The 144,179-nt window shown below is 37.6% G+C and overlaps 1 protein-coding gene and 1 non-coding gene across 3 annotated transcripts; one reads left to right on the top strand and one right to left on the bottom strand.

Annotated features, from left to right (window-relative positions):
* Positions 1-29,650: 29,650 nt before the first annotated feature.
* On the bottom strand, positions 29,651-124,983 carry GALNT16 (polypeptide N-acetylgalactosaminyltransferase 16). 2 transcript variants are annotated; one of them, XR_012486527.1, is made up of 15 exons: positions 124,569-124,983; positions 59,388-59,545; positions 55,198-55,296; positions 53,434-53,501; positions 50,940-51,005; positions 50,072-50,197; positions 49,247-49,309; positions 48,575-48,659; positions 46,988-47,091; positions 45,164-45,290; positions 43,363-43,455; positions 41,554-41,637; positions 38,991-39,152; positions 36,946-37,089; positions 29,651-30,348 (listed from the first exon to the last, which is right to left on the bottom strand). XR_012486527.1 is itself a non-coding variant. In XM_074290478.1 (15 exons), the coding sequence occupies exons 1-15, from the start codon at positions 124,767-124,769 to the stop codon at positions 30,211-30,213; spliced, it is 1,671 nt and encodes a 556-aa protein (XP_074146579.1). In that variant the 5' UTR covers positions 124,770-124,983; the 3' UTR covers positions 29,651-30,210. The 2 variants fall into 2 exon arrangements, 1 of the variants encoding a protein (XP_074146579.1); XM_074290478.1 differs by having other exon boundaries at positions 36,946-37,062; positions 39,011-39,152.
* Positions 124,984-139,989: 15,006 nt separating this feature from the next.
* On the top strand, positions 139,990-140,099 carry LOC141559210 (U6 spliceosomal RNA). Its single transcript, XR_012487281.1, has one exon. It is a non-coding gene; the product is annotated as a U6 spliceosomal RNA (small nuclear RNA).
* Positions 140,100-144,179: the final 4,080 nt, after the last annotated feature.

The following is a 144,179-nucleotide window of genomic DNA, read 5'->3' as shown; positions in this document are numbered from 1 at the left end:
ATACCACAATTTGTTTAGCCATTCCCCAATGAATGGGATCCCCTCAATTTCTAATATTTAACCACCACAAAAAAGCTGGTATAGATATTTTTGTACATGTGGGTTCTTTTCCATTTTTTATGATCTCTTTAGGATTCAGATCTAATATTGCTGAGTCAAAGAGTATGCACGGTTTGATTGCCCTTTGGGGCAATTCCAAATGACTTTCCATGGATCAGTTTACAACTTTAGCAACAATGCATTATTGCTCCAATTCTTATCTTCTTAAAAAGGTCAGGAATTGGTGAGTATTTTCCACATCCCATTCAAAACAGTGAGCACATCCTATAGACCTTATCTCTTTTCAACTGGTCTTTTCTAGTCTTTAAGAACTGAAAAGTCACTAGTTTAGAATTCTTCAAGAGATACTCTTGATTTGAAAGAATCAGTAGGATGTCCTCTGCTATCTCTTGCTTTTATTTTTCTGTTAGCTTGCAGAGCATGGGAATGGTTACAAGTGGTCAACATACCGAATGCCAGATAGGTGCTTGCAATGTGTTGCAGTATCTTGCTAATGCCTTGTGGACTGTCAAGGTCTGATGATAGGTAAGTAAATTTTAAGCACACTCTTTTTTAAGTGTTTTATTTTTTCTGTTTATACATGTATATTAACTTTTTAAATACACATTTCTTCATGAATCATTTTGGGAGAGAAAAATCAGAACAAAAGGGAAAAACCATGAGAGAGAGAAAAAAAATAGAAAAAAAAAAAGTGAATATGTTGGTTTATATTCAATCTCCATAGTTTTCTTTCTGGACGGAGATGGTGTTTTCTATCCAAAGTTTATTGCATTTGCCTTGGATCACTGAACCAGTGAGAAGAAGCAAATGTTTCATAGCTGATCATCATACAATCTTGCTATTACAGTGTATAATGTATTCCTGGTTCTGCTTTTTTCAATCAGTATCAGTTCATGTTAATCTTTCCAGGCCTTTTAAAAAACTTATTCAGCTATTCCCCAATTTGTAAAGGGCTGAAACTCTGAGTTGATACACTGGAATTAGACAACCCAGCACTTAAGGCTAATTACCAATTGAAAAATACTCTATTAGCTTATGCTTGGAAAATGTCCCTTCCCACTATTCTGTGCTGGTTCAATCCTTTAGTGTATACAGATAATTGTAGGAGGAATTAGGGGGTGGAGTAAGACAAGCCAGGGTCACTTTTGGCAGTAAACAAGGAAAAGGGAGATCTTGAAGATCCTGAACCCATCCTCTTCACTTCTACCCCTAAAGTCCAAGGACTTTTGTTTATCTTGACTCCGGCTGATTCCAAGGCATCCACGGTGCTAACTTGGTCTTCACATTTGGTGCCCAACATATGGACCAAGGACCCTAATTTCACTGAAGAAGTCCCTGATGACCAGGAAATAGGGTATTTTTTTGAACATTTTTTATTAATTTTTATAATTATAACATTTTCTTTGACAGTACATATGTATAAGTAGTTTTTTTTTTACAACATTATCCCTTGTACTCCCTTCTGTTCCGAGTTTTTCCCCTCCTTCCCTCCACCCCCTCCCCTAGATGGCAGGCATTCCCATACATATTAAATATCTTATAGTATGTCTTAGGTACAATATATATGTGCAGAACCGAATTTTGTTGTTGTTGTTGCAAAGGAAGGATTGTATTCGCAAGGTAAAAATTATCTGGGAAGAGAAACAAAGCAAACCAAAACAAACAAACAAACAAACAAAAAAAAAACAAAACAATGCTCTCAGTTTACACTCATTTCCCAGTGTCCCTTTTCTGGATGTAGCTGATTCTGTCTATCATTGGTCAATTGGAATTGGATTAGCTCTTCTCTATGGTGAAGTTATCCACTTCCATCAGAATACATCCTCATACAGTATCATTGTTGAAGTGTATAATGATCCCCTAGTTCTACTCGTTTCACTCAGCATCAGTTGATATGTCTCTCCAAGCCTCTCTGTATTCCTCCAGTTGGTCATTTCTTACTGAACAATAATATTCCATAACATTCATATACCATGATTTACCCAACCATTCTCCAATTGATGGACATCCATTAATTTTCCAGTTTCTAGCCACTACAAAAAGGGCTGCCACAAACATTTTGACACATACAGGACCCTTTCCCTTCTTTAGTATTTCCTTGGGGTATAAGCCCAGTAGTAGCACTGTTGGGTCAAAGGGTATGCACAGTTTGATAACTTTTTGGGCATAATTCCAGATTGCTCTCCAGAATGGTTGTATTCTTTCACAACTCCACCAACAATGCATCAGTGACCCAGTTTTCCCACAGCCCCTCCAACAATTCATCATTATTAGTTCCTGTCATCTTAGCCAATCTGACAGGTGTGTAATGATATCTCAGAGTTGTCTTAATTTGCATTTCTCTGATCAATAGTGATTTGGAACACTCTTTCATATGAGTGGAAATAGTTTCAATTTCATCATCTGAAAATTGTCTGTTCATATCCTTTGACCATTTATCAATTGGAGAATGGCTTGATTTCTTATAAATTAAAGTCAATTCTCTGTATATTTTGGAGATGAGGCTTTTATCAGAACCTTTAACTGTAAAAATGTTTTCCCAATTTGTTACTTCCCTTCTAATCTTGTTTGCATTAGTTTTGTTTGTGCAGAAACTTTTTAATTTGGTGTAATCAAAATTTTCTATTTTGTGATCAATAATGGCCTCTAGTTCTCCCTTGGACACAAACTCCTTCCTCCTCCACAAGTCCGAGAGGTAAACCATCCCATGTTCCTCCAATTTATTTATGATTTCGTTCTTTATGCCTAAATCTTGGACCTATTTTGATCTTATCTTAGTATGTGGTGTTAAATATGGGTCCATGCCTAGTTTCTGCCATACTAATTTCCAGTTTTCCCAGCAGTTTTTGTCAAATAATGAATTCTTATCCCAAGATTTGGAATCTTTGAGTTTATCAAACACTAGATTGCTATTTTTATTCACTATCTTGCCCTGTGAACCTAACCTATGCCACAGATCAACTCGTCTATTTCTTAGCCAATACCAAATGGTTTTGGTGACTGTTGCTTTATAATACAGTTCTAGATCAGGTACCTATAGACCACCTTTATTTAATTTTTTTTTTCATTACTTCTCTTGAAATTATCGACCTTTTGTTGTTCCATATGAATTCTGTTGTTATTTTTTCTAGGTCATTAAAATAGTTTCTTGGGAGTCTGATTGGCATAGCACTAAATAGATAAATTAGTTTAGGGAGTATTATCATCTTAATTATATTTGCTCAGCCTATCCAAGAGCACTGAATGTCTTTCCAATTATTTAAATCTGACTTTATTTTTGTGGCAAGTGTTTTGTAATTTTGCTCATATAATTCCTGACTCTCCTTTGGTAGATATATTCCCAAATATTTTATACTATCAACCCTTATTTTGAATGGAATTTCTCTTTGTATCTCTTGCTGTTGGATTGTGTTGGTAACGTACAAAAATGCTGAGGATTTATGTGGATTTATTTTGTATCCTGCAACTTTGCTAAAACTCTGAATTATTTCTAAAAAATAGGGTATTTTAATAGACAAACAATTAATAACCTTTTCTAGCTGAAATGGGGCAGATATTAGGGAAAGATTCTCCCCCATCCCTAGCCTCACCCCCACCCCAAGGGGGTGCTATAGAAAGCATACTTAAGTTGATCAAGGGACAAAGCTTACTTGTAACTTGGGAGCAGATCACTGGACTCTTGGATACGTTAAAAAACATGTCACTTGGTTTTTAAAGGAAGAAGATATAGGGGCAGATGATTGGAAACTAGTAGGAGATCAACTATGTGAATACAATGATAAAGGTCCTTATTTAATTTCCAAGGAAGCATTCTATATATACAACATAATGCAATTGGCCTTAAAGAATCCTGCAAGAAAAAAGAAAAGTTTTAAGAACTTTTTAAGAACAGATGAGAGGAAAAAGAGGAAGACAAAGGACAGATTAATAGCAATATTGCCAGAGGGCATGAGGATTTAAGTAATGTAGAAAGGGCAGCTTCAACTCCACCTGCTAAGCAGGTCATAGACACTCCCCCATCAACTTCACCTTCTGGGATGGAGGGAGGAGGAGTAGTGGGAGGGGCAGTGATATCATCAGCCCCTCCCTTCCCCCTTCCCCCTGGCAATCACCCCCTCCTATGACTACAACACAAAAGGCACTACTTAAAGCCACAGAAGAAGGGCAGGATATAACTGATTTGAGAATAGAAATGAATCCTGTGATTCAACAGTTTAACTCTTCAGATCAAGAAAGTAGTAGATTCACTCTTTTTGATATGGAAATCCTCAAAGACCTGAAAAAGGTTTGCACTCTTTATGGGGCTACATAAGCTTATGTTAAGATGTTATTACAGAATTTGGCTTATGAAGTTTTAACTCCTAGGGACTGGAAATCTATAGCAAGGACATGCTTAGAACCTGGACAAAACTTGTGGCTTTCTGAATATAGTGAGTTCTGTGGGATACAAGCCCAACAAAATAGTCAAAGTGGAGTTAATACTCTAATCACCTATGATCAACTAACAGGTGTATGTTCTTATGCAGGCATTTCAGCAAGGATTAATTACCCCATAGCAGCATATGAGCAAATTGCTTCTGCTGCTATCAAAGCATGGGGTTTTCTCCCTGGTAAAAACGAAAAATATTGGACAAAGGTCAAATGAACCCTTTGCAGATTTTGTGGAACATTTGCAGTCAGCTGTCATATGAACTAATGGTGAAAATACAGTAAAAGACATTATGATAAGGCAACTTGCTAAAGAAAATGCTAATGAGGTTTGTAGAAGAATTATGCTAGGACTACTCAAGGATGCTCCTATAGAAGAGATTATAAGATGCTGTGCCACAATGGGCACAAATACCTTTTATAGCCAGGCTATGATGTAGACTTCCCAAGATCCCAACATGGGAAGACGGTCCCTTTTGGTGAGAGAGACTCGTCAATGCTTTCAATATGGTAAAGTAGGGAGGGCATCTGAAAGCTCAGTGTTGGCATGAGTGAGAAAAGATGGTGGGAGAACAAGACCCAATACCCCATGTCCAAAATGCAACAGAGGACTCCACTGGGCATCAGAATGTAGACTGATTCAGGGAAATGGGATGAGGGGCTTAGCTCCAGGGCCCCAGGCAAAAAATACTTGGGGCATGATGGCAGCCGATGCCACACCCAGAGAGTGCCTAGAAGTCCAATACCCAGACATGACCAATCAGCCAGGAAGCAATCTGATGGGAGAAAGTGATTACAATAGGGGAGAATAGAGTTGTATGCAGCTGGGACAACTGAGATACCCCCTAGAGAGGTGAAATCTGTTCCTCTCCAGCCTATGGATTCTTTCCCTCCAGGCATAGTAGACTTCACCATTTCACCTTCTGAGAGTACTTACAAAACAGTGTCCATTCATATACTGATGTGGGAAACTGGGAAATGTGTCACAAATATCCCAGTCACTAATACAGGTAGACAATGTGTGACTTATCAACCAGGAGAAGTAGTAGCATCAGGTTTACTGATACAGACCCCTAATAAGCAATCTGATGATAGTTGCCCAGATTCTGACTCCAAGCAACAAAATCCAGGAATATATTAGACAGCAGCTGTGACAGCTGACCGACCTATGCTCACCATCTATATAAATGGCATATCATTAGAAGGACTGGTGGACACAGGTGCAGATCGCACAGTCATTAGAGGTGCCAACTGGCCCAGTCACTGACCAAAGACTAAGGCAGACACCTACATGTCTGGGGTAGGAGGATCAATAGCAGCTGAAGTTACTGCTACCCCTTTGAGATGGATATTTGAAGGTGAAATAGGAGTTTTTACTCCTTTTATAGTTGAAAAAAAATCCCCATCAATCTGTGGGGAAGAGACATTTTATAACAATTAGGATTACAAATGAGTACTTCTGTTTTTTAGGCAGGGCTGCTGTTGAAGGCCTGCCTACACTTTTACCTATTCCTATCCAAAGGAAAACTGTTACATCAGTATGGATAGAACAATGGGTTTTAGTCAAAGATAAAATTCAGGCCTTATTAGATATAGTACAGGAGCAACTTGACCAAGGACATTTACAACCTTCTCTAAGTTCTTGGAATTCCCCTGTATTTTTTGTAAGAAAGAAATCTGGAAAATGGAGGATGTTGACTGATTTAAGAAAGGTAAATGAACAGATGGAAACTATGGGAACTCTTCAATCTAGACTTCCATCTCCTATGCAACTGTCTAGAGAATGGCCTTTTTGGGTTATAGATATTAAGGACTGTTTCTATTCTATCTCTGTAGATAAGGAGGATATAAAAAGATTTGCCTTTTCAGTGCCCAGCGTTAACTTAGCTGAGCCTTATAAAAGATATGAATGGACAGTTTTGCCATAGGGACTGAAAAACAGCCCTACTATGTGTCAAATGTATGTTGCCGCTACTTACTCCAGTAAGAAAAGCATTTCCAAAAGTAATGTTATTACTTTACATGGTTGATATATTGGGATGTGAACCTGAGGAACAAATGTTAGAAGCATGTCTACAAAAGACCATAGAAACACTAAGGAGCTACAAATTGCACATAGCTCTACCAAAAATTCAAAGACATGCTCCTTTTCAATATTTAGGATATGAAGTATACCCTAAGGTGCTTACAGTACAAAAACTTTCCTTAAGAACAGAGAAGCTAAACACCTTAAATGACTTTTAGAAATTGACAGGAGATATACAATGGATGCATCCAGTATTAGGCTTGACTATGTATCAATTGCAATTATATGACATTTTAAGGGGAGACAGTGCTTTAAATTCACCACACCAGTTTACAAAAGAAGCTCAAAAGGCTTTGAGACAAGTTGAACTGGCTTTATCCAATGTGATTGAAAGAGTCACTCAAAAACCCTTGGAAATATCAGTTTTTGCTACACAAGAGGCACCCACAGCAGTCCTTCATCAAAGAGACAGTGTGATAGAGTGAATGAACATTCCAGCACAACCAGAACAAAACCTTACTCCTTACCTAGTCCTTGTGGCTAGAATTTTATTAAAGGCCATTAAGCGAGCAGTACAATTATCTGGGATAAGACCTGACAAGATATACACCTTTTATATTAATGCATAAATTAATGTATGCTGTGAAACCATCCCTGAGTGGCAAATTTTATTGGCCACAGCTCCAAATTTTACACACAGGTCTCCATTAAAGATAACCAGACTATTACATAATTGGCAATGGATTCTTGAAGAAAAAGTTTCTAAAGTTCCTCTTAAATGACAAACTATCTTTACAATTGCATCAAAACATAATATTTGTGCTCTACACTTTTGTGACTTAACTATAAAGAGAGTAGTCAGAACTCCTTTTCAGTCCAATCAGCAGAATGATTTGTATGCAATTATTCTAGCTCTTTATTATTCAGGAGTTATAAATATAATATCTGATTCAGTCTATTCAGTAGGTGTGGTACAAAGAATTGCCATAGTCCAAATAAAATTTGTAGCCTCTAATATATATCAGTTCTTTAAGGAACTTCAAGAGCAAGGGAGAAAGCATCCAGGTAAGATTTATATCTTACATGTCCACTCTCATAGTGGACTTCTAGATCCTATTTTTGATGGTAATTCAAAGACAGATAGCCTTCTAACTATGTTGGCCAATACTCTTTTATTTCAGGAAGTCCAAGAATCTTATTTTAAACATCATCAGGCTGCTTGAGCTTTAGGTTTACAATCTGGAATAATAAGAGATGAAGCTAGGAGCATAGTAAAAGCCTGTACAGCTTGCCTTCCTTTCCACACTCCTACACTCCCTCCATGGAAGAATCCTCTTGCTTTGACACATAATGACATTTGGCAAATGGATGTGATCCATTGTAAATCTTTTGGTCATTTGTCTTTTATCCATGTTGTTGTAGATACCTTTTCAGGATTCACTTTTGCAATACCAGCAGCAAAAGAGACAGCTCAAGTGATCACTGAATTCCTTATACAAGCATTTGCAATTATGGGTATGCCACAAGAAATAAAAACAGATAATGGCCTGCATATACTTCTAAACATTTTGCACACTTTTGTGCACAGTATCAGATTTTACACACCACTGGCATACCCTTTAATCCTCAAGGACAGGCAATAGTAGAAAGGAGAAACAGAGACATTAAGATGCTCCTCCAAAAACAAAAGAAAGAGAGAGCCATAAGTAACCCTAGAGAACTTCTAAATCTAGCTCTTTATACTATTAATGTCTTGATTTTTGACAAAGATGCACTGGCTCCAGGAGACAGTTTTTATAACCCATCAGAAGGGCAGTGTCCAGTGCAAGCAACTCCACTATCTTTAGATAAGCGCCAGGTGATGTGGAGAGACCTGGAAAGTGGTGAATGGAAGGGACCAGATAGGATAATTGCTTGGGGGAGAGGGTTTGCTTGTATCTCCCACAGATGAAGAAGGAATCAGATGGGTGCCAATAAGCTGTATTCGCTTTTTTCATCAGAGAATGATGGAGCAGACCCTTGAAACAAAGGAGAAGACCCAAGGAACACCAGCTAGTTCTATTGCTGACTGTACCCACCACTGAAAGAGCCTAGCAGTTATGGCATTTGACTCATGGACATCAAAAATTGTTGTAGGACTTAAAAACCCTCAGGAATCATTGGATTATCTGAGACATGATAAGACTGTTGCAGGACTTCAAAATCTGTAGGAATCATTGGATTCCTTGATACGTTAAGCAATGGACAATAGATTGGTTTTGGACTATCTCTTGGCTGCTGAAGAAGGCATATATGTAACTGTTGTTTACATACCCTCCTTCTAAGACTTCTGGAAATCTTTTACAACACCATATTGATTTATATTGTTTGTTATATCACTACTTGCATTCACAATTCATGTTTGTTACACCACATTGAGCCTGCACTGGCTGTGGGGAGAGTCACCACTAATAGCCTGTGCATTACTGCTATGTGCTTGTGTAATACCTCTCATGCTGATGGGTTTGTGCATACCTGTTTCTAGTAAGACCCTTCAGCCCAGAAACCTGCTAGCAATCCCCACTTCCCTTTGGTGCTTTTCATCTCCCTTCCTGAGATGTCAGGGAGGGCATGATCATCTTCTTTTTGGGGTTCTCACCTCTCTGAGAAATCAGGGATGGCATGACCATCTGTGTTCTAAAATAAAAGAAAGTGGGAGATGTAAAGGGCTGAAACTCTTAAGTTGATGCACTAAACTGAGCACTTAAGGCTAATTATCGATTGGACAATACTCTATTAGCATATGCTTGGAAAATGGCCCTTCCCACTATTCTGTGCTGTTTCAGTCTTTTGGTGGATACAGAGAATTGTGGGAAGGATTAGAGAGTGGAGTAAGACAAGCCAGAGTCACTTTGCGGTAGAGGAGAAAAAGGAAGGTTGTGGAAATCTTGTGTCCATTCCCTTCACTTTTACCCCTAAAGACCAAGAATAAAGACCAAGGACTTTTTCTTATCCTGACTCTGGCTGATTCCAAGGCATCCAGAGTGCTAACTCAGTCTTCACACTTTTCCAGTTTGTTTTTTTTTTTTCTTTTTCTTCTTGATCTAATTTTTCTTATGCAGCAAGATAACTGTATAAATATGTATACAATTATTGGACTCAACATATATTTTAACATATTTAACATATAAATGGGATTCTAGAGAAAATGTAATTACATCTTAATTTTATAGATAGGGAAACTAAAGCCTTGAGAGGGGCAGAAATTTGCCACATAAACACAGCATGTATTAAAATCTCAAATTCCTTCTGTTTCCCATATTTGGCTCACTGGTGTAAAAACAACTCTTTTTTTTTTTTTAAAGTGAGAAAATATTTTTATTTACAGAAGGCAGGCCGCTAGAAGTGGTAATAGAGTGAAAGGTTTCTCTTTCTAGGTTTCCAGTTTCAAGACAAGCTTAAGGTGGTAATTACAAACATGTAGCATCATTTTTTCTTATTTCTGTATTGGAAGATTTTGATCTGGAGTTGGTGGTCCAGAATTGAATAAAAGTGGAATTTTATTGTTGTTGTTGTTAGTGTGATTTCTTTTTCTAGCTTAGGCATAATGTATATAATTTTTTTTATTATAGCTTTTTATTGACAACATATGCATGGGTAATTTTTCAACATTGTCCCTTGCAATCACTTCTGTTCCGACTTTTCTCTTCCCTCCCTCCACCCCCTCCCCTAGATGGCAGGCAGTCTCATACATGTTAAACATGTTAAAGTATATCTTAAATACAATATATATCTGTACAGTTCTCTTGTTGTACAAGAAAAATTGGATTCAGAAAGGCAAAAATAACCTAGGAAGAAGAAAAACAAAAATGCAAGCAGTCCACATTCATTTCCCAGTGTTCTTTCTCTGGGCGTAGCTGGTTCTGTCCATCATTGATCAATTAGAACTGAATTAGATCTTCTCATTGTCGAGGATATCCACTTCCATCAGAATATATCCTCATACAGTATTAAAAACAACTCGTTTTTGTTGTACTTTAAAGTGTACAAAATATTCTCTTATATTCTTGTGAGGTAGGCAGTCCTGTGAGGCAGAACTTCCACTTTATAAGTGAAGAAACTATGGCTCCAAAATGACTTGCCTAAATTTCCACAGTCGTTATTGATGCATTAAAAATAGTTTGAACTTTAAAAAATTATTGAAATATTCAAATAGATTTCATCCCTCCAGGAATTCAGGTAGCAACTCATCCATGTCATTTTCTCACTCCTGACACATGGAAGTTACCAGTGGAACATGCTGATTGCTCATCTGTCATGCCTTGTTCTTGCTATCTGACAAACTCATTACACTTCCTAACATGCACATCCTTTTTGACATCTTTTATCCCTCAGGCACTTTCTAACTGTATACTTACTAACTACTAACTTCAGCAAGTTACCTAAACTCTGTCTATCTCAGTTTCTTCATCTGTAAAATGGAAATATTAATAGTATCTATCTCTCAAGGTTGTTTTGAGTATTAAATAAAATAATATTTGTAAAGCTTTTAGCACAGTACCTGGTGTGTAGTAAGTGCTCTATAAATGTTAGTTATTATTATATACACACTGTGTATATAATATATACACCATTGGTTATACATCATTGTATAACCCTGGGGCAAATCATTTAACCCCTCAGTTTCAGTTTCCTTTTCTACAAAGGGGAGGCCTTATAAAGCACATATAAAAGTCAGCTTTTTATTATTGCCCTGCATAGTTCATCTAGGCAGTGATGAGTCTTAGCTTTCTACCCTTACTTTACTGGGACTAAACTCAACTGCCTTCTGTTCCTCATCTTCCTTGGTCCACTCCCTTACTCTCTTCTCTCTTTCCACCGCAGTCCGGGGTCCTGCTTAGCAAATATTGTTGTCATTCATTTTCATTTGCTGCCTTAACACCTGTATCTGGTTGGACTTTGATAATATTGACTGCCCTCACTATCTCTGCTCTGGAATAGGTTTTTTTTTTTTTTTGGCTTTGGGGCTAAATCAACCCTCTGTCTGTCTGTCTGTCTGTCTCCTTTCTCCTCCCTCCTCCCCACATCCTTATCCCTTCTCCAATGCATAATTTTTAATGCTAGCACACTTCACTAGTACCACTTTCCAATTAAGGCTAAGCTAGATCTATAGCTCCCTCTGCTGATCTCATGTTTGTTTGAAGGCCCATTCAAACTATTCCCATCCCACCTCAAGTTATCTCCAATTCCTTTATCAAAAGTGATATATAAATTCTTCATCCTTACTAGTGCATCAATGACTAATAATACTTTAAATGAATTTAGTCAAACTCAAAAACAAAGGGGGTGGTGGTGGTACTGTATACTTAAGGATCCTTGCAGGTTGCATATTGACATAAAAAACCAAATTATTTATGTTCTATATTATATTTTTTAATTTAAAAAATATTTCCCAGTTACTTAGGGGTGTGTTTGGCCTTAATGTGCCTGATGGTGTCACATCTGTTTATCTCTTAGGTTTATTTGAATATTTAATGGAATAAAAAGTTGAATTAATGATTGGGTTTAAGGAGAATTTGTCTTATTGATTTTTTGAAGGAGAAAACAGGGTTGGTGCTCACCCCTTTCCTGTTTCTCACCCCCAATCTCTTGCAATCTATGCCTCTTTATCAGTTTTTCAGGTTTTTTTTTCCTTTTCTTTTTTCTGAGTTTAGGGTTAAGTGACTTGCCCAGGGTCACACAGCTAGGAAATGTTAAGTGTCTGAGATCAGATTTGAACTCTGGTCCTCCTGAATTCAAGGCTGGTGCTCTATCCACTGCGCCACCTAGCTGCTCCCCGATGCCTCTTTATCTATCAGCTGTTCCACTCACTTCAGTCAGAGCAACTTGGGCAATCCAATGCAATGAGGCAATTCAATCCTAACTTTTCAGAGAGGTAATTTTTAGATCTTTTCCTGTGTGAACCAAAGGAAAATGCAAAGAGGCTGAAAGTCAGAGGAGGAACAAAAACCTGTTAAAAAGTACTAAATGACCATCAGGCATCAGGAATTTGACTCCAGGATTGACCTGTAGTAATTATTTAAGGACCTTCTTAGTATTCAGATGACTTAAATTGGAAGGAGCCTTTGAAAGTAAGGAAGGAAGGAATCTTAAGTGAGTCTTGGCCAAGTCTTCTGAGTAACTTTTAGATGAGAACATCTTGCACTTATCTGATGGAATACCAGGAAAGCACTAAGAATTTGAAAGACCATCCTTTCTAGTACATTAATCAATGAATATCTTTGATAACCGGCCAGTGCTGGTTGTGCCTCAGTTCTCTTTTAAAGTCCTGACCCGGTTTCCCTAATTGTCCTATTCAGTTACTCTGCCTCAGGTTATAACCATTCCCTCACAATGTTTGATAGGATAAAGGCCTTATATCTTAGACCTTAGGCTATAGTCATTCCCTTTAATGTTTGATGGTATAAAGGTCTTTATCCATTTTAGACATCATTAGAATATCAGGAGCCTCTCTTGTACCTCCCTCCATTATGTCATCCTCATCCTAGGTTCCTCCCCCCATAGGTCATCCCCATCCAGATACCTCCCCCATTATGTCATTGTTCTTGTCACCCTATAAAAGTCTTGTATTTTGACATTCAGGGCTGGATTCTTTGAAACTATAGTCTCATTCAGCCCTGGGACCAAACCATGGACCTATTTGGTCCCGGTAAATCTCTCCAATTAATAAATTCTGTATTAAATACTCTCTAATCTCTATCTTACTCAGTTTCTCTGGGCATTACATGTTTATCCTGGAAACCTGGCCAGTTCCTTGAGTAAACACAGTCCTCTTAAAGGAATGAACAAATTTTCTCCTTGATGGGCCTCTTGTGATGGAGCATCCTGTACCTGGGAGACTACTATGTCTCAAGAGCCAAGTATCAAATGAGAATTCTTAGTCTAGTGCCTTCTTTGTGGAAAGGGATTTTAAGGATTTAGGGCTGGGAAGTTTTGCACAGCTTGCTTATTAATGACTCCTACTAGAGACTCTGAATATCTGTGACCATGAGTCCTCCCAGCCAAGGAATTCAGATTGTTGGTGCTCCCTCCGAGTGGTAATGATTTGTGTTGTATGTTGTTTGTTTGTTTGTTATAGTGGACACTATGTTTGTTAATTGTGTATTGTACTATGAGTTTCCTCTTCCCTTATGCCTTATTTAAATCAAAGTTCTGAGTAGTAATAACTTGTACCCACCCTCTTTAAGACTGTCTGTTGAATGTGAATTCTTAATCTAAATTAAGCCTTAAAGAGATTTAGAGAGAAGGAAAGAAAAAAAATAATAAAACAGCCTTCAGTCTGGGGGATTGTGAGGCTCCACTGAGAAGATAAATGTAAAATACTTTGGAAACCTTAAAGTGTTATATAAATAAAAATTGTTGTTTTTATCATTGTTAGCCTATAGGACCTTGTTGATAACTTCATTCTTTGAGCCTTCTGCTATACTGCTGTATTCAAACAATGTTTAACTGAGCAATACTCAGATGTGCTGGCTTAACAAACAGGCCACAGGTGGGATGGAGATGTTTGTACATACACTTTAAAATTTAATCTGCATTCTTAACAATTAAGTCTACACGGTTAGCAAAGCAGTAAATCAAGCCCTGATTTATGAGATGTAAACGCTCATATTAGAAATTTAACTAATGGGCTCCTGCAAACCTTAAGAACTGGTTCCAGCATAATCCAACCCCTAGTCACTTATTTCCGAAGATCTTCCTAGACAGTATTCTGTGTCATTTTCATTTATCTGGAATGGGGCAAGTTTCATTCAGAGGGCAGTTTTACTTAGGATTAAGGTGATGGTAAGTACCATCACCTTAGAACACCAGGCCTGGAGTCAAGACTAACTCTTCCTGAGTTCAAAACTGACTTCAACTACTAGCTGTGTGATTCTGGGCAAGTCACTTAACCCTGTTTTCCTCAGTTTCCTCATCTGTAAAATTAATTGTAGAAGAAAATGGGAAACCACCCCAGTAGCTTTGCCAAGAAAACCTCAAAAGGGATCACAAAGAATTGGATGAGACTTAAACAGCAATAACAACAAGGTGATGGAATTCTTTCCTTGAGAAGAGGGTGAGACTACAGAGAGACATTTACCATGATACAGATAGACTAGATTTCAAATCAATATGAATTTTGCTACTTATTACTTGTATGTCCTTATGTGACCAAATCACTTCATCTTGATGAGCTTGAGTTTTCTCATCTAAAAAATGAGGGGGATTGTACTAGATGACCACCTTATGATCCTTTCCATTTGAATTGCTTGAACCTCTAAGATCTTCTAAGCAGGGTTTCTTAAACTTTTCCCTCTCACAATCTCTTTTTGCCTGGAAAATTTTTACATGACCTTGGCATATAGATACATATAATAGGTCTACAAATCAGACATTTACTGATAATAAATTATAATTTTACAACCTCCATATTCAGTTATGAGACCCCATATGGGGTGACTAACCAGTTTAAGAATGTGGGCCCTTAGGGACCTCCAACCTTCCTTCCAAGGGAAAAGATTCATTCCAAGATTTTACCACTTATTACTTCTGTGACCTTGAATCTTTATAAGTCTCAGCTGTAAAATGGAAATAATCAGAAATGTATTACACACCCACAGGACTGTTGTGAAAATCTAAATTACATAAGGTACAAAGAGTGCCTTTTTGTTTAAAAACTATAACCATCACAATATCTTCCATTTGTCTTCTGAACTCCTCTGAGTGAGGAGGGAGAGGATGAAGATGGGATAACTGAAATACACCATGATTTGACAAGATGTCCCTAGTCACAGAGTAAGTAATTGGCAAAGCTGCTTATATAGATTTAGGCTTTGTGCAGCTGTTTCACTTAAATGGAATTTATCCACAAGACAAGACTGTAAATACTAATCATTTTACACATATTACCTCATTTAAACTTCATACTAACCCTATGAGGTAGATTCTACAAGTTTGTTTGTTTTGGACTAGATCTATGATTTCCCTGGCCTAAGGAATTCCCATTAAGGATACTGAGATATTGAAAGTCACATGTATTTCATCCCATTTCATCCATGGCCATCTCCAGTCATCTTGATCTGTGTCTTGCCACTGGATCCATTGGCTCTGGATGGTAAAGTGAGGCAGGTGACCTTGCCCAGTCCTCCCTCACTCAAATCCAATTCAGTTGCTCGTCATGGTAGAACCTCCTGATGTCATGGCTCTTGGAGAATGAAGCACAAACAACATATTGGGGGCACTGAGAGTTTAGTGATTTGCTGAGGCCATTTAGCTAATAGGCATTAGAGGCAGCACTTGACCAAGCTATCTCTCACAAACGTAGAATTATTATCCCCATTTTATAGATGATAAAACTGAGACTCAGGGAGTTTAAGTAATTTGCTCACAATCCCACTGCTGGTTAAGTGTCCCAGGCAGCATTTGAACACAGGGGTTTCTGACCCTCTTGAAGCTCCCCATCTACTTTAACAGGCTGCTTTTTATTATCTTTTAAAGGAAAAACACCAAGTAGTTAGGAATAATGCAGAACAGAAATTTAGTCTTAGATCTATTACTGGTATAATATAAGTCAGAGCCAGAAGAAAAAAAGTTTTCTTTACAGTAGTCATCATTATTGGCAAAAGACATTTATTTCTTAAGTGTTGAATAATGTGTTGCTGTTAGAAGACTAAAAAAGACACCTCCTTATCCTCCAAAGCTTATGTTATAATAGGTAATTTAGTAGATTGAAGGACCAGCCTTTTAATCAAGAAGACCTGGTTTTTACTTTTGCCTTTAACATTGGATGAGCAAATCATTTAACCCATATGACCTAATACAAATTGCTAATAGACAAGTTACTAATTTGCCTCTCTCTCACCAGAGAGTTCTTCACACCAACAAAATTGAAAATTAGGACTAATCTTCACTTTCCCTCCCAAGAAAAAGGAATTCAATTAGAATTGTACAAGTACTAAAAAAAAAAAAAATGTAAAATTACCAGTAATAAGGAATGGATAGTCTAAACTCTGAGGCATATGGGGAAAGTGTAGTGGGCCCATTCCTCTATAAATGAAGAAGAAATTCTGTCGGTGATTAACTCATATGTAATCAATTGTAATAATTCAATTACTTTTTTACAGAGAGATGTAAGTAAGGCCTGAGTGGAAAGAACCTGTATGAAAACTGAAATAAAGACCCCAGGGGGCCAACATGGCTGGCATCTAAAGCTGATTTTAGACAGAAATTATTTGTCTAAATAAATAGGTGTGGTTTCATTATGTATTTTAAAAAATTTTTATTGGTGCCTTTTATTTAAAAATAATAGGATGCAAACTCCTTGACAACAGCAATGGTTAATTCTTTTCTTTTAACCACAGAGCTTAGCAGAGTGCCTGGTACTTGGTAGGTGCTTAATAAGTGTTTATTGATAGATTACCAAATTATACCTCATTCTGCATTGAACCTACCGTTGTAACAAAGGAAAATCGTTAAGCAAAACCAACAGTGATTGAGCCTAACAACAAATGAGAACATATAAAACTACCACTAGCAGTTATCTAGCATTTTAAAGTTTACAAAGCACTTTATAGATATTATTGCAATTTATTCCTGTAATAACTCTAGGTTATTCAGTTCTGTCCAACTCTTCATGACCCCATAACCCATAGCATACTAATACTGTTCATGCAATTTTCTTGGCAAGGATACTGGAGTCATTTCCTTCTTCAGTAGATTATGGTAAACAGGTTTTGAACTCAAATATTCCTGACTCCAGGCCCAGCATTCTATCCATCGAGCCACCTACATGTTATTATTCTCATTTTATAGTTGAGAAAACTAGGACAAACAGAGATGACTTAAGTGGAGTGTCTGAGGCTGAATTTTAACTGAGTTCTTCCTGATTCCAAATCTCCCATCTTCTAATCCAAAGTCTCACCTACACACTGGCCATTATAATGAATAAGAATGACTTCTTGGTTTTTGTTTGTTTGATTTTATATCATTGTAGTTCCTGCATATATTGTTCTTCTGGTTTTGTTTTCTTTGCTCCAAAATAGTTCCTTTAAGTCTTCTCTTTTTTCTCTAACTTCCTCAAATTATGAAATTTATCCTTTCTTATGTTATTATAATATTCCTTTATTTTCACTGACCACAATTTCAGCCATTAGCCATTCAATGGACATCTAGGATTAAGTGACTTCCCCAGGGTAGCACAGCTAGTGTACTGGGCTATTCAGCTGCCCTATATGTTTGGTATATACATACATCCCTATATGTGTGTCTATATAACATATCTATCTATATCTATAGATATATATGTGTGTGTATGTACACCTATATGTATATGTGTCTATCTATGTTTATACACATGTATGTGTGTATGTTTGCCTCAGTTTCCTCATCTGTAAAATGAGTTGGATAAGGAAATGTATCTGGTATCTTGGCCAAGAAAACCCAAAAATGGAATCACAAAAAATGTAAGATAACTGAAAAATGACTAAGATAAATATATACATATATGCATATGCACAGACATATACAATATATGAAATTAACAAATGCTATAGCCCTGAGGACAAAAAAGTCAGCAAAGTATCTATATACATATGAATGTTTATATGTAAACATATATGCATATATGTATAAATGATGTCTACATGTGTATGTGTATGTATATACTTATACATATATGTGCATGTGTGTGTGTATAAAAATAAAATTACATATAGATAAAAATATGTTTTCCTCCTGCTAAGATAAAAGCTCCTTGAGGATAGACCTTATTTTGTTTTGTTTTTTTATCCCAAGAAAACTAGCACAGTGCCTGACACTTAAATAGTTCTTTGGCTGTACTCATAGACTTGTAATGATAAATGTGATATTTAATTAAATTACCGTACATCAATGTACAATTAAAATATATAAAAAATAAGTACAAGATAGAGAGGAAGCTTGATGTAGTGGATATGAGGTGACTCCAAAGACCTGACAAGTAGTAGATGTAACTTAATCTCTCTGTGGTCTTCTAAGCAACTTTCTAAGACTATGTAAGTGCAGAGAAGGTGGTGTTTTACGCTGATAAAAGGACTTTTTATACATAGGAGTTCTCTATATAAGTGGAAGAAATTCTAGTCCCTAACCCTAAATACAAGGTTGAAGTGGTAGTGGTGGCTGGGGAAGAGTGCACTGGCATGTAGGGAATTAGAGCAACACAAAAGGATTTGTGTAGAAGGTAGTTTGGGTTGAGATTTTAAGGAGACAGAGAGTAAAAAGGCACAAGATGGAAGATCCAGTGGAAATGGAATGTATGGGGAAAACTAATTTGGCTGAAGCATAAAGGAATATATTAAGGCTAAGCAGGGTAGATTTTATGCAAGTTATGAAGGGCTTTAAATGTCAAATAAAGGAGTTTTTACTGGATCATTGAATCTATTACTGCTCTGCCCTCATCTCCAATAAATAAAACTTTTGAAAAAATGTGTAACTACATACAGAATTTTAGAAAAGCCAGGGGGGAAAGGACTGGGAATGGACTGGACTTGGAAGGATGGGATTTGGATGAAGAGCCTTGATTAAGGAGTCTCTAGGTCAGACTTGTATTTGTAAAAGCCAACCTGTATATATTTGTATGGATCAGCTAGGTGGAACAGTGGATAGAGCACTGGATATGGAGTCAGGTAAAGACCTGAGTTCAAATCTGACCCCAGATACTTTTGTGATCCTGGGCAAGTCATTTAACCCTGTTTGCTTCAGTGTCCTCATCTGTAAAATGAACTGGAGAAGGAAATGACAAACCACTCCAGTATCTTTGCCAAGAAAACTCCAAAACAGAATCATAAAGAATTAGACAACTAAAACATAACTAAGATAAATAAATATAGACATATATGTATACACACAATATGTTAATTTAACGAACATTCTGCTCTGAGGGCAAAAAGTCAGTACAAATATGTATGTACTTGTGTGTGTATATATGCATACATGTATCGATAATGTATATATTCAGGACAAATGGCTTTCCTGGGGTGTTTGATGAGGAAGCTACATTTCTGAGGCCAGAGTTCTAGGAACAACTTAAGAAGGTCTCCTAATCAGAGAATCTGATGATGTGCCCCAGTTCATTTTGGAAAGGTATGATCATTATTTTTACCTGGGTTAGTTCAATTTCAGAATAGTTAAGTGGTTTCCCTAGTGGTTTCCATGGAAACACAGCAAGAACAGCTGTTATCCATTCAAGTTAAGCTAGAATAGTTAGTTTCTTCCTGGAATTATTCTGATATTTTTCTCCTCTGAGGTTGCTATGGGAAAGAGAGATTGTCATGACTGGATTCCCATCTACCTCTTCCCCAATCTCCCCTCATTACTTGATTCCAGGGTCAAGAAGAAAGAGAGACTTGCTTAGACATTGCTTCCTTAAACCAGGATCTTTTCAGATAAAAGCCTGGGGATCACTTTTTGAGGGAATTACTTTTTGACTTTGGAGAGCTTCAATAGGATTTCACATCTTGGTGGGCTGCAAATAGAATGGTTGGGCAAGACTTCAGACTGTATGAAGAATAATTCTGAATCAATCTAGAAATGACTTTAAATGTCCTTTAAATGCCACCTAGCTAGGGTAGCTAGATGGTACAGGGAATAAAGTGCTGAGCATAGAGCCAAGAAGTTTCATCTTCCTGAGTTTGAATCTGACCTCAGACCCATTTACTAGCTATGTGGCCCTGGACAAGTCACTTAACCGTGTTTACATTAGTTTCTTCATCTAAGATAAGCTGGAGAAGAAAAAAAGCATATCACTCCAGTATGAAAATGCCAAGAAAACCCCAAATGGGTCATAAAGAATCAGAAAGGACTGAAAAACAACTGCACAGCAACAAAAAGGCAAACAGAAAAATCTGTGTTTTATTCAAAGTGAATGTTACTGATTGGATGAAGTAGTTCTCATTATCGAGTCACATGACCCTTGGGGTTTTAAGCAGAAAAAACCAGAAAAGTTACCACAGGGATGACTGAACACCTCTCAGTCAGAATCCCCCCATCCCTGTTTCCAGAACTGGGACCTTGGGAGGCCAATTGATCTCTGGAGGGATGAACCTGGAGATACAGGAAAGTGCAGGAAGTGACATGACCTGTGGGAGGCAGCCAGCATTGATGACCACTGGTCAAGGATGGTTACGTCTTTTTAGTCTATCCAATGAGAAGGCTCGAGTCTTTTATTTTTAAACCCTGGACAAGATGAAAGCTAGTCATGTTCCAGGCTCACATAGTGGGAGTTGAGATGGTTCTCAGGTGTGTCTGGGCTTCTCCCTGCAGGTATTAAATAAATGCTTTCTCTTTGTACCTGATGATGTCTCTGATTAGTTAATTGGATTGCAAAGAGGGTCTTGCACCTGACCTGTCCCACACAGTTTATGGGGGCTCTGCCCGGGATCTGGCTTCCCAGAGAGATGGCTAGAATCCTAATTCAAGGTAGGCGCCAGGCTGGATTCTCCAAGCGACCTTGAGATCAGACTCTCAGCCTCCCTCTCTGTGAAGAATGGGCCTAGGGAGAAAAGACACTCCGATACAAACAGAAGGCACATAAGTCTTCAAAGATCAAGCCTGGGTGAGAGAGAGCCAGGTAACTTATTGCATGCGTGATCCTAGAGGCACTATCTGTTAATGTGTCCTTGAACTATCCTTATGGACCCTGATCATCATTAATCTGGGGTGATCCAGATTAAGGGGTGAGGCCCAGACTAGTGGGTTCTGCTAACAGCACAGGATAAGGGCTTTCTATGGTTGGCTATGAAGGTAGGCAACTCCTGACCATGGTCTCCCAAGCCACCCTGGGGGGTCAGCTGTGCATTTGCTGGAGATCAGGGGTGAAATTAGATTCTCTGAGAGGGGACAGTCCAATTCAAATCTTTGGAGCAAAAAGGAAAAAAAAAAGTGCACTTGGGTATTTTTCTTGTATGTCGAGAAGGGATGGTCTCTTCCATGTGATTTTTGTGTGTGTCTTTGTGCAGAATGTCTTTGTCATGTTTGTTCCGTGAGCTAGATTTTGTTAGGAAAGAAAAAAAAAAAAAAAAAAAAAAGAGAAGGGTCTGACTTCTCTGAAGGCTCCAATTCTGGCCAAAGTTGGAGCTTAGGAAAAATCCATTGGGAATAATGGCCACGTGGGGCCAGAGGGAGAGAAAGAAACTATGCGGTTTAGTGAAATTCATTATTTGAAATATGATAGGGAAAGCAGTTTTATATTATTGGGAATTTAAAGTTGTATTTGCTTGGATTTTAAGTTAAAATATAGGTTATTAAAACAAAATGCCAGTAGCTTTCCTTAAGGGAGGTCGTGTTTGTATTTCCCTACTTAGATGGTATGTTGCTTTCTAGAAGTATTGAGTAATTTGTAAACTATGAGTTATGCCTTAAAAATACATATACCCTGTTGGGTATATGTTATGAAATTTGGTTCAAAGTTATTTGAGAATCTTGAAGTTTAAAGTTTTTTTTAAAAGCGATTTAAAAATAAGGGACAAGAGAGATTGATTTGCAAAAGCAATTAGTAGTTTAAATGGAGCATCTAGTCAGAAGGGTTATTGGTTTGGGAGTGTTTAAAGTATGATGGAGAAGGTTTGAGCAAGTAGGCATTGGAAGGAGAGAAGCAGAGATGGGACAGGAAGAGATGGTGTGAGAGAAGGAGGAAGAGAGGAACACAAACCCCTAATGAATTTGCCATTTGCCATGGGAAAAGAGATACCCCATGAGGTTGGGGCCTGTCTTTAGCTGGCAGATTGGATCTTGGGGGAATTGGCACCCTAAAAAGCTGTGAGAAGTTGGGGTAGGGAAGCATGGTGAATTGGAGGAAGGGCAACCATGTGGAAAAGGGCCTTGTCAGGTGATCTAATCTCCCTCCCCCCATTAAGTATGGTGGCTTTTTAATAAACTGCAGCTCCTTGCTGGTCCAAACATTAATTGTTTCTACTGTTTAAAGAAACAGCCTACATGGTGTTAATAGCTGTATGTTTATTTTTATTTTTCAAGTCTATAGCTGCTCTAAGAGGTTTGTTGGAACTGTAAGTTTTCTGAAAGCAATTTATTTCTATAAGATATCCCATCTGTCTTCAGCAAATTATTTCATGTTTATTTAAATGCATAATAGTCTGCCTTTTTAAGGAATATGATTTAAAAAAACTTAGAGAAAGATTTTAATCTTATCTGATAATTTGATATGGTTATTCCCAAATGTTTAATTTTTTTTTCTTAGAATGAAAAGAGTATTATATTAATGTTAAATTTGAAAGTTTCTTTTATGTGGAAACAGGATGGACAATATGCAGTTCAGAATTTTTCTCTGTATTGGGTATTTTGAAAAGAAAAATGACCTGTGTAATGTTGAACTTAGAGCCATCTACTTAGATTATGAAAGATAAACTGTATAAGCTGTGAACTTTCTAGGATGAATCTCTTACTGTGATCCTTGGGAGCTAGATTCATCTGAAGTTTTGATTCATGATAATTGCTGTAGGAGATAAAATCTTTTGGGACTGCAGCTGATATTTATTTGGAGCTTTAAATTCAGGTATGACTGTCTGGATAGAAATCATCAAACTAGTGCTCCACCATCTGAAAGGAATATACCACAAGCTACTCAGTTTGGGAATAAATTAGAAGGACAATCTTGGTCTCAACTGAAGATAAGATCCTTCTGACTCAGTTTCCCTGGGGTGTTCTTTTGAATGAGAACCCAGCTGATTATTTCTGTGTCTGGTTTAAGGTGGAATGATTAAAAATTAGCACAGTTACCTGAAGTAAAACTGCCTTAAATAAATCTTGTCCCTGATTTTTCCTCTTATAGCTGAAGTCTGTAATCAGAGCAAGTGGTCAGTAGGAGATATAAAACAGAATACAAGTATGTAGATATTTTAATTTGAGCCCAGCTCTGGAGGACTTTCTGGTTGCTGCTATTATATCTTTTAACTCTCACTTCCTAGGGCTGGAGTTTCTTTATCAAAAGGCCTACTTTGCCAAGTACTTGGGGCCATTCCCATTTTGCCTCCTTTCTCTCAAAGAACAAAAGGCAATCTTATCATGACCTGAATTGGCTAAGGTTTTTTTTTATTTTTTATTTTTTATTTTTTTTTTGGACCCTAAAAATTAAACTAATCTGTCTAGAGTCTTTTACACTGTATGTTGATGGAAGGGGGGGCTAGGTCCTTGGGTCTCTGGAACCCCAATCCTAGACCCCTGACTTATTTATCAAAGAGCTACACTGACTTCAAATGTATTTTTCATGTTTTGCATGATCATGGGAGGCTATATGGAAGCCAATTTTTGACACCCAAACAATTCCCCATTAAGTAAGCAGAGCAGGACTGCTAGCTATCCATGGACCCAGAGGGGTTTCTGTTGTTTCTTAAATGAAGGTGAATTCACTCCAGGTGAAGGGAAGCACTTACAGATCAGCTGCCCATGTTGCTGATTGTTTGCCTCTGACCATGGCAACTTTAATTCCCTGACTCTTGCATTCCCTCATATAGCTATAGGAAAGTAAATGCTGAAAATGGCCTGCACATGTGCCCCTTGCATGGACTTCAAACTGCTTTGTTTTAACATCTATACTAATTGGATAAAAACCTTCGCTGGTAAGGCTCTAGCATTTTTTGTAGGAGAGATCATACTCAGAGAAGGGTACAGGTTCTATCTATTACACCTACTCCTTTGAGGAAAAAAAACTGTTTTGTAGACACTGTTTGGTATCTATCCTTTAAGAAAGTTGTTAGAGTGAGAGGCATTTTTGATAGCCACATCCCCCTAGCCCTCTTCTGGGTGAGGGCCTGGTTACTGTCCTTAGTAACCTCTTAATTAGTTTATTAATTTGTTTATTCTTTATCTTTTACTCATATTTAGTCCTTGCATTTTAATATAGTTGTGAGAGTTACTTCTTCTAGACTCTGAGCCATGAAATTCCAACCACTTGGTTAACCTGAAATCACCTGAGACCTGATTTTGACATTCAGGACCGGGGGCTGCAGTGAACGCCCTGCCTATAACTCACTCTTCCCTTTTTCAGTCCAGACCCCACTGGATATGTTGTACCACAGTTCCCTTTTAAGGTCGTGACCCAGTTTCCCTAATTGTCCTATTCAGTTACTCTGCCTCAGGTTATAACCATTCCCTCTTAAAGTTAGGATAAAGGTCTTGTATCTTAGACCTTAGGCTATACTTATTCCCTTTTAATGTTTGATGGGATAAAGGTCTTTATCCATTTTAGACTCATTAGAATATCAGGAGCCTCTCCCGCACCTCCCTCCTAGATTTCTCCCCCCATTAGGTCATCCCCATCCAGGTACCTCCCCCATTATGTCATTGTTCTTGTAACCCTATAAAAGAACTTTGTGTCTGACATTCACTGCTGGATTCTTTGAAATGATAGTCTCATTGAACCTTGGGACCAAGCATGGATCCATTTGGTTCCAGTAAATCTCTCCATTTAATAAATTGTTAAATTGTTCTCCAATCTCTATCTTGCTCAGTTTCTCCGTCATTACAGATAGTCAGCTCTACGCTCCTGGTCCAGAAGATGAGACCTTTGTCCCAAATGAGTCTGGGTGATATTGGGGTGAGAAATCTTCAAACTACTGAAAAAGAGGGGGAACTGAATGGGACTAATTGGATGAAGTATTTCTCAGTATCGAGTCACATGACTTTTGGGGTTTTAAGCTGGAGGTATCAGAAAAGTTACCACCGGGATGACTGAACTCCTCTAAATCAGAATCCCCCCTATCCATTTCCAGAACTGGGACCTTGGGAGGGCATTTGATCTCTGGAGGGATGAACCTGGAGATACAGGAAGTTGCAGGAAGTGACACGATCTGTGGGAGCAGCCAGCATTGATGACCACTGGTCAAGGATGGTTCTGTCCTTTTAGTCTATCCAACGAGAAGGCTCGAGTCTTTTGCTTTTAAACCCTGGACAAGCTGGAAGCTGGTCATGTTCCAGGCTCACATGGTGGGAGTGATGTTCCCAGGTGTGTCTGGACCTCTCCCTTTGGATTAAATAAATGCTTTCTCTTTGTACCTGATGATGTCTGATTAGTTAATTGGGACAGGGGTCTTGCACCCAACCTGTGGCACACAAAAGGTAATAGGGAATTATGGAATATTCTTTAGAGTAACATTGTCAGGCATATTTAAGAATGATCAATTTGGCATGTGTAGAGTGATTGGAGAAGGAACAGACTGGATTCGAGGTGACCATTCTGAAGATTATCTAGACTAGTGGGGTTAGAAACAGGGACCACTAAATCATACATAAGGATCCTTACAGATTTCATGCTTACTTAGAAAACCATACATGTTTATGTGTATGTATATATATGATATACATAAATAATAATTATATATTAACATTAATATATAATATAATTATATATAACATTAAAAGCAGATAAAAAATGGAAGACTAAAGAAATAGTGATTTGAGAACCAAGACTTAAGTTTCTTAAAAGACCTAACTTCTAGAGCTCTTTTTGTCCTCCTTGATTTTTTACCATCTTTCACTTTTCCAAATGTATAGGCTTCTTAATAATGATTTTTAATAAACTTTTAGTAGTTTAAATGCATAAATAATATGTTTATCAGTTTATCAGTTTAAACACAAAACTTTCTCAGATACTATTTTTTTTCTTGGGCAAAAGGAAAACCTTTGAGAGAAAGCAGTATGAAAACAAAAACCAAATATTTGTGAATAAACAAGGCAGTTACCAGTAGTTTCCTTGGAAAGGAATGATGTTTATGTAAAGTTTTAGAATTTACAATGCATTTCTGATAAATTATCTCCTTTTAATCTTACAACAATCCTATGAGGATTGATTCCCATTATACATATGAAAAAAATTGAGATTTAGGGAGAGGTTGTGATTTGCCCAGTATCAGCTGATATGTAGTTGAGGCAGGATTAGAAACATGTCTCCCTGATTCCAAATTCAGCACTGTATGCACTATATGGCTTCACCAGCTAACTCTGAGCTGTGGGGCTTTATAGACATCTACCCTGTTTTCTTAATGATTCCCAGTTTTTTTCTAATCTGTTTTCCAGGGAATGGAATGTAGGAGTTGGAGTCAGGAAAACTTATCTTCCCGAGTTCAAATCTGGCCTCAAGTACTTCCTAGCTGTGTGCTGCTGGGCAAATCACTTAACACTGATTGCTTCATTCTCCTTTTCTTTAAAATGAAAAGAAAATGGAAATGTAGGAAAAGGAATTTGTAGTCCTTCACCTATATCCTAACTTTCCTCATACCCCTGACAAAGAGAAGACAAATAAAAAATGCAAAGCAGGTACCATGATCCTGTCCCTTCAAAGATATCAGAATTTAACCTGTCAGGTACCTCACAGGTACCCCATCCCCAGCTCCGCAACATCCTTACATCAGATTGCCAAAGATCCCTCCTTTCTTTACACTTGCTGCTATTAGATGTAAAGGGGACCTTGGAGCTTCAGTTTGCAACAGGCTCCTGTAAAATGTAATAGAGTGGCTTGGAATTCACAGATGGTTACCGATCCAGACATTATTATGATTTTATATGGATTCTCCCTGGGTCAGGGGTCATTTTGCCATCTTTCAACTCCAGAAGAAAGTCAGGTTTTTTTGTTTTTGTTTTTTTTAACCTTATCACAACCCCATTTGTGTATTCTGGAATCAGTCATGTAGCCTATGTCCCAGTTTCCTTGTTTATAAAAAGTCTTACCACCCTCATGTTTCTGTTGTGAGAATCGAACAAGAGGCCACTTCTAGTTGTTGCAAGGAATCATTTATTATCATTGTCATCATTGTTATTCTCAAACCTCCTCTGTACCACTGGGCTCCAGAATTATGTAGCAATCAATAATGTCATTTGTAAAACATTATGGGAACCCCACCCAGAGGCATTGGGTTATCAGTGAGGGAGATCAGGGCAAGAAGCAACTAACTGCCAACCAAGATGTCAGATACTCCTGGCCAGGACAATAGGGAGCCAAGGAAGGTGGTGCAAACATGTATTTGAGAAGGTTTTATTCCAGATGTTCATAGAGACAAGTTCCCCAAGAACAGCTAAGTAGCACATGCTTTGGTCAAGAAGAATGGAAACAAAGCAGCTCTGAACCTTCGGATATGACTGGTGGGAACAAATTTGGGACCCTTGGAGTCAACCCATCGGATAGAATTATTTTTTTGTCACATCACTTCAAACTCTACCTAAGGACTGTTACTCCTACAACCTATCCTGAAGTGCTTCAGAACTTTATTCATTTTTATACTAAACCTGTGGTACAAATCAGATGAAGGCTGTCCATTGTGTTGAGAGCACATGTAGGGGCATGATGCATGTTTGTTGAATGAACTTGGATTGATTTAGACTGGATTGGGTGGTGTTAATTCACCTGCAGGGACAAGGATGGATGAAGCAACATCACATTTAACACTGGTCCATGGGTAAACACACTATACTGTGGTCTGAGAGGTATGGGGCTAATGCAGATATACCACTCTCTAGGAGTGGCTGGGAAGACATTCCTATAACATAAATACGGGAGGACACTGACAACATTCCCCTCAAGTTGGGAAATATCCTTGAAGTGATAGTTCAGAAAAAGAAAGACTTATTGAGACATTCCTTCATATAATACAGATATTTGCTGTCACAGAACCTTTGGATACCATATGAATGAATAGTACAGGGAGTAGATGTGATAACTCAGTATGCTATAGACATCAAGAAGAAAGTAAAATGAGGGCACTTCAAAAAGAGCTTGTGTTTTCCATCTAGAAAGGTCCAGAGCTGGACAAAGCTAATTAATTAATTATTATTATTATTATTATTATTATTTTTCGGGCCCTTTGGTAATATTACCTGGGTAATTACCTGGTAATACCTAAGCCCAGACGGAAGACAGCTATGTGGAGATTGGTTCCAAGAGAATTATGGGAGACTAGGAAGTAGACACAATCTTTGGCCACCAGAGAGATCCCCTAAGGATATACCTTCCTGGCAAAGGGGAAGGAGGAACTCTACAAGGAAGCCAACGTGTAGAGGAGGGAAGAAAGTGGGAGCTTCTTTTCTCAACCAGAGCTCCAAAACAGGCTCTTCTATATCATTCCTTCAATAACAGCAGGGCTGAGAATAGCCTTGGGGCTTCTGAAAGGAGACAGGTAGTATTCATACCATACAAAGGAGCCCCATTCCTTCTACTCCAAGATAACATCCTCCTTATAAAGAAATATGACCTTTCAGAAGGCACAAGTCATAGTCGGAGGATGGGGGAAAGTGGTGGGTAGGAAGGAGAGATAGAATGCATATGTTAGTAGTCATTTAAATTCTTTCAGAGTCCAGCTTCTTTCAAGAGTGTCTCCAAAGTGGGGTGTGGACCCCCGGGTGTGTATGGCATTATCCCAAAGGAGCTGGGGGCAGGGGAGGGTTTGACTTTGGCCAACCAATGGAAAGGTAGATGGGTCAGATCCCATCCTCCTCATGATAGCCAATTGTGGGGCTTGTCCTTCACTCATCATAGTATTGCACCAGCCCCTCAGAGCAATTACCACTTGGTACCCATAGTAGTAGCTTCATAGATTCCATTGGGAACTCTCTCCTCCCCCTAGAATAACCACCATTTTATTTTTTAAAAAGGTTATTGTTTTTCTTTTTTAAACTTATAAGGATGCAGGATTAAAAAAAATTTGGAGACCACTTTCCTAGAGGATTCCAGCATAGGAAATTGGGGTTAAGAAATTAATACCAAAAGGAAATTGCCCAAGTCCTAAAGGAAGAGTCACCAAGAACAATTTCATGAACTGGCCTTCCAAGCCTTCTTACTAAAAGGTCTTTTTTAACCTGACAGAAATTGGAATACCAAAGTTCTATTAGAAGCTCTCAACTCAGAAGATCCAGGAAGTTATTGACAAGGGAGTAACTACCTTAAAGGAAAGGACTTTTGTTAGGATTTATCTTTTGTCTATTTTACTCCTTTCAGCAACTTAACCATTTTTCTGGCTTCTAGGATTGCCTTTTCATACATTTTAAGCATCCCATTGTGATTTTGGGATTTCTCCTGTGTAAACCTGGGCTTTTCCCTCATCCTTTACCCTTGATCCATCTCTTCTGATGGTTATCCCATTTTTTTTAGTAATTTATTTCCCATATCATGGTTCTCGTCCACCCCTCCCATTCCATTACTCCATAGTCCTTCTATAGCCTAGGACCCTAGTTAGGAGCCAGCTACACTACAGAGAAGGAATTAGACCTTCCTGTCCCCACATAACATCATCCACATGTTCATAAGCCATTGTCCCTCCTTGTGTGTAAACTAGGCTTGGGAGCACCTGGGTCAGGGATGTCTATAGGGATGGGAAATAAGAAAAGGGTAAAGTACCACCCCCAACTCTGCCCAATCTTTGAGTTACAGTCCAAAGTCTACCATTTCCTTTACCATGAGTAAGGCTAGGAGTACAGGTAGAACTGGTAGGGGAAGGGAGACTGTGGATGTACCACTGCCTCCCTCCTCCCCCCAACATGAGCTTTGGAAAAACACTTAACATGGTGGTGATGCTTGTTGATGATCCCAACAGAAACATTGACAAGATGAAAACAACCCAGTTTGACACTCCCCCACCCTAACCCCATTCCAGCCCCAAAGTCTCATGCAAAAAGGAATGATGAGGTCCTTGGGGCTACCATCATGTAGCTTGTATTAGTTCCCACTGTTGGGCAGGTGAATCTGCCTGGCATAGTCCAGTCACCACCTGTGGGGGTTGGTTCTCCAAACAGAGGCCACTGACAAAGTGCTGGATAAAAGTACTTTTCATCTTCCATTTCTAGTAGGAGAAAGAAAGAGAAAAAAGCAGGTTTTTCTTTTTAAAATAACTATAACTGGGCAAATATTTATATGGCATATCTTGTATATGTCTACCACCATACTCTCCAGTTTCAGTATCACTTTATGTCCAGGAAGTTTGAAAAATCCGAGGGTTATTTTAAGCTATAAAGATTTTAAAATTACTATAACACTTGAGACAACCTGTCTAGCATTTATCTTTAGTGGGTGACGAGTTCAGTGGGCTGTTAATTCACCCACCACTTAAACAGACCAGATCTTTGCTATGAGTGGCAGTCTGGGAGAGGATCATTGCAGAGACTAAAAGATCCCCTACATTCAAACCCTGCCTCTGCCACAAACACCCTGTGATCATGGACAAATTGCCCCAATTTTTCTGTGCCTTCAGACAATTCTATAAGATTATATCAGTGGAGAAAATTTCCATATTGGAATTCCCATAATCAATAAAAATCATAGATCTAGACCAGTCTTCTCCCTCCAAAAAAGTCAGTTATTAAAAATGAAATGGCTACTCCCCAGTGCCAAGTATCCTTAGAGTTTAGTTTCATCTTCTATAAACTACATGAAATTTTAGTCTATTTGAATCTTTTACTTCCCAAAATAAAGACACACTACCTCCTGCACTTTGTACCACATGTCTGTGGATTTGAGGTCATTTTTTTTTAGTTCTCTCATGGGTATAACCCTGTCACCTTGGTTAAGATGACAGCTTGGGTTATGAGTAACGTGAAGAGCTGAGTTTCTTTCTTGGCCCCATTATAGACTCATCAGGGACATCTGAAACTACTTGTTCACTTCCTGGTGTCTCAGTTTTCTCCAGTCTAATGATGAAGGAAAACAGCTGGAAAATATCTGGAAAGTGATGTCCTCAGGAAGAAAGAGATATCATCAGGAAACCAAGAGAAAACGTGGGGCTTTGACCTATGTTAGAGGGCAATGCTACTCAATGGCTTAAGATGGAAGTAGGAATGAATGCCAAATTTTGAATCTAGTTCTCCTTCCTTACTCCTTAGTCAATTGATCAATCAAATTTTTGGGACATTTTCTATGTGCCAAGCACTGTGCTAGGTGAAGGAGATACAAAGACAAAAATGAGCCCCCTTACCTTAACGAGTTTACATTTTATTTGAAGAAAACAACATGTACATATTTAAATCTTTGAAAAAATGAAATATAAATTTGAGTATTTTGAAATGATGGAGGGAATTAGGGAAGAAAGGGAAGGAAATAAGCATTTATATAGTGCCTAAGTGCCAGGTGCTGTGCTAAGTGCCTTTTTAAAAATGTCATTTGATCCTCATATTTTACAGTTGGGGAAACTGAAGCAGAAAGAGGTAAAGTGACTTGCCCAGTGTCACACAGCTAGCAAATAGGCAGAATTTGAACTCCAGTCTTTCTGACTCCAGGCCCAGTATTGTACTGGGAAGTTGACCCATTTTCCTTAGGAAGAAATGATTGATGCTAACCACATCATTTGGCTCAGCGATGTGAAGGAGCAGCTCCAAGGCTGAGTATTCATATTGTCATTTCTGCAAATGAAGGAGCCAGGGAAAGAGATAATAAAGCAGTGATGATCTATGTTAATTGTGAGAGTAAGAGATGAGTGACTGCGATGTGAAGGTTAGGGAGCAAGGGCTGAGCAGAGGGGAATTTACACTGGTATTTCCATGCAATAAACTGCTGAGTGGAACTGAAAAGAGGACTTTTGCAGGACCACACACAACTTTGGCTCTGGAAGAGCAGGGAATGTAAATTTTAGGAAATAATTCTTTTTAAAAAAATTTTTATTGAAATTTTAAAATTTGAAAATATGCAAGGATGATTTTTCAACATTGACTGTTGAAAACCTTGTGTTATAATTTCCTCTTTTCCTCATCCCTTCCCCTAGATAGCAAGTAGTCCTACATATGTTTTAAACATGGTAAAAATATAGAACAATTCTTTTAAAAAAAACATTTAAAATACTTATTTTTAGTTCTAAATTCTCTCCTTCCTTCCATTCTTTTTTCTATTAATTAAGAAGGCAAAAAATATGATGGAGATGATTCTTCAGTGGAATTATCCAGGGATCTTTGTATAGGGACATCAGAGAGTTGACAGTAAATCGAGAAAATTTGAGAGGAAGCAGTTGGCACCACCTGATTCCTTAGGATATCCTCTCTTTGTATATTTTCCACTCCTGACATTCACAACATGCTATAAATTTCCACTTGTCTTGTAGTAAGGAGTCTTGGAGTTAAGTCCCACTTCTGCCACTAACTAGTTGCAGAACTAGGGACAGATCATTTAAACTCGGTTTTCTTGTCCATAAATGAAGGATTGGACTAGATATTTCCTACCAGCCTAAACAATCTACAAATATTCCATATGAGCTTGAGTTAAAAAAACTGTTTATCAGTTATATTATATTCACTGGTTGTTTTACCTTTGACCAGTCCAGTAAGAATTCTACAAGTTGACAGCCTCCAGGCCAACTGGTCTTCTCCCAGCTCAATCAACTTCTCTATGGATTGACCAATTCCAGGAAGCTCAGAAGATGAGAACTGCCTTGAATGTGTATGGCATTTTTTCCAACTTTTTCAAGATATTTTCACATCTAAATTTGGTTTCCTATTACTTTTGTGTAATGGGTAAGAAGGATCTTATCTCCTAACTTCAACAATGAGGAAACCAAGGATCAGGAAGGGGACAATTGCTTACAGCCACATAACCAACAGTATAAAAATGTGGTTCAGAATCCAGGTGTTTCGTGTGCTGGGTAACTAGGTGGCTCAATAGACAGAGCGCTGAACTTAGAATCAGGAAGTCTCATCTTCACAAGTTCAAATCCAGTCTCATACTTACTAGCTATGTGATCCAGGGCAAGTCACTTAACTCTGTTTATCTCAGTTTCCTTATCTGTAAAATGAGCTAGAGAAGGAAACAAACTACTCCAACATCTTTGCCAAGAAAAGTCCAAATAGGGTCATAAAAAATTGGTCATGACTGACACAATTCAATAACAAAGTTTTGTCTGCTAGTTCACTGGTTTTTCTACTCTGCCATGCTGCCTTCATCATTCTACACAAGTAAAGAGTTGGAAGATAGGAATGAAGGAGCAGGTTCTGTGGTCTTAGGTAAAAAAAACCCCGGAGAACTGCATGGTCCTTCACTCCTAATAATCTATCCAGATCAGGACATAGGGAAATTTTCTGAACCAAGAAGCCAGAGAATATATTGTATAGAGGCAGAGGCTTCACGTCATTACTGTGTGTACAGAAACAGGAGCCATGGTTGGCTTAGGGAAAATCCCTAAATTCAATGTACTTTAACTGGAGATAAGTTAAGTCTCGAAAAGGACGAAGTATCAGCCTGAAAGGAGATAACTAATGAGGGGATTGTGAAAATTCTTCTATTACTTTAGATGCAATAGAGAGGATATAATTACAATACAGTGGGGTGGGGGGGAAACAATGAATGCTTGTTCCATCCACTAAGGGTTAGGAATGCCTTTGTTGGAGTAGAAAGGGGCAAGGTAGATTGGGACTTAGAAGGCTCTATATTAGGAGTGGAAGGAAGAGGGGGAAGGTTTGGTACCATGAGAGACTGATAAGTTGGAGAGCAGCCCTCTAAAGGTAAGCAATCAAGATGGTGAAAGGCCTGAGGATTTGGTTGAGGAAAAAGGGGTTGTTGGGCCTAAAAAAGAAAAAAAAAACTTAATGGGATGACATGATAGATGTTTTTAAATATTTGAAGGAAGATAGATGAGACTTGTTTTGCTTGGATTCCAGAAGGGGAAAACTAGAAGCAATGGGTGGAAATTACAAAGAGAGATTTTGGCTAGATGTGAGGAAAAACTTTCCAGTGATAGAACCATGCTAAAAGTGGAATGGTTTGTTTCTGGAGGTAGTGGTTTCTCCCTTCTTAGAGGTCTTAGAACAGAGACTGGGTGAATACTTCTTGATGATAATATAAGAGATCCTTGTACAATTATATGTTGGATTTGGTGGCCTCTGAGTTCCTTCCAACTCAAGATTCTGTGTGATCTTGTGTGAGAGAAAGTCCCTGTCAAAAGTTCCCAGACAATGGACACTTACATTTGTTGCAGCTGCCACAAAGAGGGTATCAAGAAGGCAAACGAGAAACAGCAATTTAGAGTGGGAAAAGGAATACTGGCTTGGGAGTTAGGAGACAAAGGTTCTATTCTCAGTTCTATTACCAAGTTATGTAATACTGGGCAAACCATTTCACTTTTGTGCTTCAGTAATCTCATCTACAATGGATTAATGATATTCTGGCTTAACTTAAAAAAAGAGGCGCTATGAAAATAATACTATCAGCATCTATTTAGTGCTTTAGGGCTTGCAAAGCACATTATATATATTATTTCTTTTGAACCTTTCAACAAATCTGTGACGTAAATGCCATTATTTTTTACTACTGTATTTTTTTATAACTTTTACAAGGTTAATAATCTCCCTGGGGTAAAAAACAAATAAGGACATGAAATGTCCATCTCAAAGTTTCTTAAACTGTGAATATGGGGATCACAAAATTATGATTTATTATCACCAAATATTTAATTTATTTACCTATTTTATATGTTTATGTACCTTGAGATCATGTAGAAATTTTTCAGGCAAAAAAGGGTTGTGAATGGAAAAAGCTTAAGAGAAGCCCTGCTCTACAATTTAGAACTATGTCCCTGGGCCTATATCCCAAAAAAGACCATAAAAAATGCATATGCAAAATGTAAAAATGATTGTAGCAGCTCTTTTTGTAGTGGCAAGAAACTGGAAATTGAAGGGATGCTCCTCAACTGGGGAATGGGTGAATAAGTTATGATATATGAACGTAATGGAATATTATTATTCTACAAGAAATGATTTCAGAAAAGCCTGGAAAGACTTATATGAACTAAGTGAAGTGAGCAAAACTAAGAGAATATTGTACACAGCAACAAGATTATGTGATAATCAACTATGATGAAATTGGTTCTTTTCAACAATGAGGTGATTCAAGGCAATTCCAATAGATTTATGATGGAAAGTGCCATCCACAAACAGAGAGAGAACTATGAAGGTTGAATGTAGTATTTTTATTTTTATAGTATTTTTATCTTTTTGCTTTTTTATTGCTTGTTTATTTTTCTTTCTCATGTTTTTTTATCCTCTTGATATATTTTCTTTTCCTCAGCATGACAAATATAGAAATAAGTTTAGAAGAATTGTACACATTTAACCTTTATAAGATTGCTAGCTATCTTGGGAAGAGAAGGAAAGAGAGGTAGAAAAATTTGGAGCACATGATTTTGCAAAGGTGAATGTTGAAAACTATCTTTGTATGTATTTAGAAAAATAAAAAACTATTAAAAATAAAATAAAGATAACTTGCTAAAGAAGAAGAAGAAGAAGAGGAAGAAGAAGGAAGAAGAAGAAAAAGGAAGAAGAAGAAAGAAGAAGAAAGAAGAAGGAAGAAGAAGGAAGAAGAAGGAGGAGGAGGAGGAGGAGGAGGAGGAGAAGAAAAAGAAGCATGGAGAAGGTTATTGTTTAATTTTCAGTATGAGCTTTTAAACCTTAGAAATAGGCAAACACTATAAATCAGAGCTTGCTCTGTCATTCAGTTGTAGCAGCCACATTTAATTCTTTATTACTCCATTTAGGGGTTTTCTTGGCAAAGATAATGAAGTGATTTGCCATTTCTGACTTCAGCTAATTTTACAGATGAGGAAACTGAGACAAATAGAGCTAAATGACTTGCCCAGTGTCACTTAATTAGTAAGTATCTGAGGTAAAATTTGAACTCAGATTTTCCTGCTTCCAGCCCCTGTACTCTATCCACTGTACTACTTTGCTGTTAACTCTACAGACTTAAAGTGTTATTAATGCAGATTATATGTAAAAGTTTGTCAGGTGTGTGTTTTTTTTTTTTTTTCTGGAGAAATAGTTGTTAAACATTTGTGATACTTTGGTTATAAAGGAATCTTCAAGACTCCACATTTTACAGATGAAGAAACTATGGACCCACAGAAATCAAAGTCACACAATTAGTTCATGTTAGATCTGGGATTAGAAATCAGAATGTTGACTCCCAGGCTCTTTCCATCACAACATGGTACTTACTCTGAAAGGGAGGCAGAGAGGGATCTATTCACTAATCAGAGTATTAGCTGAGTCTCAAGAAAGATTTGGGTGACAATAATAGGTATAGTGTATATGAAAGCTTTTATAAATGGTTAGGTCTATACAAATGTAAGGTACTATTATTACCACAATAGAATAAGTCCCTTCCTTTTTTTGAACCTCAATTTTCTTAGCTGAAAAATAAGGGAAGTGAATTTGATGATGCATAAGATTCCTTCCAGTGCAAACATTCAATGATATAACTCCCTAATCTTTACTTTGGTCTACTCAAAAGAACTCCTAGCCTGTAGTTTCCCCTGATAGTGGCCCTCACATAGCCTCTGTCCATTAGAAGGCTTTATTTATTTCATCTCATATTGTTAAAGATAATAATAGCTTTGCTGATTGGTCAAGGATGACAGAATCATTCACAGGAGTAAGAGAAAAGCTAAGATTTACATGCTGCCACATACCTGTCTACCATCTTTCTGATTGCAGGCGTCCAAAGTGACTTGGGACCCTGTAGAAAAAGATGTGATGGAAAGACACTTGTCTTGTTGCCTGATAAGAGGATCACTGAATACCCACTCCTACAAGGTAGAAAAAATAGAAAGAATCTCTTGTTAGTGTTTTATAAAATTTCAAATATTCCACTTGGCCAATGGGAGAATCCCATCCAAGTATTTTGCTCTCTTCCCTTGATTTTCCAGGGCCTTCCATCTCTGGTAGGCTCACTCAATTGATTGCCCTAATAAGGATATTCTATAAGCACAGAATGGATATATCCATATATGACTAAAATGAAATATTTGAAAAGACCAAGTTGTCATAGCCTTCAAGGGGATTGTGAGAATTGGAATCCACAGTAGCGCCACATAATTATAATAAGTCAGTCCATGAAGGCCTCCTGTCTGAGGCCTGCCTTTGAATCCTCACTGATGTGAAGCTGACTCTAAAACATCTATCTTTCCATACCTATTTATCTCTGCAAAGAGTTTTATATGTGTGTGCACATATATAATTCATAGAAACATATATATGTATATATATAGATACATTATGTATCAATACATTTGTTGCTATTCAGTCATTTCAGTCATGTCCAATTCTTTGTGATCCCTTTTTGTAAGGGTTTTCTTGGCAAAGATATTGGAACAATTTGCCATTTCCTTTTCCAGCTCATTTTACAGATAAGGAAACTGAGGCAAACAGGGTTAAGTGACTTGACCAAGGTCACATTGATAGTAAATAACTGAGGCCTGATTTGAACTCATGAAGATGAATCTTCCTGATTCCAGGCCCAGCACTCTATCCACTGACCAACAGTTGCCCACATATAGATATACATTATTTAAAAAAGAAAAAAATATATATATATGTATATATTGAGGAAGAGAGAAATAATTTTGTAATGTTTGTAATAAGTGCTTTGGATATTTTAAGGAATAACCAGAGAGGGAATCATTGTATACAGTAAAAGCAATATTATAACAATAATCAACTGTGAAAGACTTGGCTGACCAATATAGTGATTCAAGACAATTCCAAAGGATTCATGAAAATACTATCCACCTCCAGAAAGAACTGCTAGATTCTAAATGTAGATTAAAACATACTTTTTTTTTCACTTTCTTTTTCCTTTTTTTTCTGGCAACATGGTTAATTTGTAAATATGTTTGCATGACTTTACATGTACAATTCATATCATATTGTTTGCCTTTTCAGTTGATAGGGAAGAGTAGAGGGGGATGGGAAAACTTGGACTCAAAGTTTTGAAAAATAAACGCTAAAAATGAACAAGTGAATAAAAAGTTAATGTATAAAATATCAAGGGTGGCTATTTAGAGAGGAAGGTGGAGGAACTAATACAGAGGAACTAAGGAATTGAGTGGTGGAGCAGGACACTTGGTTTCAATTGTCAGTAGTTCTACCTTCTCTGAGATTCTCTGAGATATATTTATTCATGAAAGGTATATGCATTTACTTGGTAGCATTCATAGAGGCTTTTTTTTACCTTCAGGGTGAAGCTTACACAGACTGATTCATAGAAGGAGGGTATTAACTGGCACTCAAAAGATAGCTGCTGGGAAGTTGATGGGGATACAGCAGGAAAGGGGACCAAATGGGAAGAAAGTCTAAGTGGTGATGGACTTCTTGGGGAAATTGATGTGATGATTCTAGATGGAGAAAGAGGAAGTGGATTGGATGAAGAACCCCATGTTTTCATAGCAACTCTGCTATTAAAACATCATCTAGACCGTGCAGTGGTCCTTAAACTTTTTAAATAGGGGCCAGTTCACTGTCCCTCAGACTATGGGAGAGTATAGTAAAAACAAAAACTCACACTGTCTCCGCCCCTCAGCCCATTTGCCATAACCGGGCGGCTGCATAAACGTCCTCAGCCGCTGCATCTGACCCGAGGGCTGTAGTTTGAGAACCCCTAGAGCTTTTCTCATACTTTGATCCCACTTTGTGTGGGGGATGAGGCCTCCTGGATCAGAGTGCAGAAGAATGGCACCAACTTGCCAAGAAGCTCACCTGTGTCATGAGAGGATTATTTGAAGTCCCTTTGCAGCCTCCCACAACAACCAGATTGTTTCCTGCTGTGTCTTGACCCTGGGATTCCAAGCAATTTGTTCCTTGCTTAATGATCCCAGGAATCAACTCTTTTTCAGGAATCCTGAAAGAAAAGGACATTCAGTGGTGTTAACATGAGTGCTGCCTTGGAATTTCCTCCCTATGTAGTAGGAAGAACAATGGCTATAGAGTCAAGGGACTTGGATTCAAATTCCACTTTATCAGCTATGCAGCTATGGGTGGCACTTAATCTCTCAGTGCCTCAGTTTCCTTCTCTGTAAAATGTATATAATAATTCACACTACTTATCTTATAGAATGTTGCAAGGAAACTGATCTGCATACCTTGAGGTACTTTATAAATACAGCTAATAATCATAATGTATTAATAATTATTAGATTATCAATTAATGATTATTTAAAAAACAAAAGTGTTTAAATTTTGTTGTCATTGTTGTTATTATTACTACAGCCTTCTGGCTTAAGGTATCTCTTTTGTATGCTTCCCTATTATGGGAAGGGAACTGAGACTTCTTACTGCCAGGGATCTTAGACAAAGGCACACCCTTTGGGAGGGGTAGTGACTATAGCCCAACTCCAAGGAGAAAATGTGCTGTAAGGGGAGAAGGCTCTCTGGAGAGCTCATAAATATAAACAAAAAGATCTTCAGGAAGGACCCCCAAACCACCACAATTATGCTTCCTCATTCTATCAATAACTTCTTATTGTATCCCCTGTGTAATTTATGAACTACAAAATTATATTGGTCATTTTCCTCAAATTACACCAGCTTTGTTTACTCTTTTTCTAAATATCTAGGTTACTGTGGTGCTAGGAACACTGAGGTCACACAAGTAGGGATCAGCAAAACTAAGATTTAATCCAGGTCGCTTGCCTTCAAATCTCATGTCCCTTCTAGCTTGGTGAACACACTACCATTCTCTATCATTGTACACCTTCATTGAGTCCTTCTCTTCTTTCTCCTTCCTTTATAGGAGCTGCCTATCCAAACAGCAGACAAGGTGAAACTACTAGGTAATAGGTGGAATTCTGAAATTGGAGTCAATATGACCCGAATCAAATTCTATTCCCCATCTGCCTCAGTTTCCTCATCTGTAAAATTAGGATAACAACACCAACTTATTATTGTTATTATTATTATTACAAAAACAAGAGTCACTTTTAAACAAATACATCATAAACTATTCATCCAAAAGAAATGTTTCCTTTAGAGCAGTCCCTTGGGGGGAGGGAGAGGAGGGACATGTTCCTGCCAATAAGACTGCTCAAAACATTTATGAAATTTTTCTTTTGAAGATGCCTTCAGAGTCAGTTTAAGAGCTGTATAAGAAAAAAGGCTTTGTTCCATTTTTTCCCCCAAGGATGGTTTGGGGGGGTGTGGTGGTGGAAGTTAAGACATAGACATTGTGTGATGACTGTTAACAAAAATAAAGTATCAATAGAACATGCTCTGGCTATAGAATATAAGCTCCTTCCATTTGATTCCCTTCAGTAAGTATTAAAGTACAACCAATGGGCCTTGCACTACAGTAGATGAGGGGATAAAGACACAAAAGAAACAATTCTTGACCTCAAGGAACTTAACATCCATTAGGAGGAAACAGTATGGACACAAATAAGTAAAAATAAATATATACCAAATAAATATAAAGTCATTTTGGAGAGTAATGGTAGAGAGTACTACAAACTGGGGAGGATCCTGAAATACTTTAAAGAAAAAAAGCCTTGAAGAGAACAAGAAATTCCTCTAGGTGTAGATGAAAAGGGGAGGCATTTGAGATATCTGGTCAAAGGCAAAAAAGATGAGAAATGGGATCTTAAGGACTTAAGTAGAACAGTGTGATCAGAACAGTGTGTGAGTATGTAGTAGGAAATCATCAAGGGCGGGGACTACATTTGTCTTTGTATCCTTTATACCTAGGTTGGTGCTTAAGAAATCTTTGTAAAAAGAAGGAATGGGGTGCAGTGCATAGAGTGCCAGGCCTGGAGTCAGGAAGATCCATTTTCCTGAGTTCAAATCTGGCCTCAGACACTATCTGTATGATCCTAGGAGAGTCACTTAATGCTGTCTGCCTAAGTTTCCTTATCTATAAAACAAGGAAATGGCAAACCACTCTAGCATCTTTGCTGAGAAAATCCCAAATGGAGTCACAAAGAGTTTTTTACTTGTATATCACAACTTCCCCGCAGCCTTTACTCTGCTCTCTGTGGCTAGGGGCTGGTAGGGAGTTCAAGACTAAGAGCAAAGAGACCAGCCACCTGGGGTGATACTTATGGACACAGGAAGGACCTAAAGAGGAAGGGGAAAAAAGAATGTCGCTAAGCATCAAACATCCCCTGACCCTTTTCTTTTCCAGGTTCCCATAAAATGATCAGCCTAGACACTATTCCAAGTAGCATAGGAGATTGCCCCACTAGTCTTCTTTTTTTTACAACTTACCATTAGTAGTTTATGGTCAAATATTATATAAATTGTAGACTCACTTGAGCTCTGGATAGACATTCTCCAGGTACCACTGGAAGGACTTGCAGTTCATCTTCTTCCTCTGCTCTTCTCGGTCAGCTATACTGAAAGGAGAATTCAGTTCAATTTGACAAGCACTTATTAGAAGTCAAAGAACAGAACTTGTGGGGGAAGCAGGGAAATGCTACTCTGAAGAATAAAGGAGACCTTCATTGCTAGGAGATATCTAGCAAGCACAAATAGGCCTAAGGTATGAGCCTACTCACTCTTGCCTTATTAAATCTGGCCTCAGATACTTACAAATCATGTGACTCTGGACAAGTCAATTTATTTGCCTCATTTTTTTCTCATCTGTAAAATGAGGTAAAGAAAGAAATAGCAAATCACTCCAGCATCTTTGCCAAGAAAATCCCAAATGCGGTCATAAAGAGTTGGACCTAATTGAAATGACAGAACAACAACAAGTTCATGGGATTTAGAGCTGGGGTTTTCAAATCAAGGAGTTGGATTAAATAAACTCCAAGATATTTTTATCTTGGAGTTTATTTAATCCAACTCCTTGATTTGAAAAATGACAACACTGAAGCCCAGAGAGGTTGTCACACAGCTAGTATCAGAATTCATAGAAATCCAGGTCTCTGAAAGTTTTTTAACTTGAATAAATTACTAAAATTAGGTTATTTGCCTCTTTTTCTTCATTATGGGGAGTACAAAAACATTTAGTTTTGAAGTTTCCATTTTATTATGATTTCCTTGTATATGCAAAGCAACTCTGGCCTATTGGGAGACAAAAGTTGAGAAGAGGCCAGAGACTGCAATGTGTAGGATTGTTTCTGATTTTTTTGTTATAACTAGAGCTTGAGATACAAGCCATTTGACTGTATATTCCCTAGAGGGACTGGTACTATCTTTGTTAAGAATTATTTTTATTTATATTATTAAATATTTCCCAATGACATATAAAAATTTTTCAATAATCATTTCTTAAAAATTCAAGTTCCAAATTCTCTCCCTCTCCTCTGTCCCTTACCCATTCTTGAAAAGGTAAGCAATTTGATGTTGATTATACACATGAACATATTTTCATATGTTTTGTTGGCCCTGATTATCTTAACTAAGCACTCTGGTAGCTAAGAGATGCCTTTGTATAATACTTCTTGTATGATACCTCCTACTATTCATAATCTGGACTGGATGGGCACTCCATTCTGTCACTTCTGTCTTTTTCCATTTCCACAACTATAAAATGGAGACCATAACAGCAACCACTTTCCAGAATTGTGAGGATCAAATAAGATAATATTTGTAAGGTATTTACCATAATGCCTGGCACATAGTAATGTTTGTTCCCTCCCCCCTTCTCCCAGAGCTCTTTTTGCTGAGTCAAATATCTTTCCTTTGTCATATGTAGCTGAGAAGAATTGCATTTAGACTATTTAAGATGAAAAGCTTTTTCCAGGATTGTTATTGGGGGTAACTGAAGAAGCTGTGTTAGGCCAGTTGGTTGTTTTTTAAAGTTATTTTCAGTCATGTCCAATTCTTTGTGACCCTACTTTGGGGAGTTTGCTTGGCAAAGATACTGGAGTGGTTTGCCATTTCCTTCTCCAGCTTATTTTACAGATGGAAATGAAGGCACATAGGATCAAATGATTTGCCAGGGTTGAATTCAAGAGGAGGATGAATTTCCTGATTACAGACCCTGCACTCTATCTACTGTGCAACCTAACTGTCCTGTTGGTTGTAAGATTATTAACCTCCCCCAACCTCTTCCACAACCTCTTCCTCTGTCCCTTGCAGAACGATGAATGGACACACCATCCAAAGCTTACCTGCCAAAGGATTTTCCAATGGCAGATGGCCGGGCTTCATAGTAATATTGTTTGTACTCATCCATCCAAACCTCTGCAGTGCGCTTGGTATTCCTGAAAAAGCCAAAGAAAGTGTTAGAGAAAGACATAAATAAATACAGGAGTCTGTCTGAAGGTCAGCTTTATAAGTCTTTCAAAAGCAAGGGGGACATATGCATCTGTTGCTTTGTCACATCTTGGGAGTTGTCCTATCATGGGCTTGGGGTGGCAGGGGAAATAAAGTTCTTAAAAAACAAACACAGGTTTTAATCATTTTGGACTTTCGTTAAAATATTAAGTGCTTTAGATGGTTGGTGAATAGCCATTGGCTTCATTTATATGGTATTTTGGATAGACTAATTTTTTTTATAAAGTTGTCTTTCATATGCATTATGAATAATACTGACTCACAATCATTAATAAGTGTAGAGTTTTTCTGGAAGGAGGGTGGTTTTGTGGTGATCTGACCATATCGTCATGCTCAGTTCTTTTGTGACCAAGGCTTGGGTCAGGACTTATGTCACTGCACAGGTAGGTATTGAACCCCTGAGCAGAGTGTCTTTAAGCATGAGACTTTAAAAATTTTTTAATTTGGAGTTAATGGACATCCTGTCCTCCCATACATACAACACACAGAGGTCTGTGGATAAATTTCAAGGATTTACATTCCCAGTTCCTATGATGTACACATATTATAGATAAAACCTCTTATATCTGTTAAGTTCCCCCATTGTAATGTAATTATAATGAATGTATTACCCCCTGAACTTAATGGGAAAATTATATCTTTATTTCAATAATCTTATGTATTTTGTTTTATAGATTTAAAAACATTACTCTCAGAAGAGTTCCAGTAACTTCACTAGACCACCAAAGGAGTCCTTGATTCCATTAAAAATTAAGAACCCTGGTCTAGACAAAGGAGTTATCTATGAATGACTAATTGCTTATGGATCACTTTATGGGAAACGATCTGGGGAAAGACCAAATGTATCACAGGGTTAATTTGATAGTTGTGCAGGAGTGAGAGATCTAGTGAGACAGCATGGAGAAGGTGGAGGAATCTTACTATTGTTAAAGAAGAGAGAAAAGAACACTGTAGGGTATGCAGGCAAACCACAACACAGGTGGTACCTCAAACTATATGGATAGTGGGCTGTTCACCAGGGCAGCACCAAAGCTAAGGGAAACAACCAAATTGAATAGAACCACTGGGTACTCGAAGCCTAGCGGTCTAGTGTATATTGGATTGAACCAGCCTATACATGCTGAATAACAGAGGAAATGTTTAAGCTTGGAGGTAGTTAGACCTTTTGGGGTTTTCTTCCATCTCATATCATCAATATGGTTTCCTGAGGTGAGTTAACAGGTTCTCTGTTGGTACTGAGTCACATGGTTCATGTTGCCACAGGGACCATACCAGAATTGGAAAAGTAAATGGTGATAGACATTCTGGGCAGGTCCAGGCTAGGTTTGTCTGAATTGTTTTTACTTCTAATTTCCCATCCCTAGGAATGGCAAACATAGATAACATCTGTCATCCTCCTTTCTTTATCCCTATCTCTCCAAATGGTTGGGATGGAATGGTAACTCTGAACCCAATTCTTGCTCTATAAGCCAGGTATTACAAGAACTTAATTTTTGGAAGCTGATCAGATAATTACTCATGTCTACCAAGTCTTTCAAAGCAAAATGGAAAGAGAGGAATTAGAGGAAAAACTGTTAGGTTCCTTCCCCTCACCCCATCCCTCAGATCCTTTCTGCCTCTTCCCAGAGTACCTACTTTATGTATGTGAGGGCATTACCCTCAGGGAAGTCATATGGGTGTCGCTTCCTGAAGACATGGCCCACTCGGCTGCAGGGGACAATCTCTAAGCTGCCACCACACATCCACACACGGAAAGAGAGCTCTGCAAGAGACTCAATGGTTAGTAGGGATTGGTCAGAGGATGGTAAAAGGTAAAAGGGAAGTGCATTTGATTTCCCTCCCCTCCTAACTCTTATAATGTAGGAATCTCCTATATGTGTTAAGTCCCCCATAAGAATGTAAGCTCTTTGAGAGAAAAATGATCTATTTTTCTATTTTCCCCCAGTGCTTAGTACTAATAAAGCTTTTCACTTATTCAATAAAGCTTTTTCACTTATTATTGTTGTATATACACACTTGTGTTCAGTTTAAATCACCCATCTTTATACAAATATATGTAAATCACACATATACCCAGGATGAATATCCAAATCTGGACTATTGGCAGTAACAAGGTAAGTGATGAGAAAAGAAAGAACTGTTTAAAAGGAGGGAACATTTAACCACATAGGATAACTTTGTCTCTGCATCATTTCCAGTCTCTGTCCAGGAAGCATATTCTAAACATGAGTAAGGAGGAACAAATCACCCTTGTTGGTCAGTTCCTGAGACATATAAAGTCTGATTAACTGGGGGAAGCCACCCAAGCCACATTTCTCTTGCTAATCCAGATGGCATCTCCTCAGTTGGCTCCAGATTTTCCTCTCTTCTGAGATGGTTCCTGTTCATTGGCTGTTACTTTGATCAAAGCTCTGTATCACATCCCTTCCCATCCTTGAAAACCTCCTTTGGGGTTTCTAGTATGTTCACTCTCAAAAACACTCTACTTCCTCTCCTCACAACATTATTTAACCCTTCACTACTTGGTTTTTCAATTTTATTAAAAACTGCTCCAAAGTTACTAATGGTGTCTTAATGGACAAATCTAATGGTCTTTTCTCAGTCCTCAGCCATCTTAAGCCCTTTCCTTCACTTGCCACTGATCATTAGCACCCCATTCTGGATACACTTTTTTCTTTGGGTTTTAAAAACATTGTCCTCTCTAATGTTTTCCTCCTGGCTGTCTGGCTGTTCCTTCTCAGTCTTTTTTTTTTACTGTATCACATCCCTTAACCCAAGTGTACCCCAAAGTTTTGTCTTGTGATCTCCACTAAAACCTCTCATTTTGTGACCTCACCTATCCTCGAGGGTTTTGTTGTTGAAATGTTTCAATAATTTCAATTGTACCTGATTTTGTGACCCCGTTTGGAGTTTTCTTGGCAAACATACTGGAGAGGTTTGCCATTTCTTTTCTCCAGCTCATTTTACAGATGAGGAAATGGAGACAAACAGGGTTAACTAATTTACCCAGGATTACATAGCTAGTAAGTGTCTGATGCTTGGATTTGACTCAGAAAGGTAACTTCTCCTGAATTCGGGTTCGGCAATCTATCTACTGTGCCATCTAACTGCTTCTATTTGCTTTTTCTCATTATTAAAACTGAAAAACTTTGGAATCAATTGTGAGACATGGGAGACATTGGCACTGGTCCATCCAGCATGGCTTAAGCTCCTCAGTGAGAGAGCCTATCTCTCTTTTGTATTTTTTATTCACAGTCTTTAGAATAGCATAGCCCAGAAAAAATACTTACTAACTAATCTTTTGATTAATTAAAATGCTATATAAATGTCAGCTATTCTCGTTGTTATTGTTATCTTTCCTATATCTGAATAATGAATAATTGAATGAATGAAATAATTGAATAAATGAATGAATAAAATCTAAATAATCAATGTGGCAGAAATTATTTTCCAACTCACCAAAATTCTCCCCACCCCAGATGTCCATCTGAGTATCGTATTTTCCCAAGTGGTTAAACCAGGCCTTGTCAATCACAAAGATCCCTCCAGCTATGACGGGTGTTCTGGGAGTAAAAGGGAAAAAGAATCCACAAAATCCGCAAAGAATCCATGAGGGTGCCTACAAAACAAGAGCACCCTCTCTCTACCCCTTTTCCCACTCAGTGATCTTTCATACAGCATCACCCACATACTGATCATCACAGCTTCCCAAAGAGGAGGGTTACTAACACACACAGCAGCTCTTTTGTCCTCATATTGCTAAAAGCTCATGTTACCTACTTATTGTCCTTTCCAAGCATTTCAACCTAACTTGGGTATAGATCATTTAAAAGAGAACATTTGAACCATGCCTTGGAGGAGCTAAGAAATCCAGCCCTGAATTTCCTGAGACTAATGTGATGTCATCTACACCCTGGCTGTTTTTCCACACTGCTGTGTGTTCCAAAGGAAAATCTTCCAAACCAACTCTTCATAGATCCTACCCTGGAGGAGTTAAGATATTTAGCCCTGAACCTTCCAGGACTATGAACCTGTTTATTTTCTGCCTTGTCTGCCCCAGACCTACTTCTCATTTTCTACTTTCTACTTTTTCCTTAGAGAACTGATTAATCAAATCATTGCTACCATTGCCTCTAGAAAAGACACATCAGTTGATGGCCTACTGCTACATTCAAAATCCTGGTGACTTTCCAGACCAAAACCTCTCCCTGGGCACCATTCTTTTGACCTATATGTACTGTTTTTCTTTATAATAGCCTTAAGGCGGGACAGCTAGTTGGTGTAGTAGGTAGAACACCAGTCCTGAAGTCAGGAGGACCTGAGTTCAAATTGGCCTCAGACACTTAATACTTCTTGGCTGTGTGACACTGGGCAAGTCACTTAATCCCAGTTGCCTCAGTAAATAATAATAATAATAATAATAATAATAATATCCTTAAGATAAAGGACTATATTTCATTTCTGCATCTGTAATGTCAGTGCTTAGCACAGTGTTTAATATATAATAAACTTGACTTGACAAATGCTTTTTTATTCATTCATTCATTCACTCCTTCCTCCCTCCCTCCTTCTCTCCTTTATCTTCCTCCTTCCTTCCTTCCTTCCTTCCTTCCTTCCTTCCTTCCCTCCTTTATCTTCCTTCCTTCCTTCCTTCCTTCCTTCCTTCCTTCCTTCCTTCCTTCCTTCCTTCCTTCCTTCCTTCCTTCCTTCCTTCCTTCCTTTCCTTCCTTCCTTCCTTCCTTCCTTCCTTCCTTCCTTCCTTCCTTCCTTCCTTCCTTCCTTCCTTCCTTCCTTCCTTCCTTCCTTCCTTCCTTCCTTCCTTCCTTCCTTCCCTCTTTCCTTCCTTCCCTCCTTTATCTTCCTCCCTTCCTTCCTTCCTTCCTTCCTTCCTTCCTTCCTTCCTTCCTTCCTTCCTTCCTTCCTTCCTTCCTTCCTTCCCTCTTTACTTCCTTTCTTCCTTCCTTTCCTCTTTCCTTCCTTTCTTCCTTCCTTCCTTTTGATATCTTTGAGGCTCGAAGCCCAGAAACAAGAGAGAAGCCAACCTACCGAATTGGCTGGGTGGGGTCTGTTCTGGACATCTTCTGCTCTATGGGAATTTGTTCCCATTTGAAATGAAGACTCCAGTCAAATCCTGAGGAGTAGACAAAATAGTTAGGGAAGAAGGGTGAAACAAAGCAGACACCAGACCATATATCCCTGGACTATATTCATTTCAATTTCTCTCCTGCATCAGGAACATTAATTAACCAGTAAACTATTGAAGTCAATAAAGAAGCTAATATAAGTGGGGGGCAGGGAGGCAGGGAACTGAGGAAATAAATAAGATTAATAAAGCATGGTCCTCTCCCTCATGGATTTTACAAATCTATAAGAATGCATTTTGTAAAGTTAAAAGTGCCATAAAAGTCATCATTATTTTTACAATAATTACTAGCAATAAGAATAATAATTAAAATAATAATTTTAAGAATAATAAGTAAAATAACAATTTTCTCTCTTCCCAGCTTCTTGACCACTACTTACCTGTAGAGAGTATACCTTTTAGGCAATTCTTGTTAAATCAGATCTTCAAAATTATTATACTTTTCAAAATTATTATACTCCCTATGAAGAATATTACTGGGATATGAAGAAGTTTCTTAGGAAATCATTGGAAGACCAAATCAGAGACTTCTAATTTCCATGGCTGAGGGTTCCTCCCAGGAAAACTGTACCCACCTCCCCGAAGGTCAGCAGATGCTGCCAGGTATGCAAAGTTATCCAGGCTGATGACATCAATGACTGATGGGATTGGGAGAAGGAGATCTTAAGTAAAAATTTGTCAGCATAAACTATACTGATCCTGGAATGTTCATGCAAATCACCATGAGTTCCCTCTTTTTTGTTGGTATGGTCATTCCCAATATTTTTGGCAAATGTGACTTTTTCTGATTCTCTTATAATCTCTCTCTGGCTGTAGTACTCCTCACCATCTCCCTCACTGTCAGTTTCCCTTAGGCCAGGGCAACCCTGAGAAGAGACAGGGGAGCTTGTTGATGGAGATAGGTGCCCTGAGAGGAGAAGGACCTCATGAGCTCTCCCCACTCTAGGTTGGTCATCCTAAGACAAATCTTTAGTTTCAGCTCTGTTCAAGACTAAGATCAAGTCCCATCTCCTCCATGAAGCCTTCCCTGATCATTCCTCTGCCTCCTCTGATCTTCTCCCATAGCCATGGTAGCCTTTAGGGAAGGGGAAGGAGGAAGGGAGAAGGGAATAAGTATTTATTAAACTCTACTATGTGCCAGGCACATGCTAAACACTTTATAAAAATTATCTCATTTGATCCTCACAACCACTTTGGGAGGCAGGTGTTCTTATTATCTCCCCCATTTTATAAAGGAGGAAACTTGGGGAAATAGAGACTAAGAGATAATGTCAGAGGTTGGAGTTGAACTTGTTTACCTGACTCTGTGTATTATGGCACCCTCTAGCTTTCTTTTTACAAGCTGTGGGCCAATTAATTGTGTATTATCTTGGGTCATCTTTCCCATCTTGCAGGTACACTCACCTCCTTCACTCTCTGGAGCATGGGCTGAAGCCACTCATTGTTTACCTCACAGTGGCTGTCCAGGAAGGTAAGGATATCTGCTATTGCCACCTCTGCCCCTCGAACTCGGGAACGGATCAACCCTGCAATTAAGGAAAGGAGGGATAGTGAGAAAGAGAGCAACTGCTAACCTCAGAACTTCTCGAATTCATTAGAAAAGAAGACTTCTAAATCCAAAGATTTAAATGTGTTGGGAATAATAGACCCATTTTTCAAAAGAAAACATTAAATCACAGATTTGACAAAGGTTACACAATAAATTGGTGGCAGAATCAGGAGTAGAACACAGGTCCACTTGCTGAATTCCTTTTAGCTCTACCTCTGAGATCATTGCTTCTGGGTGAGAAGCTTTATTATTTTTTACATGCTTGAGTGTCAAAGATGGTCATTGAAATTATGACCAAGACAAAGAACTGCAAGTCAGAACTAGCTACATTTCCCTAGGAACTAGGTACAGTTTGGCTTGCTTCAATTTCACTATGTCTCTAAAGGTTTATTGCTGGCAGAGTAGGATGCTACACAGCCCAAAGGACACTATCAACTTTAGGACTTTTATTCTGTTCCACCCTTGGCATCTCCCAAATCAGAGGAAGGAGAAGCCCCAAGAGATGCTGCAAGTGGTGAAACTGAGTGCAAGTGCCTGATGGAAAATGTAGCAGACACCCCCCACTGGGATGAGACAAGTCCTTTGGGCTCAAGACAAAGGCAGGACCAGAAGGTCTCAGCTGAGAATAGGCAGGCTTGTCAAATCAGAGCACAAGGAACCAGCATCAGGAGGGAAGGGCAAGGACAGATGGAGAAAGGGAAGGCGCAAGAGGGTCTCACCTTCACGACGATCATTGCGTAGACATTTGACTCTGGGGATCCTGGTCAGGAGTAGGCAGTCTTCAGCTATAAAGGAGTCCCAAGTGAGGACAACATAGTCACACAATGCCAAAGCATGAGCGGTAAAGATAAAGCTTTGAATATTCTTGGAGCTATTACCTGGCTTCTTGTCAAAGGTGGGGAAGCTCTGCTTTTGGTTCCTCATCTCCTAGCTACATGGCTATCCCTGCAATGCTGCACAATCCTTACTAATGCTCCTGTCTGACCATCTCCTCTCCAGAGCCATTTCCTAGCGTAGAAGTGCTCAAAGGGTAAGATTCAAAATCTCCAGTAAAAGTTGGTCTCTGGTAGGGTTAACACTGAAAACATGCGAGTTTCCACACTTGCTATTCTGAAAGCTGTTAATAATTTACTGATGTTCCTTTAATAAAAACCAGACTTCAGAACACTGGTATCTCCTACATGCTTCTCACTCTTTTTGAGAAGGAAGTTTTGCAGCAACTAGTACAGAAAATAAATGAAGGAGTTTTTCCCTTTAAATCATGATCAGATAAGATCTTCTTATGAATAAAAATTGCTACAAAAACATTAAAGGACTCTAATTTTATTTAACCAGCATGGATTGGTAAAGGTTCTGCAATTTAAAAGCTGCTTGAAGCAACGAGAGGTTGAGCAATTCGCTGACACACAGCCAGTGTAAATGATTGAAAAAAACACGTAAAAATTTACTTGTATTCCAGGTACTGTGCTAAGTGATGGAGATACAAATACCAGCAAACAGTGTGGTCCCTGGCCTCAAGGGGCTTACTTCCAAATAAGGGAAGATAACACATGTAGGGGAATGGTGGCCAGGGAGGTATGTTTTAGAGAGGGAATGGTGGTTGGAGTCACAGAGCAAATTAACTGACATAGCCTTGTAGGGATGTTAGTGCTGATTTGATTACTATTCCCATAGTTACAGTTGGTAAGGAGTGGAAGAGAGTATATACACATACACATTGGGTGTGGAGATGGCCAGGAAGTGAATGAATCCATGAATCTGCAAAGTAAGGTCCAAGAAGGGCCTGGGATCATTATATGTGTTAAAGATGAGATTGGCATAGAAAATAAAATGCTGGACTTGCAGTCACAAAGACTCTGGGCAAGAAATCACTTATCTTTTGTCAGCTTCAGATTCTTCATCTGTAAAATGAGGGAAATGAAGCTATTGTTGTGAGGCTCAAACCTTGAAGCTACCTGCTACTATTATTTGAGCCCCATTCTCTTGAATCCAAGGCCAACTCTAACCACTATTTTCTTCATGTTGTCCACCACTGTCTTTCTCATATCGTCTCTCCAAAAAAAGTGGATTTTTTTTTAAAAGATGAGAAAAATTGAATAATATTTCCAATGGTTTTAAATAGCTTTGAAAAGGGGGGTTGAGAGGAAATTGAGGGGAGGGAGAAGCTCTGTAAATACCAGTTATAATTATTATTAATGTTACCAATAAATATTCTTGAGAATTCAGAAAATAAAACTGTACTGAAATTGGACTATTGTCATAGACAAGGCTGCTCAGATATAACAATGGTCCATACAAATTTAAGAATAATGTTTTCAATAGATGTCTTTATACCAAATACTCAAAATCTTCAGACTACTTGGAATGAAAAGCCTAATGAAAGAATTTGAAGCCACCTGGGGAGAGGAAAAGGAGCATCGAATTCCTGTCATTGTATCTGCCAGGAGAGGTGTTTTTCAGATGCTATCAGGGAATCTACAGAAGATGAGCTTACATCTCCAATTCTTATTCAATTACAAAAAGCAATCATTTTATCTACCTGGGCAATGATTCACAAAACATTTAATATAAAATTATACTAGCAAGATACTTATTCACAGACTGTTTCTATAAAAAAAAAAAAAAAAAAAAAAAGAGAGAGATTTCCTTGGCAAAAATATTGAAGTGCTTTTTCATTTTTACAAATGAGGAAAATGAGGCAGTTAACTGAGTTGCCCAGAGTCACACAGCTAATAAGTGCCTGAGGCTGGATTTGACCCGTTTTCCTGATTCCGGGCCTAGCACTCTAGTCCACCACCTAGCTGCTGCTCTATTACTACTACTACTACCACTACTACCACTACTACTACTAAATTAAGGATTCTTTGGTTCAGCCTTTTTACAGAGTGAAGGAACACTTGGATATAAATTCTTGGTGTCAGGGCAGCTAAGTAGCGCAGTGGATAGAGCAACAGCCCTGAATTCAGGAGGACCCGAGTTCAAATCTGGTCTCAGACACTTAAGACTTCCTAGCTGTGTGACCCTGGGCAAGTCACTTAACCCCAGGCTCAGGAAAAAAAAAAATCTTGGTGCCTCTCAAAATCCAAATGTGGCTGATTTCTCCAAGCCTCTCTTTTCAAGGATCTAACCACAATGGTACTTGCAAAAAGTGAGAAAATTTCCCCTTCCTGAGAGAGAAGGAAGGGGCTCATGAAAAAGGAATTGGGTACTTACGATCAGAACTAAAGTCATCCACTAAAATGATCTCCTGGATCAGGTTGGCAGGGGTGCGATTCAGAACACTAAAGCAGGGAGGAAGTAGAAGGGAAGGTCCTCATTAGGCATGGCTGCTCTGCTCAGGAGCTGAAAATCCTATTTTGACACCTATACCCAATTTTATCTCCAGCCTTTCTTTCTACCAGGCTCATCTGTCAGCTCCCTGAAGCTCTACTCTATAGCAGCTTTGCCTGTCATATGTGAGCAGCTGAGATGCCATCCATCCCTCTGACATTTCTTAGTGCCAATCCTGATTTTTCCTAACTAGTCCTCCTGTCAATAAGCAATAATGATCATCATACAGTCTCTACATCCAAGGACTAACCACCAAAACATCTGCTACAAGTAAACTAAATTGGGGGGGGGGGGGGAGGAGAAGAAAGAAAAAGGAAAAAGCAAAGAGAAAAAAAGAAGAAAAAAAAGTCCAGACTGGTAATTGTTTTTCAGGAAACAGAGGATATACTTGGCAGAAATCAATCAGGAGAAAGTTTTTCTTTTGATGGTCCTTCTTCCCTTCTTCCATCCCCTTCAAGCTTCTAAACTTTTCTAACTTCATGGAATATATGGGAAACCTCATGAAGAATTCCTATCCTGTGAGGGTGGAAAGACTACCTGTCTTGGTTATCCTGGAAATTGACACATGTCTTGGATGGAGCACAGCAAGAAAGCTCCCTTGTTGAACAATCAGGGTTAACCATTGCAATTAGGCCTGATTTTTATGCAGTTGATTCTCAAATCTAATTATCTAGCCTTCACTCTCTCCTGATCTTCAATTTACATCTCACCTTTTCAGCTGTTGATTGAACATCGCAAACCACATGTCTTATAATCATCTTTAATTCAACATGTTCAGAATTGAGTTCATTATTTCCTATCCCCAAAATGTCCTAGCGTCCTTATTACTGCTGAGGGTAGTCCCAACTTCCTGGTCACCTAGGCTTAGAACACAGGTGTCATCCTCACTTTCTCACTCCCCACATCCAATCTGTTGCCAAGCCCTGTTGATTCCCCCTTAGTAAAAACTCTTTTACCTTTCCCTTCTCTGATGCTGTTTCTATCCTGGAATTCATCAACTCATATTTCTATTATTTGAATAGCTTGCTGATTTTTTTTTTTTTTTTTTTTTTTTTGAGGCTGGGGTTAAGTGACTTGCCCAGGGTCACACAGCTAGGAAGTGTTAAGTGTCTGAGAGCAGATTTGAACTCAGGTGCTCCTGAATTCAGGGCTGGTGCTCTATCCACTGCGCCACCTAGCTGCCCCTCTCAGGTCCTTTTCTAAGGACCTATGAAGTCTACTTCTGGAAAAGCATTTCAATGTATAGTGGAAGAGCCCTGCTAATTGTTACTCTATGGCATGAACTCATGATCTTACCATTAATAAATTATTTCAATTCCTGAGATTCCCTCAGATCCTGACTCCTGCACATTTTACCCTGGTAAACTGATCATGATCTCCACTTAATGGTTTTCTTTTTGTGTATCTTAACCTTAAACTGTGCTTTGATTCTTACCCTTGATATTTCATGACCTCCCACCCAATCACCCACAACTGGTAGCCTTCATACCCACTGGTTGTATCTCAGCCTCCCTGACCCGCTAGTGTCCCAGAGGTCCTGAACATTCTAAAGACTGTTTTTGTCTGTCTGGGGAGGTGTGGGATCTACCAGTGTGGGATCACATACAGGTATGGTAGGTGGCAGCTTCTATTCTCCAAGATCCCTACCTCTTCACTGTTCGAAGAAGGGTAGATCGGGCTTCATTATGAAAAGTAATAATAATGCTGGTAGCTGGTAGGTCTGAGGCATAGTGCACAGATGTACATCTGCAAAGGAAATAAATTGAAAGTGCAGAATAAAGTTTATGGGAACGAATCACACAAAAATAGACATGGCAATACAGGAATCCAAACCATAACACCAATGTGTTTAGATGTACCACTCAGAACAAACAATGAAAAACAAATGTAGATACATAAACCAGGATTCCTTCTTCCTTCCTTCCCTCCCTCTGTCTGTCTGTCTGTCTGTCTGTCTCTTTGTCTGTCTGTCTGTCTGTCTCTGTCTCTCTCTCTCTCTCTTCCCCTTTCTTTCAGAGGTTATTCACAGCACAATCTCTCTCTTGTTGCCATGGGGTTTTTGATATGCCTTATTTTTCCACCTGACCCACTTGACCCTTCTGGTCACTCCAAGAGTCATCATAATAATGCCAGCCTTAGTGAGAATAACTAACTGACTTTGCCCATGGCATCTTTGAGATAAACTGGTTCTCCAGCTTCAGTTTCCTCATACCTAGAATTATTTCCTACCATACCTGACTACAAATTGGGATTCTTTAAAGGGGCATGGGACAGTAGGCTATCCTTAATGATTCCCAAGAATCTCTTGTTCTTTTCCATTTCTTCCAGAGCAGGGATCATCTTTTGCCTGTCTTTGAACAGCGTAACTCAGTGCCTAGAACATAGTAGGCATTTAATAATTGCTTACTGATTGATTTTACAAAAGATTTTTAAACAAAAAAATCTTTATACCCTTTTAAAAATTTTCTCTACCCTCACCCTCATTAAAAGTTGGTAAGATAGGAGCTGTGAGTAGATATTTGAACATCTTCATCTCTTCCTCCTTACAAATTAACCATGGCTTTTCCATCCTTCAGTGATATATTATTTAGTGTAGTGATTTATTAGCAATAAGGACTGATACATGTTGTTTTAAAGTTTTCCCAGAATTTAAATATATTTTCTCATGTGAGTCTCAAAACTATTGTTGGATAATTATTACTACAGTACCTATAGCTACTATAGATATTGTCATCCTATAGAAGAGAAAACTAAAAAGATCAGGTTAAATAACTAACTTACAATTACATAGCTAGTAAATTTGAATCTAGGCCTTCTTGACTTCAGACCCAGCATAGCACTTCCCAGTGTTGGAGTGAGATATAGGGTAACAACAAAAGTACAAAGTATTCCTGAATATACTTTCCTCAAAGCCAGAAACATAGTTCCATCTGAGTACTACCTAGGAAGCCTCAGCCCTGAACACTCTGAAAAGCCCACTTTTTCTTCATGCTGCCTTTCAAAAGGAATTCCTGGCTTTCCCACTTACTTTCTGGCCTACCTCTACTGACGCTCAGAGATACCAGCTTTTTATTCCTCCTTAATGTCAAGGAGAACAAAAACTATTTTGTCTTTTCTGTCCCTCACTGCGTTTTGTTTTGTTTTGTTTTGTTTTGTTTTGTTTTTTTCAGTAGCTGCATTTACTTTCTCATTAGACCAATGAGGCAACCACTGCTATATCTTTATGGCCATTTTTATTACAATTGCTTTATGACTATTCCGAGCACTGACTATTTTTTCATTACAGCATTTATTAAAGTGACAGAAACTTATCATAACAATTTTTGAGCTCATTTTCTACATTAAAAAACAGCATGAGCCAGGAAGGCAGAAGTGCCTTTCCAGCATATTAGCCCCAGATGACAAATCTTGGGTCCCTTTAAAATTATTCTCCTCCACCTTCCCCATCTCCTTTGCAGAGGTGTGTGTGTGGTATATATAATGTAAGGTTTTTTCCTTATGTATTGATCAGTTTTGCAGATTTTTTTTGTCTTCTTTTTTTTCTTGTCCTTACAAAAATTTTTCATAAAATTCTTTTATGACCCAGATTCTTGGGTTATAAATTCTTTTGTTAACTTTTTTGTGTCATGAATCCTTCTATGAAGTCTGGTGAAGCCCATGACTCTTTATCAGAAGAATGTTTATAAATTCATAAAATAAAATATACAGGATTACAGAGGAAACCACTCATATTGAAATGCAATGATCACTATGTTTTAAAAAATAAGTTTATGAAACCTAAGATTCTTATCTTTATCCTTGGCTATAAGGAATGGCTTTCTGGAAGGGAGAAAGGGCAGTTATATAGAAGGAAAAATAAAAGATATCAATAATAATATATTTTTTAAAATAATCCTCTCTGAAGGGATGAAAGATAATTAGGAACACAAGAGGGAAACTCTGAATGATGTTTATGTGGAGAGTTGTTTGTGCCCCCAAATACAGCAATTCATGAATTGTGATGGAGTGGAAAAATTCAATCTACCTTCCTAATAACACTTTCCAAGTGGTTTTCTACCAATTAGGGAGCAAATATAAGAAGGAAGAAACAGAGAACAGCAAGTAATGGTTTAACAGAGGAGAAATACTGTTCAGAGCTAAGATTCCAATGTTTTCAATCTACTGACTATCTTCACTGAGTTCACTCATCTGTTTCCACTAACAGGATGGGAAGATGCTGAAATAATGACCCATTTAAAAATTCCATTCACAAAGGTTCTGACTCTCCCCTTAGTATGTCTCTTAGTCTTATGTGGGCATAGAAGAATTAAAGATTTACCCCTCCCCCATATTACTTCTCCCTGAATTTCTTTTGAGGGGTAACCATCTTTGAGGACAGATGGTCTTCCTGGAACCCTACATTTAAAACATTTTCTCAATCCCCAACATCATAGGGACATGACTATGTCTATCTTGGTAGTATTTTTCTCTTACTCACTTGGGTTAAAACTTTTTTCTGCACCAAGTAATTAATTTTGGGCAAATCACATAACCTCTCTAAGCCTCAGTTTCCTTACCTAAAAAATGAAGAGATTTTGCTAGATGGGTCCTTCTACCTATGATTTAAGCCAGTGATTATCAGCTACCAAATGAGTGAGGATGACAGGATAGGGAACTGAGAAAAAGAATGGAAGTTAGGAGGGGCTCTGATAATAGGGAGAAAATGTCCTGGACTATGGGGGAGGAAATGGAAATGGATGAGATAATTATTGTTCATTTGCTTCAGCTGTGTCCAACTCTTCATGACCCTCTATGGCAGTGGTCCTCAAACTTTTTAAATAGGGGCTAGTTCACTGTCCCTCAGACTGCAGGAGGGCCAGACTATAGCAAAAACAAAAGCTCACACTCTGTCTCCGCTCCTCAGCCCATTTGCCATAACCCAGCGGGCCACATAAACGTCCTCAGTGGTCTAGGGCCATAGTTTGAGAACTCCTGCTGAAAAGGGCTGATTGGGTGCCTGGCATTTCCTACCCTTCTTTGCCTGGCCCTCAACTAACATAGGTGTGGTGATAATGAATGACCTCTATCTCCTTGACCTCTTGCTCAGGTTGAATGGGTCAGTTATGGGAAGAGAATAGAGTGTAATGAAAAGAACATGTGTCCTTAATCAAATCACTTCACTTGCCTTGTCTCATCTTCCTCTTTCCTATAAAATGAGCGTGTTGGAAAGTTGAATTCTGAGTAAATGAAAAACCAATGAAAGCCCTGGAAGAGAGATAACGTAGTATCTTTCCCTCACAGCAGAAGGGTAGACTATTAGGGTGGAATGTTGTATATATGGTCAGATAATAGTTCTATATTAGATATTTTTCTGTTGTCACTAAAAAGGGTTCCATCTGGGGATGGGTGAATCAAATGAAATGAAATGAATCAAAAAATCTTTTAAAAATAAAATGAACAAGGTGAAATAAACAATCTTTAAGCTCTCTATTAGTCTTAACATTCTATGGCACAACAGCATTTATTACAGAGAGAGACCTGAAGTATAAAGTGGTTGCATTATATATTAATAAATAAAAGTCACACAAGAAATTTAAATAAGAGCTTCTTAACTTACTTGAAAGGGAGAGGGGAAATAGAATTTTCTTAAAATAAGGGTTATAGGAAGAACACTAAGTGAGCATAACCTTGCCTATCTCCTTGGGCTGGGTTTCCAATCCTACTCTCTCAGGTGTTTTTTTAGTCTTAATACCGATCTGCAAATCTCTTTCCAAATAGAAAATTAAGGGCCAAAAGCAGAAGGGCAAGGGTCATAGCTACAAGATTTGATGGGGAAAAGGAGGAGGATCTGCTGGTACCTGTAATGACGGGTGTCCCGGATGGGGCGGTCACTGCTTAGCTTGTCACTCTCCAGCTGGTTGAAGGCATGTTGCCTGTAAGGATCCTCTCCAGCCTTCAACAGCTTGGAGGCCAGGTATGCTTTCTCATCAAAGCCTCTTGTAGGGATTTTGGTGACCTGAAAAGGAGAATGGGAGAGGGAAGGGGGAAACACATGGATATATATGGAGGAAGTGATACCTCCCATGAGACCCTATCATCAAGCTAGACCCAAACTCTAAGGGACAGAGACTGGAAGCCCTCTTGAAGCCAGAGACAGGATCCAGAGTACTGGGTGACTAGCACAGTGCTTGGCCCACATTTGTCACTTGATAGATATGTGATGGATTTGATCAGCAGGATCAGCAGGCTAAGAGTAAAACCCTGCAAAGGTGTGGACAAGGGGGAGCTTGTCCACATCGAAGCTGCATTTGAGTACAAATGAATGCTCATAGTTTGATGTCAGAGCTGTCTGGCCCTCAGGACAAAGAAGAGATTATACCTTCCCTTGGATATTTTCTTGCTTCTGAAATAGCCTCTTGTCAAAGCTGCTGGGTTATACAGCCTGAAGTTTTATAAAACCAATGAGGAATAGACAAGTGAGCACAGCTTTCCTACTTATTTTCTCATAATCCTGTAGCAGTGCTTGAAGTGGGAAAAAACTTGGAAAGGGATAGCTGGTCAATGGTAATAGGGCGATTTCTAGTCCTCCAAAGAGGAAGTAGGATCCCCCCTCATCCAGCTCCCCTCTCCCACCCTAAGAAGTCAAGCATTTAGGAAGTGTGCTGAGATAAAACTCCTAAATTGGAAGCAATTTATGTGTGAAATACTGGAAAGGAGTACACATAAGGGGATGGCTCTTCAACTTCTCACAATCTCCACACTAGCATGCTTGCACTTTAAATTTCACTTACATGCAGAACTATACTGCCTCCAATTTAATTCAGTAAGTATTAAGTGTCTGCTGGGATGAGGCCTTGGGATCTGGATAACTTGTGATCATAAGCAATTTCTCCCACTTCTATTTCTACCCTTCAATGCTTCAAGTATAATCTCAATTACAAATTACAAATGTACAAATTACAATTACAAATCAATGGCTGACCTCAATTCTCATGCAGAATTACCCACACCTAAAAAATCATATCTTAGCAAATATGTAAATATGTAGGTGAATAAACATGTACATGTGTGAATACACACTCATGTTACAGGATACTGTGCTTAGTACCAGGGATATAAAAATTTAAAAAATGAAACAGTCCCTCTCTTCAAGGAACTTAACATTCTTCTACTTAAGTTTTCCACTTCTCCCACTGCCTTCTATTTCACACAAACACTCTTTTCCCCTTCATTATGGTCTTTGATTACTTAAGTCCCTCCCTATCCCTCATTCCTTATATCCCAACTCTGCCATAGTTTGCTTCCATAAATAGACTTGAACTTATTGTCAGTCATTTTAATGATCCATTAATGACTCCTCAGATAGCAATCTAGAGCCCCCACCCATAACTACTACCATCATCACTACCACTATCATCCTTTGATATCCCCATCCCTGATCCCCATCCCTGGGTAATCCCTACCATCTGATTTTGGATTTCTTTTTTCTCTTTGTTTACTGACAACCTTCCCAAACTCCTATTGATTCTAGGGCTTTCCCTCTACTAATTATTTTTCACTTATTCTGTAAATAGCTTGCTTTGTATATATTTGTTTGCATGTTGGCTCTTTTATGAGATTATAAACTTCTCAAGGGCAACGACTGTCTTTCTATTCTTTTTATATTTCTAGCATTTAGCATGGGTCCTGGCACATAACAAGTTCTTAATAAAACTTTATCATATTTGATTGTATTTTCCCAGTTATCTAAGCAATAATGAAGAAAACAATGAAAGGTACAAAATCTTAAGGTTCTTCATTGCTTTTTAGCAGTGTTATCTTGTCAGTTTATTTTCCACAATAACTTTTCCAAATTGTTTTCTCCCTTCTCAAGACAACATGCTCATGCCTATCCCTCTTACTTCTAGAAGTGACCTAGCCTTGTACTTCACTGAAAAGACTGAGGCCATCTACCTCAACTCCACTCTTGCAGAGATCAAAGAAATCAAACAACATTTATTAAGTGATAAAAAATTAATCCCGTGCCTTTGATACCCCTAGAAGTTTTCTTCAGTGGTCATTGATTCAAATGCATGCATTTGTCTTCTTTTCTACCAACTTTTCTCCTTCTACCTGGACTCACAATTTGTCCTTCCCAGTCCTAAAAAGGTTTCTCCTATCTCATCCTTTTCCTCCCCAGAATTACAAAACTTTCGGGGGCGGGGGTATTGTCTATAGTTCTTCATGGCCAATAAGGTGGTGCAGGGGATAGAGTTTGGAGTTAGGAAAACTCATCTTCCTCAGTTCAAATCTAGCTTCAGACATTTACTAGCTGTGTGACCCTAGGCAATTCACATAACTTTGCCTCACTTTCTTCACCTGTAAAATGAACTGGAGAAGGGATGGTAAACCATTCCAGTATCTTTATCAAGAAAATTCCAAATGGGGTCATGAAGAGTTAGACTCAACCAAAGCAAAACACATTTCCTTACTACCTTTTCTGTATCTGATAATCTACTAAAACTGATCTTTAATGACATCTTATTTGCCAAATCCACAGGTTTGTTTTGTGTTCCCATTCTTGCTGATCTTTCTACAGCATTTGATACTATCAGATACCCTCTCAGGGATATTCTTTTCCCCTTTTGCATCAGAGATACCCCAATACTTTTAATTACTTAAACATCCTTTCTCTTTACTGGTTTCTCTTCCAAATCCCATAAAGTGGATAGACTTTGGAATATTCCTTCTCTTCTTTAATACCATCTCCTTGACAATGGAGAACAATCATCTCTATGTAGATAAGTCTCAAATTTATATTTCTAGCACTGACCTCTGCTCTGAACTCACAACCATCCCCATCTGTCAACAAGATTTTTCTACAAGATATCCCATCAGCATCTCATACTCTAGGGAATAGAAACAATGCTTATTGTCTTTCCTCACTAACAACTAGGCAGGTACAAATATATTGTCAGAGATTCTGAGAGAACTGGTAAAAACCTTTTGGAATAAATGGATTTGTGCTGAGTCTTAAAAGAAATCAGAGAAACTAAGAAATGGAGGTGAAAAAGTAAGCATTTTGGGTGTAAAGAACAGCAAGAGCAAAAGCATGGAGGCAGGAGATGAGGTATCATATTCAAGGAATTGAAAGGAGGCCAATAGTGCTGGAACACAGAATATATTGAGTATGAAAAGTATAAGAAGTATCCAGAAGACTGGAAAGGTGAAAAGGGCCCAGATTGTAAAGCACCTTAGATGTAAAAAGAAATTTATATTTGATACTAGGAGTAATAGGGAGCCAATGAAATGTATTGAGCTAGGGAGATGAACATAGTCAAAGATGACTTCTTTTTTGGACATGTTGAGTTTGAGATGCCCAAAAGATATCCAATTCAAGATGTTCAAACACCATTTGGAAATGGAGCTCAGGAAAGAGCTGGGTATATATGACATACTTTTTTTAAAATTAATTTTATAATTATACATTTTTTGACAGTATATATGCATGAGTAATTTTCTTATAACATTATCCCTTGTATTCATTTTTCAAAATTTTCCCCTCCCTCCCTCTACTCACTCCCCTAGATGACAGGCAATCCCATACATTTTACATGTGTTATTGTATAACCTACATACAATATATGTGTGTAAATCCAATTTTCTTGTTGTACATTAAGTATTAGATTCCGAAGGTATAAGTAAGCTGGGTAGATAGACAGTAGTGCTAATATTTTACATTCACTTCCCAGTGTTCCTTCTCTGGGTGTAGTTATTTCTGTCCATCATTGATCAACTGGAAGTGAGTTGGATCTTCTTTATGTTGAAGATTTCCACTTCTATCAGAATACATCTTCATACAGTATTGTTGTTGAAGTGTATAGTAATCTTCTGGTTCTGCTCATTTCACTCAAGAGCTGGGTTTATAATAATAACACTATTAGCTAGATGTTTATAGCAATTTAAGGTTTGTGAAGCACTTTACAAGTTTTATTTCATATTATTCTCACAAAACGTTGGGAAGAAGACACTATTATTATCCACATTTTACAGATGAGGAAAGTGAGGGAGACAGAAGCTAAATGACTTGTCCAGGGTCATATAGCCAGTAAGTACAGGCAGTTCTGTTATAACATAATATATTGTTCTCCAAAAGAACCTTCTTACGGGAAACTAAGTAATAAAAAAAAATCTACAGATCTTAAAGGGAAAAATGGGATTAAATCACAATGCTAAAAAAAAACAAACAAAAAACCAACTTTATAAATAACACACTAAAAAAGATAGAAACTTAATAAAAATGGTAGCATATTTTTATGCATGATAAATGGTTAAGAAATACATAAAGAATACAATAAATAATGTCTTTAGGCTGCTATTCAGCCTGCTTATGCATGTGGGCATCTGAAAGGATGCAGCTTGTGAATTATTATGAAATGGTGCAGTTTTCTGCCTTTTCTGTGCCTTTAAAAAAAAAAAAAAATCTCACAGAAGCAAACTCAAAATTTGACTTATCCTCAGAATGTTCCCAAATATGCAATTGCACACACAGACTGACTGTATCTGAAGTTGGATTTGAATTCAAATCATTCTGGCTCCAGATTCAATATTTGATCCACTACCCTGTACAGATAGCTGCTTTATCAGGAATCCTCTGGCTCTAGCTCATCATTGAACCAAATGAGATGGTATTGTTGTGCCACAGTTCCCTTTTATTGTCCTGATTCAGTTTCCCTAATTGTCCTGACTCACTTTCCCTAAATTGTCCAGCCTGTTTCCCTGAATTGTTCTGCCTCCATTGTTCTGCTCAATCCCGCAAAACTACCCCTCCCTCTTAATCATCAGAATATTTAATAAGGATAAAAGATCTTATATTTTAGAATATCAGAATGCCTCTCCGCATCCCAATCTATCAGAATATCAGATACAGTCTTATCAAGAAGCCTCTCCCCATCTTTGGTGCCTTACTCCACCCTGTCAGAGTCTCTGTTCCCACTCTCAGCACTCTGACTCCATCCTGCCTCAGTCTACCTCCTGAGTTTGAGCCACATGTATATAATTTGTAAATTTCTTCCTTTTAAATAAAATATTAAATACTCTCTAATCTCTATCTTGCCTCAGTTTCTCTGGCATTACAGTATAGAAAAAAAAGAGAAGAAAGAGCTTTGAGAGATAGGCAGGGTTAAGTTGCTTGGAATTAGAAAAGATCTAGCAAGGCAAATTGAGAAGAATAAGTCAAAAGAAGGAGGACCAGGAGAATGTAGGCTCATGAAAACCAGTAAGGAGAGACTATCCAAAAGGAGATCAACAGTGTCAAATGTTTTTATTCACTCATACTGCATTCTTTCTGATCAGCATACTTTGGTTCATGCAATTCCCAGTATACCCTCCCCTTGTCCACCCAAACCCTCTTTTTCACTTTACCCCCAGTCAATGCCTACTAACCCTTTAAAATCTCCTCAAATGCCACTTCTTTTATGAGTAAATTTTGAAAATGATGTGGAAAGACCAGAATACTAATGCATTGTTGATGGAGTTGTGAATCATTGTAGAAAGCAGTTTAGAATTATGTAAAGAAAGTGGATAAAATGTTTCAACCCAGAGATTCCAGATATGTATCCCAGGGAAGTGATTGACAAAAAATTATCATATACACTAAAATATTTATAACAGCACTTTTTTTTGGTAATAAAGAACTAAAAATAAAATAAATGCCCATTGATTGGGGAAATGCAATACAAAATGTGATAACATGAATATAAAGCTTCTTATTCTGTAAGAAACAACAAACAAGATCAATATAGTGAATCAGCACAAAAAGACTTAAATGAATTGATATAATTCAAGTAAGCAAAGCCAAGGAAACAATATACACAATGATTACCATAGTGTAAAAAAAAAGGACAACCCCCAAATAATTTAAAGTAAATGTTGTGAAACTGTCTTAAAAAAATAAACAATCTTGGCCTCAGAGAAGAGATATAAGGCCCTGATTCTTTGCAAAAGTGAGGGCTACATCCATTTGTGTGGTACGGAAATGGTGAGGTAACACCATTTAATAAAAAAAGATGGAGAGAGCTCTAGAGAAAAGCAAAGTTTATTGTACGTCCTCGCAAGAATTGGGCGTCCCACTCTTCGAGTAGACAATCGAAGAGAGGAAGCGCCTCCTGTGGGCAGGACAGCACCTTTAATCCCTAACGCAAAACGCCCCCTCCCACCACTGACCCTCATCCTCATTGGCTGAGAGTCTTACATTCTAAATGCGAGATCTACCCACGAAATTGAACTTGACCAATAAGTACATAGTTGCCCATATTTGGATGAAATAGGGAGATGATATCATAGGAGGGGAAGGCAATGCCCTTTGCTCGAACTTCAGAGTCCTTCAGGCCTACTCGAACTCTGAAGTAGATGAAGCCTTACTCGATTTTCACAACTGTCTTGAAAGATCTCACCTCATCTCATTCACATTGATGTAATGTGCATAGTTACATATAACATCAAATCTTTTCCATGTATTGAATGGTCTTTTGCTGATTGGTTTTGGACTCTTTCCCTCTTTTTTCTTAAAAAAATTTTTGCTAAAAGATATAGCGTTCTCTTTCTCTCTCTCTCTCTCCATATATATATGTGTGTGTGTGTGTGTGTGTGTGTGTGTGTGTGTGTGTAATATTTTTAAAGCCATGTAAAGAATTCCCTTCTCTTTTCCTAGTCAGAAACCATCAGTCCCACCTTGAACCAATCTTATATTCAAATGATCTCCTTTAGGGCAGGAACCATGTTTTCCCCCTTCTTTGCATCCACACAAGCTTCAATAAATGCTTGTTGACTGTCACAGTGTATGCACTGAAATCTTTTTGTTAATTTACCATATTTTATTATTATTCTAGCTACACTTATTTGTGTATTGGTCATTTTCTTCTTTTTTAGTATAAATCCACATGAACAGTTTTAGTCTCATATAAGCTTTGTATCTCACTTAATTCCTAGCTCAGGGCACTGTATATAGTACTAAAATAGATGAAATTCTCTGCCATTGAGGTATTTTATAATACATTTGAAAAGGTAAGACTAACATACATGATATTGCCTACAAAACAGATTACATAAACCCTGGGGTCTCCAGACATGAGACCAAGTCCAAGATTTTCTTAGACAATCTTGATTTCAAGTACTCTGTCCTCTTGTTCCCCCTAGCCAAGGAAATATCATAAACATGCCAACATTTTGGCAAATAGTATTGGAATGTGTGATGTCAGTAAATGTTATAATAAAAATACACATAAGCCTCAAAAGAATGCGAACTCCAAAAGGAAAATCACTGGAGAAAGCAAAATCATGATTTTGGAGGGGATTTGAACCAGAGCTGTGATAGCATCATTTTTTTGGTTGTTGTTTAGTCATATCCAGTTCTTCAAGATCAGGTGGACCATACTATCTATGGGGTTTTCTTGGCAAAGATATTGCAGTGATTTGTCATTTCCTTTTCCTCTTAACAGGGAAGATTGAAGAGGGGGAGCTGTAGGTGAAGCACTGAGGGGAGGGACTCTAAGTAGGAGTATCACTTCTAAAGGGGTACTGAGAGGTTAATTACTTGTTCAGGATGACACAACCTGTTATCAGAGGTAGCTTTTGCACTTGGGTCTTCCTGGCTCTATTCTATGCTAACTCAATTCATAATTATTATTTAATTCATATTATGATTATTCATCAATATTCATGTCAGTGAATGTGTACTGTAGTATATCTATATGTGATACATAATGGCCTACATATGGAATGGGTGTTATGGCAATGGTTATGATTACCTCAACTTTTCTAGTCATGATCAATCAATCAATGAATAAACATTTATTCAGCTCTACAATGTCCCAAGTACTGTGCTAAGGATACTAAAAAAGACAAAAGATAGCACCCCCCCCCCCAAGAATTTAACATTTTTTCTTTTTTAAATTATTTTTAATAATAGCTTTTTTGTTATCAAAAATATATGGAGAGTGTTTTCAACATTCACTCTTTTTTTTTTTTTTGAGGCTGGGGTTAAGTGACTTGCCCAGGGTCACACAGCTAGGAAGTGTTAAGTGTCTGAGAGACCAGACTTGAACTCTTGGGTCCTCCTGAATTCAAGGCTGGTGCTCTATCCACTGCGCCACCTAGCTGCCCCTCAACACTCACTCTTACAAAACCTTTTGTTCCAATTTTTTTCTCCCTTCCTTTTCAGTCCCTCTACTAGACAGCAAATAATATATGCTAAAAATGTGCAATTCTTGTATAGATAATTTCACAATTACCATGCTGCACAAGAAAAATCAGATCAAAATGGAAAATAAAAACAAGCAAACAATAACAAAAAGGTAAAAATACTATGTTGTGATCCATATTCAGTCACTGTAGTCCTCTTTCTGGATGCATATGGCTCTCTCCAACACAACTAACCCTAATTGTTGAAAAGAGCCATGACTGTCAGAATTGATCATTGTATAATCTTGCTGTTCTGTGTACAATGTTCTACACACTTCACTTAGCATCACTTCATATAAGTCTCTCCAGGCCTTTCTAAAATCATCGTGCTAATTGTTTCCTATAGAAACATATATATATATATATATATATATATATATATATATATATATATATATATATATATATATGCTAAAATATATATATTCTATAACATAAATATATAAAAATATATATTCTATAACATTCATATATCATAACTTATCCAGCCATTCTCCACCTGATGGTTATCCATTCCATTTTCAATTCCTTGCCACTACAAAAAGAACTGCTACAAACACTTTTGCACATGTGGGTCTTTTCCCTTTTTTATGATCTCCTTGAGGCATATCAGGGACACTGCTGGATCAAAGGATATGCACAGTTTGGTAACCCTTTGGGCACAGACCCAAATTGCTCTCCAGAATGGTTGAATAAATTCACAATTCCACCAACAATGTATTAGTGTCCCAGTTTTCCAACATTTCCACCAACATCTATTATTATCTTTTCTTGTCATCTTAACCTATCTGAAAAGTATGTAATGATACCATTATATACCTCAGAGTTGTCTTAATTTGCATTTATCTGATCAATAGTGATTTAAAGCATTTAAAGACTAGAAATGTTTTTAATTTCATCCTCTGAAAATTGTCTGTTCATATGCTTTGAACATTTATCAATTAGGGAATGGTTTGTATTCTTACAAATTTGAGTCAATTCTCTATATAATTTTAAAATGAGGTCTTCATCATAACTCTTGGATGTAAAATATTTTCTCCCAATTTTCTGCTTCCCTTCCAATCTTATCTGCATTTAATTTAATATAATCAAAATTAACCATATATTGCATTTCATAATGTACTCTAAGAATTTACAACTTAATAGGAGAGACAGTATACAAGCAATATATATATATATATATATATATATACATATATATATATATATCTGACTCTGTTTTTCTCTCCCAACTCTTCCCAGTCTCTTTTGCACTCTTGCTTCTCCCATATATATTTGACCAAGGGTAACATGTTTATGCCAATCCTTCTGATGAATAATAATAAAAAATTTCATCAAAAATAAATGACTATTTAGACTAGCTATTTTTCAGGGCAAAGAATTGGAAATTGAGGAGATGCCCATCAATTGGGAACTGGCTGAATAAATTGTGGTATGTGATTATAAAGGAATATTATTTTTCTGTAAGAAATGATGAACATCATGTTATCAGAAAAACCTGGAGAGTCCTCATGAGCTCATACAAAATGAAATGTATGAAATACTATTTCATAGTAATAGTTAAATGGGATGATCATCTGTGAATGACTTTGCTATTTTCAGCAATACAATAATCCAAGACTACTCTAATGAACTTGTGATGAAAAATGCTACCCATACCCAGAGAAAGAACTGATTGTGTCTGAATTCATACTGAAACATATTTTTTGTTAACTTTTTTTGAGGGGCTTTTTTTTTTTTTTGGTGTATGTGGGACAGATTTATGTTTTCTTTTGCAACATGACTTTTATGGAAATGTTTTGCACAGCTGCACATGGATCTTTTCAATACAGAGGATAATGTGGAGAGGGAGGAAGAGAATCTGGAAATCAAAATTTTAAAAACAAATAAAAAAATTGTTTTACATGTAACTGAGAAAATAAACTAGTAAAACAAAAATAAACAACTCAGATAAATGAAAACCACAGCAAGATGGAGATGAATACTGCTCATTCCAAGGCACCAACCTGGATCCCTAGCAAATTGCCTGAGTGATTTGTGATTAGGGCCTTGAATTTCCTAGGAGCTACATCTAGGCCTTTGCCTTGCAAAGCGTTTTAATAGAATCTCAAAGTTAGAAGGGACCTCAGAGGTGATTCAGGTTTATCTGTCATTGAATAGTAATTATTGGCCAGTAGTCATCCAGCCTCTCTTGAAGATTTCTACCATCTCCTGACATTCTACCCTTGGTTAGATCTAATTATTTGGATGTTTTTTCTTAATAATTCATTAAAAGAGTTCCAGCCAGGTAGTGTCTTTAAGAACCACATTAGCTATAGTAATGGGAAACAGATATTGTATGATTATGCAAGGCAGGCATATGAAACTTCCCATGTCCCTCAGTTTCACACAAAGAACTCTTGCCTCTCAAATCAGGCAGCCCCTTCCCAAGCTTTCAACATTGGTTCATCACATGGAATGTCTTTTCATTGACTTTCTCTCAAGCCCTTTCTTTTTCACCTTCAACTCTTAGAAATCCTAGTTTTCCTTATGGCTTACTTCTGGGGCCATCTTCTACATGTGGTCCCTCCTGGTCCCTACAGTTGCTATTTTCTTCCCATGACTTCTGGTGCTATATCATGCTTGCTAACTGTATATCTCAAGGCTTTATCCTGAACCCTCTTCTTTTTTCCTTCCATAGCCTCTCCTAGATACAGATATTTGTATCTCTACCAAGCTCCAGGCCTGCATCACCAACTCTCTTTTGGGTAGCTTGTAGGCATCTCAAACTCAACAAGCACAAAGCAATATTTTGTGGGAGATTAAGAAGTTCTTCAAACAGTTTTAGCTATGTTCCTGATAGTTTTTAAAAAGGAAGAGGCTCTTGGGAGGGTGAGATGAGGCAAAAACATCTCTAAGGAGTGTGAGCTCTGAAAACAGAGAAGAGGAAGAGTGATGGAAGAACAGCTATGGTGTCTTGTAGCAGAGGAGAAATTGTTCCTAGCAGGAAACAAAAATAGGGAGACCATAAGAACCATTTATTTAGTAGAGATGCTGCCTCCTGGGAGAGAAAAATAAGGGTAGTATGAGAAAATAAAGACCATTCGGATTGCAAAGTAGAGGAAGCATGAATTACTTTAGCCATATATGTTTTTTAAATGTGAACCTCTCTGCTAGAATCCATGCTTACTTTTTTTTTTTTAAATTTTTTTTTTTTACAAAAATGTCTGAGGTTTGTGATGGAGAGGTTTTACAAATACTGCTCTTATGACAACATTTCAGTAAATACCCTTGCTTTGAGTTAATTGTATTGCTGGCTAACTATTAAAGATAAATGTACCAGTGAGGGAGCATGATTTATAGTTTTAGAAGAAAAGATATCCAAAGTACCTTGGTCTCCTGGAAATTGCTTGTAAGCTGCACATAGTCATGTCCTGGGGACCCAACCTAAGAGTTCAAATTGGAGGGTGGTTCCTAGGAGTGTTTTACACACATTCACACACTCATACACACACATACAAAATATATATGCATATTAGTACTAAAAGGATAAGCCACAATGTAAGACAAGAATTCCGCCCATGTGAGGATATTGTTCTCATAGCATCATATGGTGGATACCTTTACAGCTAATCTTATAGTCTCTCTATCTTGAATAATTATTAGCTGGGAATTCTGGCAAAGCTCTTTCGGAGTTCTATCTCATTTTGGACTCCAACTATTTTGGAACATGATTCAATTTTGTATTAGTTAAGCTTCAAAGACAGGCTAATGATCTCTCGCTAAACAATTTTCCCAGGCTGCTGTGAAGCTTTGTTCTTATAATTTTATGGAGGGAGTCCATGGCAATATCTAATTGGTCCATTCAAACATGATATTTTTCATTTGTTGACAAAGTTCATACAAAATATCTGTATTGGGGACCAATAGCAAGTCAGCTGAATAAACTTCTGGTGGTAGACTCTGAGCAATTAATCATGGGCAAGTGGGGATCAATCTAGGTGGAATTCTCCACAAACACTTAATTGCTATAAAATATGTAATAATTATTGAGTATACTACAACCTAACATACTTGAACTTCCATTTCTATTCTAATTGGACAGGAGGGATGCACCAGACTTCCAGAACCCTTAAAGCAAACATAACCCAGAAAGTCCCACAATAGAGAATTAGGAGCACTCCAAGTCCAGATGGTATGCAGGGGGTATTCATGAGTTATCAACCCATTTCAGCCATTTCCAGCCAAGCTACCTGCATTCCAACCATCATTTTGACCCCAATATTAAATCCATAGCCTTGAGACCTCAGGCTTCTGATTGGTAAGCCTTCACCTTATCTAGCCCAAACATATACTCATCATGCCATTTTCTGTCATTTTATACTGTAAAATGCTGTAAGAGCATTTCATGCTCTTATATTGTCTGTCCTTCCCCCCCCCCCCCCCGCTTTTTTCCTCCACAAATGTCATATGCTCCGCACCTTCCATTCCTCACCTCAAGTCAATGCTACTATATAGTCCAGGGACATAGAATAAAGATGGAGATTTAGTTTCTTCATACCTACTGAGACTAGGTGAAACTGCTGGGTGTAGATTTGCTTGGTAACCCTGTGCAGAACGAGACTCTCAGATACCAACCCTTCTGTAATATTGAGTTCCTCCAGCCTTAGACCAAATAAAATCAACATTACTGTCCCTAGGAATGGCATGTCAATCAATGACTCCATTCACCATTTCCTTTGACTTCTTGTCCAAAACTTTCCTTCCTGGCTATTTACTTTCTAATAGGGGAAGACACCAAACATAAGGGGAATACCCCTTATGTTTGGTGTCTTCCCCTATTAGAGAAAGTAAGTGCCTCAAAGGCAGAGGCTGTCTTACTTATATTTGTATCCCTAGTCTTTAGAACAGTGCCTGGCACATCATAAGTACTTAATAAATGCTTTTTTCATTTAATCTCTAATTCATTCATTAATGCAACACCAACCTGTCCCACAAAATACCTTTAAGGCTTTGCCAACACACATTTCAGGGACAGGAAGGAAGTAGAAATGTTTTATTTCCTCCAAACCAATGCTGCTGCAATTCAGAAATATAAAATCAGGATGAAAATGTGTATTTCTTCATGTCGCTTTAATGAGACAGAAAATTGCTGGTTGTAGGCTCACTTGTTACCTCAGTGCAGAGCAAGATTCTTATCCCCCCCACCCCCACTGTAATGAAATTGAATTCCTCCAGCTTTCAACCAAAACCAGTTGATGGCTGGTGCTTCAGAGCTCTGCAAAGAAAAAAAGGAGCAAGTTTTTAAATCTGGTCTCCAAATTCAGCATCATTCCTTGGCTTAAAGATGATCTCATTTCATGGCTCAGTTGGGAATTTGCCTGATGCTGTCATGTTTTGGACTGAGAGTGAGTATAGAAAGGCTGCTGTGCTTGTTACTCCAAAGAACGTGAAAGTTGGGGGGAGAGGTTGGGTGAGAACAAAAACCAAAAAACCCCCCAACCAGCAGCAACAAACCAGTTTAAGATGTTCATTCCTGATGAACAGTATCCAAGCAATGTTGGGGAGAATGTTGGGGAGGGAGGAGCATGTCAGCCCTTCACCTCATTGCAGCAATTAACACATAAGATCCAGTTAGGTCTGGGATACTCAGTGCATCTTCTCAGCCATGCTAACCTCCAAACCATCTTAACCCCCTCAGCAAGCAGAAGCAATAATCAATCTCTGATAGTGAAGGGAGGGAATAACTTGGTCATTTCCTTCTTTAGAGTACACATTTATTCAGAAGCATAGGATCACTCCTAGATTTGGAGCTGGCAATATCCTTAAACACTCTCTGGTCCAATACTCTCATTTTACAGATGAGAAAACTGAGCCTCAGAGAGATTGCATGCTCTATTAAAAACCATACAAGTAGTAAGTGGGAGCCAGGAGGCTGCTGGATGATAGAGAGAGAAAAGACTGGAATTAGAGGTTCTAGGTTCGAATTCTGCCTCTGGTGTTGATATTCTATGTGACTGAGTCATTTAACATTCTGAAAGCTCAGTTATCTCATCTTTAAATAAGAAGAATGGCCTTAGGTGGACTCTGAGACCCTCTTAGGCTCTGTGCTTTAGTAACTACAGTCTTTTACTTCATAATCCATGTCTCTTTCCATTTCTCAGAATGTTTAGATATGGCAGCTAGATGGACTTAGATCCAAAGTCAGAAAGACCCAAGTTCAAAGTTTTAGATGTTTTCTAACTGTGTGACCCTGGTCAGGTCTGAGCTCGTTTTCTCATCTGTAAAATGGGGGGGGGTAATAAAAGCACCTGTTTCCCAGAATTATAGTGAGATTTAAATGAGATAACATAAGTACATACTTTTGCAAATCTTAAAGTTAAGTATCCTTATTAAGATTTATTGTTGTTGTCCTCACTACTAACAAAAATGTTCAGTGGCCAAGGACATCCCAGAGATGATACAATCTCTTTCCAGAAACACTCACAATTTCTAAGGGAAATCTGGTAAAATGGAATACCAAGAAAGAGGATCACAAAAGAGCAGCCTAGAGAAAGAGGTGAGATGGGATTGGGTGGGAGGACAGAGGATGGGAAAGAAGTCACAGATGATAAAATATAGGATAGGATGAGACCTTACATAATCTTTAGTCCAATTTCCTTATTTTAGAATTGATTAAACCAAAATCAAGAGATTAATCTCTGTGACTTGCCCAAAGTTAAACAGATAAGTAAGACAAAATTTGAATTCAGGGCATGAGATTTCAAGTGGAGTGTCCCTTCTATTATACAACACATTTTTTTTTTTTTCTGCCCAGTACATCAACTGGGGAAGCTAGATGGTGAAGTGGATAGAGTACCAGGAAGACTTGTCTTTATGAATTCAAATCTAGCCTCAGATATTTATTAGCTATGTGACCCTGGGCAAATCAAGTGACCCTGGGCAAATCAATTAACCCTGTTTGCCTCAGTTTCCTCATTTGTAAAATGAGCTGGAGAAGGAAATGGCAAACTCAAGAGTCATGTCTGAACAACAACAACAAACATAAGAAATGTTTTCTTCTCATAAGGAAGGAATTGCTGTTTGCTGATCAACTCCAAGAACTTGCCCACCAAGATAGCCAGATAATTGGCTCTCTAACCTCCCAGGTTTGAGCAATAGAAGCATTTCTTCTGAAGTCCTGACAGCCATAATGCAGCTGTAGCAGCCTGAGAAATGGGAGGGCTTAAATTATTTTTTGCCATGACCACAGCTAAATGTAAAGGTTGCACAGTCAGGAAGACTCAGAGGAACCTGAATTCAGGCATTTATGACAGTATTTCCTTAAGCAAAGAATCTTAACCTCTCTGAACCTCATCTTTCTCATCTGTATAATCCCTCACAGAGTGGTTATAAGGCTTAAACCTTTAAAAGCTGTGTACAGATCAGTTATTTATGTTAATGTTGTTATTTAGGTTCTGTTGGACAGTGGGTTCTGATTTACCTCACCAAATGTCTATAGTTCCAAGGGTGGACTTAGGGCTTGGAAAGGGAATTCTACTCCTGTTCATATCTTATTGGAACTGTCCCAGTCTTAGTTCCTACATCACTGCCTTTGACCTCTCTCATCCCATGCTTCAGTCATTCTTCTGTTTTCATGAGTTTTCTTTGTTGTTGTTGTTGTTGTTTTTTCAATTAGAACAACTACCCTTGTGTACCTCTTCCAATTTGAGTCACCTTCTAACCTGGAAGAGAAGTACTCTTTTGTGGCTCTTCCCATCTAAGATATCAGTTCTGATAAGAGCATCAGTTCTAATTTTCCATATTTATTCAATTCCCAAGTCTTTTTTTTTTTTAACCCACAAGAATCTTTTCAATTCCTTCATTATCTGTCTTATGACAAGAATGGTTTTGTATATAATGATCCACACATTCATACCATTGGCCCTGTTGGTTATTGGACACCAGTATCCTAGTAGTTAATAGTACCAAGTCTCATTCTGATCCACTAATGGACTTTAAAATCTTTGATTTAACAAAATTAAATTAGTGAAATAAATTAGATTGCAATATTTCATATTCCTTTTATACACTCTAAGGCCAGATCAAGAGGTCAGTTAGGTGGCAAGTGAAGAAGATTCATCTTCCTGAATTCAAATATGGCCACAGACTTTTATTGGCTATGTGACCTAAGCAAGTCAATGAATCCTGTTTTGTCTTAGTTTCCTCATCTGTAAAATAAGCAAGAGAAGGAAATGGCAAACCACTCCAATATCTTTGCCAAGAAACCCCCCAACTGAGGTCATGAAGAGTCATACACAATAGAAATGAATGAATAACAACAAAAGCCAGACCAAACTGCACTTCTTATTCTTTCTCATAGAAAATACCGCATATCCCTCAGCTCTGTGTTATCTCCTATGCCTGGAATATTCTTGATCTTCAACTATGTTTCTTAACATCAATTTCCTCCAAGATTCAGTTCAAGCATCACCTTTCCTGATCCTCTTAGTGGCTAGGTGCTCCTTCCCTCTAAATTAATCTGTATAAATTATATAAATATTATATGCACATATTTATAATACTTATACTTTCTTTAAACAACTTAGGCTTGTGTGCTATATATTTTTCTCATTATTATTCTTTTACTGTTTTTGATTCATTCTGATCTTAGCTCTGATGAATCAGTGAATCTGATGAATATACACACAGCTGATTCAAGGATAACTTCTAATTTGATAACAAATTTTGCCAGCTTCCAGGTTTTCCTGTGGTATTTTGGGTCTGGGTACCTTTTTAAGTTCCTCCCATGTATCTAGTACTGTGCTAAGTGCTAGAAATACAAATGTGAAAAAGAAAGACAATCCTTACTTTCAGGGAAGTTACAATCTAATGGAGGAAGATACCTTAGAAAAGAAAGCTGAGAAAAGGGGCAGGGGGAAGTGGGCAGTGGGGGTGATAGGGGAAAGTACATACCTTTATGTAGACTTGGCTGGGCATGACCTGCCAAAAAGACGGTATATATAGCTTTACTCTTACAAATGAAAGGGAAATTATCCATGATGTCAAGGAGAAACTATACTATATTTCCCTGGACCTCAACAAGAGATGGCCCCTGCTGCTTCATCTTCCTGAAGGTCACTCTCAATGAGAGATTCAGGTGGCCAGAGGCCCTCTTCCAATCATCATTCCTGGGTATGGAATCCTGTAGCAGTTGTGAGACTACTTTCAATTTTTATCATGAAGTGTGATGTTGATAACTGAAGGATCTCTATGCCAACACAGTATTGATACTGCCATATACTCTGGTATTGCCAACAGAATGCAAAAAGAAATCACAGTCCCAACACTAGCACAGTGAAAATTAAGATCATCGTTTCCCCTGAACATAAGTATTCTGTCTGGATTGGTGGCTGCATTCTGACTTCCGTCTACCTTCCAGCAGTTGTGGATCAGCAAGCAGAAACAGACCATCATGAATGCTTCTTAATAGACTGCTAGCAGATGTAGAACACTTGCTGCGTAAGTATTCACAAAGTATAAATTTGTCCTGGCAAATATATACCTCATGTTAGCCCCATGAAACCAGAATAAGCCTTCTTTAAAAAAGACAAACATCTGCACTTTTTTAGATTGTTAAACCATTACTGATTTGATCTCACATTCAAGTTATCTGTTCCCTTGCTGTACATTTTAGCATACTTTAGACTTATCTTTGATCTAACTTCTAAATTCTGTCACTTTAGTTAAGGCTCAGAGTTAACTTCCATAAATTCTTTTGTTTGCTTTTTTTCTTTTCTTTCCTATTCTTCGGTTTTTCCTTTTCTTTCCTATTCTTTTGTTTGCTTTTTCCTTTTCTTTTCTTTCTTTTTCCTTTCCTTTCCTTTTCTTTTCTTTTCTTTTTCTTTCCTTTCCTTTTTCCTTTCCTTTTCTTTTCTTTTTCCTTTCCTTCCTTTCTTCCTTTCTTCCTTCCTTTCTTTCTTTCTTTCTTTCTTTCTTTCTTTCTTTCTTTCTTTCTTTCTTTCTTTCTTTCTTTCTTTCTTTCTTTCTTTCTTTCTTTCTTTCTTTCTTTCTTTCTCTGAGACAATTGAGATTAAGTCAGAGTCACACAGCAACTGTTAGGTAGAATTTGAACTCAGGTCCTTCTATGTGAAGTCCGAGTTAGCTCCCTGTTGACCTAAGAATCAGCCAGCGTCAGGATCAGCAAAAGTCCTTAGTCTTTTGGGGGAAGAAGTAAAGGAGATGGACGAAAACTCCATGAGTTCTCCACAACCTCCTGTCTCCTTGTCCACAGCCAAAGTGACCCTGGCTTGTCTTACTCCACCCCCTAATCCCTCCTACAATTATCGGTATACACCAAAAGAGCCAGCCAGCACAGAATAGTGAGGAGGAACATTTTCCAAGCATATGCTAATAGAGTATTGTCCAACTGGTAATTAGCCTTAAGTGCTCGCTTGTCTGATCCCAGTGCACCGACTCAGAGTTTCAGCCCTTTATACTTTTTTTTTTTTTTCCCCCTGAGGCTGGGGTTAAGTGACTTGCCCAGGGTCACACAGCTAGGAAGTGTTAAGTGTCTGAGACCAGATTTGAACTCGGGTCCTCCTGAATTCAAGGCTGGTGCTCTATCCACTGCGCCACCTAGCTGCCCCAGCCCTTTATACTTCTGACTCCAGGATCACTGCACCATCTAGCTGTCCCAATTTCTATAGAATATTGACCTGATAATATAGCATATTATCTCTGTGACCTCCTCTGTTTTGAAATCTTGCATAATGTCCATTCATCTCCCAAACATTTTATAAAACTTAAAGCACTCCATAAATATCAGTCATTATTACTATTTTTATATAATCTTTCTGGTTGGTTAACCCTCATCAGCTGTACAGTTTAGTTCAACAAAATATCCGACCTGTGGTGTCATTTTCAGTAATGTCTGACTCTTCGTGACCGCATTTAGGGTTTTCTTAATAAAGATACTGAAGGGGTTAGCACTTCCTTCTCCAGCTCATTTTATAGATGAGGAAACTGAGGCAAACAGGATTGAGTCATTTACCCAGGGTCACACAGCTAGTAAGTGTTTGAGGCCAAATTCGAACTCAGCAAGATGAGTCTTTTTGATCTGAGGTCTAGCACTCTATCCATCTCACCACCTAACTGTTGATATCAAATCTCTATAGGGTATATAAAAGTCAGATTTTTAGTATCTAAAAGAGTTGACTTGCAGAATTTCTCTTGTAAGGCTGGCAAGAGTTTATTAACTGTATGTTGTATCTTGCTACTATCCCAGCATCACTGCATCCAATGCTAACAAGTTGAATCTAAGCCTTAAGAACCAATAATATTTTTTCTTAACTCGGTTTCCCCCAATGTCATATGGCTAAGTTACAAAAATGTTTGCATTTTCAATTTGTAAATTTGTACATCTAGTTAATTTATGCAAGATTTTTGTACATTGCTTTACTGTTCTCAAATGATATTAGAATGCCAAAATTTGCAAATCATCCTAGAGCAGAAAATTGTAATTAATACCCAACATATTGTGTAAGGAAAAATGAAAGTGTTCAAATAAACTGAAAAAAAAAGTGGGGCCATGTAGCATCTATCAAGAGAGACTTCTTCCTTTTGGATTTCAAATAGGACTTGCCCATTAACATTATGAACACCTTTGGTAAATATATATATATATAAATTATTGATACTAAGAAGATTATTAAACAATGATCTCTGTGGCCTCCTATCTTGAAATTTTGTATGGTGCCCACCCCCCAAAGCAGTTTGTAAACCTTAAAATAAACCTTAAAATACTATATAAATGCCAGTTGTTATTACTATTGTGTAAAATCTATTATTATTCTTTTTTTAAAAAATTTGTGTGGGAGGTATTTTGTTTAAGGAAAATCTTTTACATTGTATTTTGCTCTAGTAAGTCAAATGTGTTTTTTGTAATCACAAAATAATAGACACAATGAGATCTTATTTTCTCTGGCACTCAGTCAATTGGGTGGTTGTGAAAATGTGGCTTGCTGCAGAAAATTGTCTTAAAAGACTGCCTATTCAGTAAATGGCTTGCTTTTTGTCATAGGACCTTCTCAATGAGAACCATGAGCACTCAAAAAAAAAAAAAAAAAAAAGTCACCTTGGCCATACAAAGAAGAAAAACAAAGAGGATGAATAATGTCTATTGCCCCAATTATATTATAGAGTTGAATAGTGAGTTAGTCCACTGGTCTCTCTCTCTCTGTCTCTTTGTATATTCTTTTCCAGTCCCATCCTCTCTTTATCCTCACCTATTTCCCTAACCAGACTTTAAATATGCTTCTCTGTCAGGATTTCTAACCTTACTTCCAATGCCCTTATAATAAACCTTTTTATCAATCTAGGTTTTTGGGTCTGTAAATTCTTTTACAGAGAACTCGCCAGAAGGGAGTCCCCAAAATTCCTTACCCTTGCACCAAATCCCAAGGGGTTGCAGGGGAGTCAAACCTCTCCATTTGGTTCCCTGAACCCCAAACCTGCCACTAGACCTTATCATTGAACTCCCTGACCACCAGAAATCCTAATCTCATTTTGATTCCCTAAATCTAAACCTTATTACCCTCTGCTTACTCCTCTACCTTTTTGGTTTCCTTTTGTGCATTGTTTTTCCCCATTAGATTATAAGCTTCTTGTCTTTCTTTTTTCTTAATTTGTATCCTCAGTACTTACATAAATGTTTACTGACTATAAGCCACTCCATCTTCTGATTGAGCATTTTGATTGGCTATACCTGGAATGTACCCTAAATATGAAATGCTCTTGTTCCTCATCTCTGCTTCCTGGCTTTCTTCAAGTCATCTAAAAATTTCATCTTCTACAAAAAGTTTTTTTTTTTTATTCCCATTAATATTAATGTCTTTCCTTTGTTAATTATCTCCATTTTATATAGAAATATCATATTTGTGCACAGATGTTTCCATGTTGTCTTCCCATTAGAATGCAAGTGTCTTGAGAGCACAAGCTTTTTGCCCTATCCTCAGCAAATGAAACATTGCCTAGCACATAATAAGCACTTAATAAATGCTTGTGGGGCAGGTGGATGGCACAGTGGTTTCAGTTTCCTCATCTGTCAAATGTGTTGGAGAAGAAAATGGCAAACCACTCCAGTATCTTTGCCAAGAAAACTCCAAATAGGGTTATGAAGAGCCAAATATGATTGAAATGACTAAATACCAACACACACACACACACACACACACACACACACACACACACACACACACACACACAAAACATCCTCAGATTTAGCCCAGCAGGACATGTGGTAAACACTTAATACCTGCTTTGTGATGTATTATCAGGATCTGTGTTACACAGATATAGATAAGGAAAGGAGAGAGAAGGTGTTAGGTAGCTGGGTTTCAATTCCAGCCTGGTTTTCTGAGACATGAGTATTCTTCTATGTACAGAGCTTCTCCTCTCCTCAGTCAGTACACATGACCCCACAAGGATTCTTCCCAGCTGCAGGTCAGCTGAATCACTTGGCTACATCAAGATAAAAAGGGGTGAGAAGAAGGGACAGGGTGGGTTCCATCCTAACTCATATTGTCTCCACATGCTTTTTTAACATGTGTTCATCCTTCTCACTGATAGTGTATCTATTTAAGGGAAAATGTGTCTCAGGTTTATAGGGAAATGTTATACTGCTACTTTTCCTATTAAATACTTTGAACTAATCGAACTAATAGAAAAGCAGACACATCTGGGGAGTCCATGATCCATGGTTTTCAATGGATATGGGCCCTCAGGGTACTTTGAACTTGAAGTAGCCTTGTTTGGGGGACCCACTATGTGAGTTGAGAGGAAGGTCCCAAGTGCTTCATGAAAAAGAAAGAAATTTGCCTTGAATCCTCAATAATGACTCTGTTGCCCATTTCCACTTCTTCCACTTCTACTAGACTTACATGATCTAATAACCTCAAACCTTCAAATTCAAGCCTTCAAGATCAAAAGGAGATCCTAACAGGGAAAGCTTCTAATCAGAGGGCTATTTATATGTGCTCTTAGTAGCACTCCCTCCACTTTCCTTTTTCATGGGTTTTACATACAGGAAGTATGAACAGGGAATCCTGACTTATATATATTTTATTCTCTGACCTGGCAGGCATAACCCCAAAAGAGAGCACGGTTAAGAGCAAAATCTTCCTCTCAGGATTAGGAATTTGAATATGAGAAAAGCAGAAGTGGAGACACCACAGGGTTCTCAAAAACTTCTTTGATGAATAAGCAATCAGCTCTAAATCATCCATCTAGCCCTCAGAGCAGTAATGCAAAGGTACAAAGCCTGTCAAGCTATGGGGTTCCTGAAAGCTGCTGGAGGGATCTTCCCACCTGAGATTTTTGTTGCTTTAATTCAATTCAACCATCATCCATAATGACACTTGAATGAAAGGGTTTTCCCCTCTAATTCTATATAATTAGGCCTGTAATGGGAACTTTATTCTCTCTTCCCCTGCCTCCCCCCAATTTTCAAGGGTTGTCAGTTTTCTGAAGCAATTTATCATTTGGGAACAGATTCAATTCTTAATATAGAGGTAAAGCATACAGATGATTTCCCTGCATGTCTGAGGGTGGGAAGATAACTCTCTCTAAACAGCCACTCTCTTAATGCAGACTTTGCAATCAAATTTTTGAATATGGTCTTGGAGTTAGCAAAAAACCTTGGCATTATTTCTGCTTTCTTCATTCTTCTGTTTTAAAACAACTCTCAGGGAAAACAAAGGGGAAAAAATCTGCTTTAGCATGATGTCTAGACTCCTATTTTATAGACACAAGGTCAGACAATGCAAGGAGAGGATGCCTGCAGAAATAGTTACAATTTCTGAGAAAGGTCTGAATTGCTTCTTCTTCCTTCAGACTGATGGTACAATTCAAAATACTGGCTCTTTGAAGGAAGGGATTTTGTTTTTTCTGTTCTATACAGAATGCTAATATAGAATTAACATTATGCAAAATTTAAGGATTTTGTTTTGTTTTGTTCTGATTTCATCAGTTTAAGGAACTCCTAGTATGGAGTTAGGGTTAGAATTAGGGTTAGGGTCAGGCAGATTAGTAACTATTCTGAAAGTTAAGATAATTGAATTAGAGATTTAGAACCTCAGATGTCCTTTTGTCCAATCACTTCATTTTTAGGTGATTAAAACAGGTGATAAAATTTTTTAGTTTATAAAACAGAGGCCTAGAGAGATTGTGATTTACCTACAGCAATACAAATTTAGTAAGTGACAGGACCAGGATTAAGCCCCTTGATGTACTATACCACATTGCTTATTTATTTATTTAGGGTTAAACATTGCAATTCTTGCTATGCAAGAAAAATCACATCACAAGGTGAAATAAAGAAAAAAAAAAAGCACAAGCAAACAAACACCACCATCAAAAAAGGTAAAAATACTATACTTTGATACACATTTAGTCTCCATAATTTTCTCTCTGGATGCAGATGGTACTTTCCATTTCAAATCTATTGGAATTGCCTTGAATCACCTCATTGTTGAAAAGAGTCACTTAAGTCTGAATTGATCAACACATAATTTTGTTGTTGTTATGTGCAATGTTCTCTTGGTTCTGCTCACTTAACATCCCATTTTTCAACTATTTCCAGGCTTATCTATAATCAGCCTGCTCATCATTTCTTATAGAATAATAATATTCCATTCTACTCATATACCATAACTTATTCAGTCATTTCCCCAACAGATGGGCATTCACTCAGTTTCCAGTTCCTTGCATTACAAAAAGGGCTGTTGTGAATATTTTTACACATGTGGATCCCTTTCCCTACTTTAAGATCTCTTTGGGATACAGGTCCAGTAGAGACACTGTTGGATCAAAAGGTATGAACAGTTTTATAACTCTTTGGGCATAGTTCCAAATTGTTCTCCAGAGTGGTTGGATCAGTTGGGTCATCAACATTACTATGATCTTTGTCGGAATATATTTATATTACTCTTTCCAGCACACACACATACAAACACACACATTATATGTATTGCTCTTTCTACTACATATATATATATATATATATATATATATATATATATATATATATATATATATATATATATATATATATATATATATATATATATATATATATATATATACACACACCTTTCCACCACAATATTATGTCTCCCAACTTGAGATACTTAAACAGAGAAGTTAAGCGTTTTATCCATGGCATTTATTTATGTCAAAGGAAAGACTTGAATCCTAGACTTCCCAACTCCAAGATTATGATTCCATTCACTACTTCATCCTGACTCTCTATATCACAGACTTTAGACCTGGAGTGATGCTGCTTGTCTGGGGGGATGCTGAGTTAGCTAGAGAGATTTGGAGAGGAGAGACAAACTTCATTCCTCCTTTAAGAGACACACATATATTCTTATTTTATTTTATGAGGAAATTGATGTTTGACTCACCCAGGATCATACAGCTACTAAGTGTCTGAACTCAGGTCTTCCTGACTCCAGGGGTAGTACACTATCCATTGCACCATTTAACTGCCCCTCCAGACTCTTTTTACCAAAAGAAAAAACAAACTTTGCAAGGCAGACATATAGGAGAAAACTGCATATCTAGCTTGTTTCCCTGGAGACTCTCAGGAATGAGTGAGATAATATCTCTCTCTCTCTCTCTCTCTCTCTCTCTCTCTCTCTCTCTCTCTCTCTCTCTCTCTCTCTCTTTCTCTCTTTCTCTCTCTCTTTCTCTCTTTCTCTCTCTCTCTCTCTCTCTCTTTCTCTCTCTCTTTCTCTCTTTCTCTCTCTCTCTCTCTCTTTCTCTCTTTCTCTCTCTCTCTTTCTCTTTCTTCTCTCTCTCTCTCTCTCTCTCTCTTCTTCTTCTCTCTTATTGCAGGAGAATTTTTTCTCTAATTTTAATTCTAATTCTCTTGTTTCTACTTGCTATCTATGTGGATGACTATGTGTACTTGCTATTCACTGTGAGGATTTTTATATGTAACTAGTGTTTAGTGGGAAGAAATCAAGCCTGTAGATTGAAGCTTGGAGTACCTCTTTGTAGAAGGCTGGAACTCTGTGAAAGATATACTTAAAGATACTTACAGCAGGGTGTTTACTCAGTGTGATTGATGAGATAATGGTTCTCTACTTAACATATACTTAGTATGATGTGGTGATATATTGGTTCTATAGTTGCCACATGCTCAGTGTACAGTAGTGATGTAATCATACTGAGGTATTTAAGGGCTGAGAGGACAGGGAACTCAAAGTCACAGACACAGAGAAGACTCTGGACTTCATCTTTGACCAGACTTTGGTGGCTCTTTTGTCTTCATCACTTCTCCACCTAAATACCAAGGCCCATCCAGAGAACCTCCAGAAAGCTAGTCTGGACTAATGTCTACTGGCATCCAAGATGTGAAGCCCTAGATGTGAGGCTCTGGATATAAGGATCTACATTCAGCAGTTCGACTGATATGATCATAAACTCAGTGGAGAAGTCCCTGGGTCTCAGAAATAGGGTGAGTACAAAAATAGACAAGTGGGAAACTTTGATAAGGGCTAAACTAGTCATTTTTGTTTTTCAGCTGAAATGGGGCAAATACTAAGAAAAGAGCTTCCTCCACCCCAAGGGAAGTGTAGTTAAGTTAATAAAGAAGCAAGGTTTGTTGGTAAATTGGAAGCAGATCATTGACATCTTAAATATATTAGAGTGCACATCTCCTTGGCTCTCTAAGGAAGAAAAATTAGGGCCAGATATGTGAAAAATAGTGGGAGAGCAACTAATTGAATATTACAAATTCTTGAGGAAGCATTCCTTATGCACAATATAATACTTTAAAAGAATCCCACAAGTTCTTTTTTTTTTTTTCCTGAGGCTGGGGTTAAGTAACTTGTTCAGGGTCACACAGCTAGGAAGTGTTAAGTGTCTGAGACCAGATTTGAACTCGGGTCCTCCTGAATTCAAGTCTGGTGCTCTATCCACTGCGCCATCTAGCTGCCCCTCCCACAAGTTCTAAAAAAAAAAGGGGGGGGGATTTAATGTGGACAGCCAGACAAGGAAGTGTAAGGAGAAAGAGCAGGATGGGAATGGTACTGACAAAGAAGTTGAAAAGCATAGAGAATTAGACAACAAAGGAAACTGAAACAGCTCAGTTTCACCTCCACCTATACCTGAGCAGGCATTCTTAGGACATTACCCATTTCCTGACCATCCTCCCTCAATTTCTCCTTCCTGGGTGGAGGAAGGAAGAGTGGGACGGACAGTGACACATCAGCACCACCCATGCAGCAGCTTTGTTCACCCCTCTGACAGGATTACAAAAGGCACTAGTTAAAGTTAAAGAGAAAGGACAGGATATATCTGATTTAAGAATAAAAGCATACCCTGGACTGAAGAATTTGATTCTTCAGGTCAAGCCAAGAGAAAATACACTCCTTTTGATCTAGAAATTATCAAAGATCTGAAAAAGGCTTGTACTCTTTATGGGGCTACATCATCTTATGTTAAGATGGTATTAGAGAATTCGGCTTTTGAAATTTTAACCCCTAGTGATTGGAAATCTGTAGCAAGGATATGTTTAGAACCTGGGCAAAACTTGTTGTGGCTTTCAGAGAATTTTGTAGAATACAAAACCAACAAAATAGCAAACTGGAGTTAATATATCAATCACCTTTGATCAACTAGCAGGTATAGGTCTTTATGAAGACACTTAAGCATAGATTAATTACCCTTTGTCAACATTTGAGCAAATTGCTTCTGTTGCTATCAATGGGGCACCATCCCAGGAAAACTAGAGGGGAAGCCTTCACGAAAATAGAGCAAGGTCCAACCAAATGAACTCTTTGCTGATTTCGTGGTTCCTCTGCAGACAGCTGTCATACAAACTATTATGAAAATGCAGCAACAAGAATAATGATAAAAATGACTTGCTAGAGAAAATGCTAATGAGGTATGTAGAAGAATTATACTAGGACTACACAAGGATGCTCCTTTAGTGGAAATCATAAGATACTGTGCCACAGTGGGCACAAATACCTTTTATACCCAGAGTATGATGCAGAACATGGGAGAACAGGGTCCCTTTTGGCAAGGGACTTCCAGAGATGCTTTCAATGTGGTAATGTAGGGCATTTGAAAGCTCAATATTGACATAAAGATAAAGTGAAAAAATAGGGTGGGAGAACAAGACCCAAAACCTATGTCCAAAATGCAACAAAGACTTTCATTGGGCATTAGAATGTAGATTGACTCAGGGAAATGGGAAGCAGGGCCCCAGGAAAAAACACTTGTGGCATGATGGCGGTCGATGTTACAGAGAGTCTTTAGAAGTTCAGTACTCCAACATGATCAATCAGCTGAGAAGCAACCTGATGGGAGAAAGGAATTACAATTGGGGAGAGTAAAGTTGTATGCAGCTGGGACTACTGTCCAGGTTATAGATCCCTTGCTTCCAGGCACAGTAGGCTTGACCATTTCACCTCCTGAGAGTACTTACAAAACAGTGTCCATTCATACACTGATTTGGGAAACTGAAGAATGTGTAGCTAATATCCCAGTCACTAATGCAGGTAGATAATGTGGGACTTATCACCTAGGAGAAGTAATAGCATCAGGTTTACTGATACAGCCTCCTAATAGACATTTTGGTGATATTTACCCAGATTTTGACTCCCAACTACAGAATCCAGGAATATTCTGGACTGCAGCTGTTACAGCTGACCATCCTATGCTCACTATCTATGTAAATGGCATACCATTGAAAGGGTTGATAGACATGGGTGCAGATCATACAGTTATTAGAGGTGCCAACTGGCCCACTCATTGGCCAAAGATGAAGGCAGACATATATATGTCGGTGTAGGAGGATCAATAGCAGCTTAAGTTAGTGTTACCCTGTTGAAGTGGATATTTGAAAGTGAAACAGTAGCTTTTACTCCTTTTGTAGTTGAAAAAAATCCCATCAACTTATGAGGAAGAGACATTTTACAACAGTTAGGATTACAATTGAGTACTTGCTGTTGAAGGTCTGCCAGCATTCTCACCTGTTTCCATTCAATGGAAAACTGATATACTGGTGGTGGTGGCCCTTAGAAAGTGACAAAACTCAGGCCTTATTAGATATAGTACAAGAGCAACTTGAAAGAGTCACTCAAAAACCCTTGGAAATATCAGTTTTTGCTACACAAGAGGCACCCACAGCAGTCCTTCATCAAGGAGACAGTGTGATAGAGTGGCTGAACCTCCCAGAACAACCAGAACAAAGCCTTACTCCTTACTCAGTCCTTGTGGCTAGAATTTTATTAAAGGCCATTAAGCGAGCAGTATAATTATCTGGGATAAGACATGACAAGATATACACTTTTATATTAATGCATAAATGAATGTATGCTATGAAACTATCCCAGAGTGGCAAATTTTATTGGCCATAGCTCCAAATTTTACACACAAGTCTCCATTAAAGATAGCCTGGCTATTACATAATTGGCAATGGATTTTTGAAGAAAAGGTTTCTAAGGTTCCTTTTGAAGGACCAACTATCTTTACAGATGCATCCAAACAACATTTGTGTATATAGAGTATACACAAATATAGAGTATAGTATAGAGTAGTCAGAACCCCTTTTAAGTCCACCCAGAAGAATGAATTGTATGCAATCATGCTAGCTCTTCCTTATTATCCAGGAGATGTAAATATAATATGTGATTTGGCTTATTCAGTAGTTGTGGTACAAAGAATTGCCACAGCTCAAATAAAATTTGTAGATTCTAATATATATCAGTTCTTTAAGGAACTTCAAGAGCAAGTGGAAAAGCATCCAGGTAAGATTTATATCTTGCATGTCCACTCTCATAAGGGACTTCCAGATCCTATTTTTTATGGAAATTTAAAGGCAGATAGCCTTCTAACCATGTAGCCAATACTCCTTTATTTTAGGCAGCCCAAGAATCTCATTCTAAATATCATCAGGCTGCTCGAGCTTTACGTTTGCAATTTGTAATAACAAAAGAAGAAGGTAAGAGGATAGTAAAAGCCTATACAGCTTGCCTTCCTTTCCACACTCCTACCCTCCCTCCAGGGAAAAACTCTTGTGGTTTGAGACCCAATGGAATTTGACAAATGGATGTGACCCATTATAAATCTTTTGGTTGTCTCTCTTTTATCCATGTTGTAGTAGACACCTTTTCAGAATTCACTTTTGCAATACAGCAGCAAAAGAGACAGCCCAAGTGGTCACTGAATTCCTTATACAAGCTTTTTCAATTATGGCTGTGCCACAAGCAATAAAAACATAATGGACCTGCATATGCTTCTAAACTTATTGCACACTTTTATGCACAGTATCAGATTTTACACACCTTTTACATACCTTTTAATCCTCAAGATAGGTAATAGTAGAGAAGAGAAACAGAGACATCAAGATGCTCCTCCAAAAACAAAAGAAAAGGGGAGCCACAGGTAACCCTAGAGAACTTTTAAATTTAGCTCTTTACACTATTAATTTTTTGATTTTTGATAAAGATGCATTGGCTCTGGCAGACAGGTTTTATAACCTGCTGGAAGAGCAATGTCCAGTGCGAGCAGCTCCACTATTTTTAGATAATCTCCAGGTGATGTGGAGAGATCCAGAAAGTGGTGAATGGAAGGGACCAGATAGGTTAACTGCTTGGGGGAGAGGGTTTGCTTGTATCTCTACAGATGGAGAAGGAATCAGATGGGTGCCAACGAGCTGTATTTGCCTTGTCCATCAGAGAGAGTCAGAAAAAGAGAAGAAACAAAGGAAAAGACCCAAGAAACATCAGATGGTTCCATCTCTGACTGCACGTGCAACTGAAAATACAATGTGTATGGCAATTGGCTTGTGAACATCAAAAATTGGTGATAAGACTGTTACAGGACTTCAAAACCTACAGGAATGATTGGATTCCCTAACACGTGAAGTAATGGACAACAGATTGGTTTTGGACTATCTCTTGGCTGCTGAAGGAGATGTATGTGGGATTGTTATTTATTTACCTTCTTTCTAGGACTTATGGACATGTATAATTCTTCATGTTGATTCATATTGTTTGTTACATCACTTCTAGCCTGTGTTATAGTACTATGTGCTTGTCTAATACCTCCCATGCTGGTGCATTTATGTATACCTGTTTCAATTTCAGCCCAGAGGAAACCTGCTAACAATATGTGGTTTGATTCCCCATTTCCCTTTGGTGACTGAGAATTCAGGAGGGTGTGACCACCTGTGTTTTAAAATAAAAGAAAGCGGGAGGTATAGAAGGCCAGAACTCTGGAAAGGTATACTTAATGATACTTACAGCAGGGTGTTTACTCAGTGTGATTGATGAGATAATGGTTCTATACTTAGTATGATATGGTGATGTAATGGTTCTACAGTTGGCACTGCTCAGTGTACAGTAGTGATATAATTGTATTGAGGTATTTAAGGCTGAGAGGACTGGGAACTCAGAGTCTCAGACACAGACACAGAGAAGACTCTGGACTTCATCCTTGACCAGCCCTGTGGTGGCTCTCCTGATTTCATCACTTCTCAAGACCAAGGCCCATCCAGAGAGCCTCTAGAAAGCTAGTCCAGACATTACACCCCTTTCCATTTAAGGAATAGCAACCAGAATAGAACCAGAATCTAAAAACATCATACCCTTCAATCAACAACATTGAAGAGGGCTAATTATCACAATCCTCTCAAAGACAGCAAAATGTCAGTTTCAGGGCTCCTTCTCCTGCTCCCTTCAAACAGGAATCAAAGTTCTCCATTTAGACCATGCATGGGGACACATACATAAACTAAATGGGCAGCACAAGCCTTACATAAATATGAATGGTCAATACAAATCAATAAAGATCATAGTAACAATGCATTTTCAAAACCCCTCTTACCCAGAGGTCTCAACCATTTCTCATTTTATGTCCACTCAAGCCTGTCAAAATGCTTCAGAAAATTTCTGCAGGCACTACCCGAACACAACTAGAATTTCTTCCCACTTATTCTTTAGGGCAGGAATATCTTTTGCCCAAGTGCTATGAGAAAAGCAGTGGAATGAAAAGAAGGAAAATGAGGGCAGGCAAGGAGATGTGGATGAGGTATCAGGGAGGTGAAAATAGGTGGAGTGGCAAACAACTGTATTGTGATTTTGCTGAGGCACAGAGAGTGCTGATCTCTGCTGGTAAGATAATAACAGAGTGGGCTCTGAAATATGTGAATATGGCCTAGAAAGAGAACTATCCAGGAAAATAGGATATTACATATACTGGGTCAGGACACACTGGGAATCAATGCTTTTTTCTTCTCTGTTGCTGGCTTTCACCCAGGTAGAGAATCACAGAATCTCTGAGCTGGAAGGATCTCAGACAAAGCAATCAAACCCTTGCTTGATGAATGAATGAAAAGCTCTAGAACATGCAGACAGGTGCTTCTCTGGGCTGCTTAAACACATCTGATGTTGAAGAGCTCATTCTTTCTTCGGGCAGCTCAATCTCTTTGTTAGAAAATAGATTCTCATACTGAGTCACACTCAACCTTCCACTCTTTGGTTTTAGCTCTGCCCCCCTGGGACTAAGGGAAATAAATCTAATCCTTCTTCCATGTGACAGCTCTTCAAATATTTTGGAGACTGCAATCATGACTCCTTTAGGCCTTCTCTTCTTCAAACTAAACATCAATAGTTCCTTCAATCAATTTTGTATCATATGTCTTTTACATTTTCTCATTATTCTGATTGCTCCATTATAGATGTGCTCTAGTTTGTCAATGTCACTTCTAATATGTGCTGCCCCAAATTGAACACAATGCTCTAAATATGGTCTAGCCAGGACAAAATACAGTAGGATTATCAGTTTAATCATTATAGTTGTTTTTGGTCTGAATTAATATAATCTACCCTACTGGGGCAGGTAGATGGTGCAGTGGATAAAGTGGTACATTTCTCACCTTCTTGAGTTCAAATCTGGCCTCAGATACTTCCTAGCTGTGTGATCCTGAATAAGTCACTTAATTCTATCTGCCTCAGTTTCCTAAACTAAAAAATAAGCTAGAGGAAGAAATAGTAAACTATTATAATATCTTTGCCAAGAAACAAAAATGGATTAACAAAGAGTTAAATGAAACTGAAAATGACTGAACAATAAGAACATGAAGTCATTATCTTCTCTAGCAGGTATATCTAGCAATCCAGTAAAACTAATGTCTTTTTTTTCACATAAATACTTGTCTAGTCACACAGCCCTCATCAACAGATTTTTGTGTGTGTGTGTGCAGACTAGGTAGAAGTCTGGGCTTAGAGTTGGGAAGATCTGAATTAAAATCTGGCCTCAGACACTGACTTATCTATGTCACCCTGGTCATATTTGTCTTCATCTATATTTTTCATCTGTAAAATGGGGACACACTGAAGAAGGAAATGGAGAACCATTTGTCAAGAAAACCCTGTGGACAAGTCAATCAGGTCATGAAGAGTCATACAACTAAACAACTGCACAACAACAACAAGAAGAAAAATTTTATATTTGTAAAGCCATAGGATTGCCAAGTTGAAAATGACTTTTGAAGAATGAATCTCTTCTACAACATCCTCAGCTAGTAGTGAACCAGTTTCCACTTAAAGATATCCAATGGTTAGAAAGTCACAGACTGACAAGGTACTCTTTTCCATCAGAGAAGACTAAACCCTAATAATCAAGGCAAGGATAGAAATCCACCCATATTCTTCTTTCTTTCATGGGCCCCCCACCAGGGAGTTGAAGGCTTAATAGCTATGTGTTTCAGAATCCTTAGTGGAAAAGTCTTAGAGTCATTTCATCTCATTAGGTCCAGCTCATCCTTGCAGCCTGTTGAGATATTTAAAAATTTTTTAAACTTTACTAAATTTAAAAATTCTGATTCTATCATGCAACATCTTATCCCTACAAATTTCAAGTCATTTGTATATTTGATCATGCCTTACGTTGAAGAAATTAGAACTGTTTGTGAATGGTGATAGAAAACAATTTTTTAAAGAAAGCACTAATAAAACTATAATAACAATACACAAAAGACAAAAAAAATCAAGGAAGACATAAAACAAATTTTGTGACTACTTTGTGATATGTTCTTTAAAAAAACAATCGATGCTCACAGTTTCTTATATATATATATATTTTGCCTTTCTATATATTGAAAAGTATATGATTATATTTTGTTGTTTTTCAGTCATGTCTGATTCTTCTTGACCCCATTTAGGGGACTTCTTTGCTTGTTTTTTTGCAAGGCAATTATGGATAAGTGACTTGCTCAGGGTCACTCAGCTAAGGAGTATCAAATGTCTAAGGCAAGATTTGAACTTGGTCCTCTTGATTCCAAAGCTAACATTTTATCCACTGTGCCATCTAGCTGCTCCTCTAGCCCATTTGAGGTCTTCTTGGCAAAAAAATACTGGAGTGGTCTGCTGTTTCCTTCTCCCACTCATTTGATAGATGAGGAAACTGAGGCAAACAGAGTTAAATGATTTGCCTAGAGTCACCCAGCTAGTAAAAGTCTGAAGCCAGATTTGAATTCAGGAAATTGAGTATCCCTGACTCCAGGCCTGGCACTATATCTACTGTTCCATTTAGTTCCATTTAGCAGCCCTTCTGATTTTTTAAGCTCATATTAAAAATGAGAATTTTTAAAAAATTAAAATTTAATTTTGAAAAAGACATAAGGTCAAGAACAAAGCTGATGTTCAACTTTCTTTGGTTTAGATTAAGGAGTTATGTAGTTCCACAGAACACTACTATCATCTATACCAAATCTCTCCATCTTGTCTGCAAATATATCATATGTAGCTTTGCATATGGTTGCTAAAATCCAGATATACTGTGCATTTAGAAGTCTCCTAATTTACCTACCAAGGAAGGAAATTAGAACAGTATGGCATAATTTTGTTCTTACTGAAATATGGCACTTAATGATGCCTCTTAAAAATTTTGCATGCCATATGTTTAATATGTTTATATTATATAGGTATATGGGTATGTTTAATAACCCATTCTAGAATTTTGCTTAGAATGGGTATCAAACTCACTGGTATATCCATCATCTCTCCTTTTAAGAAAGTCCAGCCATTTTCCTTCCTCCAGGATAATGGCATTTTCCCCATTCTCCATGATTCCCCAAAGATCAATGATGTTGTTTCAGCAACCATGTCTCCAAGTGAAAGTAATTTGTCTAAGTCAGGTGCCTTGAACTCATTTAAAGCAGTAAGCTGCTATCTCCTCACTTATTTTGAATTTCAATTTTCTTTAAATTATTTTCTGCTTAAAGATAAAGAAGCCAAAAACAAATGGAAGTTAACTAATTGTAATTTTTCTTCCTCATCCTCTAAAAGCTCTCTATCTACTTTCACATGGTCCCTTCCTTATTCTTGCTCTGAATATTGTTTTGTTTTCTGAGCAAAACTATGTCTTTAATATCCTTGTTGTTTAGTTGTTTTCAGACACGTCCAACCCTTCGTGATCCCACTTGGGGGTTTTCTTGTCAAAGATAATGGAGTAGTTTGTCATTTCCTTCTCCAGCTCCATTTTACAGAAGAGGAAACTGAGGCAAAAAGCATTCAGTGACTTGTTCCTTATGAGAGGCAACTATAATGGAAAGTACTGGGCTTGGAATCAAGAAGACTCATCTTGCTGAGTTCAAACTTGCCCACTTCTAACTTTGTGGCCCTAGACGTGTCACAGAACCCTTTTTGCCTCAGTTTCCTCATCTGTAAAATGAGCTGGAGAAAGAAATTGCAAATAATTCCAGTAATAGGGTATCTGTGGTGAGTGAAAGATGAAATAACTGAGGAAGTGGAGGTTCAATCTTCCAAGATTACCAATTTATTAAATATGGTAATTACCCAACTGGAACTAGACCTCCTAAACTTAGGCCTGGACTCCAAATACTGGGAGAGACAAGTTTTACACATGAAAAACAATTAATTATATAAGATCAACTAGTTGAAATGAAACAACAAAACATTAGATATTCTAATTTCTAATTGGATGAAAGATTTGGGATTTTCCAAGTTGGGAGGGGGAGAAGAAACAAAAATGGGAGGGAGAGAACAATATAGGGCCAGTTTTCAGATAAGATATATGGGTTGCTCAGGAGATATAATTGTGAGAAAACTCCTTATATCAATCTTTGGATCTGACTGAGTTTCTAGTCATCATAATTTAAATCTTAGAGGTGGTCTAGCCACCCAGTCAAACAGGGATAGGTTTAAACAATGCAATAAGGTTTTCTCCCAATTCCCATAAATAAAGTTTCTCACAAAAAAGAATTTGAACTAGACCCATGATTGAATAGAAACTAAACTAACTCTAGCATTGAGACAAAAGACAAAATTAGCGTGATTCACTCAATTCTGACAATTAATCACTTGCTATCCTAATGCTCTCATCAAAAAAAGTAGGACACAACTGAAACAACCAGAGGAACACAGCTGGTAAATGTCTGAAGCCTAATTTGAACTAATATGGGCCTTCCTGGATATAGGGATACAAAATGAATTTCCAAGATGTACCCATTGCTTTAGCACCCCAAACTGACAGCTGTCACAAAATCTGAATTCAAAGATGACCTCAGAGTAGCTACGTGATCCTGGGAAAGTCACTTAATCTAATTCTAACACAGTTTTCTCATGTAAAATCAGGGCAATAATAACACATACTTATCACAGTTGTTGGGAAGATCAAATAAAATAATATTTAGTATGCACCTGGTATATAGTGGTTATTTAATAAAATGCTTAAAATAGAAATATGTTTAAAAGTATTACACAAATATAACCTATATTAGATAGCTTGCTGTCTTGGGGCAGGAGGAAATAAGGGAAGAAAGAAGAAAAAAATCTTTTTTTAAGGTAAAAATACTATGTTGTGATCCACAGTAAGTCTCCATAGTTCTCTTTCTGGATGCAGATGGCTCTCTCCATATTCACAAGTCTATTGGAATCACTTCATTGTTGAAGAGAGGCAAATCCATCACAGTTGTTCATCATATAATTTTGTTGTTGCTATGTACGATGGTTCTATTCATTTCACTTAGCATCAGTTCATGTAAGTCTCTTCAGGCCTTTTTCTGAAGTCATCTTGCTAATTGTTTCTTATAGAATAATAATATTCCATTATATTCATATAATATAACTTATTCAGCCATTCTCCAACTGATGGATATCCATTCAATTTTCAGTTTCTTACAAAAAAGACTGCTACAAATATTTATGCACATGTGGGTCCTTTTCCTTTTTTTATGATATATTTGGGAGATAGGCCCCATAGTGACACTGCTGGATCAAAGGGTATGTCCATTTTAATAGTCCTTTGGTCATAGTTTCAAATTGCTCTCCAGAATGATTGGATCAGTTCACAACTCCACCAACAATGTATTAGTGGAACACAAAAATCTTATACAAATGAATGATGAAAATTATCTTTACATGTTTTTATAAAAATAAAATTCTATTGAGAAAAGAATAAAATACTTGTTTTCCCTTCTCTATATCTTGGAGGTTTATCTAAGTTTTTTTTTTTTTTTTTTTTGTTCTTGTTATTGTTGTTCAGTCATGTCTAACTCTATGTGACCCCTGAAGACCATATTGTCCATGAGGTTTCTAGAATGCTTTGCTATTTCCATCTCCAGTGGACTGAAGCAAACAGAGGTTAAGTGTGCTCAAGATCACACAGCTAGTAAGCATCTGAATTCTCATTTGAACTCAAACCTTCCTGACTCTAGACCCAGTACTCTATACAATGACTCATCTAACTACCTTGTAGGTCCATAAAAAAGTAACTGAATCATCTAGCAAATTCAATTTCTACTCTTTGATAACAAAACTTATTATTATTTTGCTGTTTTTACTTTTTCCTACTAGTTTTTAAGGTTTGGAATAGATACACAGTCAACAAGAAAGAAAAGAGTCTATTGGAAATCTTATGCAGTTACAACTCCCCTAAGAAGGAAATGAATTATATTGTACTACTTGTGAACTACTAATCTACTGTGACAATTTAGCTATTCTCAGCAATACAATTATCCAAGATAATTCTGAAGGATTTATGATGAAAGAATTAGTGGAGTCTGAATGCAGATTGAAGATATTTTTTCTTTACTTTCTTCATTTTTCTAAGAGTTTTTTTGTTTGTGTTTTCTTTCAGAGCATGACTTACATGTTTTGTATGATTCCACATGTATACCTTATATCAAATTGCTTGCCTTCTCAATAAGGGGGGAAGGGAAGGGAGGGAGGTAATTTGGAATTCAAAATCTGAAAAAAGAATGTTAAGTGTTTTTACATGTAATTGGGGGAAAATAAAATATTAAAATAAAAGTTTTTTTAAAGAAGGAAAATAGTTTAGATGTGTTAAACTTGCTAGAAACTCCATGTTAGTTTTCCTAAAAACCAAATAGTGGTGCACTGAGTCTGAATGGATTTCTGCAGGGAAGAAGAGACACATTTGTGAGGGAGGAGATTTGCATCCATAGTTTTCTGCATTCTGTCTGTGTGGTGAAATAAAGACTGCCCTGTACCAAATAGCTTCACACCTAGAGCTATTTCATCACTCATTTACCAAAGTCTGTAGAATTTTCTATATAAACTACATTATAAGATTTCCAAAAGAAGCTCTTTTTAAGGGCAAAATAAGCCAACACTAAATGATTGGATATTAGAGCTGGCATGCAACCCAAAACTGAACCTGATCAATGTAAGCTCAAAATTTAGAGTGCCCAACCATAGGTTATAAATGAAACAAATCCTATTTGACTGTTCAGGGAGGCAGCATAGATCAACAGTTACATTTTAGTTCCCACAAGAATTAGCTTTAAAATGACCTTGAATATTCTTCCCTATCTACCTTATTTCCCTCATTTGCAAAATGGGCAATTGGATGAGGTGATTTTTTAAGGTCTCTTTCAAGCTCCAAAATTCTAGGATTTTACTTACCAGACTTTCAGTCTTCCCTCATAATTTGGTATGTGTACTCAGAAGAGCCATTAACAAATTTTTTTCTCTCTCTGTTACACCAGAAATCTCCTGCACCAAAGAATTACATGTTGATGAATTTGGGAAAGATAATTTTTCAGCATTAAGGAAAAGTAGAAAAATGAAAAGAGTACTATATCTAGAGACAGGAAGATTTGGATTTAAATCTGCTCTTAGATACTTACAACCTATATCACTCAATGCAAACTCTTGCCTGCCTCAGTTTTCTCATATGTAAAATGGGAATAATAATAGCACTTCCCTGACAGCAGTGTTCTGAAAATTAAATGAGATGATATTTATAAAGTGTTTTGCAAGAGACTAAAGGAGAGGCTTTTAGAAATCTTCATGTAACCAGTCAGGAAGCACTATGGATTGGGTACAGATTTTTTCATTATTTCTAGGGTCAGTAGGTAGGGTTGGGGATTTTAAGGTAATTAATTCTTCCTCCTGGAATGACCAGGAGCTTCTAGCCTTGTCTTTAAAATTTCTGGATAAGAAGAAGGATGACTTGAGTAAGAGAAAAAATGACCAGAAGAGAAGGCAGCAACAAGAGATAGCAAGAGTCAGTTTGGCAAAAAAAAAAAAAAAAAAAAGCCAAGTGATGACATGAACTCCACTCCCCACATGTAGGCTGCTGCTCCCACACAGGAATAACAACTTCCAGCCAAACTGTGCCCCACGTGAGAACCAAGAGCACTCATCTCCTAGCAACCACAGCAGGCAGAACACAGGGCACAGAGAGGAAAGGACTTTGAAAAAAGAGCCAGTGGCCACACAAATGATGCTTAGGATCCTTCAGATCACCTGCTAGGTGAAAGAAGGCTGCCCTAGGCAATGGGTCACCAACAATAATAATAGCTAGCATGTCTATAGCTTAAGCTTTATAAAGCAATTTACATTATCTCCTTTAGTCCTACAACAGCTTTGGGAAGTAGATATTATTATCCCCACTTTACATCGGAGGAAACTGAGGCAGACAGAGATTACCTGACTTGTTAGTAAGTGTCTGAGGCTATTTGAACACGGATCTTTTGGACTCCAGGTCTAGGACTCCATTTCATCACCCAGCTGCAGGCTTATCAAGGTGATTCTCCAGGGTGGGAATTCCCACCACCACTCCCTTGTAGCATTGTACCATAAAGTCTTGGAGAGATTCCTGAAAATTAGAACTTAAAACCACACAGGTTAAAAATTGGCAGAGGCAAGATTTGAATCCGGGTCTTATTTAGATCTACCGCATATTCATTAAATCATGTCATCTCAAAAGCAGAAAATAAGGAAATTTTCCTTGAATCATAGACACTGGCTTCTCATCTCTTTTTGGATTCCTTTACTTAAAGTCTCATCTAAAAAACTAGTACCTACTAGAAGCCCTTCCCAAAACTACTTAATGCTAGTGGCTACCCTTTGAGATTATCTCCAATTTATTCTGTTTCTGTCCCGTTTACATATTATTTCCCCCATTCAACTATAAGTTCCTTGAGAGCTAGTTGTTGTTCAGTTCATTTTTAGTGACCCCCATCTGGGGTTTTCTTAACAAAGATTTTGGAATAGTCTACCATTTCCTTTTCCAGAAAGTGAAGTTAAGGGTTCAGTGATTTGCCCAGAGTCACGCAGCTAGTAAATGTCTGAGGCCGGATTTGAACTCAGGAAGTTAGGTTGTCCTGACTCCAGATCCTGCCCTCCATCCACACATGGGAGGGATTGCCTTTTGCCTTTCTTCATATCCTTAGTGCTTTAGCACCATGCCTGACACATAGTGGTGCTTCCTAAATGCCTGTTAACTTGATTCAACTCCCATGAGTCTTACGGAGCAAGGTCTTATATTATTTTCAAAATGAATCTACATAAATTCTTTCCTTCAAATAATCTTCCTCAGGTGGTATAGGCAGAATCCTGGTAAATTTTCTTCTCTGAGCGGGTCTTTAGGATGAACCGCACCATGAAATTTTATTAACATTAATCATCACAGTTCTTATTTGAAGGGCTTTGCCCTTACCAGCAGAGATTAATTGCATAATGAATATTGCTTTTCTGATGACAGACTTCATATTTTGCATTTTAAACAAACCATGGGTAGTCATGGCCCCAGGAGTGCTTTTAGCATGCTATCTTACCATTGAGTATAATCAGTGAAATAAAGCAGAAATGTCATTGTGTGTCAACTGTGGTGCTCCCCAGATAAGTGAAGCTCAAATTCTGGGAATCCTGAACATCTCTAAACTGAACCTGTGGACTTACAACCTGCTATCAGTGACAAGTCAGACAATATATGGAGTAGTGTCTATTGTGAATAGCCTGGTATTAGGTGCCATGGTAAGAAACAAATAGAATACATTAAAATGTCACCACAACACATTCTACTACAGTGTGGATCTCAGTATAATAAAGCATAATGTTGGGGAAGGGGTTTAAATCAATGAAAAAGTATGCATTAAATATCAACAGAAAACAATCTCATGGCATGGAGGGAAAGAGGAAGGAGGGGAGGAAGGAAGAAACAAAGGAGAAAAGAAGGAAGAAAGGAGGGAGAAAGGAAGAAAGAAAGGAGGGAGACAGGAAAAGAAGGGAAGGAGGGAGGAAAGAAAGATGGAAGGAAAGAAGGAAAGGAGGAAGGGAAGAGGAAGAGAAATAAGGATGGAAGGAACAAAGAACTATCAAAGGGATACTTTAACAACATAAAACTGAGGTAAGATAAGTGCTAAGTAGAAAGGGTTTGTGTGTGTATAAAACATGTGCATTATTATGTACAGATGCATTTCATCTGTCACGTGAAACCCATACTGATTTATTAATGAGGTCTTATGGAACCTTAAGCCATTTTCATTACCTCTATCTTTTTCAAAGATCCATATTTATCAAAAGCAAAATTTAATTACACTTTTCCTATTCATCTGGTTAGAGTACAATCTTTGGAACAGTTACAGAGCTCTTCAAGATTGCAAGGCTTAATGTGACCAATATGGTATCATCCCATAAACTGGAGCATCTACAGGACCTCAACATCCCCAGGGAATCTATCTGGATCTTCTCCATTAGTGGAATAAATACCGCTGATAAACACATATCTCTGTTTTATTCCTTGCCTGATATCTGTGATTGGAGGATCTTTCAGGAAATCTTGAATAATTCTGGGAGCCACCTTATTAAAGAAGAGTTTTTAATGCAATATTTTGTTCTACCAAATCTGATAATTTTTTATAATTAACAAACAATAAGAGCAATTGAATCTTTTCTTCTCTACATCTTTCAATTGCATAAAAACAAAAATGTAGTTTACTGTAGATGACCACTTATAAAAACTTGTTATAAGCTAATGTCAAGCTAATTGAAAATACTCTTGATGGATATATCAGATGAATGTAAAAAAAAAAATTAAAGACCATTCCATTAGCTAAATGTTTAAAGGATATGAAGCACTTTGGAATTCTGTAGAATTATCGCTAAACTGCACCTATTTTTTTGATTCAAAGATACCACTACTAAGCAAATATCCCTAAACACATAAAAGACAAAAATGTTAGTAGCACAAAAATTGTTGTGGCAAAGAACTGGCATCCAAGGAAGTTTCCACTAATTAGGGAATTGCTGAACAAATTATAGTGACTTATAAATAATGAAATATTACTGTGCCATAAGACATGATGGAAGGGATGGATTCAGAGAAATCTAGGAAACCTTTAATGAACTGATGCAGATGGGCAAAAGGAAGCTGCAGAGAAATGTAGTCCTTAGTATCAGACTCTAGGATGGGAATTAGGTGAACAAATCAAGCAAGAGTTATGTCTGAATTGGTGCTGAGTTTCTGAGATTCCTCTACTCCTCGGACATCAGATCTAATTAGTGACTATTGTAATTTTCTTTCTCCCCTTTCCTCCCCATCCTTGAGGTAGCTTGTGCCTGTAAACGGAAATTCTTTGTTTGTTTACCTTTTTGTATACTTAGTCTTTTGAGTATGATAAATAAGAGTAACTATCATACTGCTGATCTATCTTTGTCCTTGATCAGATTCAGTAGAAAGAAACCATAATGGAGAAGAGAGAAATAAATTTCATTATGGTATATTTTGCCAGAACAGTTTCTGACTAGGGGTTCAGAGCTATAATAGAAACAGAATTATTGATTCTTTTTTTTTAAAGTACTTTCCCAGAACAGAGAGTGACTTATATTTAGATCTTTCTGTCTAGGCAATTAGTCAATTGGAGGTTGCTACTGGCTGGCATTGGGAGGTAGAGATATCCCATTTTTCTTCCTGTTCCTTCTAAATCCCTATTTAAAAAGAAAAATACCTTTCCAGAAGGAAAGAGCCAAGGAAGTAGTTAAAGAGAAAATCACAAATGAGAGGCAGAACCCAGGAGTTCCTAGAGAGGAGCAGTCTGGCTCAGAGAAGGGTGGGAGAATTAAGAATATCACCTTCAATAATGGGACATCATATGTCCACCTCATCATCAATGGTAGAAAAGGAGGAAAAAGGGGGCAGCTAGATCATATAATAGATAAAATTCTGGGCTTAGAATCATGAAGACTCATATTCCTGAGTTCAAATATGGTCTTAGATACTGTGTGATCCCTATTCAAATCACTTAACCTTGTTTGTCTCAAGTTTCCTTATGTGTAAAATAAACTAGAGAAAGAAATGATAAAATGCTCCGGTATCTTTGCCCAAAAAAAAAAAACAAAAACAAAAACAAAAAAACAATCGGTCTCATGAAAAATAGAATATGAATGAAAAACTGAACAACAACTTCTGCTAACGTGATGTAGTTACAAAATGGGATGAGAACCCTTGTTTCCTTACTCAGTGCTTTTTCCACACTTGCCCTCTTGGACTATTGTTATTTTTGAGAAGATGATAGGTCAGGAGACATGAGGCAGGACAGACAATTAAGAGGTTCTTGCAATATTAGTACAGAAAATAGTAAAGATTTGAATTAAGATGATAGTAATTAAAATGGGAAAGGAGAGACAAAAGGAAGAGAGACATGTTGGAAGACTTGGTCGTTAAATGGATGTGGGAGAATATTAGGTGACACTAAGATTTTTAGGCCTGGATAAGTTAAAAGAATAAATTCACAGTTAACAAAAAGGGGAACAAAAAAAAAGAAGAATTTATTGGGTGGGGGCTCAGAGGAAATGAGTTTTTAAGGGGAAAATGAGTTTTTACGGTATAATTAAATTAAACTGAACAAACTTTTATTATAATGAGGTTGGGGGGGGCAAGAAGAGGAACAAGGCAATCAAGAGTAAGTGACTTGCCTATGTCACATAGCCCTCTAACTAGTCATGTGATATGGCATAGGAAAATTAGAGAATCCTAGAGACTCACCCCCATCTTGTTTAGTAAAATGTGTGAACTACAGAACTGGAGAGAACCATGAGAACCAGCAGGAATCTAAATATAGAGCCTATAATAGTTGGGAAGTCAACAGTTTTAGGCAGTAAGATTAGACCTAGAATTAACATTCTAACTCCCAATTATTAGTTTCAGGTTTTTTGTTTTTTTTTTCAAAAAGTTTTATTTGACTTTTGTTTTTACACAACAATCTTTTATCTTTTTTGCTCTCATCATACACACCTATATATTGAACCTCTTGTAACAAAAAGAAAATACTTTAGCAAAGCCAATGACTGCACTTATTTAAGTTTTTATTTTGATATCTTGTTTTTTACATCATCATAGTTATCCCAAGTTTCCTTTCTCCTCCCAGAGAGCCATTCTACATCTTTTTAAAAGAGGAAAAAATATACACAGTTGATAAGTACACTGAGAAAGTTCAAAAACATGTGTATTGTATAACACCTGTGGCCCTCCCACCTTCACAAAAGTGTAGATTGTGAGTGTCCTCTCATATCTCTTTTTGAGTATGCTTGATCTTTTTATTGTTTTGTTTTGTTTTGTTTTTACTTTTGATTTTTTTATGTAGGTTTTTTTCCATTTACATTATTGTAGTTGATATGTATATTATTTTCTAGACTCTGTTTACTTTATTTAGCATCCCAGAAATTTTGGTGTAATGTTTCATGATTTTAATTTACAGTTATTGGAGGTAGAGCCAAGATGTCAGAGTAAAGGTAGGAACTGTCCCAATCTCTTCCCCCCTCCCAAACCATTGCAAATTCCTTTAAATAATGACTCTAACGTTCAATGAGAGGAATTTGCATAATTCTTACTTAAGAAAATGAATACACAGGCATTTGATATTCTAATTAATTAAACAAAAAATTCATGTAACAAAACAAGACCAAGTGATACATTAATGTTCACATGCCAGAAAGAGGCACTTTTCCTTTAAAAGTCTTGCCTTTTCATGAAGAAAATAATTATGGACAAAATCTATGAAATGGGTTGGGGGGGTAGGAGTTGCAAGCACAAAGGGTAAGAGGAACAGATACAGACAAGTGAAAAGTGGAAATTTTCAACTTAAAGACAGTGAGAGATTAACAAAGTAAAATTAAGGAATCCTGATTTGAAGAAGGTAAGAAAGGAACATCTGACCAAGGAAATGAGAATAGAATGTTTCTAGCAAATAAATACATAAATAAATGATTGTTGTTGTTGTTGTTTTAAATGACTCTAAACAACTTTAGAGCATCAGAACACTCAAAAAGATGAAGTGGAACATTTTAATTTACAGTTATTAGTTGTTTCATGATTTGTTCTTTGAACCTTATTCATTATTTAGAATTTCATTATTAAATCTCTATTTGGGTTTGTAGCTTTTGTTTTTGGTCCTTGAATCAATTACTATTTTTATTGTGCTATTGTCTTAACTATTGCATTTGTATTAATTATTTGTTGTATTAACTATTTATGCCTTTTTTACATTTAAAAAATATCTCTGTGCATGGCCAATTTTTTGTAAAAGTTCTTATGATACTGAAGGGGGAGGAAACTGTTCCCTTTACTGAAAACTGTGTTCCCTTTAAGATTATCATTCTTAAACTGTATTCCCTTTTGATCTGTGATCCCTTTTGAGGTCTCCTCCCAAATAAGTTATCTTTTGGAGATGCCAGACCCTTTGATTCAATTAGAAATCCTGGTCAAAAGCACCCCTTTGAAGTGTTGTTAATTCCAATAGGAGATCTGGGTCAGATACTGATAAGCATCCCTGGGAACTTGGCTTCCTTTTCAGCATGAAGCCTCAAGACTCCTTTTAAAGGGCAGTTTCTAAACTCACTCTTTGCAGAAAGTCTAGAACAGCTTGCTAGTACTCTGCCTGCTAAGAAGACATTCTCTTCTCAGTGTCAGCCCCATCTCTAAATGGACTACTAAAGAAGTCAGTCTCTTAACAAAACTGGTTTCCTATTCACCATAAACTTTCATTTTTGCCAATTAATAATTTGGGTTTCGTGAATTTTTCATTAACAACTCTCTGACCACCACTAACCTCATCAATACTAACAAATATATACATTCTTTTGATGTTCTGATAATGTTGATGCAAGACACTATAAGTCTTTTAACACTTTTAACACTAATTTCTTCAGGAATTTGTTGACTTCCATATACTCCTTTTTGCCTGTTTTTCTATTAAACTTATCCAAAACTGAGAGGATTTTGAAATATCTTGTCACTTTTGTGTTATTTTCTGTTTTATGTAGCTCATATCATGCCTCCCTCATGAATGTGGATGCTAAAATTTTGTTATTGATATTTGTTGTCTATGGTTCCATTTAGGATAATACAGTTTTTTTTCTGTTTTTTTAATGTTTGTTTTTGCTTTGTTTATGCATAAATGCAACCCCTGCTTTTTCATATTCATTTGATGAATAGCAAATTGTTTTCCATCTCCAAAGTTTTATTTTGTATACATCTTTGTTTTTTAAATGTGTTTCTTGTAAGCAACAGATTGTAGAGGTTTTGCTTTCTTATCCAATCTGTCATTCTTTTTCATTTTATTTGATTGTTTTATTCACTCACATTTAAAGTTATGAGAGTTAGAATTATTTTTTCCTCCATCTGTCTCTAATATAGGGATTTCTTTTTAAAAAGTTATAATTCCCCCCCCCTTCTGCTATAAAGATAAAACTATGTTCCTTTAGTTATTTTTTTTTTTAAACTTTTGTTTGTGGTCTCTGAATCAATTACTATTTTTATTGTGTTCTTCACTTACTTTTTCAGTTAATATTTTTTAAGTTAAGATTTTTAAAGACTCCTCTGGCTCTTTTCTCCTCGCTCCTGATGTCCTCCTCTCCACTTTGGGGTTTTACTTATTATTTCCTTTTCTCTTCTGTTTTTATTTTGTTATATATAATTCTTTTTCTTTCTTCCCCTTTCAGTCAAATAGATTCCCCCTTCTTTTCCTTTCCTTCAACTAATCTTGTTCATTAGGTTTTTTTTTTAATTTAATTTTTTCATCCTCTTCCAAAAAAGGATTTCTCTCACTTTTTATACATGGGATCCTTTCCCCTTCTTTATGATTTCCTTGGGACACAGCCCCAGTAATGCACTGCTGGGTCAAAAGATAAAAATATTTAACAGAGTTTATTAGTTTCAGTTCCTTATTTCAGTATTCAATACTTAGTAATGAAAAATGCTAAAGATGATTTTAAAAATACATTAATGGTCATTAATCATCATAATATGTAGATTAATAACTTGCAACTCTGGTTCATCAGGAAAGGAATTCTTCATATTTTCAATTAGGAAGATATAAAATAACTCAGCATATGCTTATATGTATTTTCTTTTGTTTTCTTTTCTTTTTTTATCCATCCTCTATTTCTACCTATTCCAAACTCTCCTTCTTGATTCATGATGCCTCTCTCTAATGATCCAGTCTCTCTTCTCTGTATTCCTCTTGAAATCAAAGCTTCCAAGAAAGTCATCCAAGGTTCTCTCCCCTTGTCATTTTCTGCCATTGTCTTGTAGAGTTTGCCTCATGGATTCTCCTTTTCCCTTGTACCATATGTCACAAGTTATTTCAAGTTCCTTTCCTTGGTATTTGAAGATCATTTCCTTGATAGTTTATTGAACTTGTTTCTGAATTGAATTAGTGAATTTAAACTGCTCTATGTCTTAAAAGTTTACTGTCTTGTTTTGGGTTTTTTATTTTGTTTTTTTCCCTGGAGTTGATCTGTAAATTCTTCCAATTAGTGCCCTATTCTCTATGTTCAGAAGTCCCAGACATTTTTTTTTTTTTATTTGCTTCATTATGGTGCTAAGGTTTTTTTGTTCTGTTATGTTCTTCTGGGAGACCTATGACTTTTAGGTTGCCTATGAAGCATTCTGCTTTGAGATTACTTTGCTTGCACATTGAGCATATTTTCTTTTAATGTTTTTTTTTTCTTTTCTTTTTTTAGATTGCCCTTCATTTCTATATATTTGCATTCCCAATATGTTGTTCTTTCTTTTGATTCTTTGGCAAGATTTACCATTGCAGATTCTGGTTTTTCTATTCTATCCATTATTTTTGCCGTGGAGTTCATAAATTCTGTTCTCATAGTTTTCATTTCTTTTGAACCATTTGTGACAAATGAAAATCCTCAAGAGACAGAGTTTGTGGGTAATTAGTAATCAATTTATTGACTAGAGATTAGCTAATAATCAATAAACTGATGGACATCCCTTGACAAAAGACTTAGCTTTAAATAATCCTTGAAAGGGAATTTCCTTGACAAATGAAAATCAATCCTGAGTGGTGAGCATTTAATGAAGAGGTAGGCTAGAAGTCTTCAGCTCCTGCTGCTGAGAACATGGCTTCATCATGAGACTCAGCCACCCCCGTAATCTGTACAGGGAAATCCATCTCCATCCAGATCACTCTGGTTGGTTTTCTCCTTCACAATCTGGATTCATTCTAAACTCTAATGGAAAAGTATAAGGATGGAACTCTTTTTTTTCTCAGGATTAGCTCCCCTCAAATAGATTTTAGTTATGTTCTGAACAGAAGTAAGTTGTCCTAGTTGGATGGAACCTGGCCCCAAATCCAAGAGTATGTTCCCCAAAGGTTAGGGGTAATCTCAATCAGTTATGTTCTTCAGAGACTGACCTTCCAAAGGAAGTGGGCCTCAATAAAGAAATAGAAAATCTGAGTCCCATCTAACAATTGATTATTAATTTAATAATAAGATAATTTCTCTCATACTCAAGTAATAGCATATTGTGGTTCTATGTTCTCCTCACATTCCATGAGGTCCATTTGTCTCATCAAATGTTGGAGGATTTTTCTTGCAATATTTATTAATAGATTCCTGAACTTGTTTACTAGATCTGAAGACTATATTTCCTTCTCCTATTAATGTTTTTCCTGTTGGCTTATCTACTTGTATTCAAGGTTTTTGAGTTTTCTTCTTCCTGAGGTCTTTGGTAATTGTGGTTTTTCCCCCCTCCTTGATTTTCCCATATTCACTTTTTGACCCTATTCCCTCTGAGGTGATTTCCCTGAGGGCTAGATCTTAAAGCATCTTTACCTCCTTTCTACTAAGGAATGGGTGGTTTACCAGTCTAGGTCTCTGACAAGTTTACTTTTGGATGGTTAGGACTAGCCCCAGCTGGATGCTATGTTCTTTCTCTTAGGCTTGGTGGAGTGAGTGCTGCAGAGCCTCTCAGAGACTCGGTGTCCTATCCTTCCTCTGGTGCTCAGTTCTCTGGCTCAGCATTGGCGATCTGTAACTTTGCAGTGCTAGTACTATGGGGTTGCAACAAGCTTTTGCTCCTGAAGGGACATGGCCATGCTCACTGCTGGCAGCATGGCAGGTGGGCGAAGGATGCTGTGGGCACAGGGACAATGATCATCAATCAGCTCTTGAATTTGGTCTATTTGTTTTTCTAATCTTTTGAATTCAAGGTGTCCCAGACAAGAAAACAGCTGAAGTTGCCTTATCTTTAATGCATAATTTCAGTTTTGGAGAGTTTTGAGAGTTCATATGAATAAAAAAAAAAAGCCTAGTTCTTCACTTATTGCTCACATAACCCAGAAGTGACAAACTGACTTCGTTAAAACTACATTCTATTTCTTCTAAGCTTCAACTCTCAACCTAAAAGAGAGAAGTATGTTTCACAATTATTTCTCAAGGATGAAGATTGTTCATTGCAATTTGGTACGAGAGCTTCCTTTCAATGCTATTATCTCTTATCATGTAAAAGGGGACTGGCCATTGAAGGCTCAGTCCTGAAAACATTCCTTAATCAATGGGGTACCTGCTTTGTTTACACTTTTTTGCCAAGATAAAAGAGGATTCCTATGAATGTTGTTATATAACATCAGGGATGTTCCTTATTGCAAATAACATATAATTTTTTTTTTTTCTGTCCCTGCCCTTGGAGTAACTATTCTTATAATTCCTGGCTTTAAACTTCCCTGCCTATCTCTTTCTAATCCTGTCCATATTTATAGCTATTTCCATAACTTTTTTTTTCTGTTTGTTTATTTTGATCAGAAACTGTTATGATATTGGGGTCTCCTAATGAAGAAACTCCCTTTTGCCAATGTAGCTCTGCACCTGTTTTGCAACTTAAGAGTTTTTTGAGAATTTCCAGGAGGCAACTTTGAGGTTAAATGACCTCATTCCACACCCAGTTCTCAATCCATTATGTTGCTTCTCTGATTCCCATAACCTTTCACATAGCATTCCCACATACTCCCAGACTGCTTTTCTTTGCCTTATTTTGTCTTATTCTCAAGTTTTTTTGCTTGATTTAAGGATAGTTTTGCTATCCAACTTGATTAAAGATTGTGCCATGTGGATGGTGGGAAAATTTTCTACTATCAATTCCCCCAACTCATTCTATATGTAGCCAAAATTAAATGGAATAAGAGTGGAATAAATCCATAGACTCAGGAAAAATCTTTAGGATCAGCAATACCAGGGACCTTCCTTGTCTCCAGAGACCTGACTATTTTTGAGTAGTGAAAGGCCAAGGGACTTCTTTAGGGAATGAATCCTTTTGCTAGCTCCACCTACCTTGCTCTGGATGACTTTGTAACTAAACTGAGAGTCTCCTTAGTCATTTTTACTAATTTTAAAAAGCCAGACCAAACCAAAAGAGAATTATATCAAACATATCAAAGAACGAAATTTCTAGAATATGCAAATAAATTTCTCTATGAAACATGTTTCTCTTCCTCTTTAAGTTGATTTATTTATTTTAAAAAACCTATTAACTTTTTAATGGATTTTCCTTCACTCCACATCTATAATTTAATCAGCTTGATCTGCTAAAACCTATCTTTTCAATCACTTTTCAGGATAAAATTTCTGTTTGAGACTGCTAATATCTTTAATTTTGCTACAAAGTAGTATCTTTGATGAGAGGAGAGCATGGAAGGAGAAGGGAAAGAGAAGGGAAGGAGACTTACTATCAGAGTCAAGATTCTTTAGAGTTAAACATTTCAGAGGAGTTTGGCAAGAAGGAGTTGAGAACAATTTATACCAAAACAACATTGTAAAACTTAATAACCTGGAAAGATTTAAACACTTTCTATCATTGCAATGGCCAATTATTCCAGAGGACAGAGAGACCCACCTTCTGACAGAGGTCAGATATGAAGAATAAGACACTTTTTGAAATGGACCATGTGGGAATTTGTTTCATTTGAATATAATAGTCATTTCAAGGACTTGGGTTCTGCTTTTTTTTTTTTTTCTTTTTGGTTTTTAATCTTGTTTTAATTTGATCTTTTCCCCCCATTGAGGAGCAGGGAAGGAGTAAGAGAAGACAAATGTTTAATTGGAAAAAAAATTAATTAAAAAATAAATAAAAAAGAAGAGATGAAACTATTGACTTCAGAAATCCTTTGTAGGCTAGAACTATAAGCATATGAAAAGAGAAGAACAGGGATGGTGTTTACTCACCAGTCTCTGCCCTATAGTTCACAGCACTCCTGCTGAGGAATGCCTGCCAGGGCCAGGAGGGACAATGTGTAAGGAGTTTGTTAGCTGGAAGAAGGCAAAGCAGTTAGGAGAATTTTGCCCATGCAACTGGAGTCACAATTATGTCATAACCATCCTGCATGGCCCATCCATGATGGAGCAAGGGATAGTTAGGAGGGTTTATCCCAATAGGAGACCAGCTATGCGGGGAGGAGAGAGGGAGCAGAGTGACGAAAGCTGTGGAAAATGGGTATAGGAATTTTATACAATAAATAGTATTTGTGGTTGTTCAGTTTTAGTTGTGTCCAATTCTTCATGACCATCTTTTGAGGGTTTTCTTAGCAAAGATAAAACTCTCAAAAGGTGGTGGGTTGCCTTTTCCTTCTCTAGTTCATTTTATAGATGAGAAAAATGAAGCATTTTTTAAGTGATTTGCCCATGGTCATAGTAAATGACCAACCCATAAGAAGTATCTGAAGCTATGTTTGAACTCAGAAGGATGAGTCCTTCTTAACTTCAGGTTTGGTACTCTCACCACTGTGTCACTTAACTCCCCTGCCTGGCATATTGTAGGTGCTTAATAAATGTTTATTGACTATTGAAGTAAAAGGTACCATTCAGGGAGCAGAATAGGATTTCATTAAATCCAAGCCCCAGTTTTTGGCATGAAATATGGAGTCTCAGATCAGTAGCATAAAGCAACTTGTCAGGTAATGGTCAAGGAATTTCATAAGATACATGGAATCCATGGAGCAAAGAAGAATTATATTTGGGGTCAGTAGTGTATCTGTCTTTTCTTGCTGCACCTTCTTCTAGTGCTCTGACTCCTCTTCTACAAATGCACTTCTAAAACCAATGAAGATGCAGAAGGGATTTTGAAAAGAGAAAATGAGGCAAACTTTGGCTTTAATAGAGTGGGATGATTAGGTCTCACACCAAGAAATTTATTCGATGGGAGTGAACCCTGAAACTAGATTCGGGGGCTCAGACCCTGAAAAGTCTGAGAAACAGCATGCTTTCTCAGACAAGCCTTTTCCAAGCCGTCATTTAATTGGAGATCTTGGTCAAATCACCCTCCATTGATCTTTTGGGGGTGTCCTAGATCCTTTTCAGGAAATTCCAGGCTCTGGGAAAAAGTCTTCAAAATGATTTTTATTCAATTGGAGATCTGGGCCTGATATTCCTATTGAGTGGCTTGGAACTCCAAGATAAGTACTCTCTTTTCAACTGGAAATCTAGGCCTGGGGACATTGAGGGATTCTCATTCAATTTTCAATGGAAGCCCAAGCCCCAAACCACCAATAAAAGACAATTTTGAACTCCAAATCTCTGCAGAAGTCCAAAGTAGGATTATGTTTTGCCAGGGGACCTCTCTTCTCTGACAGGACCTTGCTACTGAGGAGTCTGTCTTCCTAGCAAAGCTGGCTTCTCAGTGCCAATAAAATCCCTTTTGCCATTCAGACTTTTCAGATTTACAAATTCGTTTTGGATTGTGCCAAATAGAGGGGATTCTCACACCTCAATTCTCTACCACTAACACCACATCATATTCAGTTTTCACAGTAATGGTTAATAGCAAATGATCCAACAACTACTGCATTCATCCTTTAATGAGTGATAAACTGGAATTATTGATTTTATTTCTTTCCTTCCTACTAGAGAAAATTTCAAATCACTCCACTCATTCATTCATCAAATATTTATTAAGCTTATACTATATACCAAACATTATGGTGGATTTTTTTTTTTTTTTGGCCCTGACCCATGATTTCATCAGTACAAGGATTTGCCAGTATAGAAACTTCCAACCCTTGATTGCAATTGGGCAACTTGACTCTAACTCACAGTATTAAAGAGCTGTCTGGAACACTTGTGGAAAATGATTAAGATATAGATCATGCCTTCATGTAGCATATAATCTATCAGGGAAATAAGGCATGGAGAGATGGGATAACAATTAGGCTTCTAACGATCTTATAAAGGAATGATGTTTAAAGATGCAAAAACTTTCCTTTCCAAATACTTGGAGGCAATAAATAGTCAATGGTCAACCATTTATTAAGCATTACTATATTACAAGCACTGTTGTAAAAACTGGATATTCAAAAAGAGGCAAAAGAACTTATCCTCAAGGAACTCACAATTTTATGAGGGAGACAGCATGTAAACAACTATGTATAAACGACTTATATGTAGGATAAATAGGAAAAAATTCAACAGAAGGAAGAAATTAGAATTTAGAGGGGTTGGTGAAGTTTTCCTGACGAAAGTGGGGTTGTAGGTAGGGCTTAAAGGAAAATAAGATAGCCAAGGAGAAGAGATGAAGGAAAGCATTCCAAGCATGGGGGAATAGCCAAAGAAAATGCCTAGAGCTAAGAGTTGGAGTGCCTTCTTCAAAGAACAGCAAGGAAACAAGTGTCAGAAGATTTAAAAGGATATGGTAGTCTGTAAGGTTTTTAAAAGCTGGAAAGTTGAGAAAGAGGAGCTTTGTAATAAATGACTTCAAATGCTAAACAGATTTTATTCTTGATCCTGAAGCTGACAGGGAGCCTCTGGAAACTCTGTGTGGGGAGGTGGGGAGGAGGGTGTTGAACCTACACTTTGTAAAACCTTTGAGATTAATAAAGTACCACTGGAATGTTTCAGAGATGGACAGGATTAAGCATCCTTAATTAACTAGTTTGCTGACTTGGTTCAAGTCTAAAGGCCATTGGGGCCTCAAAGCCACATTCTAGATTCAACATGCAAAACAATGAATTAAGTGTTGGTGCTACAAAGTTGAACTGCAAACACAGAAACATAGGAAGAAAGGCAAATGTATTTGTGCAACTAAAAAACAATTAAATGATGATGATATGTTTACATTCTAATAGAAAGAGAAGAAACAACTGTCCCCTTAAAACTTCATAATTTAAAAGATTATAAAGAGAGCTAAATGACAGGTGAAGGAGTAATTTGTTCTGTTTTGATATCCTTAAGAAAGAAAAGGGAGAGAAAAAAGAAATATGCTAGGAAAGAAAGCGGGGAGAAAGAAAATGGAACCAGTTATCTGATACAGTAAGGATACATTACCAAAAAAAATTATACAAATTTGGGAGAATAGATGTAACATGCACCTCACATTTATCTCAACCTGACACATGAGAGTCAGACATGACCTTACAAACACAGTTTGATTTAGAAATACATTCAATTCAATAGAGAATGAAAAAAGAAGAAGAAGAAGAAGAAGAACAAGGACAGAGAAGTAGGAAATTAAGAGGAAGGAAAGATTCAATACGATAGATATAAAGAGAAAAAATAGTGATATGCCCAATGATATGCCAATAATTTAAATGAAATGGATGAATGCCTACAAAAATATAAAATACTCAGATTACAGACAAAGAAATTAAAGGTTTAAATATCTCAAGCACTGATGTAGGAGTAGGGGAGCCATAGCTAAATTCCCAAAAGAAATAAAAATTCCACGACCAAAGGGATTTACATGTGAATTTTATCAAACATTCAAAAAACAATTAATTTTATTATTACACAAATTGTTTGCAAAGCAGGAAAAAGATGAAATCCTGCTAGATTTCTTTTGTGACACAAATATGGTCTTGATACCTAAACTTAAGAGAGGAAGAATACTATAGACCAATATCTCTAATAAATAACAAGACAAATTTTTAAAACAAAATATTGACATAGAAGCCAATATATCAAACATGTCAAAGCAACATATCAAAAAGATTTTATAATATGAGCCAGTTTAATTTGCCAAGATTGCAGGGTTAATTCAATATCAGGAATAACATGAACAGAACAGACGTTATTAAAAGCAAAAACAACAAAAACCATATGATAAAACATACCATCCATTTCTATTTTTAAAAAGTTTTAAAGCATAGGAGTACGTAAACTTTTCCTTTAAAATGGTTCTGTCTGAACCAAGAACCAACATTATTTATAATGAAAACATGATAGAGATCTTTCAAATAGGAAATTTAAAAACCAAACATTTTTTAAAATGTTTTAAAAATTAAAATAGGAGGAGCAGCGAGATGGCACAGTGGATAGAGCACCAATCCTGAGGACCTCAGTTCAAATCTGGTCTCAGACTCTTAACACTTCGAAGCTGTGTGACCCTGGGCTCATTACTTAACCCCAATTGCCTCAGCAAAAAAATTTTTTTTTAATTCAAATAGGATTAGGAGAAAAGCAAAGATGTCCATTATCATTCACCATTATTGATAATGCAAGCTAAAGCAATGAAATAAGAAAATGAAATTAATAGAATACACATAAACAAAGAGAAAGCAATACTAAAACTTTTTATATATGTTTTGATATTCTGTTGAGTACCTTAAAGATTCAACTAAAAATTAATTTAAACAATAAATTCAGCAAAGTTACGAGGTATAAAATAAACTAATATAAATAATCAGCTTTTCTGAATAATAACAAAAAGAGAAATTCCATTCAAAATAACTATAGAATTATAGAATGTATTAAATATTTGGAAATCCACCAAGACAAATGCTAAAGCCACCTGAATACGACTGCAAAACACTTAAAAATAAAGACAGACAAATATTAGAAGAAATATTAGTTATTCATGGCTGGGATATGCTAATATAATAAAAATAACAAAACTACGTAAATTAATTCACTTATTCATACCAACAAAGTTACAAGTCATAGAAATCAAGTTATCCAAAAAGGTTACTTTATAAAACTAGCAAAACATTACAAAATTCATGTAGAGGAATAAAAGGTCAAGATGCAAGAGAAATAATGAAAAAAAAAGTAATACTCTGGCACACACATTCACAAATACATTTAGTGATATTTATCTATCTCTATATATTTGCCCAGATCTATGATTTCATTAGTACCGAAAATTGCATATATAGAAGCCCGGTAATCTTTATGTAATTTCTCCATTTTAGAGAATTGTCTAATAGGGATTATTACAGATTAATAATTAAGGGTTTATTCAGGATTATTTCAATTTAGAGAGTTGTCAGGGGTAGAAAAGTCAATCAACTTGTCTATGGTAACTCAACTAATATATGGCAGTTGTTGTTCAGTCATCCCAGTCATGTCTGACTCAGACTCCTCTTTGTGGGACTCTCTTGGTAAAGATACTACAATGGCTTGCCATTTCCTTTTCCAGCTCATTTTATTGATAATGAACCAGCAAACACGGTTAAATGATTCGCCTAGGATCACACAGCTAGTAAGTATCTGAGACTGGATTTGAGCTTAGGTCCTCCTGACTTCAGGGCTGGTGCTCTATTCCTTGTACCATTTAGTTGACCTAATTTGTGGAAGAGACAAACTTAAAATCAAGGTCTTCTTGACTTTAAGGACATTCCTCCATCCCTTGATGCCTCTTGTCATGTGTTTGTCTATGTATATTCCTGGGAGTCAGCATGATACTTAATACAACTGCAAATTCCACTTTTATCATTTGTATCTTAGCAGAGGGGTCTTTATATGTGATAGGTGCTCCATATATTTTTAAATGACTAATTTATCTGGTCCATAGTATAATGGATATATACCAGCAATATGACATCTATTGCACGATATAGCCCACAGATAGCATTTAAACTATTTATCTTTTGACTTGTTTCACAGTTTTCCAATCCATTCATCACACAAATTCATAGGAATTTCTCTCACACAAAGGAAGAGAATTTCCAACCCCATGCTTGCTGTTCCTAAAACTTTGCCCTTCAGTTTACATATTTATGTTACCTAGGAAAATAAATCACTATCTGATATATATTCTATTTGGGAAATTTCTAAATTTTAAGATATCAAATAACATAAAAAATAATATCCTAATACATCAATTCTCTGTTCATTATTTTTCATATCAAGATTTAGTATAATGTAGTATAATGGGTAAGAATTAAAGAATTTATATATATATATATATATTTAGGGCTTTTAGTCAAAGTTCTTCATTTTGGTAGATGAAGAAATTAAGACCAAGGGAATTGAAAAGAGAGAGAAGGCACATGAAATATAGTACACAGATAGTACATAAAAGAGGCATCATTTGAATACTGATTCTCTGATTCTGAAGCAAGTGCTTTTTTCACTATTCTACACTATTTTCTAAATGTGAACGTGTCTGCTTCTAGCAATACTTTAGTGACAAATAGCTTTTCAGAGCAATTCTGGTTCAAAAGCCAACCACAACCCCACTATTTGTTCACACCAGAATCCCTCAACACTGTGATTATGTCTCAATACACAATAAAACCTACCACCCTTCTTCTCTAATCCTTCTTGGGAGAACATAACCTTATTGGGGAAAAGTACCTGAGTAATAATGATTAATTTTGCTACCAATTCATGCCATTCTGGGGAATGGAGGTATGGGTGGGGAAACATCTTACTGTTGCAGAATAATCCTTTTCAATTTTTTTTTTGTTGTTGTTGTTTTTAAGACTTCAGATCCTATTCCCCATTAATAAAGTTCATCCACATTATTTTCACTTTTTTCATTTGACAGTTCATGACCCTATTTGGGGTTTTCTTGGCAAAAACATTGCAGTGGTTTCCCATTTCCTTTTACAACTCATTTTATAGGTGAGAAAACTGAGGCAAACTTAATTGAGGCTAAATAACTTGCCCAGGGTTTCACAGCTAGTAAGTGTCTGAGGCCAAATTTGAAATCTTCTTGACTCCAGACTGACTATATCCACACTGTCACTCAGCACCCCTACCCTTGACTTATCCCTAACTCTTACTTTAAGTAGATGACCTCATCATTTTCATATGCCTCCTCTGAAACTTTGATGTCACTATGATGATTACTATTTCACTTATGCCCTTGATCTCTTCCCTTACTCCCTTCTGAATTTTTGCTTTTATGATTAATACTGGTGAGAATGTACTATGTATCTAGAAAGATATGAAACACTATTACTGATATGAAAGATTATTAAAATATGATCCTTGCCTTTAAGGAACTTGTAATCTAACTAGGCATGCGAGACATATATAAAATGATAGCAAATATAGATAACATATAATTAAGTGCCTAATAATTTTGTGGGAAAGATGACAAGTATTATACATATTCACAGAAGAAATCAGTCATAAGATAAATTATACAAAGGACTATCATAAATGGTAGATATGTTCATTTATAAATAAGTAACAAACACTCTTGATACCTTCAAATTGCTGGTAAGTGCTTAATTTCAGATTTTCTAAAAGATGGGGAGAATTCAAGTCTCTTTCTCTCTGTCTCTGTTTCTCTCTGTCTCTCTCTGTCTTTCTCTCTCTCTCTCTCTATATATATATATATGTGTATATATATACATATATATATATATACACATACATATAGATATATATTCTATGAAACTCTTATTTCTTTTTTTTTCCCCCCTGAGGCTGGGGTTAAGTGACTTGCCCAGGGTCACACAGCAGTGTAAGTGTCTGAGATCAGATTTGAACTCGGGTCCTCCTAAATTAGGGCTGGTGCTCTATCCACTGCACCACCTAGCTGCCCCTGAACCTCTTATTTCTAAAGGGATTTTTTTGGACTTACGGTTTGAGGAGGGAGAATGAGGGTAATCATAACAGCTCTGTTTCGGAGGCATAGTAATTTTAATTTTTTAAAATTATGTAATCCAATCTTATTACAGAGCTTTATTTTTTTCCCTCCAGGATAGCATGCTCTGAATTCTACAACATAAACTTCCCAGAAGCAAAATATATTTTGAAGAAATAATAATCTAAGAAGCACTGTTCTGTGAAACACTTGAGTCTTCACAAATCAAGGTAAATTCCAGAGTATACAAAAGTCTTCCAAAATGACCCACATTCTATAGAGATTAAATTCTATATGCCTAAAGCATTTCTAGTTTGAAAGCTTATAAACTTACAAGCCTGAGACTCTGGAGGTACATATTTGTAGAGCATAGGTCTTTTAGAAATCACTAGGATCAACAACAAAGCTTGAGGAGGCAAGAATAGAGAAGAGTTACTAAAATTTCTTTTTCATTTAATAACGGAAGCAGCACAGCTTTTAAAAAAATAACTTTTAAAAGTTACTGTTCTAGGGGCAGGTACATGGTGCAGTGCATAGAGCACCGGCCCTGAAGTCAGGAGGACCCGAGTTCAAATGTGACCTCAGATACTTAACAATTCCTAGCTGTGTGACTCCAATTGCCTCAGCAAAGAAAAAAAAAAAGTAATTTTCCTAAAAAAGACAAAACTCTTCTGTATTCCTTCCTTAGCTCAAATCTACAACTTATTTTTTCCTGAATGTCTATGTGGTATGATGAATGATCAAGTTCAAATCAAATCTTAATAAGGGAGTTCCTGTCTTATAAAATGGGGATGCAAATACTTGTACTCTTATGCCCATCAGAGTTGTTGCCAGCATTAGATAAGATAATGTATTTTATAAACAAGGACACAGTAAACTTTTGTTATTGTCTGGCTCCCAAATACAGATGCTTCTTTTAGAGTGAATGAATAAGTTGGCCTCAAAAGGCAGGACTGCCTAAGTCCTATTTCTAATATATAGAACTGATCATGTCCTTACTCTACCCAATGTCTTTGTATTATCTCCACATTCCAAATCCAACCAAATCTTCCCAAACTTATTTTACAATCTACATAATCCTTGGTGTTAACAAATAACAAGATCCTGGCTTGTCCTATATTTAATGTATTATTAGCCTGAATACTTGAATGGGAACTGAAGGCTCTTTTGCCATTTTTTTAGAGATCTAAATATGACCTATATTCTGATATTCTCATGGAAGATGATAGATAGGAACAATACACTTTAAATTATGATGCTCTTCTCATTCTCTCCGTTATTTGATTGCATTTTGTTTTATCAGTTTTTCTTTTTCTTCCTTCTTGATCTGATTTTTCTTGTGCAGCAAGATAACTGTATAAATATGTGTGTATATATATATGATTTAATATGTATTTCAACATATTTAACATGTATTGGACATGTATTCCCCCCCCTCCCAGTTAGGGGAAGGGGGGGAAGAAGGGAAAATTTGGAACAAAAAGTTTTGCAAGGACAATATTGGAAAATTTACCCATGCATATGCTTTGTAAATAAAAAGCTTTAATAAATAAATAATGATGCTCTCAGAGGAAATCATGATAGGGAGCACAAATCAAAAAGACATTCAGGGGGATATTCCTAAAGCTAATCCAGTCCATAAACAGTCAGAACTGCAGTTCTAGTTTATGAATTCCACATCTAAAAAAAAAAAGTCCCCGAGTTTAGTGGACTATAAGTCTAGTATATGTCAATCTAATGACTTGATAATTAGTAAAGTTGACATAAGTTTAAGCTGTGTTAAAAGAAGTATAGGTTTCAGAATAAGAGCAGTACTCATGGGTATTCTTCCCTGGTCAGACGACGATTGCTATTTCATTCAGACTTAGGTGCCAGTCCTGAAGAGTGGAGTCCAGTTAGGGGCTATAAATCATGCCCATTTGAGGACTGATTGAAGAAATGGAGACATTTATGTAGGGGCAATATGACAGCTTTCTCCAAGGACTGTCATGTTATAAGTATTTTATGTGAACCTACAAATAGAACGAGGAATCACAGATAGAAGTTACAGAGGAACAAAAATTTGGAAAAAAATTTATAAAAGTGGAATGATTTCAACTGATGAGAGGTTAGATGATTATTTATCAGGTATAGAAAGGGTTCTTGCTCGAACATGCTTGGAACTAGATGACTTTTTAAGTCACTTCCAACATAGGAGATACTATCATTTAATAACTAGGATTTATATAGCATTTCAAAGTTTGAAAAACACAGTATATATGTTAGATCATTTTATCCTTAACAACAGCACTGTAGGGTAGGAACCATGATTATCATACCCCTTTTACAGATAAAGAAACTGAGGCACAGAGGGACTATGTGACTTGTCCAGGGTCACATGATTAGTGTCTGAGGCAGGATTTAGGTCTCCCTGAATCCAAGAATCTCTTGCTTTATCTAAAAGTTCACCATCTGGCTACCTAATTATATTGTGAATTATGTCAAAGTCCTAAATATAACACCCACAAAGAAACAATGTCTGTATCTTCCTTTGGCTCTTACATAGACACCAAAGTTGAAAATTTGAAAAGACAAAATTCAATTAATGATTTCATATGGGGATGGGATGGGTGTCAGAAGGAGAAAAACAAATATTAAGCTCTTACTAAAAGCCACTTACTTTACTAAGCAATTTACAAATATTATTTTATTTAACCCTCACAAAAACCCTGTGAGTGATAGGTGCTGCTATTATCCCCATTTTAAAGAAACTGAGGCAGAAGTTCATATAGTCCAGTTATTATAAAAGAGTTATACTGAGAAAATGGGAATCCAGACTCCTAGGAACAGTTATTAAGTTAGGAAAAAATAGGCTGCACATTAGATTACTTATTCATTCATTCATTATTTAACTTTTATTAAGTATCTGCTTTGTATGATGCACCTTGCTAAATGCTAAAAGAGGTACAAGAATAAATTCCCTCTCTTCCTAGGCATTTGGCACATTTTTGTACTTCTTCCTGGAAGGCAATGATGACTCTGCTACATTTTCTCTGCCTCTCACCATCAGCTGGCAGTACATGGGTCTGAAACATCCTCATGAAATATTTTGACTTAACTAGCCAAGAAAATAACTCGGACACAAAGAGAATGAAATCAGTAGTTTCCAAACTTCAGGAAGAGAGGAAAATCTCTGCTGCATCTGCAACTTGTAAGAGAGTTTGTTAATATCCATAGAGAGTGCTGGTATTATTTATCTGGTTAACTTCAAAGATCCCAGCTCTAGGAGAATCAGTGCAGGCCAAGGTGGCATGAAATGAAAAGCTGAGGAACATGACCCACGGATTCAAGGGCCAGAGACCGGGGGAAGTAAGGGAATCAAAAGGGCCCATCAAAGCCTGCTTGCTGTCTCTCTCTGCCCTCTCCCCCACCCCCCAGCCTCTCACATCTGCTTGTTATTTTCCCCCATCTCTATCTTCCTTTTTCATTCTCTACTTCACACTTTCACGAAGAAAGTGAAGCCTCTTGAGACTTTATTATCCCATTAATTTAACAAATGCTAAGCATTGCTATGTGTATAGAGAATACTGAACTGGTCAGATAAATAAATAGAACACATGGCCCCTGGAAATTGAACAGTAAAATAATACAAAAAAATGTGATGAGGCAGTATGATAATCTGTGTCAAAGGAGTAGTATAGACAATTAGTGCTATAAATATTTGTTGACTGAATGAATGAATTCAGAGGACATTAGAGATCACAGACTTTTCAGTCTTCTCTAAATTTAGCATCCCTCTCCCCTTGATCCTTACTTTTCTTCCAATCATTCTCCCAATGCCTGGATTTGAATAAATCCAGTTTCCAAACCATTGCTCTATATCTATTTTGTAACAATCCTTTTAAGGTTTGCTCCAATCTGGCCCTAACCTATAGGGATTAGAGAAAATCCCTTCCTAAAAAGAAATTTGGCCAATCAAAAATCCAACACAGCATCTTTAGGGGACTCTCAGCAGTACTCCGGGAAGGTTCCCGGCTAACCAGACAGGAAATTCAAAGAAGCATTGGGTAGGGGTAGGGGTGAGGACAAAAGAGAAGAATTTGAGACCAGAGCCTTCCAAGATGCAGAAAATCTAAAAGATAAAAATTTTGTCAAGACCCAGATCCCGGACCTTTTAAGCAGTAAGGCTGAAATAGTTCTCTTCCTCTTTCCTCCTCTCTGCACCATGGAGAGGCGTACAGCATTCCGTTGTAAATATGTATCACTGCCAGTGGAAATTATATGCTGAAAGAACTAGAGATGGAGAATCAGGCCTCCTGTCCCCCTCCAGGGTTTCAGAGCAGACCCAAATGCTGTTCAAGAAAATTAAGAGGAGCCGAATGATGCTACAGGACTTCCTGGCTATTTTGGTTCATTTTGTGGGGATTTATCTTGGATCTCAAACACTGAAACATTTTTTTCTTTAGCAATTTCCCCTCCCTAATAGTCAACATAAATAGGGTTTTATCATCATTAAAATCGTTCCACCAGATACGAGGAAAACTGGGACACAAAAAAGGTAACAAGTCACCCTTGGAAGAGACACTAGAGAGGGACAATCACATTCTGAGTACTTGTCTTTGTACACGTCCACCAGGCCTCCCAAGTCAAACATCTAGATTGCTATTATTTGTTTAAAAGGAAGAACACCTAGAGTAGTTGTGGAAACGGAAAGGCTCTCAAGCCCTTTCAATTGTCCCTCCTGTTCATTAGTTGAAGTGAGTGAGTGGCACTTAAACTCGGGGCTTTGAAGTTTCTTGAATTTCTCGAACCCCTCTTCTCGAACCTTCTCTTCCTTTCTCTTCTCAGATTCTTCCAGTCCCCATGTTTCCCATCTCTTTTTGCTTCTTCCTCTTCCCATCTCTCTGGTTCTACTCTTTGCTTCAATCCCCCACCGGGTCCATTTCTTTACTTCTCCAGTCTTAAAACTCTCTCCGGAACTGGAAGCGCCTTATGGATGCCTACAACTTCATAATGGGGGACGGGGGGTGGGGGGTAGGGGGGGAAGCCTGCTTTTCCCACGAGTGTGTTTGGCCTTCCAGCACACCATACCAACCAAAGGGTCGAGGGGGTCAGTAGATGCCCCCAGAGGTCAACTAAGGGCTTTGCACTAACAGAGGGCCTGGAGATGGGTCAGAGGGAGGACATGGAGCTAGGGCAGCACCCCTCGAAGTCCTGACACCTCCCCGCCTTGTCCCTCTCGCCTAGACCACGCCGTCTTTTTCTCTAAGTTTCTTTGGTCGTTTCCAATCTGGCCTCCTGTGGAGTGAATCATGTGGAGTGGCCACCCACACGCGCGTCTCACCCTGCTGCGCCCCGTGGGCGCCCCCCGAGGCTTCGCAGGGAGCATGGAGGATGCAAAGTCCTCGGAGCCAAAGAATTTTTGTCCGTACAGCTCCACCTAACTGGGAGACTGGAGGAAAGCGGAATAAGGGCGAAGAAACCCTCAGTCTCCTACCCTCTTCATTAAGCCCTGAGCACGCGTGCGCGAACACACGCGGCAGTAAGTGGGATAAGAACGTAGGGAATCCGGTCTCTCTGCAGAAATAGGGAAAAGTTGGGAATGGATGGGAGGACGAGGATCCAGAAGAGGATGCTCGAGTTTGCGGGGCTCTGTCCTGCCAACAAGCGGACTCCGGGTTCCAGACGTCCTAGCGACGCCAGGCAGACAGTGGGATGCCATCCTAGCTGCGATCTAACCGCTCAGCCCGGTGGGGCCTCCTCGCCGGCGTGCCGGAGCCCGGAGTCAACTCCACGCACAGAACATTTGTTTTCGCCCACGGACTAGGGCCCGGGATGCCGCGGTCTCCAGCGAATCTCGCCCCGCTGCAGCCAGCCTTTGGAGAGCCGGCCCAGCCAAAATCCAGCCGGCGGCCAAGGAGGCGCGCAGCGCTCCGTGCGTCCCCGCGGTCCCCCCCCCCCCCCTCCTCTCTGCGCCTGGGAGAGCTGCCACATCTCTCTCCCGAGCAGCAGCAACCCGTGCAAGTCTGCCCGCCAAACTCACAAGACACTTTTTTCTCCCTCCACCCCTATTCTCTAGTCACTTTTCCCTTCAAAGACCGTGGCACCGTCCCTCCTTTGGGCCACCCTTACCTCCCACCCACCCCGGCCCCACACACAAACACACACCATTCTCTTCTTCCTAGTCCCCAGGCCCACCCCTTTCCATCATTGTAAATGTTGCCATAACAACGGGCAGGAATTCTCCAACACATACAAAGATGTCCAGGCGAAGCTCGCAGCTGCCCCCGCCCACACAGGCTCTCATGTCAAACGGGGCCCGGCTGTCCCTCGGGATAGCACCTCGCACTGGGACCGCCCTACTCTATGCAATTTCTCAGCGACTGGGGGAAGGGTACGGCGGGAGGAGAGGAGAACGGAATGAACACGGAGAGGAAGAAGGGAGAGAGACCGGGCTCCACCTCGCCTCCTCTTGCCAACTGGGTCTTACTCACAATGAGGGGGATAGTCCGGTCTTCTCTGTGGAGTTCCAGCCTGCCAGCTGGTCTCTGTCCGCTCCTGCCACCTCCGCCGCTGCCGGGAGATCGGCTGGAGGATGCTGAATGGGATCTGTTGTCCTGCCATAAGTAATAGAAAGTGCCCAAGATCCAGGCGACCGTCAGGATTGCGATGGCATTAGCGCGGATCCTTCTCATGTTGAAAAGCCCAGTGCTACCTGGGAGCCGGGAGTAAACTAAGGAAGATGTGGCTTGGAAGGCTAGGGTAAGTAGGGGTGGGGGTAGAAGGAGTTGGGGAGAGAGGGAAGGAAAGAAGAGGGGGGGGCAATATGGATAGGGTTTTCTGTTTCTTCCGAGCTTTGGCTGGCTCTCTCAGTCACAGCTGTTTGTTTTAGCTCTTGTCTCGCTGCTCAGTCCTGCAGAGCAGAAAAAGGAGAGAGGTGGAGGGGGTGGGGGGAAGAGATAGAAGGAGAGTGGAAGAGATCCTCACGGTCCTAATGCCCTTCAGACCACGAGTCTGGCCCTTACAAAAGAGCACATCATTTCCAAACTCTCTCCCCAACACCCTACGGTCTAGCGAACCGGGAACTCCTTCAGTTTCCCATGGTCCCTCAGAGGGGCCAGACAGGTGCCAAGAAGAGGTTCCTTAAAAAGAGCTAAGTTTCCGTGGGGTGGGAAGATGGGCTTAATATCCACTGAGACACAGAACGTTAGAGCCGGAAAGTACCTCAGAGATTCTAACTCTTCCAATCCCCTCATTGTCCTACAACTAGTCGGGATTTCTTCTTTGCCGCTACTCTACCTAGATTATATTTATAATTGGGGAAGGAGAGAACAAGCCTTTTATACAGTAGCTACTATGTATCGGACGCTGTGTCTAAGTGCTTTACAAATATTATTTCATTTGGTTCTCATGACCACCCTCCCAGAGAGGTGCCATTAGTACCCTTATTTTACAGTTAAATAAACTGAGGCAATGAAGTGTCGCCCTCAGTCATCAAGTTCTGAGACTGAATTCGAACTCATCTTTTACTAACTCTGGAACCAGTGCTTTTATCTACTGCACCAGGCAGCTGCTTCTAATTGGTATACAAGTCACATACCTCCCAATAGGATTGGGACCTGGAGGTCAGACACTGAACTGGTTTTCATCTTTGAATTGACAGATTCTAGCACAAAGTAGACGGTTAATAAATGTTTCTGAATTTGATTTTACAAATTAAAAAAAAAAAAAAAAAAGCAGGTCCAAAAGTGGCTGAGATTGGATTTCTATGAGAAATTAGGAGATCTACCTGGGAGTGTTCCCCTTTGGGAAGGACTCTGGCTCGCCAGGACTTGGTGAGGAAGATTGCTGACTTTGCCAGAGGGATTTCTACTTGGGATCAGAATCTTTTCCTTCCCTGGGAGGCAAAGTAGTGTCTTCCATGCCATGCTTTTCTGAAGGATCACGCGGGATATGGAAGTTAAAGAATAGCAGGAAGATTTCAGTTAAGTGAGGGTCCTGAATCTCACTTTAGATGTGGTGCTATTTCAGTCACACGTGGCTCTAGTTTCCTACCCCTTCCCCCTCTGGAATTTTACACTGAAATAGTGTGACCTATCAGTCCTGTTATTTATTCTTAAAAACCAAGAGAGGGTGAAACCGTAGGTAGAGCTTTCGCCTTGGAGTCAGCAGTTCCTGAATTCAAATTTCTCCTCAGACGCTTAATGCTTGCTAGCTGTGTAATCTGAATTGCCTTAGCCATTAAAAAAAAAAAAAAAAAATTGGGGGAAAAAAACCTAAGGGAGAGAATGAAAAAGCCAGACTGTGATTGAGTATAGCTGGGATGCTTTAAAAACATGATTGGCTCCCACACCAAGGATATGTCAGACATCTAGGGAAATTCTCATCTTGTGTTCCCTTTTACACATCCCGATTCTAATTTCCCGTTCCTCTAACTTCATCCTTACTGTTAACCTTACTTTTAAACTTCTAGAAAATATCTCTCCTTTCACCTTTTGCCCCCTTATCCAGACCAGTCCCATACAGTCCCAACAAAACAAACAAACAACAAAAAAAAACAAAACAAAACAAAACAAAAAAAAACAAAAGCAAAAAAACAAAACAAAACCAAAAACAAAACACCTTTCTGCTTTGCAGGACATAAAAATTTCAGAATCTGAGCTAGAATGAGAGCTCCAACATTTCTAGATCCCTCTCTCTCCCAGCCCCACGCATATAGAAAATCACCTTTTTTGTTCCAGGGGAGGACATAACTCTGTGCCTGGAAAACTTTCGGGGTATTACTTTGAATCCCTTTTGATTTGAGATGAGAAACTGGCAACTTGGCTTATTATCTCAGAATCCAAATTTATTTTTTAGTTCTATCCCCAAACCATGTCACCAAAAACTTTTCCTTCTCTTTTCTCTCCTCCTTTAAGTATAATTCTTAGAAAGTCTCTCCTTTTTCATTTTTCTCCTTTTCTTCTGCAACCTCCAAGCTCCCCCAGACCTTCCCAATATCTGCCCCTCTTTACTTTCCCTCCTTTGACAAATTAAAAGCACTCCTTCCCAGAAAGTGGTTGCCATTTTTAGGTTCTAAGGAGGTAACCTTGTGGGACTGAGCTAACATCCTACATAGCTCTCAAGTTCCTACCGGTGTCCTCCCGATTATAAGGCAACAAGAAAAAAAATCATTTGTCTATTAGCAAAGCATTTATGAAACTGTCATAGTAAAAACAGTGGCTGCCAAATGTTACCCCCCACACAAACTTGAGGCTAACTTTCCCGGAAATATATGCAAAACACATTCAAGTTGGCACAAATTTAAAGTATAATGGGCACTCACAACTGTTAGCACTGCAGGGCCTAAAAAAATCCTTTCTCTATTCATATCTTCAAAGTTTCCAGTTGGGTGCTGCATGTCAGATGGGTGGATTTCTCAGAAGGGGTCCCAGAGTCTGCCGTCTCCATAGCTCAACTCTCCCTCACCAGAACTGTGTCTATCTTGAGTCTGGCTAGCTTTTTACTCTGCTACCAAGAGTCCTATTCATTAAAGCAGCTTCTTCCCTTTGAAAGATTGAATTTTTGTAACTATGTCTGTCTGGAGTATATGTCTGTTTCCTGAACTGTGTATTTTTAAAAATTAAATGTTATTTATTTTTCAATCAACAAAAATCCATCTTCCCTCCATCTCACACCCCCACTACTCCTTAAATTAAAAAGAAAAACAAACTCTTATTACAAATATATCATCAAAACAAATTTCCACATTGTCAATGTCTAATATATCTTATTCTCTACATCCTTTACCTCTGTCAGGACGTGGATAGCACACATTATCAATAGTAAGTTGTTTGATATATTAGACTACTTGCCAGCTAGGGGAAGGGGTGGAGGAAGTGGGGGGGGGGATTGGAACACAAGTTTTTGTAATGGTTAATGCTGAAGAATTATCGATGCATATATTTTGAAAAATAAAAAGCTTTAATAAAGAAAAATAGTATGTTGTTGTTATAAAACAATTGTCATTGTATAAATCATTCTCTTACCTCACTGCATCAACTCTTAAAAGTTTTTTCAGATTTCTATGAAATTATCTCTTTCATACTTTCTAATAATATAACAGTACTCTATTGCTGTCATATACTATAATTTGTCTAGCCGTTCTCTAATCGATGAATCCCCAATTGTTTGCCACAGCAAAAAAAAAAAAAACAACTATTTTTTTGCAATCCTTAGAGCTTGTTTTGCATATTCCATACTATATTCCTTACTATATTACTTCTATATTGTATATTCTAATATTGTATATTGTATTACTTTTATATTCTATATTGTATATTCCTTACTATATTCCTTCCTTACTATAGTAATATTATAATAATATTATACTATTCCTTCCTTTTCTTTTCCTTTCTTTATTCTACCTTTTCCCTCCTGTTTCCCTATAAATTAAAATATATTTCTGTATCCCAAGTATATGAATGTATTCTTCCATCCTCTGATGAGTTCAGATGAGAATGAGCTTCAAATGTCATTTTCTACTTGTACTCCCTGTCACAATAAACTGACAATCTCCAATTGCTGGATGAGAGTAAACAAATTACTAAACACCATGGTTAATTGGGGGTGGGGAGAGAAATCCTCCTCCCTGGATTCTAGCCTCAGGAAAACTTGTTCTCCTTCAAATTTATTAACTGTTCTGAGGGCTTAGATATTTAAAGCCCTGCAAAGACATGTCCAGTTTTTGTCCAATGAACTGACTTCCTTTTATTCACTCAAGAGACTTGTTTATACCTCATAAAGGGATTACCCTGGAGTTAATACCTTGTTAACAAATTAACACCCCATTACCTCTGTTATTGTCATTTGAACTATGGGAAAACTAAATCCTGCCTTATACCTCTTAAATCACATCAGGATCATACTTAATACTTGGACCAACTTCCTTGCTCCTCCATTTCTATTGCCATATGTGGCAATAAGAAGGGAATAAAATATAAACATAGCATTTATGCTTAGGCTAGTCCATCTAGAAAATCCAATGAGACTCAGGCCCAGGCAATTACTTCCAGGGATAATACTCTTCTTCCTATTTGACAGGGACCTTTCCAAACTCTTCCTACCCCAAACAGAGCTGGCTAGGACAATGTCTCATGCTGCATTTTGTGGGTTAGAAATAGTGCCAGCTGTGAGGCAGAGTCCAAGCTAGTCAAGAGCAGCAGGTACAGGTCCTTCATTTATATCAAACATTGATTTTGTTTGATTTTGTCTCAAACATTGACCTCTGTGAGGATTGTACCTGTAGAGCTTACTCATTCCCTTAGTCTAATGGACCAATCCCTTGTCCCAAACCACAGAGGGATATAACCACAAAGATATTAGCTTTAAGAATTAGTCCAGCCTAATAATATCATATGATCTTAGGTATTTCAAAGGTCAGAAACCTAAAACTGAGGGTCCATTGAAACTATCTTGATTATCTTGGTCAGCTCTCTGTTCACAATACTTATATATCATTGGGGAATCCCACTTTTTCATCTTTATATATACACTGGAGAAAATATCCATGCTCTCCATGTTTCTATAATGTCAGAATGATAATGAACAATGGAATCCACAGCTGGACATGACTTTAAGATAATTATTTGAGAGATGAAGAAACTGAAATCCATTGAAGTTAGTAACTCACACAACTACTTCCTGACAGGATGGAGACAAAAATCCAGCCTTTTTGATTTCTCATGTTTTTCCCACTGTCATACTTGTCATTGATCCACATTGCTGCAATACTGCGTCTCCAGAGAGAAATGTAATGCTTTCTCTTACAGTATTTGTTGGCTTTCAGGGACCCTGTTGCAGGAATTAGAAAAACCTCAAATGGGCTTCTAGATCGCATGTGTCTGTACCTACTTGGACACCTAGCAGGTATGGAAATTGCATAGGTTGTACAGGTGTAAGTGATAATAAATGTGTACTTGCTATAAATATAGCCCTGAATGCACACACACACACACACACACACACATTATATATATATATATATATATACACATACATACATACATATCATCTGTCTTTTCTATAAGAAGCATGGCTGTTTTCATTCAGGTAGAGAGGTAAAGAGGCTCCAGTCAGCCATTCAGAGGAAGTCAATCTAGCAGACCCCTGCACAGCTCAGAAATTGCAGCTTAGTATGGGAAGCAAGAGAAATAATGATGTACCAAGGGAAAGGGGAGGAGACATGGCAGGACTAACAATGTAGGCAAGAAAAAGGAATAGCATGATACAATGTTATCTTCAGGCATGAAAAACCTACTTATTCTCTTCCGGTTATCATCTGACCCACATCTTTCCAACCATCAGGATGAGCAGACATATGTCATCAACCTTTGTCTCTCCCTAACGTTTAGGGAACAACTTTGAGTAAAAGGATAGTTGTCAAGAACAGCTAGATGGCACAGTATATAGAATACTGGGCCTGGAGTAAGGAGGACCTGAGTTCAAATCCAGCCTTAGATACTTAACACTTACTAGCTGTCTGAACCTGGGCAACTCACTTAATCCTAATTGCTTAGCTGTAATGTTCTCTTCTCTAAAGATATAATGTTCTCTGGAAGCAGATTTCTTGGGGGCTTCTGGAAACAGCCTTAGTTTCAGTTCAGTATAATTACCTCAAAATGCAACCAGGAGTTAAAGTCCAAATCCTTTATTTTCTCCTTCAAAGTCTTGTCTCTTTTCCTGGGGCCTGGTTAGCTTTAATAGAGGCCTATCTCTCTCCTTGGTTCCAAGACCTCCTGCTACTAGTCCTTTGTCTCTGCCAGCTTCTGCCTCTAGTCCTCCCAATGTCTCCAGCCAGCACAAAAGTGGAAATTGGAATGAATCTAATGCCACCTTTTTGAGAGTGGGCTTGTGACTTTGTGAATCTCCTAAAGGTCCAAGAGTGGGCTTGTCCTTTAGTGGGCTGCTTCTTATATATGCTCTCTCTAATGTGTGAACTCCTTTAAAGGTGTGAGCTAAGTACATAAGCATTAGCACCTTGTTTTAAATTCTGGCGCCTAACATCTCCTGCTTTCTTTTGATTTAGAACATAGGGTGGTCATGACCTCCCTGACTTCTCAAGGAGGTTAGAACCCCAAAAAAGAAGGTGATCACGTCTTCCCTGACTGTTCAAAACAGGAATGAAAACGCCATAAAAAGGAGGTGATTACACCCTTCCTGACTTCTCAGGAAGGGAGATGAAAACACCAAAGGAAATGGGAAATCAGATTAGCGGGTTTCTGAAGGGGCTCACTCTGAAAACAGGTATACAAAAATCCATCAATATGGGAGGTATTACACATAATTACATAAATTATATAAGCACATAACAATATAACTCAGGCTATAAGTGATGTAACAAATAACATGAATCAACATGAGGAATTATACATGTCCATAAGTCCTAGAAATAATCCAAAAAGAATCCATTGTCCATTAGTTCATGTGCCGGGAATCCAATAATCCCTGCAAGCTTTGAAGTCCTGCAATAGTCTTATCTTGTGTTAGGGAATCCAATGATTCCTGCAGATTTTGTTCTTAGGTCTTTCCCTTTGTTTCCAGATTTTTCTCTTTTTCTGTCTCTCTCTGATGGACAAGGCAAATACAGTTCGTTGGCACCCATCTGATTCCTTCTCCATCTGTGGAGATACAAGCAAACCCTCTCTCCCAGGCAGTTAACCTATCTGGTCCCTTCTATTTACCACTTTCTAAATCTCTTATCATCTTGCAATTACATTGGAGCTATTTGCACTGGACACTGCCCTGTTGGTTTAAAAGGCCTGTATTCCCCTCAAGTGTAACCCCTTTCTGCTATTTGGTTGCTTTTCTGTTGATTGATCATGTAATCCCTTTCTGCCATGTGATTGCTTTTTGGCTAATAGATCACATCAGAGTCCTGACCGTCTAAAGACTCTCTGGGTGTAAACTCAGCTGCCATCATGCCCCACTTGGCTTTTGAATGATATCTTGGGACTGGGCCCTGCCTCTCATTTCCCTGGGTCAATCTACATTCTGAGGCCCAGTGGAAGCCCTTGTGGCATTTTGGACATAGGGTTTTAGATGTTCTCTCAGCCTGTCTTCTCACTCTATCTCCATATCTACATCAGGCTCTCAGATGTCCAACTTTTCCACATTGAAAACATCAACGACTCTATAAGTCCCTTGCCAAGAGAGACCCTGCCTCCCCATGTTTATCATAGTCTGGGTATAATAAGCATTTGTGCCCACTGTGGCACAGTGTCTTATGATCTCCTCGAAAGGAGCATCTTTGTGTAGTCCCCATATAATTCTTTTGCAAACCTCATTGGCATTTTCCTTAGCCAGATGTCTGGTCATTATTTCTGTAGCTGCATTTTCTCCAATGTTCTTGTGACAGCAGTTTGCAGACATCCCACAAAATCCACAAAAGGTTCATTGGGACCTTGCTCTATTTTTGTGAAGGATTCCCCTCAATCTTTTTGTCTGGGGAGGAAACCCCAAGCTTTTATTGCAGCCTTAGACATTTGTTCATACACTGTTATGAGATAATTAATCTGTGTTGAATTCTCCCCATTCTGACCTTCACCTGCTAGTTGGTCAAAAGTGATTTGTACATTAACTCCTGTTTGCCTATTTCATTGGGCTTGAATCCTACATAATTCATGATACTCTGAAAGCCACAACAAGTTTTGTCCAGGTTCTAAATATGTCCTTGCTATGGATTTCCAATCACTGGGGGTTAGGATTTCATAAGCCAAATTATCTAGTAACATCTTCACATAAGATGATGTAGCCCCAAAAAGAGTGCAACCTTTTTTCAAATCCTCAATTTTTTCCAGATCAAAAGGAGTGTATCTTGTCCTTTTTTTGACCTGAAGAGTCAAGCTCTTCATTCACAGGGACCATTTATAAAATCAGATACATCCTGTCCTTCATTTTTTGCCGTGACCAGTGCTTTTTGTAATCTTGTTATAGGCTGCTTAATAGGTGATTCTGTTTGTGTGACTGCCTCTCCCCCTCCTCCTTCTCCCTCCACCCATGAAGGGTTAATTGAGGGAGGAGGAGATGGGAAATGCTTCTATTGTGAAGTGCCACGTTCAGAATTGTACTTAACTCCGTTCTTATCTGATTCTTCATCCTTTTCATCTAGTTTAGTGGGCACCTCTCCCTCCTGCTCTTTCTTCTTTTTCCTTATTCTATAACTTGTATAATTTCCTAAAGCTAGTTGTAATAAATTATATGTATTAAGAGTATCTTTGGAAATTGAGTCAGGTCCATTATCATTATAGAATTGACAAAGTTGCTCTTCTACTAATTTCCACTCCTCTAGACCCAATTTTTTTTTCCATAGAAAACCAAGGAGATATGTACTGTACAGTTTCTAAAACTTCAGTGATTTGCTCCCAAATTATAATCAAACCTTGGCTTTTCACAACCCTGACAATGCTCTCTACACATTTTCCTTGAAGAGAAACAGAAGGCTGTTTTCTAAACATCTGTCCCTGAAATTTCAGCTGAAATTCTACTTTAGCTCTTTAACAAAGTTTCCTTGTCTGTTTTTGTACTCACCCTAATTTCTGGGTCAAGGAGACTTTTTCACTGAATCAGGATCCTGTCTGCTCCACGTTGGGCACCAAAATGTAATGTTCTCTTCTCTAAAAATATAATGTTCTCTGGGAGCAGATTTATTGGGGGGCTTCTGGAAAAAGCCTTAGTTTTAGTTCAGTGTAAATAATCACCTCAAAATGCAGCCAGGAGTTGAAGTCCAAATCCTTTATTTTCTCCTTCAAAGTCTTGTCTCTTTTCCTGGGGCCTGGTTAACTTTTTTTTTTTTTTTTAATTAATAATTTTTTATTATATATATATATATTTTATAATATTATCCCTTGTATTCATTTTTCCAAATTATCCCCCCCTCTCTCTATTCTCTCCCCCTGATGACAGGCAATCCCATACACTTTACATGTGTTACAATATAGTCTAGATACAATACATGTGTGTGAATATCATTTTCTTGTTGCACAATAAACATTAAATTCCGAAGGTACATGCAACCTGGGCAGACAGATATTAGTGCTAACAATTTACATTCACTTCCCAGTGTTTCTTCTCTGGGTGTAGCTACCTCTGTCCATCATTGATCAACTGGAAGTGAGTTGGATCTTCTTTATGTTGAAGATTTCCACTTCCATCAGAGTACATCCTCATACAGTATTGTTGTTGAAGTGTACAGTGATCTTCTGGTTCTGCTCATTTCACTCAGCATCAGTTGATTTAAGTCTCTCCAGGCCTCTCTGTATTCCTCCTGCTGGTCATTTCTTACAGAGCAATAATATTCCATAACCTTCATATACCACAATTTACCCAACCATTCTCCAACTGATGGACATCCATTCATCTTCCAGTTTCTAGCTACAACAAAAAGAGCTGCCACAAACATTTTGGCACATATATGTCTCTTTCCGCTCTTTAGTATTTCTTTGGGATATAAGCCCAGTAGTAGCGCTGCTGGGTCAAAGGGTATGCACAGTTTGATAACTTTTTGGGCATAATTCCAGATTGCTCTCCAGAATGGCTGGATTCTTTCGCAACTCCACCAGCAATGTATTAGTGTCCCAGTTTCCCCACATCCCCTCCAACATTCATCATTATTTGTTCCTGTCATCTTAGCCAATCTGACAGGTGTGTAGTGGTATCTCAGAGTGGTCTTAATTTGCATTTCTCTGATCAATAGTGATTTGGAACACTCTTTCATGTGAGTGGATATAGTTTCAATTTCTTCATCTGAGAATTGTCTGTTCATATCCTTTGACCATTTATCAATTGGAGAATGGTTTGGTTTCTTATAAATTAGGGTCAGTTCTCTATATATTTTGGAAATGAGACCTTTGTCAGAACCTTTAACTGTAAAAATATTTTCCCAATTTGTTACTTCCCTTCTAATCCTGTTTGCATTAGTATTATTTGTACAGAAACTTTTTAGTTTGATGTAATCAAAATCTTCCATTTTGTGATCAATAATGATCTCTAGTTCTCCTCTGGTCATAAATTCCTTCCTCCTCCACAAGTCTGAGAGGTAGATTATCCTCTGTTCCTCTAATCTATTTATTATCTCCCTCTTTATGCCTAAATCATGGACCCATTTTGATCTTATCTTGGTATATGGTGTTAAGTGTGGATCCATAACTAATTTCTGCCATACTAATTTCCAGTTTTCCCAGCAGTTTTTGTCAAATAATGAATTCTTATCCCTAATGTTGGTATATTTGGGTTTATCAAAGATTAGATTGCTATAGATGTACCCTTTTTTGTCCTTTGTATCTAATCTGTTCCAGATCTACCGGTCTATTTCTTAGCCAATACCAAATGGTTTTGGTGACTGCTGCTATATAATATAGCTTTAGATCAGGTACACTTAGACCACCTTCCTCTGAGTTTTTTTTCATTAGTTCCCTTGCAATTCTCGACCTTTTATTCTTCCATATGAATTTTGTTGTTATTTTTTCTAGGTCATTGAAATAGTTTCTTGGGAGTCTGATTGGTATAGCACTAAATAGATAGATTAGTTTGGGGAGTATTGTCATCTTTATTATATTCGCTCGGCCTATCCAAGAGCACTGAATGTCTTTCCAATTATTTAAATCTGATTTTATTTTTGTGGCAAGTGTTTTGTAATTTTTCTCATATAATTCCTGACTTTTCTTTGGTAGATGGATTCCCAAATACTTTATACTCTCAACATTTGTTTGGAATGGAATTTCTCTTTGTATTTCTTGCTGTTGCATTTTGTTGGTGATATATAAAAATGCCGAGGATTTATGTGGATTTATTTTGTATCCTGCCACTTTGCTGAACTTTTGAATTATTTCTAGTAGCTTTTTAGCAGAGTCTTTGGTGTTCTCTAAGTATACCATCATGTCATCCCTGGTTAACTTTAATAGAGGCCTACCTCTCTCCTTGGTTCCTCAAGAGCTCTTGTCGCTAGTCCTTTGTCTCTGCCAGCTTCAGCCTCTTGTCCTCCCAATGTCTCCATCCAGCACAAAGGTGGAAGATGAAATGAATCTAATGCTACCTTTTCGAGAGTGGACTTGTGGGCTTCTGACTTGTGAATCTCCTGAAGGTCTAAGAGTGGGCTTGTCCTTTAGTGGGCTTCTAATTATATATGCTCTCTCTAATGTATGAACTCCTTTAAAGGTGTGAGCTAAGTACATAAGCATTAGCACTTTGTTTCAAGTTCTGGCCCATAACACTTAGCCAAAAAAAAAAAAAAAAAAAAAAGGAAAAAGAAAAGAAAAAAGATGTTACCTAGAGGTAACATCTCTTTCAAACCTGCCCTTTTCTATATTTTTTCACCTCCTATGTTGAGTCCTATGTTGAGTTCAGAACTGCATTCCATGGCCCACCAATTTCCTTGACCATATCTTTGGGATGTAGCAAGCTTTAAGAAGGACCTATCTTTGGAGTCCAGTCACAGAACTCAAATAGAGAGAATAGTAAAAAAAAAAAAAAAAAAAAAAAAAGCACTTGAAAAAACAGTAATTATATTGTTGGTTCAGTTGTGTCTGAATCTTTGTTGAGATTATTTGGAATTTCTTTATAAAGATATTGGAATGGTTCGCCTTTTCTCCAGTAAAGAGAGAAAATCACTAATTATTTTACTGATGAGGAAACTGGGGCAAATAAAGTTAAAGTGATTTGCCTAGCTTAGTAAGTGTTTAAGGTCAGATATGAACTCAAGAAAATAATTCTTCCTAACTTCAGGCTCAGCCCCTTAACCACTTTTGCCACCTAGTTGCCCATCCAGAATCATACTAGCTAAGTAGCCTTAGAGGCAGAATAATGAGTGATTTTATATTTTTAATATGCTCCTCTATTTATGATTTCATTTTTTCCTCTAGACAATTCTAGGGTGCTAAGAATAGTTGTCAATATTTCTATCCTACAAATAGAGAAAGAAAACACATAAAAGATGAATGATTTACTAGACAAAGGAAATAAGCATTAATTAAACACCTATTACATACTTAGATGGCTTATAAATATTATTTCATTTTATTCATGCAACAAACCTGTTAGGTAGGTCCTGTTATTATCTCCTTTTTGCAAATGAGGAAACTAAACAGAGAAATTAAGTGATTTGCATGGGGTCACACAGCTAATAAGGGTCTGAGGCTCTATTTGAAGCTGAATCCAGGCCCAACTCTAACCAGTATCTTAGTTACCTGATATCACCTGATATCACCTGATATCTTTTTAGCCATACAGCTACACAAATGTAGTTAGTAGACAAAGCCAAGTCTCTTGACTCAGTTGTCCACTGGACTGATCTAAAATCAGTGTTTATATGAGCCTTTATATTCTTATGCACAAAGAGTTATAAAACCCTTTGATTCAGCAATATCACAGCAATGTCTGTATCCCAAAGAGATCATTAAAAAAGGGAAAAGGACCCATATGTACAAAAATGTTTATAGCATCTCTTTTTGTGGTACCAAAGAATTGGAAGTTGAGGGGATGCCCATCAGTTGGGGAAAGGCTGAATAAGATATGGTATATGAATGCAATAGAATATTATTGTTCTATAAGAAATGAAGAGCAGGCAGATTTCAGAAAACCTTGGAAAGACTTAAATGAACTAATGCTCAATGAAGTGAGCAAAACCAGAAGAACATTGTACATGTAATAGTAACATTGTGTTGTGATCAACTTTGGTAGACTTAGCTCTTTTCAGCAATACAACAATCTAAGACAACTCCAAAAGACTCATGCTGGAAAATACTATGCAGAGAAAGAACCATGGAGTCTGAATGCAGATTGAAACATACAATTGTCACTTTTTTTTTTGTTTTTCTTTCTTAGAGTTTTACCCTTTTGTTCTGATTCTTCTTTTACAATATGACTAAAGTGGAAATATTTTAAATGTGATTGTATATTTATAATCTATAACAAATTGCTTGCTCTGTTGGGGAGGAAGACGGAAAAGAAAAAAATTTTGGAACTCAAAATCTTATAAGTGAATTTGAAAACTATCTTTATATGTAATTGGAAAAAAAATAAAATACTGTATGATTAAATGGAGAATAAAAAGGGGGGAAAAGACTTTGGGTTCAAAGCAAAGAGCACGAAAAGAATTAATTGGAAAAGGGAAGCTTCTAATCCTACAACAGTTAATTAAAAGGAAGGAGATACGGATTTAAATATCTACTATGTGCTGAGCCCTATGCTAAATGGTTTAAAAATATCTCATTTAATCTTCACAAGAACCCTAGGTAGGTATTACTATTTCCATTTTACAGACAAGGAAACTGAGGCAGACAGAGGTTAAGTGACTTGCCCTGGGGTAACACTAGTTTGAGGGAATTGGGGTCTTCTTGATTCCAGGCCCAGCACTCTACACACCTAGTAAAATGATAAGATATTCCATCTTATTCCAGGGTTATAGGGTATATTCAGGAAAGGACTAACCACTGGTATGAGGGATGCTGAGTCATTTTCAGGGCTACTTTCCACCTCTGGTGTCCACATATTTCACCCTCTCACCTATAGCTCCAAGAAGCTGTAGTGACCATGTGACCATGTGACCATGCCCCAAGAAACTGTTTTGACAGATAAGCTAAATCAGGTAGGTAACCAAAAGGTCTCAAATTCTTCAGTGAATTGAGAGGGGCTGTCTGGAGGGATGGGCAGATGAGAACAATTTGTTCCATGAAGGCAATTTTAGAAGGCTCTGTGGTGTGCTTAGAGCTTGTTTAGACAAAAACACAAATGTATCCACTGCATCCTGAGCCACAGTTATTTTGATTTTGTCTTGTAGCTGACCTCTGATGACTGTAAGAAAGAGTACGGTCAATGACTTTACCCAATTATGCTTCATTTAAATCCAATTTATGGGAAAATCAAAAAATACGTGGCCACAGACAAGTGTCAAAGAATCAGGTGTGGATACACTAGGAGTTATTGTGACAACCCTGCTCATGGGTGACCCCAGACATAGGGATGTGCTCTCAGTAGAAGCAGCAGTGGGATTTGGCAGCCCTTTAGGTGAATGAACAGCCTTTTGAGGACTGCCCTGTTCACTTTCTAGTGTTCCACACTAAATGGACTATTTGTGTCCAGCCTGTCATAAAGCTTTCTGAGCTGTGATCAGTCACAGTCTCATACCTTGATTCCAATATAGTGATGTCATTTTGAGTGCTCTTCAAGAAGGACGGACAACAACAAATCAGCCAACCAAGATAGTCCATTTTCTCCTTTGTATAGATGATCCAGAGGGCCATCGCTTGACTTCTAGATTAATCTCTTGCCACTGGGCTCTGATGACTGTGGAAGAGAGAATGAGGCTGATGACTTTGCATACATACTCCTGCTCACTTAAATCCAATCCATTCGCAAATCAAGACATCACCTCTGGGATATCATTGGTTCTCTTCCAGAATGAAAGATGAACAACAATCTGTGAAGTTATCCACCTGCTTAGAATACTTTTCCCTCCTCACCTGTGACTCATGGAATCCCTAGAAATACTCAAGACATCTCAAGTACCAGGACCTGTTCCCTTTTCATTGTTACTAGTTCTTTCCTTCTATATTTACTTTGTATGTATATATGTGTACATATTGTTTCCTCTCAATAAAATATAAGCCCCTTGAGAGTAGGGACTATTATTATTTTGCTTGTATCTCCAGCTTTTGGCATAGGTCCAACACATAGTAAATCCATAATAAATCTTTAGAAACAGCTAGGTGTAGCAGTGAATTGAGTCCTGACTTAAGAGTCGGGAAGACCTAAGTTCAAATCTCTATTAAAACAGGAAATTATTGAATAAGTATGAAAAATGAACCCTATCTCTACCATTTCCTGTCCACTGCTGACTACAGGAAAAATGCAATTCCACTTAAAAACGAAGAAACAACAAAGATGGTCTTGCTTCGGTCACATATATACAAAAATCAAAATGACATAAAGAAAAGTAGCATAACTTCTGAACAAAGATGACACACAAAATTCATGAAACATCCCATGTTTATAAAGGCAAGAAAATTTCATCAATGAAACATTTTAAAATATATAAAAGAAAAAGACAGTGAAATAGGCCAGTTCTGTTATTATCATGTTAGATTTAATAGACACTTTAAAAAATGTCATGACAGAGGTTCAGAATTAAATATATGACCCTTTTCTGTTCTCTTGTTTATTGAAACATTCATGTTTGTGAAATTAGTTAAGTTCACAATACATTTTTTTAAAAAAGAAACAAGGAAATTTATTTAGATCCAACCAAGAAAAGGACCTCTATTTAATTGCTGCTGGATTCTGATGACTTTGAACACATTTGGAAGAAATGGAGGAACTTTTCTCTAAGAGTAGAAAGGAAATTGATTTTCATTTGATTTTTTTCTTGATTTTTTTTCCTTTTGCTCTGTTTCTTCTTTCATAACATGATTAACATGAAAATATGTTTTACATGATTGTACATATGTAACCTATGTCAAAAAACTTGCTATTTTAGGAAAAAGGAAGAGGAGGGAGGAAAATTTGAAATTCAGAATTTTATAAAAATGAATATTAAAAACTTTTCACATATAATTGTGAAAAAAAAAGGCAATTGAAACAAAAATAAGTATTAAAATGCAGGTGTTGGACTTGAAGAGATCTCTATTGTTCCTTCTAGTTCTAAAACACTTGTGAACTAATATTATAAACAAATTAATATATTCCAAGGAGGTCAAAGATGAGAAGATATTTTCATCTTATTTATAGCTGCAAAAAGTATTAACAAAGAACTGGAATCAAATAAGGAGGTATCCATTGCTTGAGGAATAGCTAAATAAGTTATAGTACATAAATATAAAGAGAGATTACTGTTTACACCATCAGGTTAAATTTTATATAGAGATTGTTCCAAAAATCTTAGTGCAATTTATAGTTTTAGCTACTCATTTAAACTACAAAACCTTAAATTTTGAAACTGCATAAAGGCTTTTGGGATTGCCCTGTACAGTTGAATAAGTTTTCATATACTTTTTGTATATGGAAATGTTCATGTGCATTGACCTTTGTCAAATATAATTTAAAAAAGGAAAACAATAAAAGATGTATTATTGTTCTGTGAGAAATGATGAATATAAAGAAAAAATGGAAAGACATACAAACTGATACAAGAAAAAGAACCAGGAAAACAATATATACAACAAAAATAACATACTATATAAGTGTATAAATAAAAAATTTTAAAAATGTATAGTATCTTATTTCTTGGCTTCTCTTAGAGGAAGAGCTGAAAGGAGGGAAAGAATTTGGAGCTGAAAATAAAAAATTAAAATATCTGAATTCTACAAAATTAAAATCACTCAGTTTGGCCCCAAAGAACAGACATGGCAAAGTATTTTATTTTTTGTGGAATTAGGGATTATGGGTACAGAATACTAATATTAGTTATTTTTGATGAATTAACTAGTTTTGATGGCCTATTTGGTTTGTTTTCTATTTTTTCTTAGTTATAAGGGATGGCTCTCTGGGAGGGTGAAGAGAGGTATTTTGGAAAATGAAGGTGATACAAAATTCATTTTAAAATTTAAAAATAAATTATGTGTTGCCTTTTGCAAATAAAAATGATGCTCTGCCCCAACAAACTCATCAATAGAGTATAGCTTTGAATTGTTTGTCCAAGAATAGCTTTGGATTTGTGTTATACTTTCTTAGCCACTAGCTTGAACACTCTAGTTTACTGCTGTTCCTTTCCATTCCTGTCCTATATCTTTAGGTTCTAATTTCCTCCATATCTTTTATAATGAGTAGCATTGCTGGGCAAACCATAAGGAAGAACTAAGCAAGAGTCATTTATCCAAACATCACAGGACTCAGTTATTTGGCTTACACCTTCCCTGATGCCCCCAACCAATGCTTCTTCCCCTTGTATTTACTTGATATTTTTAAAAATTGCTTATACCTGTATTTGTTGTAAGTGGTTCCTAAGCCTCCTTAGCACCCACTTGCACCCCTCATCCAGAATCAAGATGTGTGTTTGTTGTCATTGTATCCTCAATGCTTATCACAATTGGAGGCCCAGAGTTGATACTTAACAAATGATTGCTGATTGGTTCACTGTTACAAGTCCTTCCTGATTGAGCCCAGAAAAACTGAATGACTAGAGGAAAAGGACAGATACAGAGACTGGACCTGGGATTTCATTGGTATAAAGAATTCTCAGAGGGAGAAATGCCCTCTACCAGGGTAGATAAATTTTTACATTAGTTTTTAAAACTTTGAGTATCAGATTAGTATTAGAACTGCCCAGATCACTAAGAATTTAAGTGACGTGGCCAGCATCAGTCATCAGAAATGGTACATACTTCAATCCAGGTCTTCTTGGCTCTGAGACCAATCTACTAGCTGAGCTGCCCAGTGCTGCTTCCTTTTTGGGGGAAACTTTTATATTCATACTTGCTCTCCCTATTTGAGTCACTAAAAATACTTAGTGTCTTCCCAACTCCAACATCAGATGTAGGAAATTAATCAGATGAGAATCTGTTCTTGACCTCCCCTCTTTTAAACCTCTGGCTTTATTCTACTCTGACTTGGAGGAGATTAAGGACACGTGCCCCAGATTTAGAGGGAGATTATTTGACTAGACTTGGGTGTTCCAAATCTGGGGAAGTCTTAGGGAAACCTCTAAGTCACCAAACTGTTGAAACATATTGAAATACTTTGTGTTCATTCTCTTTCATGTGAATAGTTCCAAGGACAGATATGAATATTCCCAAAAGTGTCTCAAGAGATGATGATTGTTGTTACTGAAAGTTCTTGAGACACACCATGCAGAGCTGGGTGTGATCCTAACTTTGTCTCTTCTGTGACCCAATAGACCTCAATTTCTTTAAGTATAAAATGAAGGAATTGGACTAAATTAGAGGTATGATTTAGTACCTCATCTGTACCTGCACACTGCCCACCAAACTCCAGAGTACTGCATGAATCATATTAAAATGTAATTGGAAAATATTTAACAAATATAATATAATACAGATGATGTTAATTTTTGGTTTTCTAAGTTAATATATAGCCCACATAGGTCTGTTTCTATTTAAAGTTGACCTTGAAGGTTTCACTCAGCTCTAAGTTTATGTCCTTATGATTCTATAAGTAAGGACATCATACCAGATGGAAAGATGGTCATGGCCTCTTCAAGTTGGCACCTAAAACTTATATTGGGTTGAAATGAGGCACTGATATGGTCATTAAACAATTTATATATTAATAGTAGTAGCTAAGGTTTCCTTAGCACTAACATAGAAAAGTAAGCAAGGGTATTATTTATTTATTATGTATTTAATTATAGTAAAGGGGGTCCCTTTTTCTCCATATGGAAATGGCTGTGGTCAGCAAGGCAGGGTTTGGTGATTTTAGTGGTCTTGGGAGATTCACCAAGTCTCTAGGACCCTCATTTCACACACATGGGTTATATAAGGTGACTAGGAAACCATGTTAATATGACCAGAGGCTATATGAAAGGCATGTCACCAAAGAATTGGAAACTGAGGTGAATTGAGATGGAAAATGAGCCCATCATTTGGGGAATAGCTAAATAAATTCTAGTATATGATTATGATGGAATACTATTGTGCCATAAGAAATGATGAGCTGGTGCTCTCAAAAAAACCTGAAAAGTCCACCACGAGTTCATCAAAGTGAAATGTACTATGTACCTTAGGACAGTAATATTGTAAGATGATCAGCTGTGAATGACTTTGCTATTCTTAGCAATACAATGATCTAAGAATATTCTGAAGGACTTATGATGAAAAATGTTATCCCTACCCAAAGAAAGAACTGATTATAACTGAATATAGATTGGAACCTACTTTTTTTTTTAAACTTTATTTTTCTTAAGGGTTTTTTTTTTTTTTTTTGGAGTGGGGGGGAGGAAATCTATGCTTCTTTCACAACATGATTTTTATGGAAATGTTTTGTATAATTTCACATGTGTCTATTCAGTGGGGCTGAGGTGGGGAGGAAGGAAGGAAGAGAATCTGAAACTCGAGGTTTTAAAAACTAATATAAAAGTGCTTTACATGTAACTAGGAAAAATAAAATATTTTAAACAGGCA

Source organism: Sminthopsis crassicaudata, chromosome 2 (assembly GCF_048593235.1).
Source record: "Sminthopsis crassicaudata isolate SCR6 chromosome 2, ASM4859323v1, whole genome shotgun sequence".
In the NCBI taxonomy this organism is placed as follows: domain Eukaryota; kingdom Metazoa; phylum Chordata; class Mammalia; order Dasyuromorphia; family Dasyuridae; genus Sminthopsis; species Sminthopsis crassicaudata.
This window is presented reverse-complemented; position numbering and strand designations above follow the sequence as displayed.

What these genes read in the sequence shown, in the direction of transcription:
- GALNT16 (XM_074290478.1), bottom strand. Translation starts at nt 124,769, where the DNA reads ATGAGAAGGATCCGCGCTAATGCCATCGCAATCCTGACGGTCGCCTGG. An exon ending in CTTCTTCGAACAGTGAAGAG is followed by an intron (nt 53,502 to 55,197) that starts GTAGGGATCTTG and finishes TCCCTGCTTTAG; the next exon opens with TGTTCTGAATCGCACCCCTG. An exon ending in ATTGGAAAATCCTTTGGCAG is followed by an intron (nt 41,638 to 43,362) that starts GTAAGCTTTGGA and finishes TTCTCCTTTCAG; the next exon opens with TATAGCTGACCGAGAAGAGC.